Source organism: Diadema antillarum, unplaced genomic scaffold (assembly GCF_040938485.1).
Source record: "Diadema antillarum isolate AM-2024a unplaced genomic scaffold, OU_Dant_1.0 seq00001725_RagTag, whole genome shotgun sequence".
Lineage (NCBI taxonomy): Eukaryota > Metazoa > Echinodermata > Echinoidea > Diadematoida > Diadematidae > Diadema > Diadema antillarum.
In genome coordinates this window covers 355,368-499,546 of record NW_027272412.1, presented here as the reverse complement: position 1 = coordinate 499,546, position 144,179 = coordinate 355,368, and the positions used below count along the sequence as shown (strand labels likewise).

The 144,179-nt window shown below is 38.0% G+C and overlaps 2 protein-coding genes and 1 pseudogene across 2 annotated transcripts; 2 read left to right on the top strand and 1 right to left on the bottom strand.

The window, feature by feature from the left end:
* Positions 1-45,407, top strand: part of LOC139711889 (uncharacterized) — a 54,463-nt pseudogene extending 9,056 nt beyond the window's left edge.
* A 3,127-nt stretch (positions 45,408-48,534) lies between these two features.
* On the top strand, positions 48,535-58,831 carry LOC139711885 (uncharacterized). Its single transcript, XM_071623734.1, has 6 exons — positions 48,535-48,702; positions 51,018-51,067; positions 51,597-51,704; positions 53,482-53,674; positions 54,456-54,617; positions 57,578-58,831. Exons 1-6 carry the CDS (start codon positions 48,678-48,680, stop codon positions 57,742-57,744), a joined length of 705 nt encoding a protein of 234 aa, XP_071479835.1. The 5' UTR covers positions 48,535-48,677; the 3' UTR covers positions 57,745-58,831.
* A 13,585-nt stretch (positions 58,832-72,416) lies between these two features.
* LOC139711882 (uncharacterized) lies at positions 72,417-143,726 on the bottom strand. Its single transcript, XM_071623730.1, has 38 exons — positions 143,357-143,726; positions 133,085-133,141; positions 117,607-117,696; positions 116,813-116,965; positions 115,419-115,496; positions 110,107-110,184; positions 109,558-109,620; positions 108,476-108,553; positions 106,227-106,334; positions 104,570-104,623; positions 102,959-103,021; positions 102,153-102,251; positions 101,394-101,447; positions 100,887-100,995; positions 97,685-97,789; positions 95,992-96,168; positions 95,491-95,622; positions 95,127-95,305; positions 93,893-94,081; positions 93,295-93,463; positions 92,596-92,700; positions 91,862-92,073; positions 90,862-91,015; positions 90,334-90,447; positions 89,068-89,238; positions 87,874-87,963; positions 86,993-87,154; positions 86,566-86,754; positions 85,732-85,865; positions 84,621-84,738; positions 82,854-83,033; positions 81,598-81,651; positions 80,193-80,378; positions 79,071-79,373; positions 77,919-78,128; positions 77,068-77,280; positions 75,042-75,334; positions 72,417-74,470 (listed from the first exon to the last, which is right to left on the bottom strand). The coding sequence occupies exons 1-38, from the start codon at positions 143,441-143,443 to the stop codon at positions 74,216-74,218; spliced, it is 5,265 nt and encodes a 1,754-aa protein (XP_071479831.1). The 5' UTR covers positions 143,444-143,726; the 3' UTR covers positions 72,417-74,215.
* Positions 143,727-144,179: the final 453 nt, after the last annotated feature.

Below are 144,179 nucleotides of genomic sequence, written 5' to 3'. Positions count from 1 at the left end.
GATGACAGCAATACTAAAGGTGCGCAGGGATAATGGTTTGTTTGTTTGCTGGTTTCATTTCATCTGAGAAGATGGCTGGGTAGCCCATAATTCAGCTGCAGCAGCTGGTCTTCCATTTGGATATCTTCCAGTTGGATATAAGACGGGACCACTTTTAAACGTCTCTTTGCGATGAATAGATGAAGCGAGATCTTTTACGTGCATGAGTTGTGACTCTCTCACATACGGGACCTCCATTTAATGTCCTGTCCGAGGGACAGAGTGTTTTGCCTCTTACTAGAGGGGACGGTATGATTACACACAACATTGCTCAGTGGGACTCGGGAATCGAACCGGTGTCCTTTGGATCGTGAGGCAGACGCGCTGCCGACTGGGCTAACTCACCGTTGCTGGTTGGATGAACACTACAAGTCTGAAATTTAATCCGTTTCTTGCGTGTAGTTATAGTGTATCTATACATAAGGTAGCTCTGTCGGTGAAAATGAAGGTGCGAGGGTTCAGATCACGATATGAAGATACTATCGCATTAATAACTCTTGAGCTGGCATAGATTATTTGAGCGTCGACGTCTATTGCAAAAACGGACGCCATGCTATTTTTTCTCTAAATCAAAACAAGAAATTAAAAAATATATATATTGTCGACACAAACCGATCTTGCGCTCTTACAAAGTTCTCTGAATTTTCAGCAAAAATAAGCTACTGGTGACGAGTAGACTTTGTTAACTTTCTGTGTGTCCCATTGATTTCTTTTTCATACTCATGTGTGTGAAATTTGTACATATTTGACTCATTGGCGCCAAAAGGGTTAATACATGCAGCGGCCTTGATGAGAGAAGTGTGCCGGATGCCGCAACAGCTGCAGAGATTAACGCCACAGAAATTCAGTTGACGCCATCGAAAATTGGAGGAAAAAATGCAACGTTTTACAACGGAAAATGTCCTTGTATGCAGGAGGACAATATTGTAAAGGCGAAAAGAGATCACAAGAAAATGAAGAATGAACGACGTGCAAAAAGCATCCTTTTGGACTCACGTATTGCTGTTCCACTTCTCGTAACAGTACTGTTTTTGTTTAATGTCATGCTAACGATAATAGAATAATAATGTCCGATTGTTTTAGATTTACACAACAACGTACATTTCGGTAGCTGGTATACGTGACAAGAATGATCTTATGGTTTAGTAGTTCAGGAAACGGTATGATTGCTTAAAGTAAGCCAGACATCAGTTTAAACATTGTTTTATTGCAAAACACAGAACCTGACATCTACCAAATTATCTGCAAAAGCTGAAGGCGGTGAACCTTGATTTATAACTTAATAAATTCAGCGAATGGTCAAAAATAAAAGGAACCGTTCACAATCAGTTGAAATCAAAACCATGGTTTAAAATTCATTATAATTGCAAAGCTGCTTGAATTTAGAATGAAGAAGTTACATGAAAAGCCAAATACTTTATGAACTCAAGGGGGAAAAAAGTCTATGACGACTGCTTCGGAAGCCGTCTACTCTGGTATCGACTTATGGGTAGGAAAAAATCGATATTTCATCAAGGATTTCTTCAGTCGGGGACAGAAGGGGTGCAGAGGCACACCGCGGCATTGTGTTAAGGGTACAGAAAATCAGAGCAGTAATTTTGGCTTGAGATTACAAGGAATTATCTCATGTAAAACAGTGAAAATTACGACTAGTATACAGCGCATTGTTGAAGAGCGTAATGTAAGCAAAAAGTGCATCTAGAGAGAGACGTCATAAAAAGAAAAGACGCAGTGTGGTAAAGGAAAAAAGGAGCAAGTAAAGAAAAAGAGGAGAAAATAAAGATCCAGATAATTTCAGAGACGAGAGATGCTCTCGCGCAAACATACACAAACAATAAAAATAATAACGAAAAATATATATCGTAAAAATAGTAATATAGAAATAGCAAAAGTAATAATAACAATAAAAAATGATACTAATAATGATGATAGATAGATAAAATAAAATGAAATAAATAATAATAATGAATAATGATTAAGTCCTAAGCCTAGTGTAAAGTTCGCGGAATTAAAGTTCACTGATCATTATTTTTTTTTTTTTTTTGGGGGGGGGGATTATTTTTTTGGCTCCTGCGGTATTTATACGACTGTTTTTACACTTGATATCTATTTACTACACACCGACGCAGAACTTTCATATTTTGATTATATATATATATATTTTAGTATATATATAAAACTATCAGGGATCTGATAACAGAAAAACAAAACAAAACAAAACAAAAACATGAATGACTCATGGAAAAAAGTAAAACAGAAAAAAAAAATCTTTAAGGGTTTATAACATGATTAGTTTTCATTCTAACCTACATTATTACTACCTTTAAAAAGCCAATAGCGGTTTGCAGAGAAATGGGTTCATCGAAATTGCTAATAAAAGCGCGCATGCAAACACATAAATTACATACATGTAATCAACATTTATATTCATGTTATATTGAGAAAAAGAAAGAAGGAGAGAGAGAGAGAGAGAGAGAGAGAGAGAGATGAAATGTACGTGCTTGTGATAACGGCCATAAAATATATGATTATAAAAACATTTTCTTCTTTTTTTTTTGTCTCATCTTCTCTTCCCATTCGCACCATCAGCATAATTGCTATTTGATGCAATCGTCAGAATATCGGTCTATAATCGTAAAAAGCACATACTCCCGGCTTCGAGAAAACATGGTCTGACCAGTTCAAGTTCAAGTTTAATTTTTCTCAATCTCCATTATAGTCAATAGCACATAGGATGATATGAATAAAAGGAAAGATATGTCAAAATACGTAATCAAATAGCAGAGTTACATTGTACTTTAAATGAAAATTAAAGGAGTGACACATTTTTTTTTTTTTAGTGCTTTATAATTTCGGGGATGGAGATGGAAGACTCACTAAAAAAAAACAGAACTATACATTGTAGATTGTGGGTTTCACCAGTTAGAGAATGTACATACACACAAACACACACACACACACACACACACAATTGCTTGGTCACCTAATACAGCACATTTTACTTTATTAATTTATCAAACTAAACATACATATTCATAAATACATCATATTGTTTACCTTGTTAATGAAACTACATGTTTAACTATATAGTATAAGTCCAGCAGAGCTAAGACTAATAAACAAGATACTTAGTAATACAAGACAGGTACCTTAGCTGAGACCATGGACCTAATACACATGGACTATTCACGGCAGTCTTTCTTTGATGTAATGATCGTCACGGACATCAGCACATGATTACGTGCATCTTAATGAGTACATTCAGGTGTCTTGACAATAACGATTGTGTAATCATGTATCGTCACTAACGAAAGAATCGTTTCCCTCATTTCAGTTTTGTTTCGCTGATGTGCCTTTTTCAGACGGAAATGTCTTTGAATAAATACAGATGATGAGGAGCAGCAAACCTGAGATCATTACAAATTTTGTGTCAAAAGATGGGTAATTGCTGATTCGCACATTTTCGCACACGCATAAGACCTTGCCTAATGGCAAGATATATCTGTTCTCTACCACTACCGTCCCTTTTTGCTCTGGAATATGCTGGAGAAAAGTGAAATATTGAGATCACAAATGACAATCATTCTGCCAAAATGTTAGCTTTCTTTTAAAAACTGCCTGCTTCTCCCAAGCGAAATTGTTTGAGGTAAGATTTCCTAACATACATCACAACTGCACATTCACTTTACTTGATTTTTGTGAGTTATTTTCTTCTGCGCATATAGTTTTAGATTTCTCAAATCTCCGTCTTGAATTAAGGGGTAATTTGTCAAAGGTCAAGGGTCAAAGATCAAGGTCAATTGGGTCCTCAAAATTTCACTATATCCCTCATATTTTTTGCAATGCTTGTAGGATTTTTCTTGAAACTTATATATACATGTATTACCTAATGGAGATTCTCTGGGAAATGTCCTGCCAAAAGGTCAAAGCTCTGATAAAGTGCTATATTTCACTTTTTCTTCCATATCTTGAATGTGAATCATCAAGGTATCATGAAACTTAGTACATATTTGTGCATGTTCTACCTGACAGTGATACCCTTGTTGATTATCGAAAAAAATTGAAGCCCTCACCTCTCAAGTGTTTCTGTTTCCTCTGATAAGCAGGAAAGGACATTGAATAAAGTGACATGGTATAGTCATCACCGTCATTGCATTTACTGTATGGGGTGCATGAAAGTTAGATTTAATGTACACATGTATAACCTCTGACATTCTTACCTTTTACATTTTTACCTGTGTATTTTTTTTTATTGTAGCCTCTGACATCTAATTCTTTAAACAAAATCAGTTAACATGATTATTTTTTGGAAAAAGCTTCAAGATCATATAGGTCATAATTATCTATACAGGTATTAGCTGGTATGTGGTTGAATATAGCATTCTTTGGACCACCAGGGAGTTACTTTATCCCAAGAGAAAACAATCACAACCAGGGAGAATATGATATTTAAGATCCTCGTAAACAGTATCATGTGACGATCTGTTGACAAATCACATCCTAGTAATTGTAAAGGCCATCTAATATAATCTTTTATGGCTATGAACATATCATTTCTGCTTTGATTTATTGTTGAAATCGACTGATTTTAAGTCAGAGACTAAGATTATTTGACTTAAAGTATAACATCTCCTATATTGTTCACATTACAATCTTTGCATAAGTTATTGCCTTATCAAAATGTTATTGTGTATAAATTTCCTAGCCTATGAATCCATGCCATAGCAGCTCATAGTATACTGAGGGAACTTTTTTTTTTTCAGAAACAGACTTTGTTTCTAACTCAAGCTTGTAAGTTCTTAATGCGTGCAGATACCTTTAATCCCCATAATCCACATAATTTACACAAGTTTATGATCAGTTTGATATAAAAAGCCCCTTATTCGCTTGGGTGCCTACAAAACACAATGAAAATCAGAATTCACACTTTCACTATGGTAGTGTTTTTTGTAACGATTTCTATCCATGACCTCAGTTGTGTACTGTTTGCAAGGGAAAAACAATCCTTTTGTAAGCAATATTGTTTCGATTTGCATCTGTGTCACTATCGATTGCTAGTTTTCCCACCCTGCAAAGCATTTATGCAATGAGGGAAATTGATAAATTGTTTCAAAGATCAATATGTTTCGAAAAGTTCACGTTTTGTATACTTATTAACGTAATTATTGCATGAGATATCTAAGTTAATCAAGTAATATGGAAACAACTTAAGCAACTGAAAAGTGTTGTTGTGAGAATATTGTCTTATTCTATTAGCTTTTTGGATATTAAGTTCAAAGCGATTTCAGACATTTTCACATAATTTGCTTTTTGTTTGTTCTGATTATCTATGTGTAGATTTTTATATGCATAGGTATGCAATTAACAGGTTGTTTTCACAGAGACAGTTTGTCTCTTTAGATGAATCGTTTGGTTTTGACCCAAGGAACATCCATCCCAGGTTCAAACCTTGTACTACAAGATCCAGTGCTTAATAGATTAGAAATTCTTTCAAAAATGCAGATTTTTGCACAATAACCTGAATAATTATGCAAATTTAATGTTTATTTACATAGGTATGAAATCAATTTTTGCAGGAATGTTTCCACTTACTCTATAGAATACTTCTACCAAATTAGGTATTTCTGCTGGATGCACATATATTTTTAGACAATTTTTATATGTATTTCTGCATAAATTATGCAAATTAAGGCTTATTTGCATAGATTCAGATTGTCTCTTTAGATGAAAATTTTTCATTTGCCCTAGGGAGCATCTGTGCCAAGTAGGACATTTGTACTAAAAAATGCAGCATTTACCCCCTTAGCAAGTCTACTAATAAGGAGAAAAGTTATAAAACCGGCTTTCCATGAGGGTAAAATTTCAAACAATTTCACAAAATACAGCTCAGATTTACACTTTTGCACATATTTTCGAACGGAATTGATGACTTTTGTTTTATATGCTTTATCATTAGGTGAAATTTCATTGCATTTGACTTATAAACGAGCAGCATATACCCGATATTATATTAGCGTTAAAAATGAATCTTCAGATTGCTCAGAAAGATGGCGGCTTCAAGCATCGAACATCAAAGGCACAAACGCACCTGTGGAATTCTTTTGTCCATCCATAGAAAACTGACAGCTGATTGAATAATTATAGTCAGTTGTAACTTCATCTCTCGAACCTCCTTGCTGAGACCATGGACCTACTAACGAATGGACTTCCAACGAAACCTACCACTTTGAAGTACGAGATCCGCCGCCACCTGACTATGCGCATCTCAATGAGTACATACAGGTGTCTCAAAAATGATGATTGCATAATCTTGCATCGTCACTGACAAAAGAATTGTTTCCCTCTTTCCGGTCTTATTTGGCTGATGCACCTATTCAGACTAAAACGTCTTTGAATAATGTTTAACGCCAATGATGAGAAGCACCAAACATCAGAACATGACTGATCTCGTTTCATTGGATTAGAAATTACCGATTCGCTCGCTAGCGCTCACACATATGACCTTGCCAAACAAAAAGATAGACATATCCTCTTCCCTTACTATCTGTTTTTACTCTGGAAAAATGTGCGGAAAAGATGGAAAATGAGATAACAAATCATGATCATTTAGCTAAAAATTTAGCTATCTCTTCGAAAGTACCTGCATTCCGCTAATGAAAATGTATGAGCGGTGATATACCAATACATACCACAACTGCACATGCATTTCCCTTGATTTAAGACAGTTGCTATCTTCAGCGCATTTAGTTTATAGATTTTTCAAAGCTGCGTTGTGTTTTGCCCCAGCTTGTCGGCGGCGGAGTTCATAAGATCAAAGCAGGGAGGAATGCTCAACATGCTTCTGTGACACTTTTGACTTTTGACATTAATTAAGGAAATGATGAATGTCCATGTGTAGTAGGTCTATGCTGAGACACACCTAATATACAAATAATACAAAATACACTATGCAACACAAATACACCATAAGATTATAAGATTATGACCAGCAGTCTGAATCGGGGGGGGGCGGGGGGTCTGTCTATCCACGGTTTACCAGAATAAAACAAACGAAATAAAATCTTGACACCCTGTGTGTTCCGCACCGGTGTGAAAATGTTCGTAGTAGTGGCGATACGCCGTAAATCATCAACTTTACATCAATATTCGTGAAATATTCATGACGCCATCTCTGCCGTGTCATAAATCATGCATGTGCTCTCCCCAGTTGTGAAAATTAGATTGCTTCTTTGGAAATCATAGATTTAGATGGCCTCTCCTCACACCTTAATGACCTTTTCTCTCTTCCCCTATATGCCACATTGCACAACTACTAGTTTATGTCGTACACGTTTCCATTTTCACTTTGCACGTTTTATATTCATACCTTATTTTCTCTCTGGTTTTACCTGGCTAACCTATAATTTGATTTTCGTTAGTTGCTTCTTGATGAAAATGGAAGACTGTGTCAAACTGACACTCGTCTGGAGAATAATTCGAATTTAGTTCGGAAGCATCAACATGACCCATTCTTCTTCGCTGATGGATACTATGAAAAGTGTACAGTTATTGATTGGTAGCCTCAATGGGCAAAAGCTTTATACCATTCCGGTTTTTGAGTCACGTCACTAATTTAACGATTAACGGGAGGCAGCAGTTGTACGATCAATCAAAAATGATTTTAAATCCAATAATACGATGGTCTCCATGATAGAGGTTATAAAGATGTTATGTAATGCAAACCGACTTCTAAAACATCCGTCCATCTTATTTAGAATGCTGAGTGGGCTATTAGATAATATGATCCACAAAACAGATATTTGATTACAGCAGCTTACAATTGTAAAAGGAATTAAGGTAACGTGTGGGAGCAGTGATAATAAAACATGGGTAGAACTGATGTTGAGCGTCCTTGGCATAGAGCACGTTCGTATCGCTAATGCATGGAACAAATATGTGGAATTTATACCGGTGGATTTCCGAAAATAATTCAAAATCATCAATGCTGCTAGAGACACAGTATTTCCAATCAAAATCATGCTTGGAAATTCGAACGAGCACACGTAAAAAAAATAAAAAATAAAAAATTGGAGAGAGGAAACATCGAGCGGACTCGCTGGCACGAAGTAATAAAACGTACACGCTGGAGGTACATAGACACTGGCGCGTTGGCATGACAACTAAACGTTCCAGGAAATTGCAATGTCAGATAACCAAGCTAATGAATCTATATTATTACGGGAGTCGAACGCATCCCAATTTCTAGCTGCCTTCATGTGTTCCCCAACTGTGTGTGCACTATCCTTTCACCCATTAAAATATGAACAACAGTTTCAGTATTATAAAAGACTTCCAGAGTCGAGTGAGATTTCATTGAATGAAGTGCATTATTCTTTCTCGTTGTACTTTTTGTTATTTGTTTTGTTTTGTTTTTGCTTGTTTTTGTGTTGTTGGTTTGTTTGTGTTTTTTTTTTTTGGGGGGGGGGACATTGTGAATATAACATTACATAACACTTCGATACCATGTTGAAATTTTTACCCATTACTTCAAATAGAGTTTCTAAGAATCTCAAAGCATCTTTTGTTCATTTTCTTTTTTGTCAAAGGGCAAGGTATGAGAAAAGACACCTGTGAATTCACTTTGCTTTGAATTCATTTTGAGCTCTAAATCATAGCCCAAGACTCACCACGTATGTTACTTGCTTTGCTTATCTGAGTAAAAATTAGATTGTATTTTTTTTATATCAAACGGCCGGGTAGAACTGCGTGTAGCCATCCACAGGCTAGTAGTAATGCTGGAGCATCACTATCATGCGATCCGCTATAAGGCACGCCAAGCGATTGACCATTAGTGGCTGTTGTAGATTTTTCTGTATGTCTGTCACAATCTATGTCATCTTTGATGTTTGATATCGTGGTCTTAATCGCGGAGTAGTCGTGATAATCTTTACAGATGTTGAATTCAGTCGTAGCAATGGCATTGATCGAAGATAAGTTTTGAACCGTCGAAAACTTGTCTACGATCATGCGATTGCCACGACTGACCGCAAGATCTGATAAAATCTAAAAACATCACCACGACTACTCCACGATTAAGGCCACGATTTAAATCATGGCTAAAATCGATTATGACAGACATAAACAAAAATCCCACGATTAGCTACGAATGGTCAATCGTGGCCTGCGTAGCGGATCACACGACAGTGGGAACCCAGCGTAAAATGCATCTTTATCGTGACCAGTTCGTGGAGGGCAAACATCAGCGATGCGGGTGGCGCTATTACAGTAGAAGAGTTCGATATTGCAGTTTCTCGAGAGTACCCTTCGGTCCGTATGATAATGAATGCTTTTAATTGACATTGACCGTTTCACTCACTTCTTAATTGATGGCAGAGCTTCTCAAACAGGTCGGGTGGAGAGGGGGAAAAAAGTAAGTGGATACAGAGGTTGTGTTTGATGAACTCCCCAGGAGAGACCCATCGTCTGTGAAAGCGTGGCTGGTAATATGGGGGCGCCCGTCAAGGGAACGATTATTGTCTCGGGGAGTTTGAATCACACTGTTTGCATTCCGTTTTGCGGGAGACTCTCAACTGTCTCTGTCCCTCTTTTAATGATTGAAGACAAATCACGGAAAACATTTTGAGTGGGAGGCTGTAGGTAAGGTTAATACGAGAGAGAGAGGAGAGAGAGAGAGAGAGAGAGAGAGAGAGAGAGAGAGAGAACCGGAGGGAGAATGTGCGGGTTTTGTTGTTGCTGTTGTTTGCTGTGTGCGTCTGTGTGTGTGTGTGTGTGTGTGTGCGCGTGTCTTATGTATAAAATAAAGCGCAGCCAGCGAAAGTGTATTGCAGAGCGAACCACTAAAATGTTATATGTAACGACATGATGCGTTTCAGCGCCTCTATTCCCACCCTCTATAGAAATAGTTCATTCAAGGCTGCTAGACTGAAAATGCTTTTATTTGAATTTTTTTTAACTTTTGCTCTATTCTCTATATTTCATAGAGTATTCGTTATAATAAATCTATGAGTTACACTATGTCTGGTCTTCCATGTAAAAGATTGTGGTTGTTGTTGATTCTTACATGTCTAGTTTTATCTTTATTTACGCCCACAAATATAATACCGGTACTTGATGTTCTCTCTCTCCCCTTGGAAAACTGGGTGCAAAGATTGAAATCTCTTATGTTCAATAGAAAACACTGAGAATCTCCACAAGACGAACTCTAAGCTCTTTTTACTACATACTAGTTTTACGCTGGGCTAGGTCGGTGGGATTCCTGAAGGGGTTTTTCCGAGACTTGCGTTTTTGCTGGGTTCGCAGTTGCCGATGTAATTATTATACAGCTGATAATTGATAAACGTCCTGCCGTTATAGCGCCCTTTATATCTGGGTTAGGTATTAATGTAAATAGAAGCGATATTCGAGCGGAAATCTACTCGAAACCGTTTGAATATAATTATGGATAAATATTGGAGCGAAGCTTTAGGAAGCCTCAAGCACAGCAAAGGTAAGCAGGAAGACGACTCTTTGCTGTGATATGACCGTCTGAAGGATTAGACAGAAAGGATCTTCAGACTGTTCTGCAGACAGTCAAAGACAATTCAGTCATGACGTAGATGTGACTGAGGTTAGAGTCGATAGTTAATACAAATTATATTAAATTTTGTCGATCGGAAGTTCATCGGAAGTTTGTTTGAAATAAATCATGATCCCTATGAGCAGATATACTATATAGATTTTTTTTAACTTTCTTTATTGTATATCTACATCTTTACCATGTTGACAGCTGCTGGGTAATATTACTACGAGTTACCCATTGTAGTTCTGTTACATGTCACTTTTGACTGGAATAGGGTGATAAATTTGGCAGACGCTCTCGGGTGAGAGAATCATACACTCGAGTCTTTTTCTCCCTATGGTTGCTCTCCTTTGGCCCCAATAAAAGCGGTAAAAGGAACTCCACGGTAGATCGAGGTGTTCGTAATGAACTTCATGATACTTTATATCATAATACATCTACGTATTATGCCATATCAAAATGAACAAAAAACAGCACCATCAAAAAAATACGAAACACGGTTACATGCTCGGATATGTCGTTTTCACCCAGAATATACCGCCATAAAAAGCATCCAATGAAAAAGAAGAAAAAAAATGATTCCGATCGTCACAACGAGGAAGTATTTGCGTATGAGCTCCCGCTTGGATTATTACTGTTCTTAGCGATGATTAAGAAATATGTTTCATATACTCTCTGTCACGCTTTAAACATTTAACATCATTCACAAGAGATGAAACGCTTCACGTCTTCATTCCGGATGTTAAAAAAAAAAAGAACAACAACAACAACCAATCTTCCTCAATAAAACTACATGTCATGTAAGGGCACAGCAGAGTGCAGTGGTTAGAAATATTCCCCATGGATGATGTAAACACATTCATTGTTCATATCGGTGTCTCTCCGCCATATTGCGGGTAAAGACGTGCCGGTCGGTAAGTGACGTGTCAGACGTCTATTCCCTATAGAAGGCCTTCTCGTGGGTAGAGAACATTTCAAATGATTAATGTCTGTATTCCTATTAAATTGATACACCCTTCAATTCATATTCCGGCCAGGCTCAATTCAGAGTGTAAACTCGTGGAGGACGGCGTAATTACGTGTTCCAAGCAAGTGGAAATTGGATTATAACTTTTTCATCCTTTCAGATGAATAGGTCGGGGGGGGGGGGGGGGGGAGCAAAAGACCAATGCCCGCTATAGCTTGAAATCACTAGTCGTATTATCTTTTGTTTATTTAATTAAATTCAAACATTGGACACTTCCTGAAATTCCTGAACAGAAGACAAAAGTTGAAGGTATGTATAGATATGATATATTAATTTACTGTGTGCGTTTGTTGGTGCGTGCGTGCAGATGCCAAAGTATTATGACTCATCGAATTTGATTTTAGTCATATCAACAATATTTGACTTACAATGGCATACAAACAATGAAGAAAATCAAGGGATGTGATGAAAACAACGACTTGTCTCTGAATTCCTTATATTATTGCATCGGCAGTCAGGAAATGAACGTTGCTGACTCTTACAATGCAGACAAAGACCCAAAGCACTGGGCAAGTACTCGTTGTCAGTAAATATCGTTACGTCTTCTAACCAGAAACTTTAGTCAGATATATCATTTACACAGACAATTAGACAACATGAAAACTAGGGGGAAAAAACCTTTTATTTGGAAAAGCAACTCAGTATCGAGAAAAGGATATCAGTAAATCAATACTGTGGCATTGCTGATGCGATGATAGGAACGTTCTGTAGAAAGCAACCCTACAATGACAGTATTCCATCTTTCATTTTACAGACGCCGGTCGCTCTTTTTTTTTTTAATTTGGAAAATGGTTAGCTGACTATCACGTGTAAAGCTCCTGTAAGGCAGTGACCACTCGAGTCAAGGACCCTTGGTTGTATGTGTTCCTCGAAGCCATTTCAAAGACAAAATGTCAGCTGTATTACCTTCTCTGCTTATTCAGACCACCAGAAAGCCAACAAACCCTCTGTTTGGCACAAAGGAGTTGAAGACCAAACATTGAAATATTCTATTCCTTTTGTTCCGTTTGGCTGCTTCAAAGATCAAAAGCACGGCGTATGAGAGAATGGTCGTTTTCCAGCTTTTGTGTAGAATCCTTGATTAACGGATGAAACATCCAGCAGAAAGAAGAAATATTGCATGGTCTTTGTGCTGTTATTATCACGTGGGTGGTTGAGTAGTTGTGTGGTATGGTGAGAGATACCTTGCTCGCCCCCTCAATCATCGAAATTCTTCAAAAAAAAATAATGAACAGACTCCAGGAATTGTTTAACTCCCATCTTTTATTTTATATATGTATATATGAATCCATCCATACATGTTCGTATGTTGTGTGTGTGTGTGTGTGTGTGTACGTGTGTGTGTGTGTGGGTCATCTGTTTTCAGTGGCATCGAGTTACCATGCAGTGATGTCGATTAGCCGCTAGTACTCTAGTCTGGCACCATTGATTTTGGCGCCTCGCTGAGAATTTGCTATCTTCTCTCATTGTACTTGATCGGCAAAACGTCTTTGGTGATGGCCGGTAGGAATAGGCGCACTCCAAAAATGGTTTTTCTTCTCCAAAAACATAGAATAATGTCAAATCAGATTATATTCCATAGAAAGTCAACGCGCTACATTGTTTTACTTTAAAGTGTATCCATCAAGGAAGCCAGAGATATAAACGTGGCTACTTCTTTTTTAAATCGTTGTTTTTAACCGTTCGTTCCTGGCGATCTGAACTTAATTTTGTGTCTGGTAGATTACATTTCAATTCAACTTATAATGTTCATGAGAATTTCTGTTCTGACATGTAAGAAATAGAGCTGCACTTGACCCATAAAAGTCATTGTATAAAACTTTTGAATCGATTAGCTTTGTTTGAAATATGAATACAACATAATATTTGACAGCAGGCAAGTGGAAATTTGGGATGCAAACCTAGTGTAGTGGATTATTATACTACGAGTGAGTGATTGACCTCCCCTGTATCAAAAGAAAATTCAAGAATGAAAATTTCGACTTAAACTGTCAAATGTCTCATAAATTCGAAAGAAATATTTGAAACCCCCTCTTCTACTATACTGTATTCTATCGAAATTAATCAGGTCTTAAACACTCGAAATCTTGAGATATTTTGAAATGCATTTGCAGCCATCATGAAACGAAATACTTTCTTCCTGAAATTGAAAAATCTTGCTCAGAATTTTCGATTAATTAATTGATTTTTGTTTTCTTTCGTATGAATTTGAATTCTCTTTACAGAAGATTACTTGATACAGACAACCCTTCCGAAAAATTTAAATACATTTTCAAAGTTATTTCTGCAACACCAAATTACATCGAACATAGGCCTTGTACTTCATCAAAAAATATAGAACTGCACATCTGAATAAAAAACAACATAAGTGTGTTCTCAAGTCCATTCCTGAAATTCACATGCAGTGTTACTCATATTCATATGTATATATATATAATATATACATGTGTATATTCTATATATGTGTGTGTGTGTGTGTGTGCGTGTGTGTGTGTGTGTGTGTGTGTGCGTGTGTGTGTGTGTGTGTGTGTGTGTGCGTGTGTGTATGGTATGAATAATGTAATTTACTTTGTAATTATAATTGCAATGAATTGTAACGCGGTCTAGCACTTCCAACGAAGTCAATTCTCACCCACTCTCACCTACCATACAATCGGCTGATCGAAGCAAGGTGTCTAGTGACGTCACAGACGCAAAGTCTCGAGGCAACCCATCACCCAGCGAGATGTGACCATGACCAAATGAATACAGCTTCCACGCTTCATGCATAAAATTATCGTAAATATCATCGGCAAGTTCCCTCGAGTTGTGGTTTGCTTCGTAATTTCGTCAGACTTAACTCTGCTGCTGCTGTGGCAGCTTGAAGAGGCAAACATTCGGCAGAGTGACACAACACATGGTGTGACGTGAAATGACACGGTCATCACCTGCTCCAAACGATCGATCACAGTGACGTCAGGAATCGTACTCGGACTTGCAGTGTACTGTAGTACGCAAAGATTAATAATGTCTTTCGACAATGGAAACAATAGTATGAAGTTTAAACAAAGAAGCGACTCCACCACCTTGTAGAAATGGTTACAATTCATTATTCCGAAGGTTTGTCATTCAGAAGGATCGTAACTCCGAAGGTTGTTTAAACCGAAAATGAGACAAATTTCTCTTTTTCAAAGGTCCGTTAAAACGAGCGTACCTGTCGTCTACTATTCGCACATACGCGCGCGTATGCGAGCACATAATCAGTTGGGCCGCTGTGACGTAGCGACATAATATAGGCTCGTCAGCTCATTACTCACATAAATTGCACAAACAAGGCTAAATTTTGAGAAGAAATTACGGAGTGTATTATTTCGAAATTCTGTTTTTATTTACTTAAGATGACCTATTAGACTAGAAGAACAACATAGTTAAAACAATAAACGAAAATACCAGTACATTTTTTTTTTCATATTTCCCTCAGTACATCCCTTAGTGGAAAAGCGAAAAGTGGACTCTGAAAGTCACAGAGTCGCTTTGTAACAAGATTGAACTCAATGTAGCTACGAGCACCGTCCCGTAAGTTCAACTGGAAAAGACGTAGCGAAATCATTAGGCCAGCGACGTGATACCTTCATCCAACTTCAATAATTTTAACACATTTGTGTGTGTGTGTGTGTGTGTGTGTGTGTGCTTTTTCTCGATCTTTATCTCTTTTTAAGCACATGGAGAGGCGGGGGCTCAGAGTCAAGAGTACTTTTGACATTTAATAGTGACACATGTACATAGGCCCTGAGGCAAATTATATATATATATATATATATATATATATATATATATACACAAATATATTGATAGATTTATAGACACATGCTTTATATGCTTTAACATAGCCGATCACATAGATGTATGTGCAATTGGGTATGAATGTCTCAAAGAGAAGATGTCTTACAAGCCTGCTTCTTATGTAATAATCTCAATAGTTGATAGTATTCGAATATATTCGTATTCTCGAGTATACGAATTTGGTGAGAGAGAGGTTTACACATTTCTAAAAGGAACCCATGATCTATCATAATTATATCATAAATGAAATAGGATAACAGTGATTAATAATAATAATAGTGAGACTCTTAAAAAGCGCACATTTCCACCTAAAAAAGATACTCAAGGCGTTATAGAACAGAGTACATAAATTGTGTCACGTTAGAATAGTATCACAGAAAATAATAAGACAATAAACCAACAAACAATAGGCCTATATACGTACACATACTATACATACACACTGATACAGTTATACAATATTGTCAATTTAAATTGCAAATATACCTATCTCATCAACAAGTTATCCCCATAACTCCACTCCATCAATTCAACCAGCTCTCACAAATTGTACATAGTCATGTTATAATTCAGTTTCACCCCACTCCTGACACCAATGTTACAACGGGTTAAAAACATACTGAATTAAATAACAGCGGGTTGAATTGATTTACGTGTTAGCTTATTCACTGCAGGTCTCCAACTAATTAATCGGCCAATTAATCGGCCAACTTTTAGTTGGCCGATATACTTTTAGTATATACTTTTAGTATCTTATTTCTCCGTAATATACTTTTAGTTGGCCGCTACGTCTTTTACGACTTTTAGTCGGCCAACTAATTAATCGGCCAACTCTTAGTTGGCAATTAATCGGCCAACTTTTTAGTAAAGCTCAACACTGACTCTTTTCATTTAAAGTGGTCGCTTCTCGTCAGATTATCTTCAAAGAAAAATGCATTATTATACTGTTGAATAACTATATCCCTGCTATCCCTATGTATGTCAAGGTATAGAATTTTGCGGAAATATCTCCTTGTTTGTCTACCAAATTTCGGCCGCCAGTAAAGTAAAGTCATTAATATCAGTTGGGCATAATGTAACACGGCACATTAGGTAGCACAATAGCTTTTCTTGATGGATTCGCTGGCACCTTTGATGGAGTCAGATTTCTGTCGTTTCCTCTTTCCGTGTCGTTAAAAAGTGTCCCAGGTCGTTTGAACTGTTACGGCCAACGGGCAAATTAGGGTAGACGAACTCTCCCTCATGTACAATGCATTGCAGGAGTGCTGGTGTGGAAATAGCCTCATTAAATAGATACCCTTGGTAGATGGATTTACGTGGTACAGATTTAATTCACTGTCCTTGAGTTCACCGATATTAGATTTTTAATCTTCGAAAGCATATCGCAATGGGAAGATGTCTAAACGTAGAAATAGAGATTTGATGGAAATTTTGTCAGCTGCTTATCGATAAACGCCGGCATACTTTATTCAATCATCAAAGACATGCAAGAATAATGCTGTTATGCAGTGCATCGGAACTATTCTGAAAATGTGCACAAAAATTATAGCTTCCAGTTATTACAATGCAGTGATATCTGTATTGAGCAATTGTACAAATTATTGTTCGCTCCAAAATGCGTCAGCCCTGCTATAAATGCTTTATGGAATTAGAATTAGTGCGCTGTAGCGTGGATTGAGTTCCGGTGACGGGGTTTTAACGACGCTTAAGCGCGTTCCGTCAGACTCAAAAGGAGCTATGTGAAAAAGACTATCGGTGTTCACTCTGATGTTCCTTTACGGATTAGTTAAAATTGATTCCTGTCATATTGATGTAAAGCGCTCCTGTCTATACACGCAAGAAGCGTTTAGTGAAAACGACTACATGTACTATGATAATTTCCGAATCAGTTAAAATCAGTTCACGCAAAAAATATGACGATGATGATGATGATGATGATAGTAATAATGATAATAATGATAATAATAATGATAATAATGATAATAATGATAATAATGATAATAATGATAATGATAATAATAATAATAATAATAATAATAATAATAATAATGATAATAATAATAATAAGAGAAGGACATAGTGGGTAAAAACATCTTGTCCAATGACGTAAGAACTGGGGAGGGATTCGAACTCGGGTCCTCCGATCGGGAGTCGGGAGTCTTGTCCACTATGCCATAGCGCCCTCAATAATACGACATGAAAACAACACCAACACCAACAACACTACCACCACCACCAACAACAACAACAACAACAACAACTTCGTCCCTGCTGTTCATTCATGATAAATCCAGATTTATACATAACAGCAATCTCCCATGTCTCCTGATATCTAGGCTTGTGACACATTGCCAGTCATGGTATCGTGTATCAATAAAAAAAGAATCCTCAAAAACAGATATCGATTATTATTTCATTAAAAATAGAGAAGCATAAGCACACACCTCTTCCCAAATGCAAAGCTTGCCTTACAAACATTATCCTCCCTCTGTTTCACTGTCTGTCTGTATCCCTTCAATTCAATTCTACTTTATTTTCACCTCCATCAAAATGAACAAAGAAATTATGTACATTGCATATGCACGGGATATTTTGTGATACAGAACAAAATTTGAAAAGGTACATAAGAAAATTATGAAAATGAGAAGTAGATGCGATTACATCTTTGTTAAATACATAAAGCGTATAATACAAGTCAACTAAGGATGAGGATGGAAGTGGAGGGTCCCACTAAGAAGCAAAGCTTGTACGATATGGGACCCTCTTCCTCTTTCTCTGTAACATCGCACTGGTGTAAAACTATAATCTCATTTCATTCTACTGTTAAAGAGATTTTTTTTTCTAATAAAACGATAGAAGACAGACAGATTAAATTTTATCATTAATCTCACTCCAAACAAATTAACATTATTGTCATCACTCTCGGACATTGATTTACGTCACAATAATGTCATTCATTTATTCTATAGCTATCATCTTAGAATACTAGCACCATTTTTTTTATATTCTTTTAATCATCGCTTGCGGCCTGTTGTCTATACAAAAGTGTTTGTCATTATCTTAAGCTGAGTTTTATTGATTCTTTTTGTCAGGATTTTATTTCATTTCCTCTAATATCTATAATTCTTTTCAAAGCAGAAGGAAGGAATGACGTAAGGGTAACAGCAACAGCAAATATCAAGGACAGTGGATGATGATTTGCTTTCTTTTGTGTTACTTTGATTAAACATCCTCTATTTAGATGAGTATAGGAACAATAATGACTACTTATTGAAAGTTTCAAAGCAACAAGGCAAACTCAAAAGGAAATTAGGTTACTGACGTAAAGGGAGCGATATATCGGGTTCCCTCTCCACCCTATAAACTCAACCTTCAATCGATCACACGAAGACACTGTACATTGATCATATCGAACGCGATCTTATCGATCTGTGGAAGCGTGGGCCATGTGTACGGCTTCTTGGTGGTTAGTTTTGCTACGATCAGCGAGAACTAGAAACCGTTCGAAGCTTATCGACAGCAGGTGTGCAATTTTCTCCCCTGCGACTAGAATCGAGTTCGGTGCTTCGCGCATGCTATACTGGATTGCCGGACACTTCACTCACGTGGACACACTCAAGAAACTCGTTTGTCCCAGAATTTTTTTTCTCCCTTTTTCTGCCACTACTGACAAGATTATCTCCTCTCCGTTGATGCACATATATATATTCTGAAGGATTGTTCACGATTGTGGAGCCAAATCTAATGGGTGATGCACATATTCTTACACAATCACTTTAGTTTCGTTTCTATCTATCAATATCTATAAGTGATTTATACAGGATGGGTATGATTTGGAAGTTCTGAAAGTCGGAGTATGGACTGAACTAGCAACTAATACTTTAAGACATACAAAGAAGAAAACGTTGATAATTTCCGTTCATGGCTGAAATGTTCACCTCTTAGTTTGATGTAAAAGCAATCTGAGTAAGAGAGAAAGCTCCTGCTTCACTCATTACTTGGAACGTATCAGGTCACGACATTCATGCACTCTAAAAGCAATCTCAACTGCAAAGTCATTTTCTATTACTCTGCATACCTATACGGTATTGATTACTTGAGTGTGTTATCAATGGAATCCAATAAACTAACGATGAAGGCGCCGATTCGAGCAGTGTTCGTCAATTCCCCATTACCACAGTAAATGCTTGAAGGTTAGAATAATTATGTTGTAACCAGAATTGTTCAGTGATACGTTCAAAGTTTAGACTTTTGTCGAAAGACACACCGCTCCTTTTAAGATAAATTCAAAATTTGTATAAAATCCCAGTTTCAGCAGTGACGTGAGATAAGCTCTTTACACCTCAAAGTGCAGAGCAAATATTGAACGGACTCGCACATTTAACCTGTGCCATACCGAATTCTGAAATCCCCATAGACTTAGTACACAGGCCATCAGGTTCCAATAGGGAACGAGTTAATCATTGTTGATAGCCTATCTAGAAATTGAAATCATTGTCACGTGAATCAACATAAAATCCGCAATCAACTTTTAAGATTTGCTGACAAATCCTCGTTGAGGAGAGCCATTCAAACCTTCTTTTTTTTTTTTTTTTTGCTTTTTTTAAGGAGCCCCCAAGGATAGCCTTCGAAAAGACTAATATCATATGACGTCTTGGACAGTTCAGATGAACTGAATTGCAGCAAGAGTGTAATTTGACCAACATGTACGAAATTCAGTAATTGACGAGTTGGGATGTCTGTAGGGCCTTGCCTGCAGTGTGATACTTGAGTTCCGTGTCCTAAGGAAATCTCTCTGTGAAGACTCCAACAGAAGACCACAGATGTCTACTCTTCCCTAATCGGGAAACTTTTTTCAAACATTGACTCGTAAGACGAACATTAGGAGATGCTAGGGGCATCCAACGCGGGACCACTGCGTAAGTCCATTAGCACTCGATCCACCGGAGACTGAAACCAATTTCGGTTCGTCGAAAAAAATGTGACAAAAATCCCCCGGCTGTTATTGCAAATACATGCGTCGTTCTAGAGTTATATTAAATGCAGGGGACAGCGGCGGGAATGAAAGGTAAAAACGGATACCTGATTCCCTAGAAAAAAAAACGATACCGGATACCTGATTCCTAGTTGCACACAGTGACACTGAGTGGAAATGACGTCTCAGCTTCGGCTAGCGTATAGGCGGGACACTGCGAATATCGAGAAGTCGACCTTACGTCAATGTACGTAAGGCGGAAGTACGTTCCTGGTTGTAGCAGACCACCCATTGCTAGAGTTGTCTTCGTTTAAACTATGCTCGAAGTTACAAAACAAACCAACAAAACCAATGAACCAGCTCACCTACATTTTTAAGCTTACATTTACATGAATGTAAAGAAGTATACGTTATTGTATTTTATATTATCATTTTCTAATAGTTGAGAGACACATCCATACCTTTTCATAGATTTATTAATTTATTTGGAAATGGTAAAACTATAATATAGGTTTTCCCATTCATTTTCACACTTTTGTCATTCAATTTCAAAGATTTATTATTCAATTTCGTCCCGAGAAGCACGTGGAACGCAAATCCTAACTTCAATTTCGTCAATTGTCATTGCAATTCGTTTTTCGTCAAACATTTTCGAAGACATAGCATTCAAAATCGTCAATTGTCATTCAAGTTCATCCCTCCCGCTGACGTATCGCAGAATGTGAAGACCAAATTCGTTTTTGTTCTCACAATTTCATGAATTTTTCATTCAAATTAGCCAGATGTTGCCGATTCTTTATTTTGAGGGTGAACCAACTTTAAGCCGACATATTTTTACTTTCATTCGTAAATTGTATCGTTACACATTTTATTCCCCAACCAGTTGCTTAGACAATACACACGAAAAACATAATCATGTTATCCATTCTTTGACATTAAACAGGCTACAATTCTACGCTTGAAATTTTGTCTTTAAACATGTTTGCCTAGAAATCGTTTGTCAGTGTTTTCGTATGCGAGACGGTACGTCTGTTTGTATCAGTGTGTACTCGGACTGCTTGTGTGTGTGTCTGTATCTGTGGTTCTGTGTGTGTGGGGGGGGGGGACACGTGTGTATGTTAACTCCTGAATGTAAAATGTGAACGGTCATAGAAAAAAAATACATGAATGACTGGGAAATCACACCGGATAGAGATATGAGACGAATATGAATGAAAATTTAACGAAAATGATTGACAAAAGACGAAATCGCTCCTGCTGTTTTGAGTGCTGCGAGTGAGACTGACGAATTTGAACTGTAGATGACGAAAATGTAGGCCAGATAACTAAATTGAATGGACTTCATTTGAAAATGAACAACGAAAGACGAATTTGAAAGTAAGATTGGCCTATTCCCGACATCCCGCGACGAAATTGAAGTAAAAATTTGTGAAATTGAATGAAAAAAATTTGAAAATGAATGGGAAAACCTTTACTAATATGTGATATTCTCTTATTCTATTTTCCAACGTACTGAAAGTGATTTAATACTCCTCCCTCTACCAACATCAGTTAGAACCACCTTGATCAGGATCTCTTACACCTATCTTTCTTGTCGATCTGAGCTCATATAGTCCCAAACACAAGTATTTGATTGGATGCTACGTCAGAAACACGTGACTACTTCTCTCCGCGGTCACGTGCTACGACATACGGCAAAGTTCAGCGTGATATTTAAAGCGGTAAATCGATCGATATTACCAATGTACCGATTGGTCATTAGAGTAATGTTATCGATCGCCGCATTAATATGATCGCCAATATCCTGTCCGACACAGTGCCGCCGATAGAGACGATCGGGACAGCCTGGATCGGTGAGATTGAATTTCATTTCGCGTCGCTTTGACGCTCGTCTGTTCATATCAGTCATTTGTGGGAGCGTTTAGACTTGATCCTCGACATCATGATTCAATTCTTGGCAAAATCGCTTGTTTGGTCGCTCCCTCTCTCTCATGCTCGTGAAACTGACCTCCACAAGTTAAGAGGAAATTGCCAACGTTGGATCCTCCGATCGTAATCGTAATAATCTAATCAGATTGCACTTCAGAGCATCGCGATAACGTGACATGATAAACATTGATTTGTTACTATCATTTCAATTGTGTCGTGCTTATGAATTGTAATCAAAAGCAGCATATAAACAAATCTCACTCAAAGAGAATAAGAGAGAGAGAGAGAGAGGGGGGGTAGGGGGAGAGGTTCTGGCATTGAGTATGCCTACTTATTATCATGAAGCGAATCTGCCTTTAATTTGTGTGTCGAGTATCGGAGGTCATTATTATCGTATCTTTAATTCCCACTATGCTGCACATGTGGGTGCTTGCCTATGTATGTGCCTGCGTGCGTGTGTATGTGAGAATGCGCGAATGTGATGATGCTTTATCTATGTTTGTTTGTATATTTGTTTGTTTCACTACAAACCATACATTCATTTTCAGTATAACCAGGAAAATGTGAGAAAGACAGCAACTTCGAAAAATAGCAGTTTGCTGCAAGGGCTAGTATCCAGCCCATCAGTGGTGAATAAAATAAATACAAAATGCAAAGAAACCCTCTCTACATGGTTAAACTATGCGTGCTCCATTGTCAACTGAAATTCGTTTGTAACTTCTTTCTACAGTACATTGCCAGACAGCTGGTTTGGAATGGTTTGTTATTCGTACATGTATTGAGGGGTAAGGAACTGATTTTTTTTTTAATCTCCATTTATCTAGTCATGCTAGTGAGGCCATTTTTTTACCGCCGTTTGTTTGTTCGTTTGTTTGTTCGTCTTTTAGCAATGCTCAAAATGTTCAGCATGAGGGTTTGATTAAATCTTAAAGGTATTGCTTACCATTGGGAGCAGTGATTTAAAAAATGTTCGAGTTATCACATTTGATACATATGTGTGTGTCAGCTGTATCACAAAACATCCTACCTTATAAAATTTCGCAAAAAAAAATCCTAAAATACAAGGAGACAAGACTGTTTTATTATTAAATCATAAATGTTTATTCTAGAAACAATCTTATTCAAAATATTGTTCACACTTTGTATATTAAAACAATACTTAACATTAATAAAGATAAACATTTTTACATTCGCCGTTTCTATCCCTAACTTACATTTTAGAACTATTTTTGAAGCACTACAGCTGGGTTTTTGTTTCATCTGCAAATGGTAAGTTATGCCTTTTATGGTCAAGAACGAACACTTTATTTGCGCGTGTGTTTGTGTTTGTGTCTGTGTGTGTGTCTGTGTGTGTGTCCTTGTCTGTGTGATAATGATGATGATGATGATGAAACAGCATTTATATAGCATCATTTATCTGTAGAAACATTCAAAGGCGCCCAGCTCGCATAAAGTGTCACACATCATTCACACAGTATGTATGTGTATGTTGATAAGTGTGCATTTTTTTATGGGTTGCACTTGATCAGAGTCATGTCAGACCGCTCAGACATACGTCATCGTTATCTTTACTCCATACATTTCCTATTTGGACTATTCGTACAGAAAAAAAAAAACACTGTTTGTGGTCTGTATGATTTATATGCAGAGGAATTTAGTGTCACCGACATTGTTTTTAAGCAATAAACAAGTTCACAAACACGGCAGTTCGCCCATCAAATCTTACTCCTTGGGCAACACGTTGGAAATCCGCTCTATATATAAACACTCCTACACTATAAACAATCCTTTATACACTCTTCTACCCTTCTCGAGTTTTCTCTTATATTCTCTTGTCCACCTCGCATTTCTCTCTCTCTCTCTCTTTTTTAGTCAAAACCTTGATGCTCAGTTTGTAAAAAAATTTCAACTTCTGTCTGCGGTACAATAATTTAATAATTTGCTCTATTGCTTAACGAAATAACAAAGTGAGACAATTAACTATTCTGCAAACCAGTCAAGGCGTGAAACGGACCCGTTGTGTTTGAATATATTACACTTTTACATTATATTAATGATTGTGTCTGTGTGTGTTTATCAAAATGAATTTCATCTGTTGTATAAGTCGAAGTCGGTCATGAGTATTTATGTAGTATCTTCCAAGAGTTAGTTGAATAAGAGTGAAAACAAATGATACGGCACAAAGTTTGTGTATTCCAAGTCTTTCGATTGATTACTAAATTTGCTTTGTACTGAAAATGTTTCCATGACTTTGCTCCTGAGACAATTGCTCCCATGAAATATCTGTACGCTAAGGCACACCAGGGAGGTGAGACCTCCCTGGGCAAAAATTCACTCACAAATATAACCCTATAACCCTAATCCTTACATCAGATTAAACCCCAACGCAACTCTTTAATCCTAATCCCAAATCCTTGGAGAATATAAGACCGGGGCGTTTTCTCAGGAGCAAATGTCGTGTCACCAGTCGCATTATACAATAATTCAATTTGTCGACATTAGTGACATCAATCCATCTTTTTCACACTCATCTCGGTGTATGTTTGTGTGTTTGTTTGTTTGTGTGTGTGTGCGCGCGCGGGCTCATTATGAGTCTTGTGTCTGTATAGTCTTTCTGTTTGTAAATACACTAAGGCTTGTCTATCCATCATATCTTTTGATTTCCTTGTCTCCCAGCATTATGTCCTTTTCATTTATGGTTAACTTTTCACAAAAACCCCGAAACAAAACAAAACAAAACAAAACAAAAAGGTCTCTATTAATCATATATTATTCTCTCTTTATCTCTCCCTCCCTTCCCCTACCCCCTCCTCCCCCTCTCTTTCCCAATTGCTGCGCCCAGTGTGTCGACCTTCCCATGAAAGAGCAGGGCCACTCTGACCTACATAATAGGTCGGTAGTCTGACCCCTGTCCCCCAACACCCCCATCTTCACTCTCCCTCTCTCACTCTCTCTTATTGTGTCGTCGGGTAACCGTGATGTAGACAAGTGCAATTCTCACTCGGATCACTTAGCTCCCAGTGAGTCCTCGCAAGTGTAGCAGTCGTACCTTATAATGAATCTATTAATTTATTTGGCGACGGTAGTTTCCGGTCAATGGGTGCGTTCAAGGTGTCCTCGATATCAGTATTTCAGTTTCAGTTGGTTTCAGTGAATTTTATCTCTCCACTTGTATGAAAGAAGTCAGTTTGAAAAAATCAAACATTTTTCACATGAAATATGAACGAGAGTACTCATTGAAAGCAGTGAAGGTTGAGATCTAAATTTTCTATAATTGTTGTCTCCCTAAGATCGCTACTGCTGATGTATAATTTTAACAAACATGTCAAAAAAAAGAAACAGTAGGATTCACTAGATTTTGAATAAGAAACTGAAAACCATTGTATAAGTAGGGGACCTAATAGCAATGTTTCTCCATGATTCACATGTTAGAATGTTGCTAAACAATTTCACATTTGTCTTGGGAGGGGTTTAGACAAGCATGGTTGATGATTGTGAATTTTAAGAAATAATCGATTTCGGAGTTAAACTTTGCACTTGACCACATAAAGATCATTCGCACGAAGCTGGTGCAATTGAATAACTTTAAAAACTTAAAAGATCTTCGTAAGAGTCGTGTTACAGATATACCTGTATGCTTCAGATGTACATTATGGACAAATGATGACATTTTTCTCTCTCTAATGTACCACACTTACGACAACGGGAATAATAAATTCAAACTCGGCCACGATCCGATTTCTTGGATTAAACACACACAAACCATGTGCATATAGTTGAGCCCGGACCGTGCCGCAACTGAACTTAGCGCAGGCCTTTGGTAGGCCTATAAGACCAGGGTCTTATTAGTTCCACTTGAAAATATTTTCGACATTGATTGGAAATCAATGATGACAGCACACACACACACTAATTCAACCAAAATTCATCTTTAGATGATATAATATATCTTTTCTGTAGGTTATTATTGTTTTGGAAAGAATTCAAGGTGGCGACAAGGCCATCGTACTGCTCATGCGGAGCCCTATACCCGGTGTATGGCAATTTCCAGCGTGAGGGTTCAACAAACGTTCAAAGCAGTAAGGTCACGTTTATAACATGCAGCATGGCCTCTAGAAGACCTCGGTCTCTGCTGCTACTATGTGCTGGCGAGAGACAAGTTGATTAGAGAACCTTTCCGAGCTGGAATATCGTTGACCTCACTCCATTATCTCAGTGAAAGCATTGATCAAAACATTATTCCATAGCCACGTGTGTGTTTGTTGTTGTCATTTCTGTGCAATTTGCAGGTGTTCTTTGGATAATACACAAATCAGGGCTTTGCACTATCAAAGCAAAGCAAATATCGTTCCCATGTGCTCCTTGACATATACTGTGGTAGAATATTTGACGACAGCCTGAGTTAAAATTCTGAAGTATGATCCGTTGGAAGGGTGGGGGGGGGGGGCTGGGATGTCGCACGGTGCTGCTGGGTAGTTGGTTAACATACAGGACAGTTATGGTCCTAATATTTTTATGCAATACTTATGTATACAGAAATTTATTTATTCATTCATTTATTTGTCTATATTTCACAGGATGGCTCCATCGGTGGGTTGAACACTGTTATTCGTGAAGGCCCTGCTTGAACAATGAGCACATATGCTCACAAACATTGTGACAGTATGAAAGCAACAGAAACAATATAATACATTATTATCCATACAGAGGATTTTTAGAGCCCAAATACAAGTGTTATTTTGTCGACGCACCTCATAACCTCCAACCCACTTAAAAAGTTTGTTGAACTCGACCAATATTTTTTGCCGAGGCGACCAATATTTAAAATATTGGACGGCAAGAGGGGGATTCCCCAAAGTTTTTATAAACTGCACCGTGATTGGTTGAGATATATACGAGATGACCTGAAATAAGAAGTAAAAACGTCTGTGATTGGTCAATCACGAATTAACTAGAATATAGTTTCTTCTAAAATTCTGTGTTTATACAAACAAATTTCATATATCAATTAGTTGAAATTGTTTTTCACACAATTTTTCAAACTATCACTTTCATAACAGGAAGTTAAATTTAGGTTTGATGAAAACAAGTTCCATTTTTTTTTTTTTTTTTTTTTTTTTTTTTTTTTTGTGCATGCAGGCGCAAGGCGACGATTGATCTGCAGCTCTGCATACTCAGCGCTACTGCTAGATAGCCCGCGCGCGATATAATGTAGCCGGCCGCCGCCGCTGCGCTTGCATTTGCATGCGCGATATGCATATTACAGTTACTGTACATGTACGTACGTGTGTACAATACGTTATATACAGCACAGTAGGACTAGTTGTGGTAGTAGTAGCCTAATTCGATCTTTCACGATCTACGGTATAGATGTGACGTGAATTGTTTCGCAGATCTCGGATACAAATACATCTAATTCTGGTCTAAATTAACTAAACAGTAACATGACGGCTACCTTGGATACATAGATCACTGTTTTATCAGAGACTGAAGTGGATTAACTATGCACTGAAGAGTGTGCATGTACCATACCCCATGTCAGGATCACTACACAGTAGGAACAGCACTCGGAGTCGGAGACAGAAAGGGTAGGCCTAAGTGAAAACATTCTTTGCTAAAATCCTCTGTAGGATAATAATGATGATATTGAATGTCCTATTTTCGATTAATACAAGGAAATATTGGACTCGCTAAGCAAAATATTGGACTCGTCTTCGACTCGTCCAATATTTGTGCATAGCTCGTCCAATATTTCCTTGTATTAATCTCAAGGCCATCCAATATTATATAAATAAAAACGTGATATAATGTTGATAACACAGACTATCTGAGTTGTCACGCCACCTCCTCCCATGCCTCTGGAAGACTGCCCACCCCCACTCCCTCAACCCCCACCCCCTCAACCCCCCCCCCCCCAAAAAAAAAATAAAAATCATATTAACTTTTCTTTTCTCTGCTCAACTCTGCCTAGGAACGGATGTAACTCTGCCTATGTTGTGAAGTAATGCAGTGTGACAAAAACACAAACACTCGTCAACACTATTCCAAGGTCATAATATACGCTTCTGCTATAAGTCAACAGCAGCTATGAGGTTTCTTTCTCACACAAACAATAAGTCAACAGCAGCTATATGAGGTTTCTTTCTCACACAAACACTAATGATGTTATGGATGAGCACCACCAGCGCGACCTCCGATCCTTTGAAAACATACATTGCTGGCACTTAGAAAAAAGGACAAAGACAGTAAGATAGGGTAGATAGGATAATATTTGTCATTTGCAATTTCATCAGCGTAATGTTTTCTCGTCCTTCGAACTCGCAGTGTCCATTTAGTCCGGATGTTAGACTTTCTAGAGAAAGAAACACAATATTTTTTTTTCAACAAATAAATTGACGGGCGTGTGTTCTTATGTGTTTGCTTGTGTGTTGTTTTCTCTGCGTTGAGATTTTTTTTAATGATTTAAGTCTTTGCGTTTTCCAGCTATATGGGAACACGGAGGAATGATTACTCATAACATCGACATCCACTAGCCTCATAGGGATGATAATCATATATACCGGAATTTCATTGATTGGTTGATTCTTCTTCATTCATAAATGTGATGCAGAAACTCAACTGGACATAGTTATCCAGGGAGTGCTGTATGATTCGAACATTTGATAGAGGTTAGTGAAGTATACGGCAGGTGTTATTTCATGGACATTCAAACTTAAGGATCACAAAATATACCTACTGTTCAAAAGTCAGATTTCGGGGGGGGGGGGTTGTGTTATCTTCGTTTTCATCAGAACAGTTGTATTTCTACACTTTTTATGACAAGGCTTTTATCTCATAGTCATGCCCCCCCCCCCCCAAAAAAAAAAACAAAACAAAACAAAACAAAACCAACAACAACAACAACAACAACAACAACTCATGAAAACATGTTTAAATGAAATGTTGCTGGACATTTAAAAAAATCATGATTTCTCTTTACCTTAAAAGTGAAATGTATTCCAAAAAATATAAATTTTTGGAAACGTGGATTATATGTACATTCATGTTATGAATGTTTCAAATCTCGTGAGTGAGAAATGATTTATTTTCAGCGCAGTATTGATGTCGCTTTTTTATTTTTGAAAAGGAACCATTTAAGATTCCACCCGTGCTATATGGGAATGACCTTTTCGAAGGCTTGTTATGGAACATGGTCACGTGACCGCTTATGTCACATTGGTCATTACATTCTGACACTTTGGGTAATAATGATAATGCCGATTGGCGCCTGAAGCAAGACGAGGTTGAAGACACGCTCACGTCATAAATGTTGCTAAGTCCGCTCACCTATTCATAATTACCATAACACTGCGGAAAGAAAGGATCGTAATCAAATCATGAAAGCTATTTTTGACTATTTAAAGGACTTGAAAGCGGAGTCTGCACATCAACCATTCGTGCAATAACACAGTACGTATAAAAACTGAGTTTGACATCGTTAAAATTATTGATTTTACCCTTAAAGTGATAAGAAACTCTTGCTTTTAAACCTGTAAAAATACTCCATCATTGAGACGTGGTAAGTGTTCATCCAAAGCGATTATTTAGCTGTCATTTGCAAAGAATGTTTGCCATCAACATGCCATTTTGGAAGATTGACAATATAGCACAAACCAAATGACTTATCCGTTTACGGTTTAACTATAGACTTGGTCCCTGGTAACGTTTTGTTGTTGTAATGATTATGCTAATTCACCAAAGCAACTGAAATTTACCCTCTGAAACTTCCAAGAAGAAACTGAAGCAATTCCATGCATATCAAGACATTTAGTATTTATTGGGTTTTGTTGTTGTTGTTGTTGCCCAGGAAGTTGACTTACATTGTGAAAATATTTCATATGAGAAAGAAAGCCATTATTAAAAATCTGGTAACTGAAACTTTATACTATTGTTAATTCCTATAAAATCTATGGGGAATTTGTAAATAAATATCAATTGAATTGAACAGGGTAAGCCTTGGGTGAGTAGACGTGGTAGAAACGTTAGCAACAAAAAAATCGAATTAGTGGCCGTTTTATGTCCCGCAGAAAGTACAAGGGTCGAGTGGTGTTTAACATTTTCATATCTAAGGTAGATAGCTTTTCACTTGATGCACCATGTATCTAGTTCACAGACGTGCAATGCAAATTTTGCAAGCATGCATTCTTCTTGTAAGCATGCACTTTTTCTCATTTCATGTATACGTTATCACTGTGTAAAGAGCTCTGCTCCTCTCACTTTTAGTTCTCTCATGTGTTTGACATTGTCACAGTTCATTAATCTTTCATGACGCAGGGAAGCAGAACAAAAAAATTACCTAAAGCTGGAAATCATCTTGCACATAATACGGGATTTGGCGTAACATTGATGAAGAAAGGAGACAATTGCTTCCGATTACTGGGATTATTACTGTACCTGTTTTAGATCAAGTACTAACCGCTTGTTCTCTTCACAGGCATTTCAGAATATTACGTTAAATTCAATAGTTAATTCATTTCCATGAAAAAAACAAATGATACAAAACGGTCAATTCGACTTTCATCCAGCTGGGAGGGACAGATCATTAAACACAATGTAGAGTACATGCACGAATGGTATTATAGCGAGAAAAAAAAAAGGAACAATGCACACTTTATACATGTATCCTTCCATCTTCGTCTATAATAGGTAAAGCTTTTTCATATTACATCGACATATTCTCGCTGGTTGATCGATTTCATTTTCTCATAAAGGCAACAACAAATCGAAGGGCTGTAGTTGAAATGACGTGACTCTGTTGAATAAACGCTGGTCTTGTATTCATAGGTTGTATATGTTATCAAAGTGACACGTTATGACAACAATAACAAAATTTGAATTCGTGATGATAGCAATCCATAATAATATCATGGTCTTATCAACCAAGGATACTCTTGAGTTAATATCGAAGCTCTTCCAGCTGCCATTACCATACCCTACTGCCGCTGTTGCTGTTAGTGTGCCATTGTAGTAGATTGTGGTGATAAAAAGGTATCACTGCATTCATAACGAAGCATAGGGACCTGCATGAGACGAAGGCCCCACGGCATAAATCACAGGAAATATACCGCAGAGGACCACGATCTTGATTAGTATACCGCTATGACAACACCTATATCCACCTATAGGGTAAACATGCCCGCTGAAAATTGCGTGCGTTACGCCCCGCGGGGAATTTCCTTCTGCGCATGTGCGTAAGAAAATGTCTGTGCTTTGGTTCAGGTGCTAGATATTGCTTACCTTATTGTGATGGTTGAAAACCTTTTCCTGTATAGATATAGATTCAAACTTGTACTATTTATGTATATCCAGCAGCTTCTGATCATATAAACATCCTTTCCTTCTATGTAATCCATTTCTAGCATTTTCTTGCCATTTCACAATATTATCATGCGTGTTATGTAAACAACGGAACTAAGTGAGATAATCTGGGCTGAAAGTGATTGAGAATTTATCATTCAAATGTCAAGGAACTTGTGTTATAAACATAAGCCCCATTGCCGACATATACATATATATATATATATATATATATATATATATATATATATATATACATCTTATTTTTCCTCCAAATACAAACCTATTTTCGCCAGATCGTGCCATATTTGTCTCATTGTGCTTATTTTCAACGATCTTCAGTATTTACGGACAGCTTGCATAATACAGAAATGCACGTGGACAGAAATACCTCAAAAGAAGACAAGTCTTTAAATTTGGGTTTGCGAGAACGAACGATTCACAAATAGCCTATACTACGTGTCAACACATGTGTTTGGAGCGGTGTGAGTCAATAATTCTTGGTACTTCTTATTGTAATTCGTCTAGGTTGAAATCAGTGGGGTTTTTTTCAGCAGCTCTAGAATGATTTACGACACCATGTTATTGATCCATCTTTCCTTAGTGAGAGACAAACACTAAAGTACGAGGATATTTTCGTCATCGCTTAAGCTGGGCAATGACCACTCCGATGTCAGCATCGTGATTTGTGGGTATTAAAGCTGCACTTCACTAGCTGCACTTCACTGCACCTTTCTGCAACTGGATGCAGCTTTAGGACACAAAATTATCATTATCATGACAATATTACAAATCATCACTTTTCTGCGATTTTTAAAAACTGTTCGTATCTTTATCCAAATTGACCTCAGGAAGCAACATTTTTATTAGCATTACGACTATTGGGTTTTTTATATACTAGAATTGCGATGTTGAAACAATTCTCAAATATCATACATCACTTACACCCTGATTAAACTAACCAGTTTCCTTGAAACGATGTGTAGGAATAGCTTTTATTTTAACTGCTACGCTTTAATCAAGGTATTTTTAATGCAGTAAGGGAACATAATCATGGCGGTTAGGTGCGTTAATTGTTCGAAGTGTTACTCAAACAAAACACTTTGCTTGCTTTTAACACACACCATTTACCTCTTTAAGTCCTACACTCACTGTTGGGGTCATTGGGTTTGCTTTTCCCATGTTGTTTTAAAGTAAGCTGTTCACATTGAAGTCGGGTGTTGCGTCAAATTGCGTCATATGAAATGATAACATGGCTAATGATAATAGTTCCGATGATACTACCACGTATATTTCATTTCTTGGCTTTAAGATAGCAAATTCACAGTAAACATCACGTAGTAAAGGGAGAACAACGAAGCAAGGTATAGAGGAGGATGCGGTTTGGGCATTTATACGACTTCTCGCGTTTCAATCGTTGTTGACTGCCTTTTCAGGAAACATCTTTTAAGTGTCCAGCCTCTATCATAAAAACTTTACGATTCTTTTGGGAGAAGGCATTTTGGGGAAAAGAAACTGTTACAGCGATCCCCATCTATCACGAGGACAAGATAAATAACCATGGAGATACAACGGAGCTGTTGTAACTCCGTGATCAACGGGACTGCCAGCCCTATAGATCAGATCATGGAGCTACAGCTATATGTAGCTCCTTGATCTGAGGAATCCAGATTTAATTTTCCTCCTTGGCTGTCTTTCTCAACTCACCTCATCTTGGCTGAAGTCGTTTCTACGACTGCGTAATTTGGTGTGCCCTCTTCTTTCTTTGGCCGCACACACACACACACACACACACACGCACATACACACATAATCTTTCTTCTTCAATCTTTCTTCTTCCTCTTTATTTCAACTGTTAAATAAACCTTTCAGACATTGTTTTAGCTACAATCAAAACGTAAAGAATCCTAATATTGGCTATACAATCCTTCCCTGTGTGACGGCCGCAGCAAAACTGCGTTGTTTCATCGCTATACTAGTAGCTTTCACTTGCAGGGTAGTTCCGAACAGGATATTATTACAATGTACTCCCTTGCTTGTGTTAATACCCAAACACAGCACACAAACAGTGCTTGTGTGTGTTTATTATATGTTATACCTATAAGTCATTAAGTCTGCTGTAACCGCTAGCTTTAAGCAATACGTATTTCTGTTTTGTACAAAATCTCATGAGCACAGTCTGTGTAAACAACTGCGTCTGTCCATAAAGGTACATCTTGTCAGAAAATCAAAAACATTCATAGACTAAGCTGGAATGGCATCGCTGGGTTTTTTTTCTGTTGTGATAATGTTGGGATCAGGTTATGCAATATGCCTCCTTGTGGTAACTTATAAACACGATCTGGGTATCGTCCAAATAATAAGTGCGACAAGCTTTGACTTATTCTACTGTTTAGTTCAGATCGATCTGAAATAAAAGCATTTTTTTTTAAATCTGAACAAAAACAGCTGTCGTTTTTTATACTTCACGCCAGTTGTAGTTTGATATGATTAAAGAAGAGAACTTTCACACCTCATGTAGAGCAGTGTATAATATTACTAGATTTGGCATTCGAAACATACTGCGGCCACAGACATTACTGTGGGGAAAAAAGATTAAGCAAACACACACACACACACACACACACATCCTGGCTTGCCCTCTCTAAATGAATGACACTGTGTATCTCCGAGGACTGTCTATAATCGTTGTGTGTACCAATTGAAGGCACCCAAGAGGGCTGATGGTGTGACAGGAAGTCGATTGGAGAACGGAGAATTATCATCCCAGCAAAGGTCAAACTAGGGTACCAGCTGAGGTATGGGGGAGGGAAGGATTGACACTGACAGTCCGGGAAAAAAAAAATCCCAAAGGGATGAACGGAAGAAGACTGATGTAATCCTTGATATCTACCTCAAGGCAGGAGAAAAAGACAATCTTGATAAAATGTGAGAGAGGAGCTGTTGCTACATGATGATGAAAGAGTGGCTTTCACGTCCTCGGAAACATTATTCAGAGAGGAAGAGTGGTACTAAACATGCCTTGAATTATCATAAGTACGAGGCAACTGTATATCTCGTTTTCGTAGAATGATGAAAATGCTTCATGTTTATACGAGGATGATCGAGTAAATTATCGTCATCACCGTGGCTTGTCACCACAGCATGACATTTTTGACGTATATGCTAGGAAGATACTTGTACGGCGCACTGCGCTCTACGTCTCACGTAATGTGGCTGATGGCTGCATACGAAAACAGAGAAAAGAAAGAAATGTAATTGTAATGAAATTAGGATGCTGGCAAAGTTCTTATTACTAATGACTGGAAAGTTCATACAGTGCATGTATGCAATGTGTGTGTGTGTGTGTGTGTGTGTGTGTGTGTGTGTGCAATTATGGATGTGAATTGAACACTTTTACGTGTTGCGGAACATCTTCTGCAAGACAGTTTCCTATGAACTGAATTATATCACTTGAAATAGCATTGGACGCACTTGTATTAATGGTAAGATGAATTTGGTGTGATCCACTGCTGTTTCATGTTCGTGTTTGAAAAGATTCAGCTTCTCCTGATCGAATGAAACTACATGAAATCCAACAACCTTTTGCTATCTTCTTCGCTGTACGAAACATTTTGTGCCAGTTCTTGCGATACTAGGATTATAGTCTTCTGTTATTCCACACTGTGCTTCATTAGTCAGACTGTAGACAGGGAAACCATTTTGATGACATAAAATATCCTTTTTCTCTCTAACCTCGAATTTCGAATCTCACATCACGTCATATCCACAGTCAGCATGAGTCAAGGAAACAAGACACAATTATCATCACAGAAAGTTCGGTGTTAAGGCATGGCTACATGATAATTATCTGCATGGTACTTAGTGTGTCATGCTGTGTTACTATGGAGAATTTCAGGGTCGTCTTGGGATTTCTCAGAGCCCGCCCTACGCCCTAATTGGTGATCTGTGATCAGCCGCCATCGGGTGCGTGGCGGCAGCCAGGCAGCTGGCGGACTTACCATAAATCCTGCCGCATATCGTGCAGGTCATTAGTCTAGATTGAATACGCCGTATAAATCAGAGTGCCCAGCCAGCCAGCCACTGATAAAATACAGTGGCTTCGTTGGTATCTCGGTACGTGCTGTGAGTGCCTCGCGATCGATCGACATGACATGGAGTTTTATCGAGCTTAGGTGCAATTCCCAAAATGTGTGCGTGTTTGTGTGTTATGCATTCTGATGGGAGCTGAGATCATTGAACTTGGTAGAAGCACAGTGTTCTAATATTAAAGGCCTCGTCTCATCCCCCCTCCCTCGTCACCTTACTGTACAGGTTGTCCTTGCTGAAAGCCAGACACTATGGATAGAGGATACCCAGCCAGTCGGCTCACCCTGCTCTGTACACTCCTGTCTGCTGTAGCCCTCTCCACTCACCCAACAGATGCTAGAAAATTACGGAGACCAACATCGGGTCGATATGGCATCGACGACATCGACAATTCGCCACCCGATCTCGCGTCAGATGCCGAGCTCCTCAGAGCGCTAGATTTCCTCGACAGATATGAACGCGCGAAGAACAGGCAACGGAGCGGAGATGAAGAACCTCTATACCCCGGGTTCCAGCAGAGGAATACCCAACGTACCCTGTCCAAGACCTGAACGAAATCTCACAAATGCAGGACGCCCCCATGAAATGGGAGGAGGGCGATGCGGACGACGACTTGGATATGGAAGATCTGTTTCCACCTCGAGCCGAAGACCTGGAGACCAACGAAGTCGTCTTCGCAAGGGCCGTCCTAGACAGCTTCCGCGACTACGAGGGAGAGAAGGAGAAGAAGCTGTTCGAGAAAATCCTGGGAGACGTGATAGCTGAGAGAATGTTGGAGGAGGACGAGGAAGAGAACATCGAGCGCCTGTTGGAGGAGCGGGTCGAGGAGAAAGAAGGCATCGAGGACTTGGGTAAGGAAACTTCTCTATGGTCAGTTGGGTTTTCAAACACATCAAGGGAGCGATAGCTCGGTTTCATATCCAAAACTACGCCATTTTCACTTGGTTTTTGACGAATAAACTAAAATCAGAAGAGCAAGTTGGGAAAGGTTTCATTAAAACCAGACATAGAACAGACTCTTAATATATTGCAAAAAAAAAAATAGACATTTGTTTGTTAATCCAAAATCGTGGCATCAGTAATAACGACATCTTTCTGCATGCATACATTAGATAAGGTGGTATGTCATAGCATCAGGAGACTTTCACTCATCAACCCACGAATCTTCGGTAAGTTTGCTTTCCCGTTTTAATGAAAATCAGCAAGAACAAACTTGTCGTATATGTTGATTATTTCACGACAATAACCCGCAATGGTGACTTTTTAGGAGAAAAAGATTGCAACTGTTAAATTGTCAAAACAAAGACAACATTCTAACAATGTTTTGATCACAAAACTATAATGTTTGATTATTTTTTGAGCTGATGACAGCATCACTACAACAAATTTGCATTCCAATGAGGGATCAATATTACTATTCCGTAAAACTGCGCAAAACTTTACTATTCATAACGTTTTTATTCAAAGTCTGATTTTAACGAAACTTGGAAAAGTTTTTACTTTAGTGGTCTAAGTTATCTCTAGAGTTATGTCGAATTGCAGTTTGAGAGACTTCCAATTTGAAATTGTAGAAAATTTGTTGTCGACGCTATATCTCAAGCCTAACCAATTTAATGACTAGAAGACCACCGGATCAGGTCTGCTAATTGTCTCCCCACGGAAGTGAGGCGGGTATGATGATCGCACAGGGACATTTATGCGCTACCAAAGTGTTGTGAATTATTGATTGTTATTATCATGATACCGCACCAAATTCACACTGAAGCAGGAAACAATTTAAAATCTCGATATGCCACGCTCTACAGCAAAATTATCATAATTGCATTATATAGAGGGGTAACTACAGGAGGCAGCAGTATGACTTTATCATAGCCATGAAAGCCGAGATGTTGTTGATTTATTTTCGACGCAAAGATTGGGTATAAAGGAAAGAATCATAAACTACTAGTAGGAGAATTCCTGGAAAGCATGAATGTTGGAATGACGCCAGACAGCATCGTGCCTCTGTTATGATAATGTTGCTATCCTCGTGTTATAAGCAGCTGCAGTGCATATGGGCAGATGAGTGTGTGCATTTTGATTGAAGACGCGAACAGTTCGCGTCGTTCATGCGGTTGATAGCTCATTATCTGCACTCATTGCCACCGTACCCTATGTCTGAATCCTGATGACTAGTGATTTTCGACCCGCCTTTGGACTCGATGTTATCATATTAATACTATGATCATAAATGTTCAACCCTTAACATGTTCTAAACGCAACATCTTATTTTCAACTATTCATTATTTTGTTTGCGGAATTCAGACCTTTGATAAAGAAATAACGGTATTCAATAAGATTGCACAGCACATTGCAGCATAATCTTCCCGTTTCTATTTCACTATGAAGAGGTCTACTCCTTTGTGTTTGTAAGTAAACATCGTGCAAACATTTTTTAAAGGTCACTTGCTTAGAGAAAGCTCAAGATCAGACGTATTCACACGTTGGTTGATAATTACTGGTATAGCTGGGCACAAAATATGCCTGTTATCCACAGAAAAACACGAATCATAATAGTAACATAGTTATTGTTTATGCAGCTAAATGCAAGCATTTCCACTTTTTTCCAGTCTCAGGTTTTGAGCTTTACTTCAGACATCCCTTATTCCCTTCTTTTACTTCTCATAATCAGATAATGATCTAGTAATAAAACACTTACTATCAGCGGTGACTTTCTCTAATATTAGCCGCGTAGCTAGCATAGTGACGAAGGTGTGAGATTAGAATGTCTTCGGTGGTCCATTCAAAATCACAGATTGAAAAACATCAGATACAGTATTACAATCAAATTACATCTGTTCACACCCAAAGGACGTGTGCTTACCTTCAGATTGAAGTTTCATGTTTCATTACCAGATCTCTTCAAAACCTAAATTCAATGTTAATCCATCATGAAATCAATATAGATGACGTAAATATACCATCAATGAAAGTGGATCTGGTTTACACCTGAGAATTCAGCTGCCGAGGTTCTTTATAATAGTCCAAACATGAAAGTGAAAGCGTTTCCTACATAGAGAGTGTGCGCGTGTGTGTGTGTGTTTGTGTGTGTGTGTGTGTGTGTGTGTGTGTGTGTGTGTGTGTGTGTGTGTGTGAGGGAGAGAGGGAGAGGGAGAGTTTTATTCACCATGGTAAAGCTGATTGAGTATTTTGCCTATCAGCATATATAAAGTAGAACCAAATGAACGGAAATCTAGCCAATCCTCTCATTAAACAGTTAAACCAGATTCTTTTTCTCTTCTCTGCGATTTAGTTCGTTTCTCATCAGCTGATGAAGCCGTATTAATCAGATGATATTCAACTACAGGAAACAAGAGAGGTTCAGAATGCGTTTCCAAGGCAACTGAAAAAACAGGATTTAAATCTATTTGTGAGAGTACTCTGAACTGAAAACATGTTGTTGGTTCTGAACAGACGATTGCGATAGTTGTCCAAACGATATCGTATCATGTTTTAACGAGGGGAAAAACGAGGAAGCTCACAGTCTCCCCAAATATGTTTTCACCTCTCCTCTCCAGCTGCTATTTTTGAACCGAGTAGTGATGTGAGTTCGTCGGAAGTAGAGACCGGTGGCTTTGATCCAGAAGATATTGTGTCCTTACTAGCGAGTCAGTCGTCGTCGTCGGAACCGGTAGAAAGTGTTGATGATATCGTGGGTGGGCAATCACAAAGTTCCGCCGACGAGGGCGAGGAGGGCGTTGATGAGGACAGCTTCCTGCTGAGCGAGGCCGGGCTAGAAGCGCTGGACGAGGCCGAGAAGATCTTACAGGAGGGACTCGGGGAAGGCGGCGAGAGCGACTCAATGCCAGATTTTGATGACACCTCGGACCTGACGAGTTTCCTTCGTCAGGGTGATGACTCTGAAGCTAGCGAAGGAGGTAAAATTGGTCCGTTGGGTCATTTGTTCTCTGAACTCAGTGTTTAAACTTGTATTTCTTTGTTGTGTTTTTCTCAGGATTCTCCGTGTTGCTATCTGCGTAATAAATGTCGCCTTGTCTTTTCTTGGAAGAGTTACATAATGTATATACTCTCTCTCTCTCTCCTTTCATTTACATACATAAACATACATACATAATCTCTTCTCAAGCTATTCATTTTGGTATGTGAGGTCTACCCGACTGACTCAAATTCTGAGGAAAATGTTGATGGAATAAAGTCTTTGGTCATTTATTCAGAAAAAAAAAACAAATAGTAGATATAATTTCGTCACACGCCAAGATACCTTTTTTCAATCAAAGTGAAAACATAACTGACTGTCAGGCTCTGACATTTCCCGACCCTTTGCTTCTAGTGACACTACATTCCAAATCTGATTGCAAGTCGCCAGATATGGATACATGGAAACTTGACTTATTACTCCGTGTCTTCCTACACTCTTATTTAGCGTAGTCAAGTGTCTCACGAAATGCATATGAAAAAGAATAGCTGAGTATTTGTGCTATCTTAACGACAAATTGTTCTCCGCAGGCAATTCTTCCGAGGAGAGCAAGAAAGGTGTTCTCAGAGACGTCATCTACAGAATAGTAGAAGATACCCTCCGCAGGAAATTGGGCGAGTCCATGGACGTAGGGCAGAGTGTTGTGTCAGAATCATATACGAGATCTTCCATTGCTGACGAGGGGAGTTCGGCGGAGAACGAACAATCAATTGAAGAAGGTATTCTGACATGAATTTCAACATTATTATCATGAGGAACGTCCCCACATGACACTGTAATTTCCATGAAATTGATAATGGAAGTACTCCGCAAACATTCCACCGTGTATTCAGAATTACTGCTGTGTCTTTCAAACTCGTTGCTCATGAGATTTCATAATATCGGAGGGATGGGTTAATGATATAGTGTAAAGTAGAAGTACAATCACTTGAACTCCGTTATTGTTCTCCAACTGCCAATATTTTTTTTCTGCCTCATCAATAACATGACGAACAAGCTAGCAGCAAGAAAATCTATAGTGATAAGAATTGATATAACGATATAAGTAATAATACTGGTCATGCTGGTAATAAAAAAAATATTGATGATAAATGACAACAACCACATAAAAATTTTCGAAAAGTACATTAAAATGAAACTTATACTGATTACAGAATGTGAATGACGCAGATGTAATATATTTCCAACCCTCAAACAACTAATGATCCAATGAGATGATACACCCCTGGGCACTCAAATCAGCTGTGGTGCTCGACCATATTGCTTCTTACTTCCAGATGACGAACTGCTGGACGAACTCGTGGAAGACATCCTCGACGAGGTCGACAAACTCTCTTCAAAAATTCTCCAGAAGATCAAAGGGGGACAGGAGGAGGATGAGGAAGAGGGAAATTTCTCGGCGGTCGAGTCGGAAGAGAGTCAAGGAGAGGAGGGGAAGGAGGATACTAGCTCTTCCGATGGATTCTTCAACGACCGACCGCTGGATGAACTCTCCAATTCGATACCCGAGGAGGTCGTCGGACAAATTCTTGGCGAGGAAGATGTGGACAACGGAACGGAGGACGGGTCGGAATCGATGGTCAGCGAAGGAGAGGAAAGCATGACGGACGAGGAACTCATGAATGTCATCGCGGAAATCGTCCCAGGTAAATTGTTTACTGTTATACAGTACTTCAGGGCTGCAGGGAAAAAAGGAAAGGCACTCGCTATGCATCGCCACTGGAAAATCTTACTAAAGAAGAATTTCTTTTGCATGAAGCCCGGAAGTATGAATTAAGTATGGAGCAAACTCCAAAATAAACACACACACACACACACACACACAAACACACATAAATGTCGTGACATTTCGTCAATGAAAAATGCAACAAGGTGTTCTGAGATCAGTTCATAAGGGTCCTCAATACGTCACTTTCAAGAACTCATCACATGGTTTTGTGCTTGTATCTTTATTCTTTTATCGAATGAAGGTTATGGGCTTGTTCCTGAAAGTAGGCCTAAGTGAGTACGAACTCACGTTCAAGCTATCCTTCTGTAAGGTAATGAATAACACGACTTTCTATCAAAATGTGAACTGAAATGCCATAGTGGCAGACAATAATGAATGGTGACATTTGTAAACATCTGATGAGAAGCTCTTTGAACGTCATGTTTGGTAAACGACATTGCATTCAGGCAGCCATTACCATCTTGTTACTTTGCCTTGTTTTACTTGGGTTTAACGCTTCCCTCTTTCATTGCCTTTATCACACAATACATGAATAAACATACAGCTTATCTCTCTCTTTAATTCTTTCTCTCAGTCTCCCTCTCTCTACCTACATACCTACCTACCTACCTGTATCAATCAATCAATCAACCACTCAATCAAGCAAGCAATCGATCGATCTATCTCTATCCCCTCTACCTATATATCTACCTATCTATCCATCTATCTATCTGTCTGTCTATCTTTCTATCTATCTAAATAGTTACAACATAGCTAATTATGTTATGGGTGGGATATGGGAAAGAACAACGAAGATTAAGTCATTATATTCATGGATAATGTGTATCAGTAGAAGTAAACACATCGCAATAACCCGAACATGGAAAAACCCCAAAATATTTTAAACACAGATAAAGGCTGTCTTGACTTTCCCTTTCTCTCCATATGCAGGCAACACTTTCAGTGAAAATTCGTATGAACAGGGAAAAGCTTCATTACCATATTAATTTTGAATACCACAAGAATGTCCTTTTGCCGTTTTTCATGATAATCTACTGTCATCGAGTAAGATAACCAAAGACGAAAGAATACATCAATACAACAAAGAAGTTTTGTTTTACTTTAGATCTTTTTTTTTTAGATAAACATGAAAGTCAACCAAAGGCAAACATAGCTGTGTACCGTCAGCTATGATGTATTTGAACAGGAAAAGACCAGTACATATACACACTGTATTCTCAGTATGCATTCAATATGGCAACCAAAACGGATTATTCATGTAGCATTCATTTTTATTTTATAAGGAATTATGATGGGTGTCAAAGTATTCTCGACGTTGCAAAACACATCTTGCAAACTTTGCCCGGTCATCGGCAAAGCACATGACATTGAACAAATATCAGTGTAGAATACTGAATGATATCCGCCAGCTGTAATTATATGTAATCGAAAATCTGTCCATTAAAGATGATAATACTTTGTTTTGACAGGATATTAACTCCAATCTGAGCGATAATCACAACAATTTCCTTGAAAATGAACCATTAACAAATAACAGTGAAACAGCTGCCGAACGCCGCTGGTGAGCACACCTTTTTTCTCGCTTTTCCTAATTGTACACATCCACTCATTGGTTAATATTTTACTCCATGAACTTCACCCTATACGTGTTAGTCCTCCGATGGCTGTAACCATGACTCAGATGGCTGGGCGATGTATGACATTATTACACTGCTTTTCAGATCGCACGGTCTGTTACCATGACATAACAGAAATTGGTGAAAGCGCAAGAACGTTACCAGCTAACATCAAATCGGTGATTGGATCATTATTGAAATGATACTTCATCTCTAACGATAATAAAATCATCCATCATGCTTGTCAGTGTACTTGCAAATATCAACAATAATCTAATTTCTCTCAGTGGCCATTGATGATTGTGATGATTGATGCATTGCTCGTTAACATTTGTTTTCCGTCCTTTAATCTCCCCCTCCCCCCTTTTTTTTCTCTCCAGTTGCTCAAGAAAAGTTATGTCCTGTTCTCGACTACATCCTTGACGACTGCAGTGTTATCGATGGCTTCAGGGGGCTGGGGTCTGGAGGGTATAGGGAAGCTTTCAGCAGTCCGTGCAATCGACACCAGCTCTGCTACACTTGTGTAAGTTGCACTTTGTGTGTAGACCGATTCATACAACTTGCTTGTACTCAAAATGTTAAGCACAGAACGATAAAAGGGTAGTTCCGAACCATTTCTATGTAATCAGTTTGGAAAAAATAATAGACACAAATCTGAACAATTGGTCAAAATTTGATAAAAATTAGGGGAGTTATGAAATTGTAATTTTTTGCTAAGTTCTCAAACAGTCAATTTGCATATCACAGTTTACCATATCTCTAGTCTTCACAAAATGTTGAAATATAAGTCTCGATTCCTAATGTATATGACCAGTCTGGTCAGTGTTTTGAAGTAAATTAGCCAGAAATTACAGCATGAGTGTAACCGCCATAGCAGAAATTTTAATTTTCGTCATTTTTTCTTGTCCACGATTATGGAAATAATGAGGTGATAAATCACCGGCTGATGTATTTGGAAATTCAAATCAATTGTTTTTCATTTACATTTTCTTCACATTTTCATAATTCTTCTAATTCTTATCCGATTTTAATCAAATAACTAATAACTGGTGGTGAATTTAAGATCTGCCACAGCAATGCAAGCGATCCAAAGTTTGGATAACGAACATTTTAGCTGGACGTGAGATGGTAGCGTATAACCTATGATGATTTCTGTTTTGTCTCTCTTACAGAGTCACTCATATGGAATACCCACAAATCTATGCGACGAAATTTACAAAGCCGAGCTTCTCACACTATGCAACGGCGACGCAGAATGTAAGCAACGAGCAAAGTATTTCTGGCTTGCTGCCACCAACGAGAGAACACCGCCTAACTTCCCGCTATCCGTGTGCAGTGACAAATGTGTGTTGGATTATTTGTTAGGTGATTAGTGTATCCATCTCTGTTACATTTCATTATATTAAAGAGCTGATCTTCTTATGGAAGTAGACTAATAGTCCGGCGATCAATGGCTATCATTGAAACAAACATGTCACATTGATTCTTACTCTATTTATAAAGATTTATCAAACGTCAGGATTTTATGTATTTTTATTATGTCTATCTCGTGAGATTGTTTACAGTGGTGCCCCAAATCAAACCATATGTATTCATCGCTAAAATGTTTATTCGCGGTAATATTGATGTGTTTTAACATACTTTGCACAGCATTTAGACTAGTAATTTCAAGTCTGTTACTTTGTAAGCTTTGATTTTTCGAGCAGAAGCCATTGTTCCATTGCCTTTCCTTTCCATATATATTTGTCACAAAATAGTGGAACTCATATCATTATATTGCTGTATTCTGTTCGTCACACTTCAAAACGAGGCCACATTAAAAGCATAGAGTATGAAAATAATTGATGTATTCAATCTCAACTATAATGCGAGAAATAATGACTAGCATTTTTCCACTTCCAACACATAGAACATCAGAAACAGAAAGTTAATCCGTGCACGTTCCAAGGTAGGTGATTTGAAAACATCTTTTTCTCTCAATACTTAAGCTGAGACTGTAAGGTCAAGCTGTTTTAGACTGTGTTATTCGGCGGTTGATTCGCAATCTATGTCATTTATTTTCATTTTACCTGTTTACACACATATTGATTAAAAAGTATTTATTTGTATTTGCGAAAGATTAGATGAGTATATTTTGTATATCTAGAAATGTCACAAATTATTTTGTATTCATTTGAGTGGATATTTTCTAATTACAACGAGAAAGTCTTATTCCATCTCACAAACAAGTGAAATGCTTGAAAACTCACATCATATTATCGGTACACCTAATCTTTATAGAACATTATATGTAGTCATGTTTTTATGTTTATACGTCTTTTCTTGAAGCACTTGAACGAATCTGAAACAGTTGGAAATTTCCGAGGCATGTTTCTGCAATATGTATTGGTATGATAAATACTTCCATCGCAGAGGATACATACAAGAGATTTTGTCTTATCTGTCTGTCCAGTTCTGCCTTTTTTCTTTTAAAGAAAGAGACATGAAGTAAAATATATTGGTGACGTAGGATGCTGTACTGGAATTAATAAGAAAAACGTTCACAGCGACGAAAAGATGTTTATCCTATCTGCTCAACACATAATTGGAGACAGACAGACAGACAGACAGAGATACAGATACATTCCCATCAATCATGCATAAAGAAGAAACTAAACACACCTACACTTTCTCTGTACATATACTCACAAAACACACACGTGCACTCACATTATCCGGTAGATCTCAGTGTGGTCCCAAAATGCAGGAAATGTTGGCACTAATCATACTACACACTTAGACGCCGTAGATACGTGTTCAGGTAAAATGTTTATCACGCGACCAGGTAAAACCTGGTATTTTGTATCTGTTTACCCCTGTTTGATATGATTGCCGACACCTAGCTGTTGATAATACAACAAAATGGAGTGTAACTGTTGAGCACAAGTCAAATCTAGTGACGCCTTCTGACACAGCACCGATCCGGATTTTGACGTGCTTCTCTTCTATCCTCCGCATCTGTACAAACTTAGATTACGCCAAGGAGTTAACATGAGTCGCTACAAAGTAATTTGCACCATTCATATTCTTTTTTTCGCTTTGTTCAGTCGATCCTATCACGACTATAGAAACAATGCATGTGACTGTTATACCTAATGACTTTCCTAGCATAGGATAAGCAGCTTGTATCAATTTGAAGCAATAAACGCTCCAAACAAACTAGCCAACTGAGACCCTGTTGATGAAAATGTTGAAAGGGGAAAGAATACTACATTGTATGTGAATCAGAGCTTTATCCTCAAGTTTACATTGTGACGTCGTTATAGATGATCTACTTGGAAGAAAGTTGGATCAAGAGACAATGGCTAACAAGTCTGAGTGTAAATGAATCATTCGTGAATTCATCCCTCATCGCTAAACAAGTGCGTACGACAGTGAAACTAATTTCGATATAATTCCTGTGAGAAACCCGCACGTCTCCCTGTCATCCATCAATAAATAGATCGTTCATCATTCCAACATAGTCTTTACTTGTCTCTATGTGTCATTCTTTATCAAACTTGTGAGCACGAGAGAAGAGCAAGATTCTGCCAAAGTTTCACTGTGTGACGGTGACCAAAGTCTCTCTTCCGACAACTTGCCTGTCTGCCAATTAGAGGCGTTCCATTTATTTCTTATTATGAGGATTTTATGTGAATTGTGTATTTGAAAGGTGGCTTCATTATTTATTTATTTTTTTTTTTTGGTTTCCGACGCACCCGGAGTTTAAGTCTCTTAAAACTTTTCACACAGCCTGACACTAATGTTTCAGTCTACTACGAGGGGACGTATTAGAGCTTGTTATGATCCATATCATTCTTACTGTCATGTTTATCATGGCGAGGATAAGTTGACGTGATACATCATATTAGGGCTCGACACTATTCTTCCCTCCGGAGGCACGTTCTGGCCACTAAAAGCTTTTCATCTGAAGTTTTCAATGGCCCCCCCAAAAAATGCCCCAAATAAAAGGGGACATACCAATCCATTTTAAATCTTAGGGCCACCAAAAGATAAGGAAATTTAGTGACCCAACATCAACTTTTAGTGGCCCCGGGCTCAAATGTCGAGACCTATGATATATATATATATATATATATATATATATATATATATATATATATATATATATATATATATATAAATATATATATATATAATTATATACACTCAACCAAAAAAGTAAGTTTCCCCGTAGCATTTTTGGATATATCTCATAAAATATTTTACCGATTTTCATGATTCAAACGGGAATGGATAGGGAATTTTATCACTCATAACATGTATGGCATATCATTGCCACCAGATATCATTATTGGCGCGAAAAAATGCATGTTATGTCAAAATGCATGGACAAAAAAGTTGCACTTCAGGTGATGTGAAGCATATTATGTACATTTCCTACGCAAGTTAGCAAATTACCTTTTTAAATTGTTATGTAATTCTCAGGAATTTCTTCAGGTACAATGTGCTTCCCTATTAAACAGATGTTATGCACACTTTTTAAACAATAGGCCTTTTCAATATGAAAATGTTGGTCGAAGCCATGTGCTTTTTAATTCCAATTCGGGTTGATCACATTGATGTGCATATGCCATTTTGCATCATGCCGCGTCTGCAAATTTTTGAAAGAGGGAGAGCTACAGCTTTCCTTGAAGCTGGGGTTCCGGTTAAGGAGGTGGCCAGGAGACTAGGGGTTTCACCCAATGCCATAAGGAAACTTAGAATAAACCGTGCCTAAAAGTTCAGAATCATGAGTGATTGTTTGATTATTTGTGTAAAAGTCAATGCATATCACTAAAGTGCAACTTTTTTTTTTTCATGCATTGTGACATAAAATGCATTTGTTTTTTCACACCAATAATGATATCTGGTGGCAATGATATGCCATTCATGTTATGAGTAATAAAATTCCCTATCCATTCCCGTTTGAATTATGAAAATCGGTAAAATACTTTTTGAGATATATCCAAAAATGCAAGGGGGAACTTACTTTTTTGGTTGAGTGTATGATGTATGCATATAAGTGGATGTCTGTACTTGCGTATGTAGGGCTACTTACACCTGTCTACATAATAATGTTATGTAACCTTGCAGAGGAAAACAAAGTAGAGAGAGAGAGAGAGAGAGAGAGAGAGAAAATGAGAGAACACGAGAGTACATTCTTTGCCAATATATCATTTTATAGTCACCAACAAAACGAAATAGAAAGAATTGTCCAATGCTAATCACAGGTGGCGCCCTTATTATACCTGTCCTGAGCGGTATAATCTACACATTTCGGCAGTGAGTTATTTACCTAGCCTTCAACGGATTGTGTTAAAACGATTCACGTGATTCAAGGTCTAGGAGAGATAGACTAATAAAAACCTCAATACACTTTGGACCTTAATAGCCTGCTCCAAAGCTATGATCACAGTCTGAGCAATGGTAACCGAAAGATGATTAGAATTCACCTTTGAGAGGTTTGTTACTGCTGCTCTTTTGCCCTATAGACTATCAAGCAATGTGCACCACACTATCGCCACTTCCATAAACTACTGAATACTCTACCTCAAAAACAATGGCAAGGAGACAATACGCCGCTGGTAAGTAAGGTGTTTGATTCTTGAAGTACATCAATTCTTACATATTATTCAAAGAAGGGTATTCAAAAGGCCCCATAGACTCTTCTGTAGTAAGTTCGATAAACCAGTATACGTCTTTTGAGAATGCTTAATTGTCTTCCTCATGGCAATGCATGAGATTCAATTCAAATAAAGTAGGAGATAAAAATAAAGGCACGAGATTATGCTCCGGTTCAATCTATGCACGGCAATGTAGGCACATGTCGAAATATCTGTGCCATACAATACTTATCAGTTTGGCGAAAATTGTTTGTACTGCATTCAAAAGATTTATGGATCACAGCTAATGTTTGACACGTCACCCTTCTAGATCAGAATCACTTTTTACATGACGCTTTGCCCTACTATAGTGAATATATAAAGTTAATTCAATCACCTCCAAGTGACAAGACATTTAGTCTTGTACATACCGTGATCGTGATTTGGCTAAGAATGTCACGTCAAATAAAGGCTACAGCTAACATGTTTGATAAACTGCTGTAAGATCGGGTCGCTTCTCATGAAATTATTTAAGTACGTATTTTTAATTCTGCCCGGAATTTCCCATCAAGGTGTGATGTAGGAAATAAATGTCCAAACGTGTACCAGTTTCAACCAGTGATTTCCCTCTTTTATAAAAAAAAAAATACTATGCACACAGCACTGCAGGGGACGCTTCAAATTGAATTTTCTAACTAGTTGATATCACGTTAAGCATCATTCAAACAAAGGACATAGTATGATTTTGGTTTTAACGGGCCCAATTGCTGCAGTGGGGTGTAATGACAAACGTCGTGGAGTCATTCATTTATTATGGTAGTGTATCAAAAAGTATTTAGAATAGTAAAAATGTAAATGAATGACATGAATAGTACCAAGAGATAATTATTGTAGGTAGTTCAAGATGCACCTATATATCCACATGTCAATTATCGTCTAGAGAAATAAACTTGAAGACGCCTGTAACGGGAGGCTATAAATCACCCGGTCTGCAAGTTTGATGGAGTAACGATTGTTGCTCTTGTACTTTGGCTTCCAGCGTAATTGATACAAAGACAATGATTCTAATAAACTTCCTGACTTTGGATGCACTATGGCCCTTGGACTGTTGGAGTCGCTAATCTCGACCAGTCCATGTATTCATTTGCAGTAATATCCTCTTTTAGAGGTAAAGGTCAGGAAATAGCAACATGAGCAATGCCAAGAGCAGACAATGGTCAGCGTACATAAGGTCAACTATACCCCCTCCCTTCAACCCCCCCCCCCCAAGACATGAATATATCTAGACATTTTATCCTATAGGCAGAAGGATATGGGTTAGTGCTTCTCTCTCTCATCCTCGTAACCTCTTCACCTGTCGTTTTACCTCTGTGGTGTGTTTTTTTTTGATAAAACCTCGAAATACCTTTTTATATTTCCAAGAACCATGTCGAGTATGAATCATAGTCGCGTTCAGATTGGCAAAAAAAGAAAGAAAGAAGCGAAGTCTTCGCGATAGTCCGTTCACACTGGCAGTAAAACTTCTCTCTATCTTTTGTCAATGTGACCTCGGCTATTTGCACTTTTGAGACCAGTCTAGGTGCTTTACAGATTGTTCCAAATTTCTTATGCTTTGAAATAATTATGCCCTCCCCCCCTCAATTAACTGTACCCTGTTTTAGATCGACTTACATGACTTACGACTTGAGTCTGTCATATCAGTAATCACACTCAGATTTCTTTGTGGCAGTATTTAACTATTACAGGAACAGTCGTTTGTTACTGCATTAGCAAGACATCATAACCCCGTTCCACTCAAACATCACATTACTGCGGCCAAGACAAAATTCAAAATGCGATCGATTTTAATTCCTGAGTAGTTATATAAATAGTGAAGATCTGGGCCCTTGTGCATAAAACCCTTACCGCTGGACTTACCGCTCCCTTCTAGCGGTAAGTCTTCAAATTAGCGGTAAATTTTATAATCCTTGATGATGATTGGCTGTGACGCCTAATTTTGACGGTAATTACCATTGAAATTCAGCGGTAAGTTTTATGCAAAGGGCCACTGCTGTTTGAATAAAAATCTGAAATAGGCGTACATTGTTTCTTTGCACTAATTTGTTATAGGTGATGTCGAGCATTGACAGGTGATTTCAGTTTGTTTGTTTTTCTTGTGTGTTTTTTTTTTTGCTTGCTTTTTAAGAATAATTGGATCTTCTACTCGCTCTTCCTAAGTATTATTTTGTGTTATGTTGTGTTTGATATATACGTATACCCAAACATTCAATTCTGTGTTTACCCTCTTTCGATACCAGGAATCCTGACTTTATGTATGGTGAACCTCTTGATTCAGCACGCCAGCACAGTAAGAATCTATATTTCTTTACTCTAGACTGTGGGGAGAACAGAGAAATTATCACAAAAATGTCATTATTTTACTCTTTCAGTAGTTTTAATTTGCTTAACTTAATTAAGAGTTGACGAGAGAGGTTTGATTACTTACACATCTGGATAGAATATTTCCGGACTAAAGGTTCTTCCTGATTTGTATTTTCTATATACTTGCGTCATTAGATTACCAAAAAAAAAAATACAACGTAAAGGAATGTGGAAAGACTCTGATGAAGAGGCTCCTTAAATAGCATTATTCCGCTTAGCATAAATTACTTTAAAAAATCAAATTCTTATTCAGTTTCGTCAATAAAATAATTTATATTGTCTCCACTTGCTCGTACTCATCTTGAACACGCATTTTTCAAGATGCAGAGTGTAATTGACATTTTCTTCGCAATTCACATTATTCAGCAAATCATCATATAATGTCTACCTTATGTTTATGATCTTGAGTCACTCATACACCAATTTTGTCTGTTATTGTTTTGATTGGCATGCAGCACGTTCCCAGTCCCAGTGATTTCCAATGGCGGGTGAAACATGATGGCAGTCTTTGTATGATCATGGGCTTCAACGCTACCATCGAGTTCGACGAAGCCACCTTACCGGTCAGCACACCCCTTAACCGTACCTACGCTGACTTCAGCCGAATAGGACCGAAAGAAACGCTAAAGCAAAAACAGAAACCCCTCTCCCCCAGTCCATTTCTCCCAATTCTTTCCATTATATTGTTTTACACAGTGACTTGTAGAATGGATTCATTCTAATCGTGGTGTGATTTGCCCTCACTGCCTCCAAACACCGCCACATCGTTTTTCACTTGAGAAATAGGACGAAATGCTATCCATTCTTAGTATCGGGGGATTATTGATGACGTCATCCTATACAGTGTGACAGCAAGATTATCTATGTCGACTAGTGCACACAAAAACTCCAAAAAGTAAACAGACATAAAGTTTATTTCTTTGCGATTTTTTCTTGGTTACGAAGTGACTCACTAACTAGTCGTTGAACAATGTTTAAAAAAAAGGTACCAGATGTTATTTCATATGAGTTGATAGGAGTGCAATTATATTCATCTGTAGCTCAACACTGCGGAGCATCGGGAAAGTTTGAAGATATTGCACTGGTTGCCAAGAAATGCATGTTAACTACTGCATAATCGTGTAAAACTGCCTCAATAGAAAACATTAAGTAGTGTAGGTTGACTGTCTTATCGTGTGGACATTACTGCCACCTGTAGAGAAATGACCCAAAAATAATGAAATGAATTTCATAAGATAGAAGTCTAGAAGGCAGATAACAACTCTCAATTTTAATTCAAAATCATTCTGAGTTTCTAGATGAATTACTCGATAGGAAAACCACTGCAATGAGAAAAAGCCAGATTCTTTATGATAACGATTCACGATTCTTTGAAATAATTGTTACAGTATATTGATTGCTTAATCAATATTGTTAAAATGAGCATCTCTTTGTATCCACTTTTGTAAGAATAAACGTTATCATTCTTTTTCACTAAAATGCGGGCACATTGGTGTGTATACAATAATCATGATTGAAACTGAAGAAATATAAGGGAATACACGTTTCGACGGGTGCGCGTAACGAGTTAGACACCTACGAGTTCTACAACTCACGAGTCAAACAACCCACGAATCACACAGCCCACGAGTCATAGTCCATGAGTCATTCAAGCCTAAACCTCTAAGTGAGCAAGGTCCATGAGCTCGCCGTCAAATAAAATATACCCACGAGCTATACGGTCCACCAGCTCGACACTATGAAAAAAGGCCCACGAGACTGACATTTACATCACAGGGCTTTGTATTTAGTGTCGGTCTCGTGGGCCTTTTTTAACTTTGTGTAGAGCTTGTGTAGTAGAGCTCTAAGGCGTCATTTGCCTAGTGTCAAGCTCGTGAGCCTTTTTGTCTGGTGTCGAGATCATCGAGATCTCGTGGACCTATGGGCCTTTTATTTTCATTGTCGAACTTGTGGGCTCTATGACTCGTGGACTGTATAACCCATGGGCCTTTTTTTCATGGTCGAGCTCGTGGGCTGTATGACCCGGATTGTACTTGCTATTAAGATATGCGTAGAACATAAATTCTGTTGAAACTAATCAAACATCTAATCGTTACCATCACCAGCAAATTGTTATGTATGAAATAAATTTTAGCTTTGACTCAATGTTCTTCCACTCAAGGAGACAAACTTTTATTTCTAATATTTCATCTTATCTGAAATAAAATCAACCAGTCAATCAACGTTGTACCAAAGTATCTCTTATTCTCATGTTCATAGCTAAGATCTGGACTCACATTGTCTGTTCCTGGTTGCAGTAGAAAAAAATGAAATATTTTACTACTTGTTACGTTAAAACAGCAACCAGTCTACATCCCAACCTCGGCAGACGCCAGCCCTTCGATGTGTGGCGATGACTTCTCGATCTTCATGCTACAATTCGACGTCGATGTGGATATCGAGGTCGAGATCGCCTTCATGTTCAACAAGACCGACACGGAGTGGATGATGACGATGTTAGAAGTGGAATTATACGATGACACGAGTCGTAAAGGTTTGCAGTTTTGACATGACACAGGGGAAATCATTCAGAAGAACGAACAAATTTATAGTGATTAAAAAAATAACATAATGAAGAGTGACAAACACAAGTGACTGACACAAAGAGACATATGCACTTACATGACAAAAGATAAGTATTGTGCTAAAATAGATTTATGTGTTGTCAATGGTCGTGTTCTAATACGACTGTGTCCACGGTTAGAATCTGTATTAAAACCTTGTGAAAATATAACCGTCTTCTTTAAGCGCTGAAATAACCTTCAGTTTATGCGAACTTTATTTATCATATACGGAGTTGGCAATTGATTTAAGAATCCAAATGATATAATGAAAGGTCTTGCACAAAATGATTGAAAGTGTAACTCTACAAGACAAATGCATCGGAATCACAATTGCTTGAACTGAGATTAATTATAATTTGCTTCACAAAATGATGTCACTTTACGAGGTATGATTTAAGGACGTATGGACATTAGTTATTCCAGAGTAATCACTCACTATGTACCTCAATGAAATGGATAATCAGTGATATTAATGATGTCTTATGAGAAGGAGGAGAATTGAAGCGTAAGTAGCATAAAGAAGCATTGATTCTTAAATATTTAACGTATGGGCTAGATTTTTCTTTTGTAATAATGATTTGCATGGGTCACTTAGAACATTTATATATAATTCAGCAGCAGGAATATGCTTCTACCTTTGTTATTGATGAATTAGTGCAAAAGAAAAGAGAGTGATATCAAAGTAAAGCGAGATTCGACTTCTTTTGTCAGTCCTTTCTTTCAATAAGAGTGAAATCCTACAAGAGGAGTTCACCGCAGCTCTGGGCTACTATCTGGAGTGTGAGAGTGAACTACGTGTCGACAGCACGCCCGTCACGTTCGACTTCATCGAGGTCATGCAGCCGTTCGCCGTCGGCGGTGATGAGGGAATCGGTATGTCAGACAGCTAAATTACTACTTAACTAACATTGAGTAGTCTTCGATATTGACGTATAGAAGTTATAAAAATGTGCGTCACCAGCGTATAATAAAGTTGATGAAATCTCTTACAAAATGCAACAAAAATGAGCATTGATTATAGGCTGAAGGAGTGGTATAGTTTTGCTTGAGACCTGGCTTCAGGTTGTGTGGGGTTTTTTTGCGAGATAATGAGAAACCTCTTACAAAGTATGAAAAAGTATTTGATTCCAAGAGGAATTCAACGTTTATTTGGTGATAATTGTTTTGAAAAGGATGAAATATCCAAAACAAAGTGATACTAATAAAAGGTGGAATGCACCTTTATTTCTAAGGATCACTTTGTTTTACTTTGTTTTTGGATATTTTAGCCATTTCAAAACTGATTTTCAAGCTTGAAATTCTTAAAATGGTATGCTCTGTAACATTTCATACGTGGATTCTTAGTTTCTCGCAAAAAGTTAATGTTTTAAATGCTCAATCCTCTTTTCCAGCAATATACCACCCCTTTAACTTGATGAATCATTTTCTGCTCATCGGGATGTCTTAGTTCACTATATGATACCAAACACCTCATTTTCCTCATCTAAGTCTGGATCAAAATGTCTTTATGGTTGAGTCCCGTCTGATATCAAACAATATTAGGATATTAGACGTTGTTCGTACATGAATCACACAGTATGATATCACAGAATGTCTGTATCAATAGCACAATGACCCATCGTCACCAGGTGTGAATTCATGACTCCCGTTTGCCATTATTTCTTTCTCAAATATGCACTTGGATTGAGTATCAGTTCATACAGTGTGGTGCACGGTGGAGATAACTTTAACATCATGACATGATATTGCTAGTTGATTAGATTTACTAGGTGTTACCAAAAAACATTTCCCACTTTTGATCCTTAATATAGTTCTAAAACGATACATAAAGCTACGGTCACAAAGGTTCGTACGAACGATGCGTTCGTACGAATGTCGCTGTTCGTACGAATTCTGGAGTTCGTAAAGATTCGTAGATGGGGCACAGATTCTTACGGCCTTCTCGCGAATTTCGTACGAACGCTGTTTAATTCGCAAGAACAACTGAAGACCTTTTAGAGAAACGAAATGATTTTCAGCTATACAACGGCCCTGGTATTCGTACGTTTTTCGTTTTTCGAAGAATGCCTTGAGTTATTCTTTCGTCAGACTTACGGCCATCTTACGATTTCTTTTTGTCGTAAGATGGTCGTACGTGCAACTCAAGGCGTTCCAAGTCATTCGCAAGAAGATTTTACGATTTATTTTTTTGTTTGTATATTTCATCGGGTTGTTAAAAAGACGCTGCCGTGTCCTGTCCAAAATTCTGTAACAGTTGAAAGTTTTATACTTCAAGATGGCAGCATTGCCAAGGAGACTATATCTCCCTCCTTTCTTTTCTTCCCCTTCCCCCTTTTCCCTTTGATTACCTTCCGTTTTGGCCCCATATTTAACAGAGATGCTTTCTGGTCGAACTTTATACCCCATAAAACTCAACAGTTGCACAAATTGTGTACCTACGCCTTACGAGTTCCTTACGAACGTCTTACAAACTCGAAGAGTTATTCGTAAGAACGCCATACGAATCTCCGTTCATAAGGCATTCTTACGGAAAGACGTAGAGCCCTCTATGAACGACTTAAGGTGTTTTTGCAATCATCGTAATAATTTAAGGCTTCTAGAATTGTCTCTCGACCCGACAAAATCTTGCGTAGTTCTTACGATGTTCGTGTGACGTTCGTACGACCGCCTTACGAAGAGAGGGTTTCGTACGAAGCTAAAAAAATCTTGGATAAGACCATCGACCAGGCTATGAACTTACGAACGGTCTACGAACGGTCTACGAACGCTGGTTTCGTACCGCTTTCTTAGGAAGATCTTACGAAATTGTCTAAAAATCGTTCGTACGTCGTTCGTAGCAGTTCTTAATGGTATTTGTGACCGAGCCATTAGATAACACTGTCATTGATGTGAGCAAGAGTTGAATAGTGTACAATTTAGTTGAAGGTGATTTGAATATGAGAGCATGAATTAGTTTCGTTAAACCCATGATCAATTCCGAAGTTAAGTTCCAGATCTTGGTCAAATTTGAACCCTCTGTACAAAACTGGACTTTACACGAGGACCAATGTGCTTACAATAACCCTGATCAATAGACATGAATACCACGAATATCATTTTTTTTCGGAGCTCTGCTGACTAAGCTTCTGGTCTCTTGCTCCAAGGCACATGAATGTTTTATTAATATATAATTCATGATGGATTGCCCTGGGCACTGCTAGTCTGAGTTCATGATAAAGGGTAAAATGCATGCACACGAAAAAAAAAAATAAGCGCATGTTTTCATGTGCTTGCATACACTACATTTCAGGATGAATAAAGACTAGCTGTTATGGTGGAATTTCTCATGAATATGTAATAGAGCACTTAAACCTTGGCCATTGTTGAGGACCATTGTCAGGGTGTTAACCAACCACTCCCAAATGTCTCCCATACACACCAATTGCCCCTTGTGCAAAATTAAAGTTTTGTACAATAAAGCAAAATCTGAAACCTAACTTGAAAATAAATCTTGAATTTAATGAAACTGATCTATGCTTTCATTTTTAAATTACCTCCAACAAAATCATACACTATTCAGCTATTGCTCGTATCAATATCAGTGATATCTGATATATAGTTTTTCTACTATCAAGGATCAAAAGTGGGAAATGTTTTTTGTAACACCTATTATATTCTTCTTTTCTCTCTCAAACAAAGGGCCACTAAAATTCTGTGGCATTCGATTAATTAAAATTACAAAATATTTCTAGCATGAATAATAACAGAGACCTTTTTACAACTATAATTTGCCACAAATGGTAATATTCTTCTTCCAAAGCACTTAAAGTCGAATTCCGATATTCACTCCTCAGAGTATATCTGCCTTGCTGATAGGCCATCGAGCACCCCGAGACTTGGCCTCATTGTCATCTGTGTGATAGCCGTCATGCTGCTGGCTGTGGGGTCCTGCTACGTCTACAACCGAATGATCAACAGGCGATCAATACGATACCGACGCTCGCTCCACTACGTCAATTGAAGTCTTTGCAACAATATACCTCCACTGGAAGAAAATATATCCATCAAACGATTGTGCCTGGAGAAAGAGAATTCCACAGCTCTCTCACCGAAAAGGGAGAACTTTGAGATCGCGAGAAGACAAGTAAACTCGCATCTTATCTTTTGAAAGATTTGAGGGACTTCCATCATCAAGAGCAGCTTTACAGATAGAAAGTTTAGTTCAGTTCATTTTTCTTCTTTTTCTTATTTCCCAATGATAACCATGAATATTATAACCGTCAAAATAATAGTGTATTTCATTTCACATGATATACAGAAAACATGCTGTTTAATTAAAGACTGGAAAGTTTGTGAATTATCCAGTGGAAATACACAGTACTCTCCTATTACTGTAAAGTTGTAAACAGAAGAATTAGTTCAGTATGCTAGAAGTGTATGTGTGTGTGTGTTTCCTCGAAATAACAAAATCATATGACTCCGAAGACAAAAGTACATAATGTCCTATTTTGTGCACATGTTGATACACACATGTATAGGCCTAAGTAACAACCCACTAAATAAACCTTGAAACGTAAATGAAATTCATGACCTGAGAGACATTTTGGAACATGGTTGAGCATGAAATAAATTCTGCCTCTTCCAAAAATAAAATATTATTCATCATGTTAATATCTGTTTCTGTATTAATGTTTTTATCTACCTTGACATTTTCCAAACAGACAGTGTCCGAAGTTGACATTTTGTTGTTCAGCTGATACCATGAAGACCCTGTAAAAACCAAGAACTTGTGACACTTTAGTGGGAGAAAAGGCATTATCGACCTCTACTTCTATATAATGAAACAAAATTGGGAACTTCCAGGGGAAAATGCACTATAGAGGGCGCTTGCTTTTATCCAATCCACAAGTAGACGTAAGTCCGTATCTTCCAACTGAAGACAACAGTACTGTGGACTTTGGGTTAGACTCATTGAAACAACATTCGCCTCTATATCAATACTGTGCATACCTTCAGGCTACAAACTATGTAATTTTGATTGTCGAAAATCCTTGCCTTTTTGCAATCGTCGTCTGGACGTCATATTTTGTTGTCTGAATAGTGACATAATCAGGTCATGTCATATCATATTAAATCTATCATTCAGTATTTGGTAATCGATGTATTCAATTTTCTCTTATTCTTTTGTGTTTTCAGTACATCATTTGTTATGTCCCTCTTTACCAGATAAATGTTTGATTTTAATCACTGACTGGATGCAGCCATGGGGAATTGATTAGAAATCATTGTTGAGCAACGCCATAGACTCAATTTTAACGATATTCTGCATTCTACACAGGGTTATATATATGTATATATATATATATATATATATATATATATATATATATATATATATGCAATTTATTATTGTCTCAAATCTAATTCGCTAACAGTCTAAGGTGTTATTTGACTCGAATGTCTATGAGGGATACAATAGTTTCATGCTTGTAAGCCATTCTAGATATTGCTCGTTGCTATGTCAAATTAAAGCAAAATACTACTAAGTAGAATATTTTGTAAAAATTGTATCTTGAGACGACAAAGATGAAGCAGTGGTAAACATAGCTGTCATTGATATTTTTATTGCTGACGTTTAAAGTAATAGCTAGGTATGTTTGTCTTTGTGATTTGTTTTTGGTAGAACCAAGAAGGTTTGAGAAATGGAGTAACAACAGTCTCATTCCCTTTGATCCCATGTTTCATGCCGCCACTCAGAAATATTTGAAGTATGTGCTAAACTGGAGCTGCCTCACAGATAGGAAGACAATATTGATTCATGTGGCATTGCATTATGACTCGTCCCTCTCAAAAGAAGATATGTCTTTATGATGGTAATTGCTTTTCGCCTTCCCTTCTTAGAAAACAAGCGGCACATTAATAGTACAGGCACGAGGATGTGCGAATGAAAATTCAATGATGGAATGAAAATCAAAATTACTCGTTTTTACATGACTTTACACTTATAATCTAACATATAAATGAACAAAGAACTATACTCGAAAATTATACCATATCACTTTCATTTGTCGGAAGCGATCGGAAGGATGATAAAATCGGTTTTGTAGTGAGAGTGCAGTTTCAAATATTTTCACGATATGCAACTCATGTTTACATTTTTGCACATAATCTTGGACGGGATTTAGTTTTGTTTCATATGCTTTATAATTGAGAGAACATTTATTCTATTTGACAAATAAACAAGCAGAATATAGACGATATAATGTTAGAGTTTAAAATGAATCTTCAGATTGCTCAAAAAGACGGCGGCATGGAACCCTGATCATCAAAGGCACAGGTGCCCCTGTGGAATTCTTTTGTGCGTCAATGGAAAAATGGCAGCTGTTTGAATCAATTACAGCCAGTTGGAACTCAATCTCTTAGCCCTATTCTAACTGGGGGGGGGGGGGTCAATTTGACCCCCCCCCCCCCCGACATTTCGCGCCGCGATTCCGCAACGCGCAAAGATTTTGCCTTGTGGTTTCATGGCTTTTTTCTTTGAAGTCTCCCGCATATTTTGAGACCAAATTTGCGATGTCCGGGTACACCGTTCTGAAGCTACGTAATGTTTTGCGTATGCATGTCAACCCGAAAATGGCTCAAATTCATAATATCGTGCGCAAATCCAATGCAAATTGTGTTTTTTGGTTAAATTGATATAAATTAAATTATTTCAACTTTTAACCATTGAAATTAATCACATTTTATGTAGATAAGCTTGAAAAAGTGCCTGCAACAAATTTTGTCCAAAAAGCAATAGAAAACAAGAGGTCAAAAAAACAATGAAATACATAAGAAATTAACAAAACAATAAAAAACAAACGAAACTGATTTTGATTGTGCTATTTTTTACAAGAAAATTATTCAATGTGTCTTGAGGAACTCTTACACAAATATTTAGCAATCATTCAGTCTTTTTAATGACATCCGGCTCTATGTTCAGGCAAAATTTTGCGGCGATCGCGCGATCGGCGGCCGAGATATAACAAGATATAACAAAATAACAAGTCGAATATTACCAAAATTAGATCTGATGATAAAATTCATGAAGATCCTCATTATATTTGTAATATTCTAAATAATCATTTTTCTTCCATTGGGGAAAATCTTGCAAGCAAAATTCCATCTTCAAATAAACATTTTTCTGAATTTTTAGGTTCACCAAATTTAAACTCAATATTTTTTAGTCCAACATATAGTCAGGAGATAATCAATATTGTTTCTGATTTTCGTTCCCAAAAAAGTGCTGGGCACGATGACATCAGTAATTTTTTGCTGAAGGGGGTAATATCTTCAATTGCGGATCCTTTATCTCATATATTCAATTTATCTCTTTTTTATGGTATTGTTCCTGAAAGTATGAAAATAGCAAAAGTCATCCCTTTGTTTAAAAAAGGTGACAAATTAGATGTTAATAATTATAGACCAATTTCTTTGTTATGTACATTGTCCAAAATTCTTGAAAAAATTGTTTACAAAAGAACTCTTACTTTTTTGAAATTCAATAATATACTCTCAAATACTCAGTTTGGTTTTAGAGAAAAACATAGCACCTCACATGCATTATTGAGTTTTGTTGAAAAAGTAGCACATGCTATCGACAAATCTTCACATCTCATAGGTTTGTTCCTGGACTTCTCCAAGGCCTTTGACACCATTAATCATGATATTTTACTTAATAAACTACAACATTACGGAGTCCGTGGGAAGGCCTTGGAGTGGTTCAGGAGCTACCTCTCGAACAGGAAGCAATATGTCTTTTTAAATGGTTGCAATTCACAAATGTTAAATGTTAAATGTGGGGTCCCACAGGGAAGTTTATTAGGTCCGCTTCTGTTTCTTATTTATATGAATGATTTCTGTAAATCATCAGATATTCTTTCTTTCATTCTCTTTGCGGATGATTCAAATTTGTTTTTTTCGCATAATAATCCTTTTACCCTAGTAAAGACATTAAATTTTGAATTAGAAAAAGTTGCTCAATGGATAAAAGCTAATAAATTATCTCTCAATCTCCAAAAACAAAATATATGCTTTTCAGCAACTCCATTGAGGCACTACCTGCTGATATTATTTTTGATGGCACACCACTGGAAAATGTTTCTTATATCAAATTTCTGGGAATAACAGTTGATAATAAGCTTTCATGGAAATTTCATATTGATAGTATATGTAAGATTATTTCTCGAAACATCGGTATAATCAACAAGATTAAATTTTGTCTTCCTTTGTCGTCCCTGCTTACATTATATTCATCCCTCATATTGCCTTATTTAAATTACGGTATTCTTGTATGGGGAAATACATATCAAACTCTTTTGGATAAATTACTTCTGCTACAAAAGAAGTCACTGCGTATTATATGTCACACTGCATATTTGTCTCATGCTGATCCGTTATTTTTTGAAAATAAAATATTTAAAATTAAAGATTTGTATTTGTTCAATTTAGGACAATTTATGTATAATTACAACAAAAATAATCTTCCATATATATTTGAATCAATGTTTTCAAAAAATCAATCTGTTCATAATTATCCTACAAGGCAATCCAACGAATTTCATTTACCATTTTTTAGGACTTTGCTGGCTCAGCAAACCTTCATCTACGAGGGGCCTAAGTATTGGAACTCACTTCCCAACGACATAATAACAGCACAAACTTTGAATTCTTTTAAGAATAAATTAAAATTCTTTCTGTTGAAATCTTATGATATACAACCAAATTAGCTTCGGTTTCATTCTCTCAATCAAGTCGTTTGTTTGTTTGTTTGTTTGTTTTTACAAGTATTAAGATATCACACAGAAATCATCTTTTAAGGAAAACAATCTGTCTAACATAAGTTTACCTCAGATATTTATTTTATTGTACCAGTAACAGTGAGTCTATTCTCTTTCTCTTTTTTCTTATATCCGTTCCTATGCATTCATACCGGCATATGCACCCAATCAATCGCAATTTCAAACCAGGGAGCGTTGTATTGTTTTGTTATTGCATTTTAATCATGAAGTACAGTATGCTTGTGTCCACGATGGCGCGTGTTGTACCATAGTCTTATTTCCCCCTTTTTTTTTGTTCTTTTTTTTTTCCTTCTTCTTTTTTTCCCCTTCCTAAGTTAATTTCATGTCAGTTGACATTGGTTTCTTTGACCTTGTGTACGTATTTTTTGAGGGTCCCATACCCTACAAGCTTTGCTTTTTAAGTGGGACCCTCCATTTCCATTCTAATCTTTGTATTAGGTATATACCTTAGAAACGAAATTCTGTTGTTACTCGTGACCATTTGTACGTTTTCTTTGAAATTGTTATAAATTTGTTCTGTAAATGTATTGTATATATTTTTTCTGTTTATTCAATGGAAATGGAAATAAAATTGAATTGAATTGAATTGAATTGAGATCTGACGGGGGGGGGGGGGGATTGACCCCCCCCCCCCCCCAGTAAAAACTTGGTGTCAAATAGCCCAGTTACAATAGGGTTAAACCTCCTTGGTAGAACACGCATATGGTATTTTTCAGATAGAAAAATCAGCACAAGGTGTGTGTGTGTGTGTGTGTGTGTGTGTGTGATAAAAAGGTAATCCGACTTCAGCATAATTCTTCAAAAGCTAGCATGTGATGAAAGTGCAACTTTTCTGCTTTGCATTGATACCAAATTCATATGTCAGATCACTCTCATTAGGCGTTTTCACATCAGCCCGATAAAAATCCAAGCTCGAGATATTTTTAACTTCCCATGTCAGAAAATAGCGCGCTATTTCGAAACATCGGGCTGATGTGAAAACGCCTATTGATGAGAGAATTGCTCTTGAATGAGACAATGCAAAAAATGAACTTTTTCCAACTTCCAGATCTTGCACAAAGACTCAACCCGAGTTCATGCTGTCACTAGAGGATGTCTTTTCACAATATTTTATGAATGTCTGAAATATGTCAGACATCTGTGGAATTATTCATTATAGGCTATGCCTCACATAGCAAATTGTTACTGAAGTGACTGAACATGACCACTCTGAAACGCAGTTTTTATCATGTTGTGAATGGGCGTATGAAAGCGTATTAGTCCAGCGGATATAGAAAAAAATCATGCACTTAATGGTAAAAGCACCATACTTGGTACACATGTACATGATGCCAATACAAGTCATTTCTGATATGGAAGCCACTCTGATTCTCCCTTTGGCGGCCGTGGCGGCCATTTTTCAAAATGGCCGCCAAGTGATACAGCAATGCTGTGTATTTTGGAAACTATAAGCCCGATTGCCGTGATTCTTGTACCAAAGTATAGGTTTTGAGGGTCAAGGATTCCAATAAAATAATTTTTGAGAGGATAAAACCATGGCAACCTACTTATTGGCGGCCATTTTGAAAAAATATGGGCACCATGCCAGATATAACATATCCTTAAAACATATGGACAAAGGGTCATGACTCTGGTACCAACTTATATGTTTTTGGGGTCAAGGATTCCGATAAATTCAGCTGTAAGTGAATATGAATCGTTTCATCCTACGTTTTGGCGGCCATTTTAATAAATATGGCTGCCATACAACAGATAATGAATATTGTATATCTTCGAACTCAAAAGGTGAAGGTTTTCAATGTAATGATGTTTTAGCAAAGTGAATAGGTTCATCACATCCTTTGTTTTGGCGGCCATTTAATAAATAGCGTACGAGTGTTATGAAAGCGGGATGCCCATTGTGGATTGATTAAGGTGTAAAGGTTTGTTTTTGGGGTCAACAATTACTTGTTCACTCAATTTTAGTATTCTAATGTGGAACATCTGGGCATAGTTAACTTTGTAAGCATTTAGGAAAATATGCTCAACTTCCTTCATAGGATTTCTGTGTGTACAGTGTATGTGAAAAACATGATCTTCATAATTTCATGTCTGAAGTATCAAGATTATGCATTTTCTACAATATAGACTCTCGCTTTCTCTGGTCCCTGGACTATGGAATGAAAATCATAGTTTCCAACCAATATAGTACATCTATTTTCTTTGGAAACATGACACTAAGTGTGAGAAAAGTTCTAAAACTTCTTGGGTCACTTACATCAAATGTAAACACACTATATGTATGTCTTCAAAATCCATGATTGACCAGGATGTTCTGATACTTATAACTACACTGAATCTTATACATCAAACGATAAAGTAAATAGTGGCAGTGGGCAGGTCCTTCTGGTCCAGTACGGGTAGAGAGACGTCCCCGTCCTCCACGAGTCTCCCGCTGCCTTGCGGGCAGTTTTTGGGTTAATCAAAGGCTAGGGAGTAAACCTTTTCCAAATCCGGAGCGGAACCCCTAAGGCGGTTAGGTGTTGTAGTTCATTATCTCTCCGGCAAATATAATAGGTATTATACAATACATATTTATAGGTTTACATCTAATTGTCATTTGTAGCTCCACATGAGTCTACTAGCAAAATATAAACTACAAGAGAAATTATGCTAATTTATGAATTGAAGGAAAACCTCAAAGAAATAGGTTCATAATTATTTGAAGATAAAACTGCAAAATACAATATTCAGTAAATCGATCTTACTTACCGGCACCAGTAGAAATACTGAAGACGTTCTCTAAAGTGCACCTGCATATATATATGCATTCACGTTCATCACCGCTCATCAATGGATGATCAGGAACAATAATTGTTTTGGATTGTCAGAGCTAATTCGATTCCTTCATATGATTCCTTATAATTTTATGTAACAATTTTGACAAGGTCATACTATGAAATAATGAACAAGAACTGAAAACAAACATTAGAAATCTGTAGGTCTTATAAGACTGCAATAATCATGTCTTTGTGGCTGGAAACTATGACAGTAAATTAATTGTACTCTCTTGTCTATGCATCCAAAATTGGGGGAAAATCTTCTATTCCATTCTCACCATTTTATTCTACCTTTGATATTCAACATAATTATCTTTAGTATTCCAGGTATGCAACAATTGTACTAAATGTCACTTATGTGATGTTCAATACCTACTTGAATAGTGAAGGTGATAGAGGTATTGTCAATCAATGAACAATAATTGTGTTTGTTGGACAATGCGTTGCTATGGTAACCATAATTTTATTAAAATTTTGTGGATCAAATAACTTCCATAGCATTTAAGCAATCAATCTTAAAATTGGTATTTATGATGATCTACAGGTGTAGTTATGTAAGACACTCTTTGTGTGTGTATTTGAGAAAGCGTTGCCATGGTAACCGCATGTTTTCTTCGAAATCTTGTGGAGTGAACAACTTCCACAGTTTAGAAGGAATTGAAATAAAATTTGGTAGGCATTATGGCCTTGAGATATAGATGCGGAACACATAATTTTTGTGTTTGTCGGACAAAGCGTTCCATGGTAACTATGATTTTATTAAAATTTAGTGGGTTGAATAACTCTCATGGTATTTAAGTAATTAATTTCAAAATCGGTATTTATGATGATTCATAGGTGTAGTTATGTAAGATACTCTTTGTGTTTGTATTTGACAAAACGTTGAAAAGGTAACCGCATGTTTGTTTGTTGTTGTTGTTGTTGTTTTTTTTTTTTTGGGGGGGGGGGGTTGGGGTTTTTTTTCGAAATTTAGTGGGGTGAACAACTTCCACAGTTTTGAAGCAATTGAAATAAAATTTGGTAGGCATTATGGCCTTGAGATATAGATGCGGAACACATAATTTTTGTGTTTGTCGGACAAAGCGTTCCATGGTAACTATGATTTTATTAAAATTTAGTGGGTTGAATAACTCTCATGGTATTTAAGTAATTAATTTCAAAATCGGTATTTATGATGATTCATAGGTGTAGTTATGTAAGATACTCTTTGTGTTTGTATTTGACAAAACGTTGAAAAGGTAACCGCATGTTTGTTTGTTGTTGTTGTTGTTTTTTTTTTTTTTGGGGGGGGGTTGGGGTTTTTTTTCGAAATTTAGTGGGGTGAACAACTTCCACAGTTTTGAAGCAATTGAAATCAAATTTGGTTGGCATTATGGCCTTGAGATATAGATGTGAAGAAAAAAAATGTTGATTAGAAGTGGAAGATTTGTTGAAAGTTGAATTTTTGATTGTAGAATTTATTTAAATGAATGAATTGAATGAAATGTATTATGAATATAATGGTTATTATTCGTATTTCTCTGCAACAAGTATTGCAAAACATTAAGTTTCATGTTATTCGTAATCTGTGACGTATATGTTGTTCAACGAATAATTCTTATCTGTTTGTATCTTTTGTAAGTAACGCTGCGAAGGCGCATTTCCACATTCGCATTGTGGACAATAAAACAATCAATTCAATTCAATTCAATAAAGAACTAAACACCGCAACAACATAGGAGGTTCATTTACCAATAATAGGTGAACGATTCTTGTCAATGGGAAAATACGTATGGCAAGTGAGGGTGTATATATAATCTATACAGGGTGGCCCCTCAGAAAATTTAAACGAATATTTTTTTTTTCCAAAACCAAAACGAAATTGTCCAATTTGGTTGAGTACTTTTCTTTCTAGACATGTTTTTGTTAATCATTAATTTCTTACTTTATCTTATCAAAGCTCAGCAACGGAGACTACCCAACAATTGAAGGTCAATGTTCGACAATAATCCTATTCAAGCATTCCACATTGTGATGTGCGGTCTCAATTCTTTGTTAGTCTCCCAAGGCAGTGGCTTTTGTTCGATGCTGAAATTTGTTGAATTGAGCTAAGAAATAATTACGCTCGACCCGTCTTTACAAAAACATCTCTAGAAAGAAAACTACTCAACTAAAAATAGTGAATCAATCTAAATACAAATTCAGAGTATGAAACTATAACTCATTGCCCACATCTTACAGAAAACCCCACTCGATTTGCTTCTGTGGTCAAGGAGAAATAAAGAATTTTGTAGAGGATGTCGGGAATCTCTTCTGTCCAAGTTCTGTCTATTATTCACACACAAGATCATTAAAATACTAAACTCAGAAGAATCCGATTCATGACATGCTTTACAACAATCCACATTTCTCTGTGACCGCTTAACCAAATCGAATGGAGATTTCTGCAAAATAGAGCTAAAATGTTATATTTTAAGACCCTGAAGTAGCATTAAAAAATCCCATCATATTGGGCGTTATCAATGCGAAAATCTGATTGTAATTTTTGGGGGACATACTGCAGTAAGTCGCCCCAAAAGTTACAATCAGATTTTCGAATCGATAACACCCAATATGATCAACCTGTCTAAGTGCTACTTCAGGGTCTTAAAATATAACGTCTTAGCTCTATTTTGCAGAAAACCCCATTCAATTTGGTTAAGCAGTCACAGAGAAATGTGGATTGTTGTAAAGCATGTCATGAGTCTGATTCTTCCAATTTTAGCAATTCGATGATCTTGTGTGTGAATAATAGACAGAATTTGGACAGAAGAGATTCCCGACATCCTCTACAAAATTCCTCATTACTCTTCGACCATTGAAGCAAATCGAATGGGGTTTTCTGTAAGATGTGGACAATGAGTTATAGTTTCATACCCTGAATTTGTATTTAGAATGATTCACTATTCTTACACATATCATTGCGGAGGGCCCCGTTGTAATTTTTTTTGGGGACATACTGTATATAATATTTATGTGTGTGTGTGTGTGTGTGTGTGTGTGCATACTCTATGTAGTGCGGCAGTCATATTTATCAAAATGGACATGAAAACGAAATGTGTTACTTCTATTAATCAACAAATTCTTGTTTAAAATCATTGACCCCAATTACTTTCAAAGACGTACAGTATAGTATATATTGCGGCGGCCATGTTTTAAAATGGCAGCCAAAACATAGGATGTGATGGTTGTATACACGAAAAGATGTATCCATTTAAATAATTGAACCTCAAAAACATATTTTTGTACCAGAATCATTAAGATGCATCCATTGGTTTTAAAGATATATGAATAGAATGTAGAGCGGCAGCAATGTTTAACTGGAGGGAGGCCATATTTATCAAATGGCCGCCAAAACAAAGGATGTGATGAACCTATTCACTTTGCTAAAACATCATTATATTGAAAACCTTCACCCAAAAACTGCACTTTTACACTTGAATCGTGATTATATCTTTTGAGTTCGAAGATATACAATATTCATTATCTGTTGTATGGCAGCCATATTTATTAAAATGGCCGCCAAAACGTAGGATGAAACGATTCATATTCACTTACAGTTGAATTTATCGGAATCCTTGACCCCAAACACATATAAGTTGGTACCAGAGTCATGACCCTTTGTCCATACGTTTTAAGGATATGTTATATCTAGCATAGTGGCCATATTTTTTCAAAATGGCTGCCAATAAGTAGGTTGCCATGGTTTTATCCTCTCAAAAATTATTTTATTGGAATCCTTGACCGTCAAAACCTATACTTTGGTACAAGAATCACGACAATCGGACTTATAGTTTCCAAAATACACAGCATTGCTACATCACATGGCGGCCATTTTGAAAAATGGCCGTTACGGCCGACACAGGCAGAATCAGAGTGGCTTCCATATCAGAAATGACTTGTATTGGCATCATGTACATGTGTACCAAATGTGGTGCTTTTACCATAATGTGCATGATTCACTCATATGTGCTCTATATCCGCTAGACTATATGGAAATGTGCTAATGCAAAAGTCACAGAAAGGTGCAGCTTACAACTGAGCAGAGAGTTTTTGTTGCTACTACATTTCACGAGACTGGGAGGCTGCAACAGACTCACAAGGCTTGGAACCACCATCCTTAAAGACAATCTGGGCAAATGTTAGAAAGCACAAAGAGCATGGTACCAGCCTGAATTGCAACAAGGATAATTCTTGGAGGAAGCGCTCTGGACGATCCAAACAGAACATTGAAACAGTAAGGCAGCAGCTCCAGCACATATTGAATATGCCCCCTGCAGGACATCCTCCAGAGGCCAACTTCTATGTGAATATGAACAGAGCAAAATGGATTGTGTTGGTTGGGTTTTGTGGGAGTGGCGAGGTTATTGGACCCTATTTCTTCCAGAGGAACGTGAATGGTAGCATATGTACCTAAATGAATAAAGTGGTACCGCAACTGGAGGAACACTATGAGTGACAGGCTCACAGAACATTCAGAAGACTGGTGGGTTTGTTACGACACATTTTGGTATATTGCACATTTTGGTAACTGCACATTTTGGTAAATTTACCAAAATGTGCAGGACGTTGACGGCACATTTTGGTAACTTTCTGCTCCTTCACAATCATCACAAAAACTAATTGTAAGAGCTGTTGGTTTTTGTCCCCAGCGAATGAGGACGGTGCACCAACTTGTCATCTTGTCACTGTCTGCAATCATATAAGAGAAGTCTTTGGAGAAAGGGTTGTTGCCCTCAACCATGACACTGAATCGCCTCCAAGATCATCTGACATAAACACACTGATTATTTTCTCTGGGACTACCTCAAGAACAATGTGTATGTGACTCCTTGTTATCTCCAAGAGCTGCACGAACACATTTTGCAACAAAGTTTGTAGCTGCCTTACGCAACCAAGACATAGTGAGGAGATTCATTCAAGACATGGTCCGTCTCTGCGAGCTATGTGTTGAAAGGGAAGGTGGCCATGTTGAAGGCTGTGGTCCATAAGAGGACTGGTAAGAGGAAACCCTAAACACAAACTTACAGTCGTGCAGGCTGGACTGTTATATTAATTTGACCACTTTCACTGATGAGTGTCGTCCATTTCAGTGAGACATTCAATGTTCCTTCATGATAACACTCAAAGTTGAAAAAGTGCAACTTGTCATTGTTGTCATTAAAATCAATGTGCTCAGTCATGCATAAAATTTGTCCACGCAATCAGTACCAATTTTGAAGAATTCTTCTTTCCTCACAACTAACATTCCACTCTCCATAGTGGACAATGATGGAATACAGCCATAGAAGCCCTCTAAAGTTGGATTACCTTTTTCTTTTTTTTTACATGCAGTATATATCTCTCTCTCTCTCTCTCTCTCTCTCTCTCTCTCTATATATATATATATATATATATATATATATATATATATATATATTTCGTTAACTTATATCCTTCGATTTTTATATATACACACACACAAACACAGTAGATATCAAGAGTAAAAACAGTCATACAAAAACACTGCAGGAGCCAAAATATTGGACTGACGTTTTGGTCAAAGACCTTTATCAAAGTGGATAAAGACCTTTGATAAAGGTCTTTGACCGAAACGTCAGTCCAATTTTTTGGCTCCTGTGGTGTTTTCATATGACTGTTTTTACTCTTGATATCTATTTATTACACACCGACGCAGAACTTTCATATTTTGATTATTACACACACAATATGTGCATATGTGACCCTGCACCTCAAAACAAACAAAAATTCGCCAGACATGAATTTTTAGTTAAGACCATATTCTGAAAGAGCAGACTTTAAGCTTTAAAATGATGTATGACTCAAATCAAATGGACTCTCCTAACCTATCTAAATATTGGAAAGAAAGCACAAACTCAGGAAAAGTGTGAACTGAGAAAAGAGAATCTGAAGTACAGTGTCTATTCAAGCGCTTAATCTTTACCAAATTGTGCTGGCTGTGCAAGAATGGGACAAAAAACAGGAAGTAAACCACCAGAGTAACAACAATGAAGAGATTATCAGATTAAACTGAAATTAAGCATGCCTCATGAACACATTCTGTCCATAACTAATGCCAACTTTCAAAGCAGTAGCGCTATCCTTTCAAAAGTTATTAGAGTTAAAAGTGAAGAGTGTGGACAAGGTTTTTCAGAAATGAAAAAGGGATTCTAAAGACACACCTAATCACACTATTCTACCAAAAATGTTCGAGATAAACTGCTAAAAAAACACACTTTCCTGCCTGTTTTATGATACCAAAGTTTAGCATAATGTAAAAGAAGACCCGCTCTTTCAGAAAATATGAAAAAGTCAAGTTCGGCTAGGTTGAACCATTTCACTTATTTTCAGTCCTCACGCAAAATCTGCGTGTGCGACTTTATGTTCGTTTTGAGGTGCACGGTCACATATAGGTACTCAATCAGCAACAGCTCAGAGACACAGGATGCACGATAGGGAGAATTTACAAAGAATGCACCAATTCCTGGAGTTGTATCTTTAATAGCACCAATTTGAGATTTTTTACAATAAAACCAGTCCTAACTACATATGTCTCAAAAAATAATTTCAAAAAGTTGTGAAATTGTTGGCAGCAAGCAAGACTTGATTGGTATATCACACTATTAGTATTTTCCTTAAATTGATGGCAAGAGTCACAATTACATTGATGTTAATCACTGAGTAAAGCTGTCATCACATACACTTGTAAATTACATCAATACATGATAGTTACGTCTACAAAAGGCCTACTTGTCCTTTCCTGAATAATTGCATGAGGTTCTTTCCAGAAGGGGTACTTAACCCCAGTTACTCTGCTTGCGAAGTTTTCCATAAAGGACAACTTTGCCACAAAACATAAATAATACATTCCCTACCATCAACTAAAAAAAAAAAAAGAAGAAGAACATATTGATTATCCGTATCATTAAAAACAACACTACAACAGTGTAACACTTTCTACCCCCCTCCCAAACCCCCCTCCAAAACTCCTATCACCCATTCCTGTCCCCCATCCCTTATCCCCATTCCCCTCTGAGTTCCTGATATGAATGGCTGTATTTCCATGTGATAGAGTACAACCTGCTGACACATGTTGCACAGTGGTCGTACACTGTCCCAATCACACACTGGAGAAGAGAGCATCTGTGAAGCCTTTCAGACGAGAATTCTTCTACATCTTGTAAGATCTCGAAATCAGGGAAAGAACCGGGCACTGAGCGAAGGTGATATGAAATAATTCCACATTTTGCAGCATATTGGATGATCATGTACAAAATTTCCCAGAATGCATCATTGCGTAGAGGAAAAAAGAAAAACCCACCACACATAAATAGCCAGAAGACACTGCAGTATTCAATTACTGAGTACACTACAAGATAATACAGTGCTTCTCTCTTCATCAGAGTTATGTAGAGAGGATATTTGTAATACATTTCCACCCAGAGGTGAAATATGTGACTCAACATAAAGAAGCACCAGAATGCTTTTCAAAGAGCTTAAAGTCTTTTTCCACCAAAATAACTATCTCACTGTCTTAGTATCAAACTCTAGATATAAATAGGTCTCACTGAGTTACTCTAGAATATGTATGCAACTAGACCAATCAATAATACAAATACAGACAATGGCAGCTATATTACAAGTTTTGAAAAGCCTTCCTTCTGAAAGTAAATGTCATTGAAGTCGGTCTAAATGCAGAGCAATGTACAAAAACGGGCACATCAAACTACTATTTTAAAATACATGTTGATCAAACATAGCAGGCTTGTGCTACTGGTAGTGCAGTATCTCATGCTAAATATCCTATGCTTTTCAAGGACTTCCCCTATGACTTGACCAAGAAACAAATATCTGATACTATGAGTGAAATACTCCACAAGAGAACAAAATAATTTCTAGATACACCAAAGTCCAGATAAGCACAAACTAAAATAGCTTGTATCATGAGTATGTCTAATGAGAATATGACAGACAATTTATCAAACTTTAATGGCACTGTCTTATTTCCATTACGCATACACAAGATGCTATTCTTTACCATGACGCATCTGTCAGCTCACCCCATTGGTATAAAAGAAACAAACAAACAAACAAAATCTGAAAGAAAAAAGTAAAAGCGAGCATTATTCAATACATATGCAGATATCATGAATAATCAGGTACACAACACCACTACTACTACACAGATAGCAAGCTGCACCTAAATAGTATTTGCCTCTGTTTATATCCAAGAAAAGATATTTGCATTCTACCTTATAAATAAGATATCTTACACAAGAGATGAGGAAATATTTATATATCAGTGATATAAAAAAAAATCTAACAAAACAAAAATGAAACTCAGCTGAGCTGAAATCCAGCAAGAGAAATCCATATGTATTTTCAAAGAAGCACACATTTTAAAAATGATTATCACATTGATCTACACCGGCAAGATATTGTAGGCAAGATAACATGATAAATTCTGATTCAGGCTGGAAGACTGTAAAATATTATTGTTCAATATTTCTATACAATGTTTGTGGTAGAACAGCAATCATCAATAATAGTAACAGGTTACTCTCTGGCACTTCCTGAATTACCAACATCTTTCTTCAGATTAACTGTCAAAAAAAGATTAGTTGGATCATAACATAATATGATGTGGCATGCAATCAGTGCATTTGCTCTTTTCATCAATGTTCACCAGACATTAATTTGGTAAGACAATTCTTTTCTTATTTTATCAAATGCTGACAGGTGAAAGTTGATAATTGGTTCTGATTGTTGATAGGACTTTAGATTTAATTCAATTGGTAGCTGCTGGTGCTGCCCTCTATTGGTTCTTCAAACACACAGCACACCTGCTGACCCTTGTCCTCAGTGAGCCAGCCTTGAGGGTCTCAGACTGGGGCATGGTGAACTGGGCGTTGCCAGTGATGGTGCTCAGCCAGAAGCTGTATGTGGTGGCGTAGTAGTTGCACTTGCCATCGCCATGGCACTCAATGAAGGGGGAGGAACGGAAATCCTCCAGGCAGGAGCCAGGTGAGGACAGGGTCTGGCCTGACCCCTCAGCTCCAGCACCAGTGTGCTGCAACATGAACAAGAAAGACGATGTCATGTCTTTAGAATTTTTGGTAAACCACGGTACCCTACAAGGAATAAACAGGCAACTTGAAAAACTGAAACATATCACATATAACTCTTAAAGACATTGGTTTTTAGAAGAAAGTTACAAAGTATTCATCCTTGGACTCAATTTTGCTTGTATAGGCATTGATTCTCCACCTACTTCAATAAACATGGTTTTTAGAACAGTGTTAATTGGCCTCCCATACTCATAAGGTCTTTCTCAAAGAAATGTATTTTCCATGAACATCTTGCCCTTCATGTGCACCTCAGTCACTGAACTCAGTCTTTTGAACATGTTTTTTAAATATATTCTCTAAATGGACACTGCATCTCTCTGTGCTTGTTAACTCAATGCTTTTGCATGGACAGGGTGTAAATGGTCTTGACCTCTTACAAAAACAACAGTCTGGAAGATTCCCAATTGGGTACAAATGACATACACAGCTGTACAGGCTTGCAATACAGCAATTAAAAATAAATGAACGAACAAACAAACAAATGGATGAATGAAGATGAAAGTGACAACTCACCATCATGAAGCTGTATCCGATCCACAGCACACTCCACCTATCGGGGCAGTCAGGGATGTTGACCGTCTGGCTGTGGACAGTAAGGACCTGGGCGGGTGCCTCACACACCACACATCGGCTGATGAACGGCTGCAGGTCACCGCCACGGATAGGTGCCATACTCATGGGCATCTCTGCTGTCGTGGAGAGCCAGTATGAGTAGTCGTTGCGCGACGCTACGTGGCAGACGTTGTTGATGTTGCAGAAGAGGAATGGCATGGTGCTGAACCTCTTCAAACAGCTACCTGGTTGTCCTGTATAGGGAAGGCCAGCTCATGTTAGATATTTTATTAGAGAGAGATTTTTATTCTCACTGCACTGCAACTGGTTGTTGGATTTTTTTCTTGATTTACTTGTGCATGTGTTCTTTTCTCAATACTTCACTGTCTTTTCTGAAGACACAAAATGTACAATTTTCTAATATTGTCTGAACCGTACCATTGTCATTACTCATATTCTATCACTGCCAGAATTACAACAGCTCATCCGCTTGCAGCATGTGGCTTATCCGATTCCCAAACCTGCATTAGAAAAGAATTTGGTACATGTATATCCCTGAATATTTGTATTTTTTGTATTTTCTTTTTTCTCTATGTTTTGCTTATTTCCTGTACCCATGCCCCTCCACTTAATCTTTAGGCTGAATTTTAACAGGGACCTACACTCGACAAGCTTGCTTCTAAGTAGGTTTCATCATATTTCTTTAGCATTCAATCTCAGATTCAAACTTTCATAGATCGACCACTATGTTCTATATGTTTGCAGTATTCTATTATGCCTCCTAGCTGGATATCATGTATCATTATTGAGAAATATGAAAATAAATTGAAATTGAAATTGAAATTGAAATTGAAATATGCAGCATTGTGGTAATCCAAGATGAACAATATCTAAGGGCTAGACTAGCTACAACAAGAGACATATGAGTGACATTTACTGGGCTATAAGCTACCACAGAGCTATCTGATCACTATAAAACGCAACAAGTAAAATCAGTGTATCATCACTATTCTTGGGTCAATTTTGCAGTTTTCTGCTCTGTATGGGTTTTTCTGTATTCAGTGTGTGTGCAAAGACGATGCAGCTAAAATCCCAACCAAACACCATGCCCTGGAATTTCCTGCAAGACAGGGTCTAAGTCAAGCCAGCCTACCATGTCAGGAAACATCATGGTAAACTGGCTTGAAGACCTTGATGGGACAACTTTTCTACAGTATTATAAAAACATTGATCATCAACTGCTCCATTCCAACCAGCAGAAATATACTGAAGCTGGATAGGGGTAGGTGGCTACCTGCAGCAACCAACCCGCTCTTCCTACTCGGCAATTGAGTCATTATGATTGTGGTTTGTTTTTTCCAAGGAGTGTACTTTCAACCAAACAATACAGTGTAGTTGTCACAAAACAAATATCTACAGCAATTAGACTGCCACTGGCACTTGACTAGAGTGTCTCTGCTTTCTTCTGTGATCACTACACCAGGCATAAATACAGATATCTAACCATCTCACTGGATATTGCCATCAAATATTCCAAGCTAAGGGTATGGATGGAAGTATATAAAATACAGATACCCACTTACCATCTCACTAGATACTGCCGTTGAACATTCCAAGCTATGGGTATGGATGGAAGTATATAAAATACAGATATCTATCCATCTCACTGGATATTGCCATTAAACATTCCAAACTATGGGTATGGATGGAAAATGCCATCTTGACACCAAGGTGCAGTGACCTTTGCCCTATCATCATGGCAAAGTAACTGTCAGTATTTTCTTTCCTGTCTACCAACTAACATAACCACTGGACGTTCACAGCTGAAGAAAAGTCTTTTGATTTTCTGAAATTAGGACAAGATTTAGGACAGATTGGGGGGCTGACATACAATGCAAAAACACAATGTCTTTGTCACCCTTCAGAACAGAGAAATACAGACTTTAGGGTGCAAAAGGACCTGCTAAATACCATGTTGTTAGCTTACCTAAATCTTGTCCATGTGCTCTCTCATTGCCCTGAACAAACAGTAGACTGTAGCCGTGCCACATTTTGTAGGTATTGGCCGGACATGTTGGAATGGATGTAGACTGGCTGTGGCGTACGATGAAGAAGCCTGAAGAGGAACCAGCTTGCCCTGGCTCTCCCTTCTGGCCCATGAAACCATTCTGTCCTGGTGGCCCCTGGCCGCCACGGAATCCTTTGTGCCAAAAAAACAAAATAATCACAACTGATTTGCCATGTCTTTCAAATGTTCACTCTATGTCATAGAAGTCAATACTTGTGTACTGCGTGCTGGCAATGTAACACTGAAACAGAGTCTGTTTACCTCCCTTGCTGTAAGCACATAAAATGAGTTGATACTTTCCCTCACATTACATGACCCCATTCGTCAAACTTCTGATTTTTTGCATTTTCACAAACTAATTTCACACATTCTCATCATATAAGACAATTGAGTCAAAGACGAGTCTACAAGATTAATCAATCTTAATAACACAAGTTTCATGGCATATCAACTACAACAAGATATGAATATTTGACACATGTTGCATTTTCAAAGAACATAAATCACTTTTTCAAAATTTGAGCCTTAAATGTTCTGAGTAAGGTAGGGTTTGGTGTTTATAATAAATAAATGGAAACAAATAATGTCAGAAACCTGAATATATAGATTTTGGTGCAGAAGTGCTATTTCCCTATCTTGGCCTTTTATTATTCAGCAAAATATATCTCTAAAATTCTTCTTTCCAAGTGTCTGATAAGCTCAAGTAATGTGAGCAATGTATGATTCTAACAGATTAATTCAAAATCCATGCAAATGAAGCGACTTCATACCTGGGTCTCCTTTGTCGCCTTTGAAGCCCTGTCGGCCACCAAGACCAGGGTTGCCTGGACGACCAACATCACCCTTCTGGCCAGGTGGGCCAGGTACACCCGGCTGTCCTGGACGTCCCTCCTGTCCGGGTGGGCCTGGGCGGCCAGGTTCACCCTGTAGGCCTTGGTCACCCTTCACACCCTTCATGTCAAACATATTGGGTGGCTCACCTTAACAGATTACAGAGAGAAAATACCAAGAGGGCATTGGATTTTGAAATGACTACAGTTCTCACTCGGGACACCTGTTTAAAACTTGTAAAAGGGAAGAAGTGATGCAATCATTAAACATGATTGACAGGGAAGGATGAAATGGTGAAAGGTTGAGCTCCCCATCACGCCATGTTTCTGTCTACTCACATCTGAGACCATGCTGTATTCATGTTTGTAGTCACAAGGCAGAACACTGTCATGCTCCTGTTTTTCCAAAAATGTTATACAGTCATTGCTTATGGTTATTTAATGTAGCAATTGTAGCATATGTGGGGATGATTACACTTTTACTCCCTTATATCCCCACTACTGAATGTTTGACTGTTCAGAAATCTTTCGCAGGTTACAACCAGTCTCTGATAAATCTTGCACACTCAGTGGACACATTAAAGGTTCTTTAGTATACTCCTATGAAACATTTTTGTTATACAGGTTTAGTTGATTTTAAAAAGAGATTTCTTTCGGATAAACAACAATCTCACATTCTGCGAACAAGATCTTTAAATTTCTCTTTGCACCTAAGCTGCGCCCCTTCAAAAGTCATAGAGGAATCAGGCAGCTCCAAGAGTCATTTGTTTACAAGGTGTTGCTAAATGCATAAAAATATTCAAACCATATGCAAGCTCAAAAAAAATTGCTAAAATTGAACACTATACCATGGCAACTATGGTACATAATAACACCAACTCTCACTCTTCACAGACGGGGTAAGGTATCATTTCATTAAGGCCATATTACTCATCAAAAAAAAAAAACAGAAAAAAAAAAACAACCACATGAGCAGCATCACTGGATTCCTTGCAGAAGATAAAATAACTAAGTAGCTACTAACACTAGCACTCAAGACAAGTTTGGGAAACTTGAATGATGGGTCAATATATGCAGCCATGTTGGTCTTACCTGGATCACCCTTGGCTCCCTTGAGACCCTGTAATCCAATCTGGCCTTTGTCTCCCTGTGGTCCATTAAGGCCTGGTGAGCCAGGCTCTCCTTTGCGGCCGGAAAGCCCTGGTTGACCTGGGAATCCAGACTCGCCCTTCTCACCTGGCGCACCATCCACTCCTGGCAGACCTGTGTCTCCCTTCTGGCCTTCAAAGACTCTGCCTGGGGTACCAGGTGGTCCCGATAATCCCGGTGGTCCCTGGTCTCCCTTCATTCCTGGAAGACCCATGCTGCCATCGATTCCATTTCGTCCCGGGGCACCTTTAATTTTTCATCATGTTTGAGGGAGAGTGTATGCATAAGCATCAGAGCATGTGTGTATGTGTTTGTTTGTATGTTTGTTAGTTTGGGACATGGCAGCAAGTGAACATTTTAAATGTTGGTTGGTGATTAGAAAGACAAATATAAGAGGGATATAATGCTAAGCATCTTTTATCTTAAAGATAGCTTTGGAAGCTAATTCACTACATGGAAACAAAATCCTTGATTTTGCCAGAAATCAAATCAAATCAAAAAAAAAAAATTAATTGACTCAAATAGTAAGTAATGATTATTAAAACATATCTTCACAGATTAACGATTAAGACAGATGACTGTCAAAACATATCTTCACAGATCATCATTACTACTGTATGTGACCATTATATTTCCTACCTACTTGTTTCTCATGTGCGCAGATTTTACATTACCATGTTTTACATTACCAGTACATATTCATGTTCATTGATTTGGGGGAGCAAAACATATTCTTAGTTACTTTAGCTAACTCTTATGAAACACAATCTGCTCTTGCTAAACTTATGATACTTATGAGCACAGAAATTAAAAACAAAAATCATAGAGCAAAGAAATGAAACAAAGTCTGTTATTTCCATCAAGAAAACAATGAAAATTTGGCAAGATGTGATTATAAAAAAAGAAGTTTACTAAATGTTTGAGATAACACTCATTTCATACACATATCAATTCCATCAATGCTCAAAACCACCTCAATTCACTTCAATTCATCACATTCCTCAGAATGTATCATTGTTGCAGCACTTCCAATGTCATTGACAGCATCTCGATCTCGTATCTTACCTTGATCTCCCTTTGGACCTAGGAAACCAGGTTCTCCCTTCACACCAGGAAGTGAGTCACCAGGGATACCTGGCTCACCCTTGTCGCCACGAATTCCATTGAATCCACGGTCACCTGGTGGTCCATTGCGGCCTGGTGGTCCATTAAAGCCTGGCTCACCCTTTGGACCAGGAGTTCCAGGAGGTCCTGTGTAAGGCGGGGGGAAGAGGGAGGGTGACAAAATGGTTTAGTAGTATCCCAATGGTATTCTGATTTTACACACCCTTGCAGATGATAGCAATTGAACCTATAAGTAGTTTTAAGACCGATTCTATATGGGTGTATATATACTGTAACATTTGTGTTTTTTTCACATACAGATATTTTCTCAAATGAGGAGGTCACAGACATTTCTGCAAGATGCTATTTTGGGATTTTACACTAAGGCTACCGTAAGTGCACTAATTTTAATGTGATCAAGATCGGGTGGCATTATTAACGCATGTTGTTACATGCGCAGCTCAACAGTGATTTGCAAAATTCAGAAATATAAACACTTGCAAAACAAATGGCTAGCAGAAGATTTGGATCTTTCAACATTGCATAGGGGCCCTGTCTAGTCCAAAATGTAGGTCATTGTGTATATACAATCTAAATAAGCTTACATATCTCAACACTGAGGATAACCCTTTTTCCAAAGATTAACACCTTACTTTCAAACATTATGCCTGTTGCCAAAACATGCTACCCTCATAGGGGACCAATTCAGCTACCATTATCAAGAATAAGTCTTTACTTCTAATTGAATATCTAATATATTATGACTTGGTAGTGTATATTTGGACTCTTGGAGAACATGGTGTTTGAAAGTCCACGGGCCCCTGTAGGGAATCTCTGTGCAATCTTAACAACTATGTAGGCCTCTGCACCTGTCCCTAAAAATGATTCCTTCTAGACCTGGTGAAAACCTGATCATGCACTCAAGATAAGATGAAAATTACTTCATTTATTTGATATATTAATTCTCTTTCTTTAAACTTCAGAATAAAAAGAATTTTGCAGTCTAAAATATTTTTGCAAACACTGATATCAGTTGCATATGCATTATATATGCAAAATACACAGCTATGGTGTCCATCTGCCACTGGATTACTACAGAAAAAATATACTGGAAATTAATCTTCAAATAGTTCAGCAACAATAATCACTCCCCTCCCAAAATATTCTGTTAAATTACGAAGACTCTACGGGTACTGGATGTGAAGGACATGACTTATACTATTTGCATCCATGTTGAAAAACAAAACAAAACAAATATTGGTGAAGATGTTAGTGCAAACAAGAACTCAAGAACATTGTGTAGATTGTCATTCTGTAGTTTTGTCTACAGTCCTGACCAAGTTGTGTAATATAAAGGTGAACAAACCTGGTGGTCCTGGGATGCCATTGTCTCCAGGAGTTCCTGGAGGTCCCGATTCACCTGGCATGGAAGACAACACCGAAACTTATCAACATTCCATTATCACCAGCTTTTTCCTGTATGCACTCAAAATATAACATTGCTAGTGTGCCATGTGATAATCACTTTATGGTATTTAATATAAATCATGAAGTTAAAGTTTTGCATTTCTTGACTTTTTTTTGCTAGTATGCTTTGGTCAATATTTGTATGAGCAGCGCATGATTGACACCCTTAACAAAAGAGAATGAAGTTTCCTCTGAGCATATCACTTACAGATCTTAGGTTTTATGGTGGTGACAAGGGTAGGATTGCTAATATGTTTTAATGGACAGCAATGGCATCAGTAACTAACTTTGAACAATGTGAAAACCAATTTTGTTTCAACAAGATAAATAGTTCGAACTTCACCAATAAAAAGTGCATACAATTTTGTTGTTGTTGTTATTCATGGGAGGCTCTGGTGATAGTTTTTCTTTGCCAATTCTATTTTCTTTATTATAAGAATTAATTTCATCTCTGCTAGCTCTTTTTTCCCCTCTCTATTATCTTAATTCTTAAATCCAAGTCTGCTTGAATCCAAAGGAGTATTCAAAAGAGCAGTGGCAAGTCCTGAAAAAAAATATGGCTGATCATTTGCATTACTTGAGAGATTAAACCATAATTTTTGCCTTCACTGTCATTCTACCTTGTGTCCCCCCAAAACATTACAACAGTAACTTCCACAACGATAACTTGAAAGATAGTCAATCAATCCCAACACAATTTCAGGGTATGAAACTATAACTCCTTGCCCACATCTTACAGAAAACCCCATTCAATTTGCTTCAGTTGTCAAAGAGAAATGAGGGTTTTTGTAGAGCATGTCAGGAATCCCTTCCTTCCATGTTCTGTCTATTGTGTTTCCACATTAATATGCATGCAGTTCCACGAGCATCCAAGTGCTAAACTTGGAGGAATCACTCTCATAACATGCTTTACAACAATCCACATTTCTCTGTGACCTTTAACTGAATTAAATGGGGTTTTCTGCAAAATAGAGCTAAGATGTTATATTTTAAGAACCTGAAGTAGCATTTAGACAGTTTAATCATATTGGGTGTTATCAATTCAAAAATCTGACAGTAATTTTTTTGGGGACATGCTGTATTGTTGTGTACACCTATTTAATGACTTGTGAGGTCATCATTATTTGTTACTTTTATCACTATGAATGAACTCACCTTGTGGTCCTGGCTCTCCTCGCTCTCCGTTATTGCCTGGAGGGCCATTGAGGCCTGGTGGTCCCATGTCACCCTTCTGGCCCTGGAAGCCACCTTCGCCCTGGATGCCAGGTGGACCTTGGGTACCAGGTAAGCCAGAATCTCCTTTATCTCCTCTTTGACCTGGGAAGCCAGGCTCACCTGTACATGGATTTGAATAATCATTATAATCATTACTACTATTTCAATCAAAATGGAATACTTTTGATTTTTTTTTTCTTCAAAGACAATGTTGGAGCCTTTTATTCTGTTTTCTTCTTCTTCTTCTTCTTCTTCTTCATCTTGGGTGGTCCAAACAAGTGTAGAATGAAAGAAACCAGTCAGGATCTCATGAGAGGCAAATATTATGAAGAAGAGAAAAAAAAACCTACAACAGGAGAATCCAAATATTAGTATACTGGTATACAGAGGCACAAAATATCAATCTGTGTGTCCTGCCGCTAGTATACTGAATTGTAGCATACATGTACACGTTCACAAGTATAATATTTCCCAAACCAGGACTTTTACAACACTTTTTCAAGTGATTTAAATCACAGTTGAGAACTACAGTGCTCAAATGTGAAATAATTGTCACATCTCTTGAATAAAGTTGGCATGTTTCCTACCCTGGAGGATAATACATTACATTTGTGTTACAAGAAGCAGTAATTTGGCGAGTTGTTATATATATTTGTATATGTCTAATAACTCACAAAATTTCCCGAAAGATAAAGCACTGCAAAATACATAATAAACAGTGAGTTGTGTTCACCACTTTTTGTCAGAACCATGTTGAACATACATACATACATACATTGGTACAACACTGTCAAAGCTGTTACAGCAAAAACCTAGAAAATTTGAAAGGTGTACTGTATACGCTATATATTTCGCGGGGGTTTTATTTTCGCGATTTTCGCGTGTCGGGAGCTATTCGCGAAATCAACAACACGCGAAAATATTACCTTCCAAAATGAATCCCTTGCCTTGATGATATGAACAGTTCAGTACTAGTATACCATGTCACGGCTTACCGAACAGATCATACTGGCTAAGCTTGTTTACGTACATATAGCACGTCAAAGTCTACTTACGAATACTGTAGAGAGCCAATCCATAATTGCAAGGGGACCACTTGTCAGAAATCTAGCGCGATGGACTTAACCACTTCACAAATGTTGAATTCTAACTTACTAGTATGCAGAGTTTGGTAAGTTTTTTTCATGCAGTGTATAACTAGTATCATTCTTATCTGCTAGTAAGTTGAAAATTCACACTTTCTTTGCCACTTCATATTTTCTCTGGTCCCCCAATCGCGAATTTAACCACTGGCGAAAATGTGTGACAGCGGCAATTCGCGAAAATTTATGTACGCGAAAATTATAGCGTATACAGTATCTTGCATGTCATTAGCTGAATCACTTCACTGCAATGAACATGATCAGAGTTTATTACACCAACTTGGCTTGACAGCAGCAATGGCAAAATTATTCAAGTGCTCTTCCTGTATGAGAAGTTTCAAGTTTCAAGTTTATTTTCCACATCTCATAAAAAAAAAAGAAAATGAAATCAATGTGATTTCATGTAAACATAACATAATATACATACAGAAACAAAAACAATCATTAACAAAATCATGCACATAAAAATCAAAATTTGTAGACTCAGGAGAAGTGGCGAGTGTGAAGGGGAGCAGATAGCACACAGGGATAGAAAAGAGGGGAGAGGGGACAGTGAGAAACACACCTTTCATTCCTTGGTCACCCGGGTCTCCCGCTTGGCCCCGTGTGATACCACAAGGCTGTAAGACTCTCTCTCCTGGCTGTCCTTTATCTCCTTTCTCACCTGGCTGTCCATCCCCTCCCTGCCAGATAAAAGTTTGTGTGTGTGTGTGTGACAATGTTCACTTCTTTGTGCCAGTCTACTCACAGCTGTAACTACTGTGCTGGCATTCACTTCACTCATTTCATTTCATTCATTTCATTTCCAACAAAATAATAGATTACAGGATAACATTTCTTCAACATAGATTTAGCAAATCAATGTAGCCTATTTCTGAACAATAAGAGAAAATATTGTGTACAGAAATACAATCATATACTATGATTTTACAGTATCATAGAAAAGTTGTTGGCAATGGAGGGGACTGCTGGAAAGCTTGACTTATAATTTATTGATTTCCATATAAGAGAAGTAAAATAAACATGAAAAGCAACAACAACAACAACAAAAAGACACTCTAGGGTTCAATCACACACCTGAGTGTTCTAAGTTCACATTCTATGCATTCATGTGCATAGTGTCAAGTTAATGCGTAAAAACATATGCCATCACCCTAGCAATTAATATTTGCCAAATTCTGTGAAAAATTTGATGACCTGTATGTTTCTATGAAGATGAAAATGTGAAAATTGGTCCCCAATTTGTACCCACCCGAAAAGGGCTTCCAGTGAGGAAAAAAAAAATCTGGGTGTGTCTTGAACAAATTTGAAACTACAGTCATCAAACTACTGTACCTACTCATAGTACTAACATAGCTCTTTGACTTCTGGGTCTAGAGAAGAAGACTTGTAAAGATTTCCTATGTTGGGGCTCTGGCTCCCCCTCCTAAATGTTGGTGAAAATCAGTTCATTAGAGAAAGTTTCAAAACAAGTAATGCACAGGCTTACGTTTGTATTCACAATGGTCCACTTATCTTTACAACTGTAAAGGTGTGATGATTCTCACATTCTTTACAAAGGTGCCACATGCACTCTGCTGTGCTTTGTGAATACAGCGCAGTGAGCTGCATTTCCATCAATGCACTCTCAGCTCTGTATCATTTGTATAGTATGAGCCTTTCTAATAGTCACTTACATCCTGTCCATTTTGTCCTGGAGGTCCTGGGGTACCTGGCCCCCCTGGTACACCACCGGGACCAGGAATACCACGATCACCCTTTCTGCCGGTCATCCCATTTGGTCCTTGGTCTCCCTTGGGTCCCGATGGGCCTGAGGAAAGAAAAATGCAAAATAGACACAGACATAAAAAAGAATGATATGTGACAATTAACACCATAGGAAGGAGGTCAAATGCCAGGAAAAAAAAACAACAATGAAATACAAATAATGACAAAAAGGGGGAAGAAGAAGAAGAGAGGGTAAAAGTGGAGGTAAAATAGGAGGAAAGATCCTCAACACTCACAATTCTAAACATGTACAGAAACACTTTTCACACGTTATTCCTAATCATATTTGGAATCTGAAAAAAGACAGTCTCGTGGTCGATGTCATGTTATGAGGCTAACTGAGGTCAATTATTATGGCAAAAATGCACAAACTATTTTTCTCCTGACCATCAGTGTGTAAATGCCAACACACAGATAAATCAACATACAAAATATGTATCATATACTAGTACAGAGAGTGACATTCAATACCTTTGGATGACGGCATCTGGGGCAGCATTTAAGGCACTTCTTTTGTTGTTTTCATTGCTCATTGGCATCTTTATAAAACTTTTGTAAGATGCAAATCTCTGAGTTGTTTATGACTGATCAAGGAAGGTTGAAATGATGGGTTACAAGGAGACCCAATCATTTGGAGCTTATAGTTATGACTACTTTGTCCAAAGCATGAAAGAATTTGTAAGAAATATATGATGCAGGCTTGTGAACATTGCATCAGGCGATGCACTGCATTGACATCTTACCTGGCTGTCCCCTTGGTCCTGGTTCTCCCTTCACTCCAGGATTGCCTGTGACACCTTGGAATCCAGGTGGACCTGGTTCACCCCTCTGGCCCTTTATCCCACCAATACCCTCAGGACCAGGTGGGCCAGTATCACCCTTCCTGCCAATAAGACCAGGAAGGCCAATGGATCCATCAAGTCCAGGTGGTCCTGCAAACAGAACAAGCATGATTGTTAGAGCTAAAATCTACCCCCAGTTGTCTTCGTAGTAATGATAATGCATGCTTTAATACACCCCCATTCTTCTCTGCACAGGAGATTATTACTTTTGATCCTCAACAAGCCTAAAATATTGCGAGCCAAAAGATAACATGTGAACTTGTCATTGCTATGATTTTTTTGAGAAAATCACAACTAAAATCTTTTAAAAGTACTGGTAATGACTTACCCTGTCTTCCAGGAAGTCCGGGTTCTCCATTGTTTCCTGGTCGGCCATCCTCTCCACGTTCCCCTTTATCTCCAGCTAATCCTGGGCTGCCTGGCTCTCCCTTAGCTCCAATTGGTCCGGCTCCACCGGGTTCCCCTGGCATTCCGCTGTCACCCCGATCCCCTGCTCAGCAGATCAGAAGGAAATCAATGGTAGCCTTCACAACAAAATCCACATAATGATAATACTCTCTTGAGAAAGAAATCTACTAAAATTGTTTACCTGTATGTGCATGTGTATGCATAATGTTTGTTTGTTTATTGTTCTTATATCTTCTGTGATACTCTGTTGTAACGTGATATGTACTCTACAGTACTACAGGGTACATTGTATATTCTACAGAGTCAGGAGTATCTCTTTAGGTAGAATGAGCACTTTATAAGAGTCTCTCTACTACTACTAAAACACAACTCCATATGACTGAAAGACTTTAATATTGTAATTCAAAGATTACTCAACCATCTGTGCAGCTATACTGATGCCACTGTGACAATTTTTTTTTTCAAAAATAAGGAAATAATGATATAAAATGTGTAGAACAGAAAAATATGCAACATTTTATTAACACTTTACTAAAATAATTTAGCTTTTGTTCTAATATTAGATATTTAGTCTTCAAAAGAAGACTTCAAAATTTAGACATAATATCAAATTAGAGATGTAAATTTGATGTACTTTCTTATCCTAATATATGCATACAGTATAGATGGTCCTTTCCTTCCTTTGACATGAGTATTAATGAGAGAGAAGGTATGACAGGTAAATAAAATGATATTGACTAACAGTATATATATTTTTTTTCTTTTGATTATCTAAAACTCAGCATTAATAACTTTTCTCACCCTTGGGCCCAGGTGCACCAATTGCTCCCTCTGGTCCGGGGGGACCCTGGGATCCAGCGGGTCCAAGTGGCCCTGGCACTCCTTTCAATCCTGGGGAGGAAAACAAAAACAAACAAACTTGCTCTGTAACGTCACAGACAACCTAAGATGCAATACACATGCATTATGCACGTACTCCAACCAACATCTTCAACATGCACTATGCACATTGCATTAAAAGTGTAACTTTGACTGTACTGTCACATCATATACTGTTCTATGACTTGAAAAAGTGGTACATTTATACTGTCATTGTAAAGATATGTTTCTCTAAATGATCCCATGATATGATTAACGTGAGTTTTGTCAACCCCCCCCCCCCCCAAAAAAAGAAGGAAATAACAAAAAAAAACAAAAACACTACATCCTTTGCATTTACAGACAGGTAAACTATATCCCAAGTTCCATGCCTATATTTGCACACAGAAATAACAAGATCAACATTGTATCTCCTTTGGTTTCCTTATACTGTAAAACATGAAATATTCGCGGCATGAATTTTTCGCGAATTGGAGCCGACAGCCTTTTTCGTGGCATGAAATTTTCGCGAAGTGCCACTGGCGTTCAATGCATATAATGTAAACATGGACTTTCGCGTGCATGTTAATTTCGCGAATCTTGGCGCTCGCGAAATTCGCGAAATTAAAGTGCACGCGAAAATTCCTTGTTTTACAGTATCTGAATACATGTTTTTGCAACCTTGTTAAATGCATGGTAGATTCCATGGAAAAAGAAAGTCTGATTACCCATAATCACACTGTGAGTAAACCAAACACAGAAAATGCACTTGTTCTTCTAAAAAAACTGGCAAAGAATAGCACCTGTTAATAGTTAAGGAAGATACAGTACATAAGATAGAGCAGCAACCAGGAACAGTCACGGTGGCATTCCTATATGGGGAATTCTCTGCAAAATTGTCCCAAATAGAAATGTAAAAAATATGTGACACAAACAATCTCATGCTGATTTCTGTTGGAAAGGTCTATTTTGAATGGTTTGAATCATCAAAGTAGAACTTAAGTATTCCAAACGCCTTTTCATTATCAATGTAGCAGCCACTCCCCCCCCCCCCCCCCACACACATTTCCTATATCTTCCCCTCCCCTTCACTACATCTCCATACACTTCCCCCCACCCAAGCCACCGCCATCCTACCTGGGGGACCTTGGGGACCTCGCTCCCCGTCTTGCCCAGGCTGACCATTATCCCCTGGAGTGCCCTGAGGACCTGGGAAGCCTGGGAGGCCGGGTTCTCCTTTGTCCCCTTTCTGAGAAGCAAGTCCTGGTTCTCCAGGCGGTCCCTGGATCCCCGGTTCTCCTGGAGGTCCTGTTAGAAGCAAGTAAGAGGTAAGTGGCAACTACTGTGAGAAGCACAATCATCGCTCTCATCTTTGAAGCGAAGATACAACCAGAGGTTTTTATTTTCCTAATTCACAAAGGGAAGATGTGTTTATACCTCTTATGTTATTATTAGCTTACAACAAATCTTATCAAATTTAAAAAAGACACAAAGTCCTCAAATAAAAGAGAGAGAATTAGGCCATTCCCCATTCACATTAACAAGCAACTTAACCAAAATTTGAAGCATGAGGATGGCAAGTAACCTACATATTCAAGAACCACAAGTCAGTTTGCTTAGTGTGCTGGCATAAAGCAATCCTCATATATTCGACATTGCATTTTTCTTGAATATTCATTACCACATCAAATGAGCAAAAATAACAATGCATCTCCACGGAAGAAATACAATTTAAAGTCACTTTCTACAATCATCCATGTTCCTCTCGCACTGAGGACTATAATTGTTGCCTATAATGTTTGGAACAAATGTATTCTTTATCTGGAATGTGTTTGTTTGTTGTTTGCCATTTTGTTCTCTATTGTCATGTTTGAACATGTATATACATGTATATATCTTTCTTTTCATTTTTGAAGCGCCATGAGCACTTTAAGGTGGACCTGTGCACTATAGAAGTAGCCACTATTATTATTATTATTATCATCATTATTATTATTATTATTATTATTATTATTATTATTATCATTATTATTATTATTATTATTATTATTATTATTATTATTATTATTATCATTATTATTATCATTATTATTATTATTATTATTATTATTATTATTATTATTATTATTATTATTATTATTATTATTAATATTATTATTATTATTATTGTTATTATTATTATTATTATCCAAATCACACCCAGAACTAAGTTCTACTTAGTAGTGAACAGCACTATTTTATTTGCTGATGACACAAGATTTATGTCAGTTACAAGACCCAGACATACTTTCTGTCATCATAAAAAAAGAGAAAAAAGGGAAAAAATCCTCCTTATAGCATCAGACCTGTGGTATATGTCTGAATTTTGTTGTTTTGCGTTGGGGAGAGAATTTTTCTCCTTACCTGGTGTGCCATCCCTGCCGGGCGACCCTGGGGGTCCATCCTGGCCCGGGATTGACAGACCTGGCTCTCCTTTGGCTCCCGGGGAACCGGGGAATCCAGGTGTTCCAGCATCACCTTATCAACAGCAAAGGGGAAAAAAAGACAACAGATTAATATTGAAAAAGGATTTTATTGCAAAGTTCATAACCAAGCACTAAGACACCAACATAAACTAGTATGAATTCAATGCATGAGAAATTTGTCTTAGCAATTCTGACAGGCATATCAATGGATTTTACATTTCGGACACTTGTGGCAGCAAAGTAGACATGACTAATCTTGAGGATTGTGACCGTTCATTACTAGTCTACCATTCACTTCTTGTGTGGTGCACTGCCGTGTCTGGTTTAGTCTTGTGAAAATTTTGTCATAGACAGTCCAAAGTATATGACAGAGACCCTCACACACATGTGCAAAGGTGGGACTATGCAAGAAGAAACTTATCATAATCTCAATCACATTCATTCTGTTAATTCCTTTGTGACCTACCTTTTTCTCCAGGCGATCCATTATCTCCATTCCTACCGGGTGGTCCTGGATCACCTGGGCTGCCCCTCTCTCCAGCTATTCCTGGCTGTCCTGGCTGACCGGGCTGGCCACGCCCTCCCTGAGGTCCTGGCTCTCCAGGTTGTCCTGACTCTCCCTGAATGAATTTCAATAAAGGATAGGGTAATTGGTTCAAGGTTTCATAACACATAAACGGTGGGGTAATCTACTTGCTCAGTCACTGGGAATTATTCATTTGCATGTTAACATTCACATTTATATTACTAGAGAAGCACTCTAAGAGCGCAGACCTCCGTCAAGCATGCAGCCCATTTCCACCCGCACTGATCTTGTTCTTCCACAGAGATCAGTGATTTCCACCCATACGTACTGCATTGTGTGCTGAGAGCCGCCCGATTTCCCAATATAGAAGCCTTTGTTACGTCATAAACCCTCAGCTGCAATGCGCGCCTCGCCCTAGCAGAAATTCGAGCACGCACTTTAGTGCGCGCATGAAAACCTCAAATACGCGCAGCCTGAACTCCCAAGTTCATTGACCCTACATGCCAAAATATCAAAAAATCCTTCATAAATTCCCCCAAAATTCTCAGATCACTACCAAAAGTTAATCGTTTGTTACTTGTGTCATTCTAACCCTTTCCTGCAAGTTTCATCTCAATCCGTTAACTACTTTTTGAGTTATTTTGCACACGGACAAACGAACGAACTAAGTAACTAACTAACTAACTTAACTAACTAACTAACTAACTAACTAACTAACCAACGGTAACGAAAACATAACCTCCCCCCTTGGCGGAGGTAATAATTCTACATATTCCATCAGACATTTCTTGTTTTTAAACAAGGAAATAAATGCATGACCTCCTTGTCAGTAAGAGCAAACCATGAGTTGAACAATAAGTTTCCATGCTATTTCCCATGTTCACTCTCAGAAACACAATCATAAAGACACACACACACCATATATGCAACTGTTTCTAACCTTTTGTCCCACAGGCCCAGACAAACCAGGGTTCCCTGGTGGACCATTAGGTCCAGGGTTCCCAGTAGCTCCGATATCACCGGGAACACCCTGAAAGCCCTTCTCTCCAGGAGGTCCAGGGAAAGATTCTCCTGGCGGTCCTGGCTGGCCTCGACTTCCCTTGTCACCAGGAGGTCCAGATAGGCCGGGATCACCACTTTGTCCCTTTGGACCTGATTTCAACATGGGAATGAGAAGGACAATGTGTGATTCATCTCAGGTGCAATCCTGGTGAGCTTTGTACGATATTCACGGGTACTATTTTGTTATCTCTCAGATAAGTCGACACATTCAAGACAACTTGCATTTAGTTCTAATACTGGTACCGCAAACATTGACATCTTTTTGGTGTGGCATATTTTTCCAGGAGGATTACTATATCAAAATACCCCAAAATTTGGAAATCAGCTCAGCACATTGTTGACAAAAACACCTATTATTCTGAAGCCTACATGGATACTCTTAGTTGGAGTCTGTGTAAGTTTTGTAACACAAAGTTAAAAAAGCAGCATACAGGTAAAGTTTCTTTAATATTTCAATGTTCATTACACCCCATCCACTGGAATGTCTATCCATTAACCTCTTGATGACGAGTCCCGGGTATACTTGGGCAAGGATTTATGGGAAATGCGTGTTGTAGCAAAATCAGCCCATTCTCAACAGGTTAAAAATGGTTTAGAAAATAAGTCACTGACCTGTGCTACCACGTGAGCCTGGTGGTCCCTGAGGTCCTGAGGGACCAGGCTCTCCTTTAGGTCCCTGAGAACCTTTGTCTCGGTAGACAATATCACCTTTCTCTCCTGCAGATGTGGATGAAAGAAAACGTGATCATAGCACTCCTTCACACATAACAATATATACATGTGTTTCCCTTCTTCTTGCCAGCATAAATCCACATATACAGGACTCTACATCTGTAGCTTTGCTGTGTCTTCTCTCTCTCTCTTTCGATTGGACAAAGGTGAAAAGTAAACATTTTTAATGATTACTCTTCATAATCTTTCAGATTTGTCATAATACAGTAAAAAAAAAAAAAATCTTTGTTTTTGTGGATGTTTTTATTTTCTTAAATTTTCACTACGCAAGGAATACTTAATTGGTAAAGCGTTTAAAGAGTTCCTTGCTGTATGACAAATATATGCACAGTGACATATGCTGATGAATCTACCCATTCCCCATGAGCATCTGAAACTCCCACAGACTTTTCACAGAAGCAATAAGGTTTGTGTAGGCCGTGGATTAAACCACGCTGCAAAGATAAATGCATGCAAGATGTGCACATTAAGGAGGAAAAATAGCCATGATAGGCCAACTTTTCTGGTTATCTGAAGAAAAATGTTTTTGAAAAAATGTAAGGGAGTTCAGTGACTAGATCCATTTTTGTCATCATTTACCTCGAAATCCTTGAACTCCTGGTTGTCCTTTCTGTCCCTTTTCTCCCCGTTCTCCTGGTTCACCTGGAGTGCCTTGTCCTGGAAAGCCGCGATCTCCCTTAGGTCCTGGTCCACCTGGAGTACCAGGGGATCCTGGTGCACCGGGAGGTCCAGGTAGTCCTTGATTTCCCTGTGTTGGGATGGGTGAGAAATCATGGTGGGGTCAGAAGAGGGAACAGATGAGCAAGAGGTGGGAGATGAGGCAAGAAGCAGAGGATAAAGGGTGTGAGGTGGTGAAAAGTAGGTAGGGAGCACAAAGGGAAATCAGGTGATAAAAGTGAACTAATTTTAGGGTTAAAAAGATAGAGAATGATTTAAGTGGTGAATTCTATTTCTATTTCTGTATATTGCTGTCTATGCGATATTGTTTTCCATGCGTCACATAATATTGTTGTCATCTCATCCGATCATGGCGGCAGTATCATGAATAAAAAACTCTTAACTTTAGAAGAAATTGTCTCATTCTCCCAACACATTACTAATGTGTTCTTCTCAATCCGAGTGTATGGTGGGTTTTAAAGAGGCAGTGGTCATAATCCCCCCGGAACTCAATTCTTACTTTAAGTTCTCTTAGTGTCTCCTGGGCTGTACAGGGAGGGCCTGGTTCACCCTTCCGTCCATTTTCTCCCATATCTCCTTTGTTGCCCTGGGGGCCAGGGTTCCCTGGGATTCCTCGTCCAAATCCTCTGTCACCTTTTTCACCCTTGGCTCCGGGCTCTCCTTGGATACCTGCATTGCCAGGACGACCCTGAGAGAGAGAGAGGGGGGGGGGGGGGGGATGAGAGCAAAAGAATAAGAATACAACCATGGTTGAATTAGCGACAAGGATTGTCTGTTGATAAAGAATTATGAAATGTGAGGCAATTATCAATTATAGTGTTGCCCATCTCAAATCTTATTTCCATTCACAAATACACACAAAAAAGTACAATCACAGCTGAATTTATTGATAAAGTTTTTTATTCTTCCTCCTTATAACCATTTCATATGAATTTCTAATCAGAGCACACCATACAAAACATCACTAGATACACCATACAAAGCATCAGTAGTCACATCTGTTACCAAATCGTGACACCTGAGAATGTTGCCTGACTTATAAAAAGTCTAAAGGGATGGTATAGTTTTAATAGAGATCGGGATTTGGATTTTAACTTTTCGTGAGATAATTGGAAACCCCATATATGATATATCAAAGAGCATACAATTCTAAGAGGAATTCAAAGTTTATTTGATGAAAATTGGTTTTGAAATGGTTGAGATATTAAAAAACAAAGAAGTCCTATGCAGAGGTGGGACCCATCTTTTGTTCGGACTACTTTGTTTAATTTTGTTTTTTGATGTCTCAGCCATTTCAAAACCAATTTTTATCAAATGAACTTTGAATTCCTCTTAAAATTGTATGTTCTTTAATATTTCATATATTGTATACGCCAAATATTCTAGCGAGGTTTTTATTTTCGCGAATTTCGCGAGTCAGGTGCTATTCGCGAAGTTAAAGATACGAGAAAATATTGACACTGATCCTGATGGGGATGTGACGTATGCATGTACATTTCTCCGTTCAGTACAGGACTCCACGATCGCAAGTTTAACCACTCGCGATAGCGTCAGGAATTCCCAATTCACGAAATATATGGCGTATACAGTAAGTGATTTCTAGTTATATCGCAAATATACAAAACCTGAATCCCAATCTCACCCTAAATTATACCATCCCTTTAAGTTGCAGGATTATCTGAATGTTTTTGTCAGCTATTCATGGGTCTTGTGACACACAAGGTTCAACTCACTTGCAGGCCTGTGTCTCCCTTTTGACCGAGTGTCCCAGGCTCTCCTTTCTGACCAACTGGTCCATCATTCCCACGGGCCCCTGGTGGACCAGGCTGGCCCGTCCGTCCCCCTGGACCTGGCTCTCCCTTCTGGCCTGCTTGACCACCTCGGCATGGTTCACAAGGTTCTCCTTTGTCACCTGGTGACAAAAGAGAATGAGAGAAGACAGAGAGAGAAAGAAGAAATTAATTTGTATATTCCACATCTGAGCCAACATGTCTGTAGTCTGAGGGCATAGTCTCCTGAAATATTTAACAGTCCAGTGTTGTTGTTTTTTCTAACTAGACAATCCAAAACTGAACAAAATTGCAACATGTAACACACCTGTTGGTCCAACATTTCCTGGTGTTCCTGGTGTCCCAGTATCTCCAGAGTTGCCACGTGGTCCAGGTCTTCCAGGGGATCCTTTAGGACCTGGATCTCCAGGGATGCCATTACCTGGGGGCCCAATCGGTCCTGTGGTTGGAAGGGAACAATCATGATTACCATATTGTCTTCAAATATTTCATAGGTTGCTCCTTACACTAGCAGCACACTCCAGGATTTTAATTGATGGCAAGCGCAAAAGTTGAGTTGCCCACAATTACATGATTGTGCTTTCTTTTGGCATGTTTGTCCTTCAGATCACCCTTGGCAGAGTGGGTTACAAGAAAATGAAGTATCACAAATACCAAATTAAACATTGATAACAGGACAAAAAAAAAAGAGCTTATTCTAATGATAACAAAGAATTTAACACTCATATTTCAAAATTTCACTATTTCACTATTGTGTTGTGATCAGAAAGGATGATTCATTCCACTTAATATTGATACCCAAGCATACCTGGCGGTCCCGGGTCTCCCACTTGACCTGTAAGTCCCGGTGGTCCCTGAGGACCGGGACGTCCATCCATTCCCGGCATGCCGGTGATGGTCAGTCCAGCCATACCCTTGTCTCCTTTGTCACCAGTTCGTCCAGGTATTCCCTGGATTCCTCGCGGACCAGGAAATCCCGGCATTCCTGATCAGATAACAAACATAAACATGAGATTGTTTACCCGTATGTACATGTGTATATACTGTTTTGTTTGTATATTGTTCTTATAATTTTCTGTGATACTGTTGTAACGTGATACGATACGTACTCTGTTCTATAGCGCCATGAGTATCTTTTTAGGTAGAATGAGCGCTTTATAAGAGTCTCTCTATTATTATAATTATTATTATAATGAAAAAATTCCTGGGTATACTACTGTAATCAAACACATAACTGTTCCACATGTTTTATCTACTAATAAGCATGGAGAACAATTACAAATGTCAAAAAGCTTCAATCATTCTATTACTCATCAGTGTGATATAAAATCAAGTATACAGGACCCAACATAAGAATAGCCAGAAAAACAGTGCAAGACACAATCTCATGTTTAAAACAAAATTCCCAAATAGGAGATTATCAGCTTAACCCTAATTAGGCAGCCCGGGTAACATTCCACATGACATGTTGCCATCGCAAAGAGATATCACTGCAATGTTTCATGACTTTCCTCTTTCATATAATTCAGCAAAACTGAATGCTCTAATCCCCACAAAATTAAATGAAAGTACATCAATAATAATTGAAGTTTACTATTTGGCTTAGAATTCACTTAGAAAGTCACCTAAGTACACAGGGGATATACATCGTAGGATTGCACGATGGTGAAGAAATAGTAGTACTTAGCAAATGCTCTAGCTTAATTGGGGGTTATGCTGATAGAACAGCTACAAGTATGATTCTTCCCCCCCCCCCATATTTCAAAAAGATTCGAGTTCTTTGAGTCATAGTAGCTTTCGATGCCCGTGGAATAGCTGCATCGTGTCATCACAAAAGAAGCAATGTGTAAATTAAGACAGCGCTGGCTACTTTCTGGGTCTTTAGGTTAACTTTTTGTATACCTGATTCACAGCTATAGATGTATTGTGCAGTTTCAGCTGAATCTTCCTGGCATTGTACTGAGATTAAGTCCAGTCAGCCGATGGGGTGAATGCTATTTATTATTTGTTTCATACATGCTAAAGTCCATGGCTCTCTTCCATAGAAATAATTCATTGCTCCAAGTTTACAATCAATCATGCTTAGTAACTCGAACTTGGACAATGAACTACTTCAGTGAAAATTGTCATCACTAGCCAATTAGTTTCAAGCAGTTGTTAGGGCAGAGCCTATGAAATCCCCATGCAAATTTCTTGCTCAAGATGTGTAACCACAGAAATAAGCCAAAAAAAAAAAATATCTGTAAATAATCAAATACTTTAAACTTTTTCTGGTAAAGTAAGAGCTTGAAATTTCAGCTTATAGCAGACAAAACCCTTTAGTTTCCAATCAGGTAAGGCGAAAATGCTAAAATTTTCTTGGTACCTCAACTAAATTCTGATTTTTCTTCATTATGGGTGCCAGTAACTTGTGGCTGCTTTTGATGTGACGGGTCACAAATATCAACTCATATGAAAGTGATGAAGACAGAAAATTTGTAGAGAGAGATCAAACTTCTTACCAGGTGCTCCTGGCTCGCCCTTCTCTCCTATTCCTAGTGGGCCAGGTGGTCCACGTTCTCCTTGTTGGCCCGGGCTACCTGGCTGGCCATCCATACCTCGGAATCCTGAAAGAGAGAGAGCAGTACACATGTTGATTATCAGGCCAATGAACTATAACATCATACAGTGACTACTTTAACATCTAACAAAGATTACATTTCATTTACAAATATGACTACACATTGACCTTTCACTCTCAGTCTACTTTAGAAAAAAATCCAATTTTAATCCTTACCGGTACCCAAAATAACATTATTATTGGACTTTCCTGGTTGAATCTTTACCAGAAAACTGGTTTGATGAATGTTTTACTAAACTAACTACTAAACATTCCCCCTTATCACTTCAGTGAACTAATCATAAATTAATTTCAGATCTTCTTACTAGATTATGTTACTAATTTAAATTCTAGCAAACCAATATACATTAACCTTTGAATTAATGTAAACTAGAAATATTCCTGACACTATATTTTCACAGACTGAAGCTGACAGCCTTTTTCATGGAATGAATTTTTGCAAACTGCCATTTGCATTCAATCTATATAGTATAAACAAGAACTTTTGCATGCCTTTTAATTTCATGAATCTTTGCCCTCGTGATATTTGCAAAATTAAAATGCCTGCAAAATATATATGGTTTTACAGTATTATCATCATCATATTCATGTAAGCAATGAACTTCATGAGAGTTTGAGGAAAATCGGAAAATCGATACAAAAGTTATGAATTTTTAAAGTTTTCATGTTGGAACCACTGGATGAGGAGCTAGCTACTAGAGGTTGTAACGTCATGTGTGGACAACAATATAAAGAAATTTAAACATGATTTCATGTTTCTAGCACAATGAAAGAACACTTGACTATTAAACCACTTTCAGAAAGCAGGGGAAATAATTACTACCCTTAACATATGTCAGTATCAAGCTGATGGAATGTGCAGAATGTGCAATTTTTTTGGAATTCCCTTTATATTGTTGTCCACACATGACATCACAAACTCTAGTAGTCTCCTCATCCAGCGGTCCCAACCCAAACACTTTAAAAATTCAAAACTTTTGTATCAATGGTCCGATTTTCCTCAAACTTTCAGTGATGTGTTCTACTATTGTTGCTGCTTTTCATGACAGGGAAGAGGGGAATTAAAGGACACGTTCACCCTCATAGACATGTGAAATGAGGGAATGCAGCAATATTAGGGTGTGTTTATGCTCAAATTGCGAAGGCAGAATCAGCGTTTTGAAACACTGATTCAAAACGCTGATTCAAAACGCCATTCACGGGAGCACTGTTTATGCTCACTTTCTTCAAGTCTTGGAAAGAGCGTTTGCGATTGCTTTGCTGACCTCAGCAGAGGCAGGTCAAATTGGGGCGCGCCCTTTTCTTTGAAGTTCTGGCCTGAGTGTGTGTATTGTTCATGCATGTCTAATAAAATCTTGATTGCTTTACTAATACACACATACATGAACAGTAGACAATGATAGGAAATACAAGTATTTATTTCATCTACAAATTGTTGACAAAATCGGAATGTATGATATAATAGTGAGCTCTTCAAGACTTCATGCATTAACTCTGTCACCATGTACAGTAATGTACCAACAGGGAGCTCGAGGGCTCAGCACTTGCAGCACAGTGCAAGGTCGGCTGGCCTGGCGCACGAATTTCAAGTGAACCGGAAAGGCAATGGGGATGACGTAATTTAAACGCGTTTGTGATGTGAGTTGCGTTTATGCTTCCCCTCGAACAGCGTTTCTGTACGAACGTTGATCATAAACGCACTATTTTGTGCGTTTTGAGACGACGTTTTGAAATGGCGTTTACATCAAAATGAGCAAGGACGCAACCGCGTTTTGAACTAAGCACGTATCAAAACGCTGATTCTGGCCAGAAAAGGGGAAGAATAAACATGGCCTTCGTAGAACATCAGTGAGAGTGTGAGGAAAATCGGACAATCCGTTCAAAAGTTAAGAATTTTTGAAGTTTCTGCTCACTAAAGGCTGGATGAGAAGACTACTATAGCTTGTGATGTCACATGTGTACAACCATATAAAGAAACAATAAAGAAAATTCAACATATTTTCACTTTTCTCACATAACAAAAGAACACTTGACTTCTCTCTTTCAGAAGGGAGGAGGAATGATATTATTCTTAACATATGTCAGTAACAAGTCAAAGAAATGTGCACTTTATTCAAAAAGTAAAGTTTTGTGAAATTCTCTTTTTATTTTCTTTAGATCGTTGTACGCATATGACATCATTTGGGTGTTGGTTTCCTTTAACTTTCCAAGCTTTTTCATCACTATCATATGATTTATTTGAGTTTGACCTACAATTGTAGTTGAAGATTAGCTAGCCTACTAAAGCATCAGGATAGCCATTCGCCTTAATCCAACAGGACAGCATTGGGGACATGACAGGGATAGGGGGATGAAAGTAATCTCCATTCATTGACAATTAGTTTCCAGACATCTGTGCCAACCGGTGCTGAAAGAAAACCCTCCAGTGTACATACCCATCAGTGAAAAAAGTGAAGTAATTGTTAATTGGATTCTGGGTGGGCTAGATGCACATAATGGACAACCTAAAAACATAATGCCTTTGGCACCCTATAGGGCAATGGCATGAAGCTGTAAGTAACAATGTAGAAGGTGGGGAATGCATAGCAAACCTTAAAGGCATAATTTACGATTTGCAGATGAAAAAAAAAAGACCGCATTTGTGCTTTAAAATAGTTCTAAAATGTGAGCTAGGGATAGAAACAACTGCTGTAAAAATTGAATCCATATAACTGATGTTAAGTATTGTTAAATATACAAAATGTGAACAATAGTTACAATAAAAATGTTTCCAGACTACCGGTAAACCTTCTACAGTTATGGTTTATCGAGAAAAATAGTGATATCCCCTTATATTTTAGGTTTTCTTGCACAAATTTTATTTGGTAGAATGTTTTGTGATATAACTGATCTACACATATGCATCAAATGTGATATCTTGAACATTTTTTAAATCATTGTTCCCAAAGGTACAAGAGGACCTTTAAAATAGTTATATAGATATAAACCAACTGTGCAACATCTAGCATGACAAATCACTCTGTTTTACCATCTACCAATACCATCACTTTTGGCACAAAACACACATAAAGGGTTAATCTCACCTGTTTCTCCCTTTTCTCCCTGGGACCCAGGGGGTCCTGGAGGTCCATCTCGTCCAGGAGGGCCGGGAGGTCCCTCAATGCCTAAGCCAGTGGTGTTGATGGGAGGGCCCTGCAAAACAATATGTTTGTTTTTCATTGAGACTATGTTCAGCAAAGCCCTAAACAAAAACAAAATTAAGAAATATATATATTAACTGTATGCATGTGTATGCATATTGAGAACACTTGGGTCTTTGGGTCAAATGGTGGTCTCCTGCATTTCTCAGAACTTTTTAGTATTCTCTCTCATAATATTGAAACACTATTACATATATTTCAGAAATATGTTTATTCTTCTATTATGTACACACTTCTTCAGATTTATACCTAAAGTCACGTCTGCTTTTGATTCAAGAATCGAGCATTTTAACAGCTGCGTTGTTTAGAAAATGCACGAATAAATGAAACCAAATGAAATAAGCTTTCCTTGTGTTACACATGTGGACAGGTCATCCTGTTTACACTTACTGGTGGTCCAGGAGGTCCAGTCCTTCCTTTTGGTCCAACATTTCCTTTCTCTCCCTGGCATTAAAAAAGAAATACATGGTTTATTACACTGGTGTTTGCAGTCTGGTGGGGAATAAGCCATAACATCTATCCCTATTGTTATACTAATGATGTAGCTACAATATTTCATTTTTTTGTTAATTGGTTCAAGGGACTCATTACAACAGCTGCTTTAATGTTCAAGCATTCAAAAAATGCAGAGTATCCTTGACTACCAATGACTAAGCAGAGCTTTAGCAGCATAGAGTAAGAATATGCAATATAAGAGTTTCACACGAGGTACTGCAGTGATCCTAACCTGTTGAGGATGGGCTAATTTTGCTACAACATGCATCTTCCATACACACCTGCCCAAGTATACTCAGGACTCGTCTTCAACAATTTAAAGAAATTCACTATGCAGTTTTCTTCAAAAATATATGGTATCAAAGAAATTGTACTCCATAAATCTTATTTCCTGTCCCTTGAGGTATCATCCTAAATATAAAGTAAAAAAAAAAACACCTCAAGTAAATATCATATTGAAGCAATGATTGAAAAAAAAAAAAAAAAAAACTGAGACGATTCAAAATGAGATTACAATCACGCACAGCTGTAATAAAATGGGAACACGGTTGAAACCATGAAGTCTGTGTTTAAAAGAAAAAAAATCCACATATAAAGAACGAAAGAAAAGAGAATGATAACAAACAAGGCAGTATACAGAGTCAAAATACTAACCGGCTGTCCGTTATAACCAGGAGGTCCTGGGTTTCCTGGTGGCCCAGGATTACCTGCAGGCCCTGAGGAACCCTTGGTGCCATCTTTACCTGACTTGCCCTGGATAGCAACAAAAGGTAGTAACAGCACAGGTGTCAGGATATTTGTGACATATCAGAAGCTGAAGTTAAGGTGACTTTTTAAAAATTATTTTTAGTTGTGCAGTAACACTAACACTATTATGACAAAAAGCTCTAAAATAAGCAGCCTGTGAATAGAAGTAGCAGTGTGATCTTGTTCACACAAGTCTCCTAAAATAAGAGCACAAAATGATTCATTCCATCTACTCTGCAGTAATTCAATGACGACTGCAATTTTGCCACCTGCATAGCTAGTGAATTCAGTTGTAAACTGCCCTCTGAAAACTTCATTAGCAAACTACAGCAAAAAGTCAATGGTGAATTCAGTTCTGCATAATTACAGCATTAAAAGACAAGTCATTAGAGTACAAAAATGTATACAATTATATGATTGACTGGAATTCACCCATAGAAACTTGAATCTGACTAGACCTCCTATAACAAAAAAAAAAATCTTGCTTTTTCACATATCACAATTACCTAGGTCAGCATCATTGCAATTTTTTATAGCATATGGTATAACACCTTACATCAGTAATGTTTGCAATAAAACTTCCTGTTTCAGTTTACATCAGTCCTATTATTCGAACACAAATGCTCATCCACAGAACAGTCTGCGCTATTAAGTCTTCTTTTGGTTACTTGAAAGTGTCTCTGAATGTTATTAATATCTTCTGGTATACTCACCCTAGGACCTTGAGTACCAAGTTCTCCCTTTTCTCCTTTATAACCTTTCTGCCCCTGGGGACCCTAAAACAGAGAGAAAGACAGAAAAAAAGTGCTAAATGAGGGATATGACTTTTATGACTGCTTCCTATTCACCCATGGAACACTGCCGCAATTCATGCACAGCTTGCAAGCTGTGTATTCATGTATGTCTGGATATAAATCTTGCTACGATGCATTAACTCTGTATGTGCCACGTTCGCATGTGCGACTCAGTCGACAGCGTGCCAACTTTGCATATTCTGCTCAAACGCACAAACTCGCCGAAACTAATTGATTAATCGCCAAATGCCGTAGTACAATGAAAACGTTTCTCGCGCTTCCGTTCCTCTCACATATAGCTTGCATTTTATGTTGTGATTGACTAACAAGCGGTGTTCCCTACTGGATTTACGAGTTTATTCTAAGTTTCTGTCACTGGTTTGCGTGCAAACGTCATGCCTTTACGGTAATTTAGCTACAAGTCAAGTGAATGAAAAACAGTCATGGATTTGTCATACAATTTACATCAGAGCAAAGCTTGGCATTTTCTCTACAACTTTACTCACTATTACATCCAGCTTAACAGAAAACTACTGAAGTAACATTGATTTGAAAAACAGAATGTTTTCTCAAAGCATGACAATGTCGGTGTCTAAGAATAATGTGGCATACAGGGGGTTTCCACCATGGCACATAAAGGGTTAAATCAGCATTGTATATCGTATCTTTAGAAGGCACATCCCTGTGCACATATCTGGTTGAGGAGTTGAAGAGAAAAGATTGTAAATGTTGCATGCCATTTTCTTGGTCTGAAAGTGGCTTATTGTTTATACATACTTCTATGAAATATAAAATCATCACTTTATGACACTTCAAGTGGGCCTTTTTAAATGAAAACACACTAGTTTAAGCATCTTTGACTGATGAACCCTTTATGTACACAGTGTATGAATGTATTATATTGTAACCTCTTAAACAACGATCAGTGTTTGGTTGATGATCAATCCCCCCCCCCCCCACACACACACACAAACACAACAATAATAATAATAAGAAGAAGAACAACAACAAAGACACACACACAAAAACAAAAAAAACAAAAACAAAAAAACTTGAGTGTAACGTCTTGCCTCAGAGAAACCAGTATGTACAATGTGATAATGTAAATGTCAGACACGAACATACTGTGAGGCAGAAGAGAAGACTTAATCCTCCCATATTTCAAAAGTTTAACCTTGGGTGTCTATGAAATCTCATACCTTGCATTTAAAAAAATAAAATAAAAACAACTCTTAACAAATGGTTCAATATGGACCACTTCTCAGATATGATAATCTAAATGTACATATAACAGTCAGAAATACAGCATTGCAAAATTCCAGTTGTACAATCCAGCTGATGTAAATACACACAGATTTGACAATATTGTTGTGTTGAACTAAAACCTTGGTAAGTAGGTCTATGCACACAAAGCTTGTTTAGAATTACAACTGTAGTTCCACAGGTGTTTTTTTTTTCCATCAACAGCTTTGCCAATCAGCAGCAGAACAACAAAACTTTGAAAGTTCATTGGCACTGTAGTTTCCTCACCTGTATCCCGGGTGGTCCCGTAAAACCTTTCATTCCGACATCTCCTTTCATACCCTGATGATGTGTACAGAAAAAAGGACATTATCCAAAATATATGCAACATGGAATTTGACATTCACTATTAAACACATAAACACAGGTAATATACATTAGGTCATTACTCTGCCTATATATATGAGGCAAAATAGGAGGAAAAGAACACATCCACTGTGCACAAATTACTCTATCGCTTGTTTGGAAATCTTTTTCATCACAAAAAAGAGAGGAAATATAGCTCAAGCAATTCAATTAGCACACACGGTCAGCTAGGATGCCTCTGCTTGTAGGGGAATCATCATATCTTCCAGTAATAAATGGCTCTTCATTTTAAGTTTGATGAAGTTAATGATCTTGACTTCTGAACAAGGATGACCTTTAACTCTCTCCATACAAAGGAAATATTCTGCAATTGATTCCAGTCTTTACACAATATGAAATTATCACATGACTTTTATCTGGTAGAATCTACAGGCAAAGGACAATAGTTCTGCTCACTTTGGTGACCTTTGACCTTGTCTTTGGTCCTTTTCATTGTAGGCAACTAATTATTCATTCATTTAGATCCTTTTTATCACTGGTCATTCACAGCTTATGTCATGGCTGGAGGATGACAAATCAAACCACAGTGCAGTGACCTTCGAAATTGACCTATCATATCGCTAACATGTTCGTTTAAGTCACTGTTGATTCTGCCTGCCCATCAACTTTTTTCATCAATGGACATGCCTGTCTAAAGTCATGTCTGAAATGGCATTTGCTCGCAAATATACAATGACCTTGGACCTATCACAATTATAATTTCAAGGAAATAATTGTTTTTTTATATCCACCCTTCTTGCTTCATAACACTGTCACTAGACATTCCCCAATAAAGCCATAGCTGAAAATGCTTTTCTTAGCAAAAGTTCAGGGGACTTCACGGGATTATGGCCAAAATCAATATAGCATACCTGGGCCAGAAATTATGAAAATCAAATGAGCATTTTTTTCTAAAATCATGGTAGCAAGATGCAAGATGAAATTGATGGTCTGACAGACAGATAACACAATGCCTGCAACACTTTTCAACTACAGGCATAGAAATGTACATTTCCTGATGAATCTTTGTCTTGTTTTGTTGGTTTTTGGATAGGAATAGACCAACAACAAAATGTAATTTATATCTATTCAATGGAAATATCAAAATATGAATATGCACATAAATACGAATTGAAAGACATTACTGAGGTATGCATGCAATGCTTGACCTGTCATCATGAATGCCTAATTGAAAATAAAAACACACCACAAAACATCAATTCTTGATTTCTGTATTTTTACATCACTTGGCTTTAAGCCATTCAATTAAACAAAATTTGTCACACAGTACTTCTACTCAAAAATCAAAGAAGGGTGACATGGAGGAGATGAACCAAACTCAGGAACTTTGATGGTACTGATGGTCCATGTGGCCTAACAACCATGCGAGAATCATCACACAAATGAGATGGCACAGGTGATGAAGAAAGTGTTTGTGGATGACGGTGGTGGTGGTGGTGGTGGTGATGGTGATGGTGATGGTGGTGGGGGTGGTGGTAGTGGTAGTGGTGGTGGTGGGGTATGGTAAGTTTGGGGTTACCTGATCGCCCTTATCTCCCTTTGCACCGGGAACAATTTCTGACTCGTTGACTCCTCCCGCTTGTTGTTCGCACGGTGTCCCTGGTATTCCTGGGGGACCGGTTACACCCTATTTGGTCATGTTTGGGTGGAAAGATTTGTGCAATGACAAAGTAAAACAACACAACATGCATGGTTTCTTTTCTTCTTTTCTCCTGTTGACTGTGAATAGGGAGGCACAAGCAAATTCTCTCTATCCCTTTCCACAGCACATCAAGTCCATTCCTGTCAAACAACTGCAAATAACTTGGCTTCAAAGTTAGTACCTTTTCACCTTTTTCACCTGGCCTTCCACCCTTCCCCGGAGGGCAGAATGAAGCTGGAGGGCCAAGATCACCCTGAAAGAGAAACAATTCTTAGGCTTCTCAGACAGCAGTCAAAACAATTTTTCTTTTAAAGGAAAAGTCCATGATAGAGTAAGGTGAAATTAAAAAAAAATACATACAGATGTATTTTACTCAAATGGGATAATTTTTTTGTGTGTGATTTCTTCAAAGTGATACATAAAGTGAATAAACAGTGATATGACAGAATTTTGTCTTTGACCTTAAACTTAAAGTCTGGACAGACAGACAGACACACATATACAAGTAACATACATGTATGTGCAACCAACGGTATTCATAAAACACATTGCCAATATTATATACGGTAGCAATATAATTTGATTTAAAACAATGTTATGAAATTTATCAGTCTCATATGAAAGCAATAATTTTCTAACAGGAATACAAGTAATAATTAACCAACAAATTGCATTGCAACTGTATTATTGAGCGGTTTTGTAACTATTGTTGTGTATTGTTGAGCAGTTTTGTAACTACTGTAAAAGTGGAAATTTTCGCGGTGTTGAAATTTTCGCGCATTTCGCGCAATCAGAAACTAGCGTGAAAATAAAAGCACGCGAATATTTCTCCTTGCCATATGTTCCTGTAGTTGATGTCTTGATACCGCGGAATTAAAAACACGCGAAACTCTTCTTATCCGGCCGAGCGCGAAAAATTAGTCGCGCGAAAATATCCACTTTTACAGTAGTCTTTCTATAGCTCAGTCGGTAGAGCACTGGGCTAGCATTCGGAGTTCTCGGGTTCGAATCCCAATGAAATCTTATTTTCTTTGCTCATTTTTCCACTAATAAATTATATTCATTTCAGGTCAGTTTCCTTCTGTTTGCATATGCTACAAACTCAAAAAGCTGCATCACTTTGGTGATCCCTCGCATTTATCCCCAAGCTGAATTATCCTTCAGGTTTATGTCAGGTTTAAGTGTGTGCATGTGTGTCACACACATACACACTGCCATATAAGGTTGTAGCTTCTGTCCATTCAAGCTTTGAGAATTGAGGGTTTCTGGGACGAACACTGTACGAGGGCTTCCTATAGCTCAGTCAGTAAAGCACCGGGCTAGCATCCAGAGGTCTTGGGTTCGAATCCCGATGGAATCCCATTTTCTTTGCTCAGCTTTCAACTAATGAATTATATTCATTTCTGGTCAGTTTCCTTCTGTTTGCATTTGTTACAGTTTTGTAACTAATCTAAAAACAAGGACAAGGCTTAATGCAGAAGTGTTTGTTTTGTTTTGTTTTTTGTTTTTTTAAAATACAGTGTAGGATTTCAACACATATTTCTATCTATTTGATGTTCTTACACCAAATGTAAAAGACTGCTATAAATGAAAAGAATTGATGTCCCTTCTACATCCAAAGTGTCAATACATTCACAATAACAGATGAAGAAATTGCTTACAAAAATAGACATACTGCTAATTAGAAATTCTCATCATTAAGAAGCTAACATCTTGAAAGCACAATTTATTTTTAGAATGAGCAAAGAGTTATGGGCATTACATCAACATGAGTTTCTTTGTTTTTTTTACTTGTCCCAAATAACAGCATTGAGAATAATATTCATTTTTAACAATTTGAGTCTCTTTCTCCCTTGCCGCTATATTCAAACACTAAATGCAAACATTGCCTGTTTCCATATTGTTGGTGCACTATGATATTAAGATAGACAGGCCAGAACAAATAATTATGACAACTTGTGCTTAACAGTTTTCATTATCTCCTCCAAATTTTTAAAGTTAATTGTTGGACTGCATAACCCTCTCGTAACTCGGAATGCTATGGATGGTATACATAACAAGTTGCCAATGGTAAATACATAGTTAGCATCTCCCTCTCACAGAAACAGGGAGCTTCGGTATCTTACCTTTTCACCCTTTTGCGGGGCAAAGGCCACACAGTTACTTCCAGGTTCACCCTTGAATCCCTTGTCACCCTTTGGACCCTGTAGATATTGTGGTAAAAAAGAGAAGAAGAAAAGATAAACTTAAGTAAGTGGACAGACACCTAGTCAGACATATGCATGTAGTTTGATAAACGTCCATAGGCTGGTGGTATCATGTTTTCTTGCAATGGAGTATGTTCTCCCACTGCAAGCTAACAGGCTGTAAATGACTGTAAATGACCGATCATTCACAGAACACGAATGTTGTGTGCAGTTTCCAGGTTGATACTTAGGAAAGTGGATGATTATGGCACATTTCTGTTGGTATCATGATTGCTTGTTATGGAAGTCATGTACAAATACTGCTTCAAGTGACTAGTTTTCTTTTTCAGTTTTTTTTTCATCATCTTCTTTATTTTCTCCTTCAATGCTTTTTTCTTTAAAAAAAAAATCATCTCCTTCTGTATTTTTCTTTGTCAACATACTTTCTTATCATTCATTTGTTACCCCACCACATTCTACCAGACTGTCACTTCAATTATCATTGATGACACAAATTCCCAATGTCAGTGCACAGTTGTCTGGTCTAAAACTTCAGCCCTAGTCTCCATATAAGGTGCAGTCAGACTTGCAAAAGATTGAGAAGATTAAGTTCTTTAAGATCTTTAAGATCCCGAAGTTTTGCCAGTGTGACTGCAAACTTCTCGCAAAACTTCTTGCGAAACTTCCCACTCCACCTAGGGATATTTCCTTCACCCCGTCAAACTTCTCGATTTGTTTGCAGGCGGTGTCTCCGAAATGCGAGGCCATTGTCATGTACAGATGTGCATTGTTACATCACAATCTCAAGAAATCGGACGGCGCGCTCTTTGTTCTTTCTTGCGCGCACGTACCAATGACCCAAACTTTTTGATCCAAGTTTGGCTGCCAGTGTGACAATATAACAAAAGATCATGAAGACTTCGCGATCTTAAACTTCTAGATCTTTTACCAGTCTGACCGCGCCTATAGATACAGTGCTGAATCATGACAGTAAGGATAAAGTCACTATGTTTGTCACTTACAAAAGAACCTCGCTCCCCTCTGTCACCTTTCGGTCCATTCTGGCCGTTTATTCCTGGATTGCCCTATTGCAGGAAGAACAATACAAAAACAAACAGGACAACCATCATTCAAACAAGATTATCATTTTATTACAATCTCTTCGCCATTTAGTTGTGACATAGAATTTAGCACATAGTATTTCATTGTCAGTATTCTAAAAAGTTCTCAAGGCAAAGGCAAAGGGAAATAACATTTAGATGTCTGCAAACAAATAAATTGTTTATACCTCTACCCTTTTCATACCAGTTTATTCAACTTTTACTTGCAGCTGGTGCAAATTGAAATTTACATCAAGTATTTCATATCATCATTCTTCTTTTAAGCACATATCTACAATATGAACATCAACTATTACATTACAAGAAACTGCTGATAATGTAAACATATCACTTCAACATCTACTTGTTCATAGATAAAAATTCAATATATGGTATCATTGTAGTTGGGGTTTTTTTCCAACTAAAGGGATATTTTCACTAAGGTAGTTCTTGGTTTCATTTTCTTCTCACCGGATTTCCATCCCTTCCATCTCGACCTGGCTCTCCTTTGATGCCTGCTACCACTGGACTCGGGTCCCCTGGAAGGCCCTGGTGATGAAAGAAGAACACAACACAATTTTTCACAATATCTTGACTTTTTCCCAACTCAATTATGCCCATTCTTTCCTAGTATAATTTCTTTCTGACAGCATGCATGCATCAAATCTTGTTTTGACAATCAATAAATTTCCCTCTACTTGAGCAATGATGGTTTTTAATGCGCTGGTAAGAAATGCATTTGAAATATTGAAGCTGGAAATCCTGCATTTGTGACAAGACGAGACTTAAGATGCTGCCAAATTTTGGTGATATTTTGGATTTTTCCAAACCGAGTTGTACCTGGTTGCAAGAAATAACAGTCTCTGCAGATAATTTTTGATTACATTCAAACTGAATGACACTGACATTATTTGAGGAAAACAAATTTAAATCATTCCAATGAGACCAATCTGACTGCTGCTCACTGGGTTATGCAGCTAAGTGCATCAGTTCCTTGATACAGCTTCTCCTCTTTATACAGAGGATCCATTTAACTAGATTTCTCTTTCCCTTTGGAGATTCATTTCTAAACTGAACAGATGACACATGCAGCAATAATCAAAGCTTTGTCTGGTACAAGACCAAATTACTTACAGAAGAACAGCAGCAGTAAAAAGAAAACTAGAAATGTCGCTATGGCGACTGGTATGCCTCCGCCATAATGCATGATTCTCCTAATAGGTCTATAGTACATGTGGACAATGTGTGATTACATTTTCACAAAATTGGCAAAATATTAAAATGACATGTTTGTCACAAATGTATTGAATGTTTACCTTCCTTGACCTATGTTTAATTGGATGAATATGAGAGCATGTATTTGGGGATTTAAGAACTTTAACTTGACTTTGACCCTTTCATAAGTTTATGCACTGAGTAATTTTCAAGGTGTGGAGAAAAAGTGCAATTTCTGTATTGAACAGTAAATTGTTATCATTTTCATCTGGCCTTTGATTTATAAGAGAATCACTGTCAGGCAGAACATACATAAATACAAAGTACTAAGTTTCAAGACAACTTGAGCCACGTCCGAGATATGGAGAACGAAGTAAGTTCAGCACTTTCACTTGATCTTTGACCTTTTGACCTTTGACCTTCTTGGCAAAAAAAAAAAAAAAAATCCCAGAGAATCTCTATTGGGTTATACATGCATACATCAACTTAAAAAAATAATCCGGCTGGCATTGCATTTAAGGAAAATAGTACAATTTTGAAGTATTGCCCTTGACCTTTGACCCCTGACCTTTGACCCCATGATCCCTAAATTCCCTAGATAACCACTGCCAGTCAGTACACGCATATATTATGTTCCATGAAGATACCTTGAACAATTTCCAAGATACAGAGAAAAAAGTGAAATTTGAACATTTTACTTGACCTTTTGACCTCATGACCCCAAACTTTTACCAGAGAATCTTAATTGAGTAATACATGTACACACTAAGTTTCAAGAAAATATCTTCAGGCATTGCATAGATATGGGGGAAATAGTGAAATTTTAGGCATTTGACCTTGACCTTTTGACCTTTGACCTTGAGCATGTGCACCCAAAAGTTGATAGGCACAACTTCACACCCTAATACACATACATGTCAAGTTTCATTACGATACCTCAAAAGGTTTTGGTAGTTACCCTGTCCACAAAATTCATTACGGACGGACGGAAGGACGGACGGACGGAAGGACGGATGGACGGAAGGACGGACGGACGGACGGACAACCCGAAAACATAATGCCTCCGGCACCACTTCGTGGCGGAGGCATAAAAAAAGGATGACATCTTTGACAAATTGCTGCGACAAATGCGCTCATAGTTATAATCATAATCAATATCTGTTGGGGAAAAACGCAGAATGCATTTGGCAGTCGGGATAGGCCTAAATTTGGCTTCATAAAATTGGTAATATTCTGATCTGTTAGCTTCAAAATTTTTATTGAGACAGCATAAATTCACAATCTTCCTAGTTCTATATCAAATCCCATTGGGGGAATTCCCTCTCTATTGTTTCAATCTCACAACACTCTTTGCCCTCAGTTTATTCACACTCATACATTTTTATTTTGATATCGTATAATCTGTCTCTTTCCCAATGAGTTCTCAACTTTCATCTTCTATCTCCCTCTCTCTCACAAAACACACAGGCTTACACACAAAAAAAAACTCTCTCTCTTTTGTTCCATCTTTCACTTTCTCAATTTTATTTCCCTTATTTCCTCCTTTAAAATCTGTTGTTGATATTTTCTAGTCTGACATAACACATGGCTTCTGTCCTGCATGTATGTACACATTTTTACAATCATACTGCAGACACAACAAAATCACATTTGCCCTTTGATAGTGACAGTTTGGCTTATCTCGTCAGATATCTGGATCAAAAGACATCACAATGGTCCAATCACAAACTCTATCCATCCGGTCTATCTGACTGATGAGACCACAAACAGAGCTGGACTAGACATCTCTTAACCAAACACTGACTGATATTTTGCCATGTCTGCATGAGAGGAACAGGAATATTTATATGGCCTCCTTCCTGTCGTTTGGCCCGCTATCGTCCCTGATGAAAAGCGGCCATTCCGCATCCAGGATATTGTTGAGGTGGTTGGTTTCACAAGCAGGAAATGGATCCCACAGTTCTCCTCACCTGCACTATGATATACTGGCTGCTGCATACATGACTCACTCTTTTTTTTTTCTAGGTTATTAAACATCTCTCCAGTCAACCAACCATTTGTCAAATTGCATGGCTAATGATTTGAAGATGAATGTTCTCCATGAATGTCCAACCTTGTTGGAGATGCATTTACAAATGCCAGTGAGTAAATATTTCCTTTTTCTCCATTTCCTTCTTCTCAAGATTAATTCAGGAATGACTGCAGCGCAAATCATACAAATTGTAGTCTGTCTGACTCAAAATATGGTCATGTTCCAAAACCACCACCACTCTACAGATTGCCACATATTTTCATTTTTTGTTCTAATCCTTTCCATATCTACACTACATTTGTATCAATCCCCTGTTGCTTGTAGTTACAAATAAAAAGGTGCAACTATAAACTGGTTGGATTAGTGACTGGAAATCAATTTCTGCCAGTGTGTGGAATTAGGCACTACTCTTTCTCTTGATGTTTGGTATTTTCTTTTGAAAAAAAAAAACATCAGTATTCACCTATTATGAATGAGATTATGGTCTGTTATACCAGTGGTATCATTCCAATCTCTTGACACAACTTGTCTTAAGTCTCAAGGACACTTTCCTACCTGGAAGGCAATGTTGTTTATTGATACGAAGTCTCAGTTTGTTTCTACATGTGGTTGTTTTTATGTCAACCTCATTGTTTATGAGTGCGTGTCTGTCTGAAATTTCTATGGAGCAGAAACAAAACAAAAAGGAGGTATCTACACAAACAAAATTTATAGTAGCTGCACCCAAAGTGCCATGGAAAAACAGACTGAGGGTAGCATAATATTGATAGGCTGCAGGAGGTTGCAAACACTACCTAATACAGCTGTAACTCTGGCAAAGATAAATAATAGCTGCACCTCTTGGGAGAGCAATACGCTTTGATGATCTTAGCCAAACGGTCGAGAAGCGACAATATCTGCCACACTTTCAATAAGCACAGGGAAAGATGTTTGAAGAATGTGCTATGGCCAAGTACCTTGGTTTGTCAATTTCTGTATAGGCCCTACAGAACTCTTCCTTGAAAATATGTTCCAAATATGTCTAATAGTACAATGAAAAAATTGATATCAATTGGAAGACTGGTGGATGTCATACTCTAAACACAGACAGTGTTGTTGTCTCCAGATATTTTTTTTTTCCATTCATGGCTTTGAGGGGGAGGGCAGGCAGAGGGGGAAAAAATAAACATGCATACTTGTTTGATGTACATGGAAACATATTTTAGAACCCAAATATAGTTCTCTCAGCACTTGGGTTTCTCAAAATTCCACTCTACATTTGGTCTGCTCTGGAGACTGAGATGAAATGATATTGATATCAGATGAGGGAGATGAAAGGGAGAGATATTGCGGCAGATCTTCTATTCTCGCAGTTGTGTTTTTCTCAGTCACATGCATGCTTGCACGAGCAGGCCATAAACACTGCCCTTCCACCTTCTACCTTCTGGCGACTTTATACTTACAAAGCCCTCCTGTGATTCGTGGGCACATCGAAACAAATTTGTTTGTCACGGTCGAGATTCCCAACCCCCATAGAGTTGAGAGGGAGTTTAACCTCTCTTTCTCTATGTGGGAAGAGAGAAACAGGTCGTAGGGACCAACACAACAAGAAGCCTGTCTCCTCCTCTGCCTGATGGCCTATGTAATGATGGCTGGTATGACAAAGAAAGGGGACAACAGTCTGTGATTTGAGGTTTTTTTTTTTCTAGTGGGGTGGGGCAGATTCAATCTCAAACCTTTTAAAATTTACACTGATGACAATTCCATGCCATATACTACGAGTTGATCACTCTTTCACGCATTTTGAGATAAAAACATTTTACAATTCTGTTTTCTTCAGTCTCTGAGACGGCATTGTGCTCTAATATGTCACTTTTCTGCGAAAATTGTCAGTTTTTTTTTGTTGTAATTTTGTGAGCACAATGTGTCTTCCATCTGTTCTCCTCTCTCAAACCAATTTTTCTTTGTTTCATATTCAAATATTTTGTTGCATGTTGTCAATTCACTGTCATACTATTCTCTTTCACACATATCTGGAACTCAAGATTATTTTCTTTCTGATTTCATGATTTGCTCTTCCAGTATTCATTATTTGTCTTTCTTTTTAATCTGTCCTTTCCTCCATCTCTCTCTCTATCTCTCTTTCTGTCTCTTTTTCTCTCTCATGAATGCACTGACATTCTTAAATCACTGTTCTACACAGTGTAATATGAATCATGTTGTTTCACTCACTATTGGCACATGTTACTTGGATATCAGTGATTGTCAATTCACTGCCAATTTATGGCTATTAACCTCTCTTATAAGGTCATAGCTGTAGCACACCAATATATCTTGTCTAGATAATCTCTATCCTTTTCCCGATGCACATCATTTGCATAATGACTCATTACATTATGAAATGAACATCTCCACACAGCTTTCCAGTTTATACATGATAGAGCAATTAAAGATACAAAGGATATTAATATTGAATTAAAATGTATACATTTAAAATGGGAAGATACTCAAATGACAGAGGGAGATAAATGAATGAGGTTGGGTGCACATATCTCACCTGTGGTCCTGGAGGTCCCTGGGGGCCTGGGTTACCTGGTTGTCCAAATCCTGCAGGACCTTCTGGGCCTCTTTCTCCCTGTGATATGATGGCAGAACCAAAAGATCAGCAAAGGAGGGAAAACAAACACACACACAAAAAAGGAGAAAATGAGAAAGGATGTAATACATGCAATACATATAAAAACTTTACATAATATGTGATACTAAAATTGCTAATATTCTTTTTCAGTGGAGAATGATTTCTTCTTTCTTTAATATGGGAAGATAAGATGAAATGAACAAAATAAAAAAAAGAAAATCCCACAGACCCTTTGCATGCAATAAAGTGAGATTAAATGATGGGATATTGTGATGAACCACACAATTATGCTGACAGGATACCAGTAGAACAATTATTTTATTCTCTTTTTTTCCCCCAGGAGGGTGCTTATCAGCATCTAGACAGTTTCAACCAGAGTTCCAGCATCTCCTACACTGACAAATTCTTTTATTTTCCATGACTTTTCAACAATGCAAATTTACACCTTCATGACCTTTCGGCAATGTCATATAAAATATGAAGAGTTGCATTACGAATGATACTATTTACTCTGATGGAAATATGTCAGACTTAAGTTGGAAATTCACAAAATGAGCAAAACTAAGTAAAAATCATGCTTCATTATTTTACCAAGCCATTTTCAGAATATTTTTCCATAAATTTTTGAGGCCATAAACAAGAATTTCAAGAAATTGGGCAAAAACTGAGGAAGTAGTTTGCAACACAAAATTTTCCATCATTTTGGCTCATAATATGTGAGCTGTTACCATGGCAACATACTTTTTGTCACTGTCAAGAAATGTGTCATGCTGACCTATATCCTAAGACAAACATTCAATATGAATTCCATGAGAATTGGAAGAACACTGATGAAGCAGTTTTGCCATGAAGCATTTTGCCCTATATTTTACCAATAACATGCCATTACCATGGCAACGCACTTTTTGCCACTGCGGAAATATGTGTCTTGCACATTAACATATTCAGATGAACATCTGTACCTAATTTCATAAAAATTGATCAAAAACTGTAGGAGGAGTTCGCGACGCAAGATTTTTACCCATTTTTGCCCACAATATGCCGTTACCATGGCAACGTACTTTTGGGTACTGTCAAAAAAATACGTCTTGCACATCTACAACCCAAGGCACACATCTGTGCCAAGTTTTATGGGAATTGGTTGAAAACATATTGATAACTTTTCAAGGTTTCACAATACCACAGGAAACCCATTCTACAGCATTTAATGCATGGGAAATTGCAACAATGGAGGTTGGGAATGCAATACTTGCGATCAAGAGTGAATAGGTATAAAATGCTTAAACCAGCAAGGTTTTTAACTGAAAAAATACCTTTGTTCCATTGCATCCAGGCATACCAGCCTCCCCAGGGGGTCCCTCTGTTCCCGGTTCTCCGGGAATCCCAGGAATTCCGGGAATACCAGGATTACCTTGAATTCCCCTGAAACCTTTCGGTCCCGTTGCACCAAGTGGTCCAGCTGTTCCCTGTTGGGATACACAGAAAGTAACATTTCATTTGAACTCTTGAACACAATACTGGAAGAAACATCACTACAGGAAAACATTGCTGCAATCTCCATGGCTTGATTTACTTGTCATGACATGGATTTGAAGGACTGGAAGGACTCTTTACTTCTTTATTATTTTTTATACGACCCAAAGAAAGTTGTCATAGGTCATTTTTACTAATAAATTTATGAAGATACACTATAGATCTTCAGTCCTATACAGTAGATCTTCCATCTTGATAGGTAACATTATTTTGATGACAACAAACCAACACAACATTCTAAAAGGTATATATCATGATTTCTTGGTCTTCATTGTTGAGTGTTTTCTTAGCATAGGAGGTATTTGATACTTCTAATCAATCTGTTTCCATCTAATGTTTGTTTATGGTATGCTTGACTGCTTTATGTTCAGCTCATTGGTGTTTTTCTTTCTTAGTTGTTTTTGTGTTTTGTATCAAGACCATCTTTGATTTTGATATCATTCTATGATTGTAGATGAAAAAAACAGATTCTACGACTAAAGTGATTTATGAAAATTAGCCTTTTCCACAGAAGATGTTGGAAAGCAGTCCATAGCTTTTCAGAAGGCAGGTCTTACAGAACTTTTGGTCTTACCTTCTGTCCTTTAATTCCAGGTTGTCCTTCCACACCAGGATAGCCAGGAGGGCCCTGTGGTCCAGGAAAACCAGGATATCCCCTCTCACCCTGCCAGATAAGCAAACAAGAAAATTCCTCAATTTTTTTTTTTTATCTTGAGAAAAAAAAAGAAAGAAAAAGAGAACTGGCATCTGCAAAGGTGTAGTATGCAAGTTTTTGTATAAATACACATTTGCATTATACAAAGTGTACCTAATAATGGTCACTTCATTGTGCAAGTTGAAATATGAAATAATGATTTTTTTTGCAACATGCGATGATAAGCATTAGCAGATGGTTGCTTTGGTAGGTTTCAACCCTGATGTACTTGCAATATATCTCAATTCAAAAAGATATGAAATGTGGAAAAAAAAATGTACATGTACACAATCAATATCACAGTGTCCTGCATGTATCGTAATCGATTGCAATGAAAATCAGGCTCACATACACAGCAAGAGAGTCCTGTTCATTTTAAAACATTTCCCAAAATTGTGTTTCATCCCTGGCGTACCAATAATGTAAGGACATCAGTGGGTTTTTTTTTGTTTGTGGTCAAACTGGTACATTTGTGCGACAAAATGTCTACAGGCATACATATGCTATAGTTTGTTTAGAGGGACAAAGATAAGTTAGACCTAGATTCTGCTCACTTCTAGCCCACAGCTGACAATGTTAGATCATATCTTTGTTTACTCTCAAACTTTCAAAGTTCACAGGGTCTGGGGAGGGGTGCATTCATGAGCGGTTTTCCTGTCGTGACTGCCTTCTCTCCAGATAACAGCCACGGTTATGACCATTGCATTGTCCAATTGTTTTAATCATCCCACAAACCCAGAGGGGAAGAACAAAACTTGATACAGATATGACTGGTGCTTCCTAAACACAATCAGCCATTTTCAACAAAAAGTTTGCAGGAGACCATGACTCCATCTGCATTAATCAACTGTCAATCTATTAACACTGAGTGGGAGGAAAAAATGTTGCATCAGCAAACTACTGCCCTGTTCATACTGCACAATACTGGTAGTGGCACTTCTATAAAGTTATACCTTGTGGTAATACTGTTAATTGGTTAAGTAACAGTTCCAATTAAGTAACAATTATTACTTAATTTACAATTCCAATTATTAAAAGGTAACAATTTGCTGAATCTATAGCTCACATTGCTGGAGGGTTGCAAGGTCTATTCTTCAATTCCAAACTTAGCACTGAGCTCGGCAAAGAAAATGGGTCAGAACAAAGCTGAACACACGGAGTACATGGGCTGCTTTACTCTTCTCTTTACAAAGATTGAATGCATGGACCACTGTAACTACCATTCCGGATCCAAGCATAGACAAAGTATATAGCCTTCTATCAGCGACTGTAAAGTGGTTCACATTTGCCGCCAAATATGATCATTCAGGCATGGTCAGAAAGAAAATTTGACAATTTGGCACTCATACTGTAACCTGCTATACGGCTGGCTGGCTGGCTTGCTGGCTGCATATGTGGACATTTCAAGACAGATCTGTTTATGCTTCTGGCGATGGAATTTTGTATATTTTTCTGACCGTCTGTCCAGCTCTTCTTGGTTTATTTTCTTGCCTCATATATCTTCTTGAAGTTGTATCATTTTTTGGCATCTAATCTGAGCGTAGAAAGCTGTCCTTGTCACACTCACACAAGGACAGTCTGTAATGACAAGACAGTGGAGTAATAAAGCTAGGATTGTTCAGCCAGTAGCACACTGTACAATGACAGTGAGGGAGATTGGGACTGAGAGGTTGTGTGGTAAAATATAACCAGAACAGGCAGGTTGTTCCAAAAGGAAATTGGTACAGTTGAGGTAACAGACCAGCAAAAGATGAGCAAAATCAGACGAGTGCTCTAAATTTTCAGAACATCTGAATAACAAAGACAGGGAGTTGTATATCGGGCACAGAATGGCCGGCTTGGTCAATGTCATGGCAATGACTGCACATAGAAACCTAATATGTTGGTGTAAGAATGCTACAATTTAAGACACACACACTCACACACATATACATACAAAAAAAAAAAAACAGCAACCTTCGTACCTTTAGAATTTGAGAACACTTGGTGTATGTGTGTAATCCTAAATATAATTTATACCCTTTTGTATAGACTTTATAAAGTAACTGTTTTCAAGAAAACATGAAAAGATTAGGCCCTACGGGTTCCTGGACAAAATATTTGAATACGTCACAATCACTGAACAAGACATCCTCATCAATGATATTCATGCAGGAATTTTCACTCTATACTGAAAAGTTCATTAAAAACATTCATCTTTTCTTACTCTTTTAATCATTCTTGCTACACAGATCCCTCACCAGGGTTCATCCCACTTTGCCAATGAGGCTAGAAGGTGAGGGTGGATCCTTCTTGACCCTGATCATCTCCTCTTCAGTCTTCCAATCTAGCTAGGCTCAATAATCTTACTCACTCATAATGCTATTCTATTATCAAACCTCCTTCATCTTTCAGAATAGAATTTAAGATACAATGAGCAAAGTACTGTCTATTTGGTATAAAACTTCTATTTTCTTTTTGTCCCTAGTGAGAGGGGTCCCACATGAGAGGTGAAATTGGATTCCAGAGGAATTTTCATCGCGGGAGAGGCACTGAAAACGAGATGGGGACAATGCCCAATCAGATGTGGCATGGAAGTTTGGTGGAGAAAGAGCAGATCCCATCTGCTTTCAATACAAAGGCAAAGAACCTTTGACCATAATCCATCCCCAGAGAGAGCATGAGAGGGCAATGTAAGGCACCATTTGATCCTTTACAAGCCACAAAATGAACTCACAGTTTACATCATGCTGATTGTCACCGACACAGGAGGGTGTGTCTCAGAGTTTGATGCACTTAGGGGCAACCTGGTGTATCATGCACATCGTCATGGCAACCCACAAATGTACACTTGGGGGTGAGGCCATTGTGGAACTATTTCATGAGGAAATGTGACACTGGAATGAATGCATTGCAAATCCACAGGATTATGGAGTGAACTGTTCCTGGACTACTGCTGTGGCCCGCTTATCATGCTGGGGACAATTATGATGAGTATGTTTTCCATACATGTAGGCCTTCTGGGGAATGAACTTTCTTTGCTGAAAGAAGGAAAAATGTTTTGGGTCTAATGGTGTAATCACATTTACATTGTGTCTGGTCTGTAGATTAATAATTCCCAACTTATTTAAGGCTACGTTTATCTAACTCGAGTGAGAGAATCACATTTCAAACTGTGTTTCGAATAGCATTTATGAACGTGGTTTGAAATATGATTCTCGTGGTGCCACATTTATTTTACCATCTAAAATCGTGATTCGAGTATTGTCACTGCACACCTGCTTTGCGCAATTTGACCCAGGAAGTAGAGGTCAACAGCATACCACCAAACCCTGCCTTCATCATTCACGCACTAACAATGAGTACGAAAGAAAAATGACATACACTTTTCTTTTCTTTTCTTTTTTAACCAAAAACAGCCGGACGTTGACCTGGGCAGCTTGGAGATATAAACCATTTCGAAACAGCATTGCATTTATCTCCTTGAAGAAAGACAATCGTAGTCTCAAACGTGCTTTATCGCCCTCTTTTGGGGGGTGTTTCAAATTGGTGTTTCTAACCATGTCTAAAAACACAGTTGTGTTTATCAATTGCCTAGAAATACCGAAAAACGTGTTTATGATTGTGATTCTGCCTCAGAATTTTTTCAGATAAATGCATCTTTAATTTCAACTCCAGATCCTATGCTACATGTGTACATCTGTTACCCTGGAAACACTCCCCGCATGACCCTGGTCCTCAAAATCTTGGATCCTATTAACCCTCTAAAACCCTCACATCCTGACCATCTTTTTGAGGCTACTACATCAGGGTTGCTTACCTTGAATGAGACAGTGCAAGGTATGTGTGACTTTGGTACATAGCAAAGATGATATTTCAGTGTTCACAGCGCACTCTGCATGTTGTACTATCTTTGGGTCATAGTGATCCTAAGCTGTAGATTGTCTTTGCATGATTTTCTATTGGTTAAGCTCTGTGCCTGCAAGAAAATTTTGAAATTTTGGACTTGGGCATATCAAAAATGTTCAGAATATTACAGATTCTAGACACATTTTTTTTCCTTCTTACTCTTATTCACTTTGTATTTTTGAATAGCAGGACTAGAAATACACTGCATGATTGCATATCTAGGGCAGTTCAAAGCATGAAGATATGTAGAATTCATCTCCAAACATGCCACTACTCTGATGTGACGACAGTGTCATGTTTGTTAAAAACTTTTTTCGAGCAGAAATGTTTCATTACATGTGGGTGGCAACTGAAATCATTTTTTTTTTTCAAGGAAAATCAAACTTTAATTTTGATTTTTACTGATGCATTAGTTTTAATGCAAAGCTTTTCAGAGAGTGAAGTCATTCTTTAAGACAAACAAACATTTCCACATGAAAACTATTGAGCTGGCCCACCTGAACAAAAATTATATGAGAAGTTGCAGCTTTAATCATCAAAAGGCCACAATTTTATGAGACAAAGTTACAGTTCCAGTTTGTTTTTGTAGCAATAATTTTGCATCACAGGAAACCATGAAGGAGACACAGTACATGTCAACACCACTGTTAAAACAGGACAGTCACGAAGCATTTTTTTTTAAGTATAGAGATTTCTGGTATTGTTCTTGTAAACATTGTACTTGCAACTGTGGGGGCGTCTTATCCACTAACAAAGTACCATTACCTTGCAAAAAGTCAACAGAATATAAATTTCAGAGCCATCCACATAGGAAGGGCAGGAAGATGGTACTTTCTAAATGCTTTTCCAAATCAGCCAGTAGTAAAATATAATACCGGTATATAAAAGAAATGGGTTTCTAAAACAAATCAATGATGACTTCAGGCAGAACTGATGCAAATATCATTCCATCTTGTCTAGACTGTGGGACAATGTCTAGACACATTTTTTGGTTGTTTAGGGTTTCAGTTCTCTTGTGACTAGCGTGGGGGGAAGGAAAGAAAAAAAAACAAGGAAAACTTGTTAATTTGACATTTAGTTTCTTCTCACCCCACCCACCATTTGTTCTAACAGAACATTCTGAATTGTGACGGTATGACAAAAATCCACATTCTTCACAGTAGAGCTAGATACAACATATTGCATGTATCTTGTTGAGTACAGATCTCTGGTTCTTAGGTGCAGGTTATCCATCTTGGGGGGGGGGGGGGAGGATCTATGAAATCAATGCCAATTTTCAATCCTTTAAAATGTGAAAGAAATACTTTCACTCCATACTCTTCATGGACAAGGGCAAATACACAGTGCATGACTCATCGATGTAAAGGAGCTCCAAATCTCTATACATGAAAAATATATTAAAGGGGATGGGCTAGTAACTGATCAGTGGGAATCAGTGGGAATGCTGGGGGATGATTGTTCCAATCCTTGTGGGATTCATTTAAGAGTACATTATATATCTATTGTTGTGTGAAAATCATTTGCTTCAGAATGGTCTCATATCCAAGTAATGTGCAATTTAATGTTTCCAGGTTAGCATGCCTGTACAGTGACGGGGCGATCGTTAACATTAAATTGCACATTACTTGAATATGAGACCATTCTGAAGCAAATAATTTTCACACAATAGATAGGTCCTATATATAATGTACTCTTAAATAAATCCCACAAGGATTGGAACAATCATCCCCCAGCATTCCCACTGATTCCCACTGATCAGTTACTAACCATCCCCTTTAAAGGTAATATTCTCAAAAAACAAAGACATATAAAGGTAGTCCGTCTCTATCGAAAGAGAAGGTGCCAATCATGACAATCTTTGCAACCACCATTCTTACCTTACTCTAGTTTTAGTGATCCATAATTTCATACCATTAGATTTACATTGGGAGCACTGCTGCAGGTATAAAATTTGACTTTCAAACTACAGTTTGTATTTCATTTTTCTCCTGCTGAGACCAGCATCCAATGTCTGACTGCAAATGTCTTCAACTCATAAACAGGTGTAATTACTGAAGATGAAATATTTTTCACACGATTTTGATCTAAATTTTACTGTTTGAACTCACAATATCTTACTCTTTCTTATCAGACTAACTTATACCCCTTTTATAAACTCAATAATGCAGATAATATCCGCATCATTTGGTTGTAAAATCGGAGCGGGGGAAGAATAATCCGCTTTTTTTCGACCAGCGCTTCTATTATCTGCATAATAGCAGCATCGGGACCAGATTTGGAGTTTATGAACGCAAACCCAAATAATGCGGATAATTGCCGGGGTGCGGTCAAACGTCACCTGTCTTTCCTGCAGGAGGGACGTGTGCAGTCACCATGACGATTATCCGCCTTTTTCTGGACGGGCACTCGTAAAAATAATGCGGATAATTTTCAGAGTTTGTGAACGCATTTTTTATTGAAATGTCCTCGATGTTATTCTTAGGCGGATAATTGGAGGATGAGTTTATGAAAGGGGTATTATATTTGGACTGGATTTCCCCTTTAAAGCATTTGAACTCCAAGATAGAGTAATAAGATTTGACAGAAGGATTCATGTATGACCCTGGGGAGTAGAGATAAGTGTATATACAGAGAATCTGGGGGGGGGGCATTTCATGAAGCGTTTTGGTCGGATTTTCTGATGAACTGTTACAAGCTACCGAAATCCTTGCATCTGATTGGCTGAGAGCGAATTTGTCCGACAACTTTGTCAGACAAACTGCGTCATGAAATGCCCCCCTGAACACATGAGCCACATCTCCATGTTTATAACCATGCATAGATGTGATCAAATGCTAAGACTTGCAAGCAATTCCTTGTTTGTCCTCATGTTTCTTGTAGGACCTTTAATGTTTCACAGCCAATTTCAACTTACAGAGCCTTCACTAGCAGTACTGAACTGAATTTCATTCCACACTGTGACTTGCAAGTTCACTTGGCTGACATTCCACACACAATCTGTAGCACAAACCCCATATTCTGTCAAACATGCAATTCTGGATACACTTAATAAAATACATGCACACACCATGGCAAAAGTCAATGCAACAAGGTTTAACTGCGCTCCTACTCTTCAACTGCGATTTGAAAGTCAAATCATTCTGACTACATGATATAACTTTGCTTTCAGACTTATCAAAAAATATCACTTAAATATAACGTGAAATATGTTTGTAGACATGTTTACAAACAAGTTTCTGTGAGTCTAAAAGGCCTATTATACCCACAGCAGCCCTTTCAAACTCCCAGTGTACAGTGACTTGGTGCTCCTTGCACATGAGACTATTAAAGGCTGCGTTTATCTAACTTGAGAGAGAGAATCACGTTTCAAAACGCGTTTGGAACGGTGTTTGCAAACGTGGTTTGAAATGCAATTCTTGGGGAGCCGTGTTTATCTAACCATCATATATACAATCACGATTCGAGTGGTGTCACTTTGCGCCGTTTGTATAGGACTACCACCAAACGTGCCTCCTCAGTCACACACTAATAATGGGTAGAGAGCACAACCGGAAAAAGCTGGGATTTGACCTTGAGATATAAACGCGTTTCAAAACAGTGTTGCGTTTATCTACTCACAGAACGGCAATGGTGGTCTCAAACGTGTTTCAAAACGCCCTTTGAAAGGCATTTCGAAACGGCATTTCTAAACGTGTTTGAAAACATGGTAGCGTTTATTTAACCCCTGAAAATGCCTCAAACGCGTTTAGGATCGTGATTCTGCCTCAAAAAGTTTTTAGATAAACGCAGCCTTTTTTCCCACGCTGTCTACACATCTGTCCAAGCCTCCTCTATTTTTTACAAAAGAGGGAAAGAAAAAAACAACAACACTACACTGGTCAAGGCTTCTTGGTCAGGAGGAAGAAATTGTTTGGTCTTCTATTCAACAAGACTTTCTGGTCAGATTATAGGATGATGTATTCAGCTCTACATCAGCTGCTCATCAGTTTATTGTCTTCTGAATGATTCTGGATATGTTGCTATCAAATACAAGTAGTGTCCATTAGAAACTAATCTCATCTTGTTTAATGCTTGTCTAATCTGCTCCCATTCTCTTCACAAAATGTAATCCGTGACAGCAACAAAAGGAATGGTTTAATGTGGTCTCATTGATATACGTACATCTGTAATCTACTTGTGTGTTCTAAGGAAACCAAACAGCACTTCCTTTTGATACTGTGGACAGAAACAGGCAAAGGAGGCTCTTACACAGCAAGAAAATTTGCCCAGATTTTAGAAGAATTTGTAGCCAGAAGGTCAATTGGTATTCACAGAGTAATAAAATATACATTGATATTGAAACTTTGTTGGTTTGCAAGTCAATGACCCTAAGAGACGTATACTGGATAAGAAAAATTTTGTGTGACTTGAGCTATATTACATGTAATGTGATGATACACAATAATCCATCACAGAAAATTTGATTCAGATCTTGGGGAAATGCAAGCTAGAGCCATTCCATAAGCAGTCTATGTACAATGATGCCTTAATTACTCTACGATCATGAGAATCAAAGTTAATGGATCTCAAAGATGGACATATTCAGGTCATCATTTTCAACATTTCAGAGATTGCTGGAGAATTTTTTTTCTTCTTTTTTTGTGGAGTAATAGGCAGACTGCTGGAGGCTGCCTGGTAGGGGTTCTTCATCAATGGAAGAGACGGATGCAGATTCAACAACCACCTTGGTCAGGGACAGCACAACCCAATCTGTCTGGGGGTTTGCGGTTTGCTACAGTCTTCTTCCGTGATTACAAGTGGACATCTGGATGCAACAATCTAAGGATGGAATAAGTTATATAGTATGAGTTTCAAATTGATTCAGCCAGGTATCATGAGACTTTTCAATCAAAAGCTGATTCATCATGGCCCACTGAGGCTGATTAGTCTTCATGTATCATGGCAAGAGAGATCCCTTTAAGCTTTTAAGAAAAGGAGGTTAAATCCCCTCAAAAAATAAATATAAAGAAGAACAGCATTAAAATTTAATGCTTAGTGTCACATTTGTTACTGTCAATTTTCATTTTTGCAACTCCTCATAAGTCATCTCTTCATGAAGGTGGACTGGAAAAAAATAGAGGTTTAAACTTCTGCCTAAAGACAGAAGGTGCACGGCTTCAAAAAAATGATCTGGTTACCAAGAGGATTTAACACCATGCCTGACCCACTGCCTGACCCTGATACAATTCTCTCACCCTAAGATGACATTGCCTGCAGCAACAGAGGTCAAACTTTGCCTGACCAAATCCTAATCACACTTCTCTCTCTAAACTACTGGTAGGTTATGATATTTGCTGACCAAAGACTCACTGACTTTGAATTGCTTTGTCATATAATGTGTGGTGAAGTTTTGGATGCAAACAGTGGGTCAAATTATGAGTCTGTGGATCTATTAACAGTCATCAAAACAGTTACAAATGATGAGCATTTTTATTTCTGACATTACTCAAAGGTTAGATGTTCATGGCACAACATTTTGCACAAAAAAAAAGAGTCTTTGAGCCATGTGGGCCATTCAGTTGAATACTTGATTGGACAAAGAAACTTTATATGCTTGCATCAGCTATAAGCTCAGTTCATAGCATGTTATATTGAGAGCTACATCAAGCAATTTTATGAAGTTCTCTAATTTTACTCCTAAAATGGAATAATCCAAACCATCTTTACCATTCAGCTTTTTATCATCCCAGCAATCAACATGCCATAATATTGACACTTTTAATTGATGTACAAATTGTACAATGTAAATGCACCTGAACGAATGGATTGCAAACACTGTCAAACTCCAAGAAGACAAATCATTTGTCTTTCATATTTGCTATTCAAGTATTACTAAACAGTGGTGTTAAACACTCGTGTTTAGTGTTCACATGCCCCATATCATCATGTGCCCGTGACAACGATGTCAACATACATGTACATGATTCACAGAAGGTGTGTCCGGGAGAAAGACATTAATGCAAGCAAGGCGCGTGTTACACTTATGGGCCTTGCCAGTGTTTGCGTTGTTCTTCCGGGCACACTTTCTTTGAACTATGTTTATAACACGTCTTTCTCCCATGCACACAACAATATGTTTGCTCCAAGAATTTGTGCAGAAATATTCACCTCATTGCCTTTGTGGGCCACACAATTTGACATTGCTCCATTCTACAATGGCTGAATAAAGTATCTCCAAACTTTGGCTACAGATATTTCATTTACATGTGTCAAAAGATTTTATTTGAGGGACATGTTGGCTACAATGATAAGACAGAGTGCTGTGGCTCATAGCATGGTACTATCTTTTTTATTTGAAAAACAAAAACAAAAACAAAAGCCAGAAAGACATTGTAATGTATACTAAGCATGCCTAGGAGATATTGGAAGAATACACTGTATTATTGGACAACTGCCAAGCATGCAGCTGATAGTGCGATGGCTGAATGCACACAGGATATAGCAAGGCCATACCAATAATCTCAGGTAGATGTTAATCTCACTGGCTAAACCTCAACAAAACTTCACTTGGTGGGGTGATATTATAATCTGCATGGTGTACTAATTACAAGGGATTCCAGGAAGCAGACTTCATTTTTCTTTAGGTATCTAAGCATTTACTTTTTGCATGTAAATTTCTTTGAATTGGAATAGATTTCAGGAATTCCTGAGACAAATAAAATGGCTTGAATTAAAGATCTTACGAAAAGATGTAAAATTAGATTAATGGTAAAAGGTGTCCCTCCCAAACAGAAAAAATGACTCTTTTCCTGTGGATGACTCTCCTTATAACACCACACTCCAAACACACTGGATTCAATGAATGCAGAAAGCAATGTGTTTTGCTTTCTCTTTGTAGAGAAACTATAAGATAATTGTACAAATGTCCATTATTAATAAAAAGTGAATGTTCCCATTACCTGTTACTGATATAAGGAAAATGAACAGCAACCAGGTCGTGTGCTTATTCAATGCACGAGAAAAACAAATATTTGTGACACTACCTTTATATCTTCTTTACATCAGTCTATTAGTGTGACATCACAAATTGTTGTAGATTTATACTGCGAACAGGCAACAATTGGAATTAATAATGAATTTAAAATTTCAGCTTTTGAAATGAATGGATTGTCATATTTTCTGCAAATGTCATGGATTGTTTCACTGATTATTCTGTATTATTGACTCCATACACTTGTTTCAGAAAGGCACACTTCCTCTTGAAATGATTGTGTATTGTAATTGATTGTGAGTTTTTCATCATCCTTTATTTATATTAAAATTGATTGTATCCTCCACATTCCATCTAACAGTGCCCACCAAGACACAAATTTCACCTCCCTGGCACACATGATAAATTGTTCTAGAAGATGATACTACAAGACATCTGGCCCATCCAACGCCCTGTCCGAATGGGAAGTTTATGCAGCCCTGCAAAAATAAGCTGAAGGAATTGAGCATCCAGCCAGGAAGAGAAGTAAGAGGAGTCATTGTGGGTCAAAGTAGCAATGAGAGAAAAGCCAAGGAGGAGGAGGAGGAGGTATGTGGTTAACAAACACACGTACACAAACATAACAAGGCTTTATGTTGCATGCATCTCCTCTTCCTATGACTTAGATTCTATTTTGCTCAATTCAACAAGTGTTAGGTCAGAGAGAAGGCAGCCATTACAGACATCCTTCTTCCTTCCTGGACCATATCTGTCAACATAGCTATTGGAGGGAGGAGTACCCTCTTTATTCTTTTATTTCTTTTCTTCATTTTTTCTTCGTACACAAAAACAACTTCAGAGGTCTGTTCAAAGACAGGAACAAAACCAGTTTGGCCCTCATTCATACCTGGCATCAGTACTAGGATGAGATATTCTATGAACTACACAGCAGCATTTGCATTATTATTTGCTCACACATCAGGTAACGTTTGACATTCTTTTCACATTTTTAAATGCCCTTTGACCTTGGATAACTCAATATCAAGGGTGCATTCAAGCGCTCTCATAGAGCGAACCGAACCATACCGAATCCGTGCCAGAGGAATGCTTGAACGCTCCTCCAGTGTACCATTACGAACTGAACCCAGCCAAAAGTGTTCAAACCATTTCCTGATGTGCTCCAAAAGGGTACCAAAAGCGTACCAAAAATTCACATGTGAAGATTGCGCGTATCATGCACATACAATGTACATCATAATGCAAAGAGTTCATTCTCTTTGTTCAGGACATCTGTAAGTAATTTCAGCGTGCCAGGTGAATGACCCTCTTGCTACAAAATGTGTGACCCCTCTAAAAATAACTCATCGTAGAGCTGCCGACATGTCTTTGTGCAATTCACTCATCATTCTCGTGAAAATTACTGATAGCGTGTTGTTTTGCACAAAAGCGCACATAATAAAAGAATTTTAAGAGGCCAAAACAGTAGTCACATGCTAAAATTAATAATAGTTACTAAGTTTTGATAATAGTTTACAGCTATGTCATCGTACTTGCTGTAAAATGATAAGAAAACAAGGTCTCATGATGTGATATATTTCATCTCACATTCTCATGGGCACAGCCTAGACAATTGACATATATGTATGCAGGGTGCTACATAACTTTATTTTACCACTTGTCTGGTCGGGCAAGCAGATTTTCAAATTTGCTGCAAAACACTCGCCCGAACATAAATTTTACTTGCCCGAAAAGAACATCCAAAATATAACGAAATGATGTAGAAAATCATGTGTAAGTCAAGAGCTTTAAATACACAATCTCCATCATTTGAATAAACAGCACACTTTGATTCACACACTTACAATAGCGCAACAAACTTGGTCTGATCAAGTGTTGCCGTTGCACTGCATTGGGGCTTCTTTACGTAATTGTTGGAAAGTTGCTGAAATGACATTGAAGTGTGTTGCATCACTAAACAGCCATTATCTTTGGGCTTCTGTATGGTTGATTTTGTGGGTTTATTAGGGGGAATAAGTGAAACAAAAAAGGTGGCTTCAAAACTTTTTCCTTGCCAAATTCGGGCAAGCATTTGATCCCATTGTTCAAAAACACTTGAACGTAGCTGATTTTCACTTTCCCCTGGCAATCGGGCAAATGCTTATGTAGCACCCTGATGTATGTAACAATCCTTCCATCTTTCTTGAGCTTGGTGGGGTAAACTAAAAGGCTATTATATCATCTGTTGAAATGACATCTAATTCACTGGCGATAGGGATATTTCAATAGACATGGAAATGGTCTGGGGAGTTGTAGAGGTAATCACTGGCTTTGACTTCACTGACATGATATACAAGAGAATAGAGTGTTCAGTCGTGGTAACTGAATTTGCACGTCTCTTTGCGATCTGACACCCAAACTCCACACCCCACGGCATCCTCCTTAATTCCTCTGCTGCTGCTCTCCCAGCGGGTTGGGGCTGGTTCTCTGCTACCCTTGTGAGTTGCATTCGACTCAATCGCATCAATGGACGACAAAATTCAATTTCACCAGTAATTTGCGATGACAACCAACTGTGGAGCAAGAAGCCGTGAGCACTTTGGGTGGACTTTGAACTTTAACAGCACATCAGAAATGGTCTATAGTTATACCTCACAATCATTGTTTTCTTGTGTGCCATTTGGAAGTGAAATTGCAGAAACAAAATGCGCAACATACAAATGCTTCTGCTGAAAATTCCTTGCAATCCCTTGCTATGAGTGTAACTGTGAAATCAAATATTGCTTGCTTAAAACCAAGACAATCATCGTAACCTATAACTCAATCTAGCCTGTTCAGAAAGCTACCTTATTTCTATGAAATTTCACTGACATACACCTGTTAAACACTGAAGTATAAAGTATCCTAGTTTAGTTTTGTTTTGTGGTCGCAAGGAATCAAAAACATCCTTGAACTTCAAATCATTTTACCTCTCAGTCGTTCTTTGTGCAAAAAAGAAGAAAGACTTAAACAACGCAATTCAATGTAATATTTCATCCATGAATATTTTGGGTAGTTCGTTGTGATTTTCTCAGAGCACTGAGTTGCAGTGCAAATAGAATTTCACTGAGTTCCTCTCCAAAAACCAACAATACAATTTACTTGTAGTAGAGCTGGTATCTGCGAGCAATACTGTCTCTACCGACTGTCAACATTAACACCTGATCTCCCCCTCCCCCCCAAAAAAAAATAGAATAAAATTGGGACTAACCACCCCCACCTGGACCCTGTCAGATCTAATGACCATGACAGACCAGCTCCTGTAATCGTCCAGCAACTGTCAAGTCCATCAGAGGTAGACAGAAAACAATTCTATCAGGGAGAAGTTACCATGCGGACAAAGTTGTTTTGAATGTTATCATCCAAAACAAGCAACAGATGTGTGAATATTCTGTAAAACTCCTAAAGTGAAACAAGAAGACATCTTGCTCATTTCAATGTCAAAATTTCATTCTCTCTGGAATCCACAGAGCAAAATTCCAAATTATGTTGTCGATCTACTGTATACACCGAATATTTTGCAAGGCTTTTATTTTCGCAAATTTCTCGAGTCAGGTGCTATTCGCGAAATTAAAGACACACGAAAATATTGACTCTGATCCTGATGTGAATGTGACGTACGCGTGTACACTTCTCCGTTCAGTACAAGACTCCACGATCGTGAATTTAACCACTCGCGAAATTGTCAGAATTCCCGATTCGCGAAAATTTAGACTCGCGAAATATATGGCGTATACAGTATCTCGACAACGTAATTTGTGGACTATCTGAAATGTATATGAACTGGTAAACATGTAGGTGTTTGTGTTCGAGTTTGGATGTACTCTGTGTTGTCAGTACCAAATTGTAAGTGCTTGTCAGCAAGCTACCACGGGACTTACACTTTAACTGTGCTTTCGCACACACCGATTTGAACGGGATACGATGTATTGATATGGCACCATTCAGACACAACATCCTAATAATACTGTATAGGCCTACACTGAATATTTTGCGAGATTTTTATTTTCATGAATTTCGCGAGTCAGGTGCTATTCGCAAAATTAAAGACACGCAAAAATATTGACTCTGATCCCGATGTGGATGTGACGTATGCATATGATACATTTCTCCGTTCAGTTCCGGACTCCACAATCGCGAATTTAATCACACGCGAAATCGTCGGGAATTCCCGATTCGCGAAAATTCAGACTCGCAAAATACATGGCATATACAATAGTTATACTATACAATAATTGCATGGTAACATGAGACCTCACATACTTTCATTTTCCATATTAAGGAGCTCATGATGTGAGTCATGAGTCTCTCCCTTGCAAATTACGATTTTTTTCGCGGCATGAAACATTCAATGCATATACAATGTAGTGTAGACAAGAACTTTCACAAGCATTTAAATTTCGCGAATCTTGGCTCTTGCGAAATTCACGAAATTAAAATGCATGAGAACATTCCTCATTTTACAGTAGACTAAATAGTACTCACCCTCTCCCCCTTGGTTCCATTGCATATACACGTTGCTGATAGGCATCCTACACAGGCCTGGAAAAATAAAATAAGATAATGAGGCAAACATGATTAAACAGTTGGTACACAAGAAGGAAGGAATGCATTTCTCTAGGCACAAATGGAAAATCCAGATTTATGACAACTTGGAAACTTTGAATAATTAATTAAGCACACTGTTGCACTTCATATGTCACAACATTCAAGAGTTTAACATCATTGTGACATTTTTTAAGTCTTAAGGGCTTTTTACACTTGTGTTTCTTAACCCCGGACTTTCTCTGACCCAGGACTATCGTTATCCCGTACCAATTTTTTCAGCTTTTTACACTGGCCAATTAGTCCCGTACTATCTCTTGTAGGGGGCTAAGGAGAAAACTGACCTTTTTACACTCGTATTTCTTAGCCCCGGACTTTCCAAACCACATGAATATTCATAATTACGCTGTGTACTGTACACGTTCACGCACGCACCGGCAGCACTTGATTACCTCGTTTCTGATTGGTCAGTGAGGGTCGGACTTCGTCTCCGTCGCTTAGCCCAGGATTATTTTTTCGTTCTGTTTACACTCACTTGCTTGGCACCGCAATTGCGGGGCTAGCACCGCAATTGCGGTGCTAACCCCTGCTATTTTGCAGGGCCAGATAGTACCGTACTATCGGTGGGGCTAGCCCACTTTGGCAAAAACGAGTGTAAACAGAAAGTGGGCTAAGGATAGTCCCGTACCAACGGTGGGGCTAAGGCCCCCCCTTAGCCCCACCATTGGTCCGGGGCTAAGCAAAATTTTACAAGTGTAAAAAGCCCTTTAGGGGCTGAGGTATATCAAAATGTCATTGAAAGGTCAGTAAAATGAACTAACAGTGGTCATTCAGTTTAAAGAAACCAGAGTTTTGCTTCACAAGCCTGCTTCTGATTTGTCATAGCTGCGTGAGTCAAATGGAAAACACATTTCCTTTGCCATTGGACAGGGTTGATACAAAGGGTGGTCTCATACTTTGGTTGGTTAAAACAAAAAAGAGCATTTGGAGTAGCACAAGACAATAGCAGTTCAAGGTAGTTCAATCAAGCTGATGGAAAAACAAAAAACAAAAACAAAACAAAACACCATCTACCAGAATATTTGAGGTCACTTGAGGTCAAATAGTCTACATCATTCAGACCATAACAAAGAAAGATCACATGCTACAAGTGTACTTAATTATATCAACAGAACCAATGATCTATTCTCCAAGGCAGGCGAAGAATGATGGAAATTTCATCTTTTTTTGTTTTAGATATGATAAAGGCCTATGTAGGTGGGATTAGTTAGGGTCACAAAAAAGTCATGAAATCTTTCTGCATTCTAAAACAAGCCTTCATACATTACGGAATTCTGTCGCTGTCTGTTTTTGTTGGGAACTGATATCATTGACAGGTTTGTGCTGCCAGAATGTCCATTAAGACTTTGTTAGATCTACACAATGTTGCATGTGGGACCTACTTGTAATGGAGGTGACCTGCGTACTTGGCACCTCTTTCATCTAAGATCTCATATTTCTCTCAATGGAACCGCATCCCTAACTCTTACTACTTTAATTGACATAACTTCATGCACTACCTTCATTGAATACTCTTCTTCATTATTGGGTGGGTTGAGTGAGCCCCCACGAAAAGTACACATTTAGCTTCATACTGGTTAACCACAAAAATTGCTCACAAATATTGTTTTAGGGCTTTATTTTGTGTCATATCATCATTCTTACAAGCTGCACCTGAAGAATTCACAGCTTTGGAAAGGTGCATACTTTCACACAGACTAGTCAAGAAGAAAGGTCAAGTAAGGTCACACCTGGGCCACACCTGTTCTCTTAGTTGGCCAAACTTCAGTGACTGAAGACCTTCACTTGCCCCTTTACGCGCCCTGTTGGGTGGAAATTGGGGACTCCTTTAAAGCTATAGATATCCATAAAATTCAGTGAGAAGGAATTTCCAGACATTTTAAAGGATTTGTAAGGTGGGTTAACTGCCTCAAGTTGTCAAGCACATTAAATTCTCTGTTTGTAAATGATTCTCCCATGAGGTTTGCTGTGCTGTAAACAGTGGATATCCATGACTCAATGAAACAAGTGCAAGACTCCCAACACTGTTTCCCTCTGGTTTTTATGTCATTGTTTGTTTCATTTTCCATCTGAGAAGATGACTGGGTAACCCATATTCAGCTGTACTAGTTGGTCTTCCATGGATGTTGGATGTGAGGTAGACCACTTCACTAGGTTATGCACCCTGCTATTTGCAATGAATGACTGAAGTGGCATCTCTATTCACATGCATGAGTTGTGACTCTCTCACTCATGGGACCTCCATTTTATGTCCTATCTGAGGGGCAGAGTGTTTATGCTTACTATGTAGAGGGAACGGTCTGATTACCATGTAGCTTGTTTCAATGGGGTCCAGTATTAATAGACTCAGTGTGCACATAGTTTCTGGTGATTTGATTTCATGAAAATTAATGCACCCACATCTTTTTGCAATGAGCCAAGTTATAACACAAATTCCAGAGTGGAACTTCCATCATGGGAGAAAAAAATAGACAAACAAACAAACAAACAAACCTCACACCATCCACCTCCCACCGATATTAGAAGTTAATAACCATCACAGCCTATAGTGTATATATTCCAATAAATTTCTGCATTACACATTCCTCCATATGAGAAAGAGTCTGCACGCTGCATTCATATGATGTCATTCACCTCAACCTTCTGTCTTCAGCCCGCCAACACATCGCTATATCTGTTCTTCAGGGCAGCTGAGCAAAGCAAATATTTTCCCCATATGCCTACAGCAGGCAATTTTGCTTCTCCTATGCTTGTCTTCCTATACCACATTTACCAGGTCTACAATGCCATAATGAACAAGATCTTATCTTCCATTGTACATTATCCTTCCTTACCTTCCATCCTGCTAAAACAAAGAAAAAGAAAATAAAGATTGTGTCTAGATGATGCCATCACCCTCCTGTACCAAACTTTCCTCTACCAGCAAATACTACATCCCATCCCCAACAATACCACTCCCCATCCCCCTCACATTACCCCCACCCCACCCCATCCCATCTATCATCCACACCCCTTTAGGATGGGTTGATAACATGGTCCATTCCTAGCATACCACACCCATGCCATCACCCCCTTTCATCCACCTCCTGCCTACTATAAACCACAGGGTCACTTGATACCAACACCAGGAGTAAACCAAGAGCTGCATCCTACTGGTTGGCATCCATGCAACTCATTTATGAGTATGGACCTACAATGAACACACAAGTCTAACATATCTTCATGTTTGTTATGTTTATATTTCTTTATGTGGTTCAAGCAGGTAGGAGGAAGAGACTCCCTTCTCCTTAGTTCAAGCCCTGCCAAAGCTTACAAAAAAAGACACCTGCTGCTTGGAAATAGCTCAATCTCATATATTTTGTTAGCAGTCACAGGACACATCTCACACTGTTGTGATTCTCTTTTCAGTTGGTTCTCCACCACACCCATGTAGGCCTACACCAAATCACAATCTTGCAAGGGTCTCATTGGTCTGTGATACCTCTTTGGGTTAATCAAATCTAAACAGGGGACTGCAACTTTGTGAAGTTTCCCAAATTTCTCCATGAATACGTTTATTTTGATACGGGTCTGTGTGTGACAGTATTTCAGTTACCAGTAGGCCTAAATGTGTATTACAATTCTCATGAATTCTGGTTGATGACAATGAAAGCAAACAGATTCAGATCATGGTCTTCTTTTTCAAGAAACCAGAGTTTAGACCAGCTGTCATCACTTAGATTAAGTATAAATGACTGTCATTCTTCAAATTCCATGGCAATCAATTTATTGACCACAACATACCTAGGTTGCCATTCTGAGTGATAGTATGGTTGGCATTACCTTTGAGGCTTTGATGATAACCAGCTCATGAAGAGAGAGGTAGTGACATAAGCTATGTAGGCCTATATCCCTGTCACATTATTCTCTGAAGTACACCAGGGAAAAGCCCTGACATTTTCACTTCTCCTTCAAAACAATTACCCTCTCATACCCCACCCCTTTTCTTTACTAGACTTAGGAAAGGGGGCATACATCTATAGTCTATGTATGTGGCTACTGTAGATCTGACAAATATGTTAGCTGTGCATGAAACTCATTTAGTTCAATCATTGAGATTCCTCATCTACTGTAAAGAGAGCTGGGGTGGGGTATAAAGGGGAGGGAGGAGGACACACTGGATATTACATCCTCCATTAACTGGCCATCTGGCATATCATTGAGGGCCATTGAAATACCAAATGTAGTCCATCTCACAATCCACAACAAGGAAATATGGCACTGCACAGAGGAACAGTGCACCTAAACCTGGCTGGCTTGATGGTATCAGAGGTGATGGGGCAGCAGAAGTCGCTGACATTTTTATTTCTCTCTCTTTGGACTCTTTAAAATAACCTTTAAACATAGCATCAAATCAATTATATGTCCCTGAAATGGAAGCCCAAGTGTAAGCTTATAAACTGTGACAAGGGTTGACTTCATTTGTTTCACTTCTCAGCTGAGTGGACTATAGTAAAAGCATGTATGTATGCATCATCAGCCTGGAAAAGGGCTATCATTCTTGGATGGTGTCATGACTTGAGATATAACAGGTGCAGCTTCATTCTGACAGATCATCTTCCAAATTTGTGGTGATGGCAAATGTTATCATGCATCTTGATCACAATATTTTATCAGCTAAATTCATATTGTTCTGCAGTATGTAGGCCTATGTAAAATGTTAAAAAACAATGTCATATTGCATTCTCTGCTGATAGTTAGTGAATCTATGACAGGTCCTTGCAGCTTTGACTTGATTTGAATGGGTCTGAGGATCAATTATAGTCAAAATCAATGTTGACAGTGTTGCATATCAAAATTTGATGACTGACACTCGGAAAAAACAACAACTTGAAACATGTCATCTTATCTCTGTACAATGGTGCTGCATAATTTGTGACACATAATTTATTTTCAGATGCACTAATAATATCATTTTGATCTGCCCTCACATCCGTTTGAAGACATTTTCCCACCATAAAACCTCCATATCTAAATATCATCATTTAGGCTGAATAGATGGTAGAAGTCATGTGACATAGCTCAATCAGGTGATGTAATTCTCTTCCTCTTCCATCTTATTTCACACAAATTTTGATTGACTCAATTCATTCATGTTTAAAGAAGGATATCTCCCTCCCATGAGCTCTGTGGTCACAAGGCACAGTTGTGCACAATAAGGCCAACCTGTAAAAATTAGTTAGTTGCACTTGCACTGCCCTGAAGACTGCAAGGTTTGTGTCACACAGAAATGCTGTGTTAGAGCTAACATCACCCTCACATGATCACTTTTCTCCTTTACTGCAGCAATTGCTCGTTTACAGTGTAGTTTCAAGAGAAATTGTTCATAATCCGAAAAGTCTGACCTTCTTGCTCTTAATATTCTTCCTCACAAGTCCTTCAAGCAGAACAGAGAAGATTATTTTGTTAGATTTATGCCCTACCCACAAGCCCCATCACCTCAAACAACATGACATACATGTAGGTCAGTCATAGTGGGGTCAGAGAAGGGAGTGATTTATACTTCAGTCTCAACTTTTTGTCCCCTTTTTTGCTTTTTACTGGAAGAGAGATGTGGGTTAGAAAGTCAAAACTGCCAGGACCAGAGAGGAGAGAGAGAGAGAGAGAGAGGAGTTTTTCAGAAGAAAGAGCCATGATGTAGTGTGGGTGGTTTGGGCATGAACTTTACTACCTTCATTTCTATGTACTTCAGAGATTACTCTGTTATAAACATAAAGGAATGAAGGATGCCTGACCTATATCATGAGAACATCCTGTTTGATTTTCAGCTGCAGTGATGCGCAATATTTCATTTTCTGACAGCTCCTGTCAACTCCTATCTTACCTAGCCCCCCCCCCCCCACAACTTTTGTTTTGTTTTGTTTTGTTTTAAGTCAATCAAGTAGCTCCAGAAAGACATACCACACCTTTGATTTACTATTCAAAGGTAGTTTAATCGCATTAAAGGGATCGTATAGTTTTGTTAACTTCAGGTTTTTATCATTTTTTGGTGAGATAGTGAGAAACCTCTTATGAAATATGAAAGAGCATGTAATTCCATGAGGACTTCAACGTTTATTTGATGAAAATTGATTTTGAAATGGCTGAGATTATATCCAAAACAGAATGATCCTAATAAAGTGTAGGACCCACATTTTATTACGAGCATTTTGTTTTACTTTGTTTTTGGATGTTTCAGCTATTCCAAACCCAATTTTTATCAAATAAACTTTGAATTCCTCTTAAAGTGGTATGCTCTGTACTATTTCATAAACTATAGTTTGGTATCTAGCGAAAAAGTTAAAGCCCAATTTTCATCTCCACCAATACTGTACCATCCCTTTAAATGCTGCCTTTACAAATTCTATTCTGTAGTATTCACAGGTATTTGGTAAACTCAGATTAGCTTGTCTCAGCATCAACAATCATTATCACCATATTCCACATCTATTTCCCAGTCATGTAGGAGAACACCTTTTAGCATAATTCATATGCGACAGTGCTAAAAATATAAAAATCATACTAGTGCTCCTAGCTTGATTACGTTGGGATCGCATTTGTAACAGCAGGAATAAAAAAAAATAAGGATTGAAGTGACTACTTAGGATGTAATCAGCAGTTTTCAAACTTCTACTTCAGATTTCAGAGACCGTGAGGCTCAAAAGTAACTTCACCCATGTTTTTGTTGACAAATTTTGTAATATTGTTTTTTCCTTCTGAGAATCCAGACACAAGACTTCTCTTTCTCCATACAAGTCCTTGCCGCACAGAAGCCCTCACATGCTTGAAAGTGATGCAAAAGTGCCGACTACCAACCATCCTGTGTTTATCCTCACTCCTACTCCCCTCCCATTCCACTCTTAATTTGCCAATGATAACATACATTAACCCCCTTCATTTTCCGCTATGCTAGGAGATGTTGGCATCAACAACAGAAAAAGAGTAACAGATGGTGTGAGCATGACATCCAAGTACATGAGGGAGCTTACTTCACATACCTTTATTTTCTGTTTTCTCTCACTTTTTATATTTTTTCCCCAAGCATTTTACTTTACTCCTTACAAACTTTTACAAACAAGGTAATGGATAACCTGTTTGGCCTAACAGGTAGTGGCTCCTTCCCACCATACTCTTACCCATACCCAAAGTGAAGTGACAAGGGGGATGGATTTCCAAATCTCCAGAAAATTTGTACCATCTGGCTTGCCCCCACAACGTCAGCCCTAACTAGGCTCAGGCTCTTGGGAAAACTTGTATAGTGTTCAGCTCTAGGCCTGATGGCAGGAAAACCTAAAAATACCCCCCCCCCCACCCCTGAAAAAGAAAAAAAGAAAATAAACCCACAGTCAAGGAGCATGAGTTCATTGGTAAAGTGGTGCAATATTGTTAAGTTGAACAAATATTTGGTTGACAGGCGTGGTAAAGTGGTGCAATATTGTTAAAGGACAAGTTCACCTTCATAAACATAAGGGTTGAGAAAATGCAGCAATATAAGTAGAACACATCAGTGAAAGTTTGAGGAAAATTGGACAATAGATGCAAAAGTCGTGAATTTTTAAAATTTTTATGTTGGAACCGCTGGATGAGGAGACTACTACAGCTTGTGAGTCATATGCGTACAACAGTATAAAGAAAATGTAAAGAAAATTCAACATATTTTCACTTTTTTCGCATAATAAAAGACCACTTGACTTTCCTCTTACTAAAGGCAGGGGGAATGATATTACCCATAGCATATGAAATTTTGTGAAATTCTCTTTATATTTTCCTTGTATTGTTGTACGCATGTGACATCTAAGTTATTCATACACTGCAGTAGTCTTCTCATCCAGCGGTTAGTGCACAAAAACTTCAAAAATTCATAACTTTTGAACGGATTGTCCGATTTTCCTCAAACTTTCAATGATGTGTTCTACTAATATTGCTACATTCTCTCAATCCTTATGTTTATGAAGGTGAACTTGTCCTTTAAGTTGAACAAATATTTGGTTGACAGGCATCAGCAGACGGGAAAATACATTGAATGACATCTTGATAATCATCGAATTTGGAGGCATGGGATGGAATGCTTTCTTTCATCTAACATAACTCAAACACACTGTCAAGATTTAAAGAAAAAACACAAACATAGCAGCTAACAATTATACTTAAATACTGCAAAATGAATGTTCGGTAGAAGGAATTCAAATTTTTAGCAGAATGAGAACTCGGTGAATTACCTTAAAATGGACTACACTCAAGTCAAAAGCAGTGTTTAGTGTTGGTTCACTGTCAATTGCATCACTACATCAGAAAGTGAGGTAGACTTTCAATAAATGGAATTGATTGTAGTTCATGAGGTAGACTTTCAAAAAAATTGAATCGATTGTAGTTACGGAAATCTTATTTCTTGCCAAGAATATTCATTCATTAAATGTATATCCTACAACTTGGGGGCTGGAAAAATATCTCAAGCGCACTGTGGCTGCGCTAACAGAAGAACACCTGATTCCATAATGCACTCATCATCAAGACATAGCTAAAGCTAGAGATGGAAGGATTCAACATTGAAGGAGGAAACCGATAATTAGCAGGTTATAGGAGAGAGAATGGCTTGAAAAGGAGTATGCCAAAGGAAGTGGAAGAGCAAGAAAATGCCTGATTAACTCATGTGATCAAGGAAACTAATAATCATCATTCGTATCTCACATAAGAGGACACAGCAAGTGATTTAGAATGACATCACAGCTGACATGTAAAACATGTTTTGACTTCAAAGTTTTCCATCGATGTAGCAGAAAAAAATATGTGCAGGAAGATAAATAACTAATGATAGGTTAACAAAGATAGCTAAAATTGATAATTCAGGTTTGGATGGTGTAAAGAACCAATGATGGACTGAAACACAAAGCAAAATAAATCTCTACTTACACAACAATGTTTGCTAAAATTTACAATACACAATAAGGGGCTAAACTTCCTATAATTTTTGCACCCATGTGCTTGAGAATCTATCCCAAGCATGCCATTTTGAGCCCCCAAATTTGTAATTAATGACTAAAGTCTAAAACATCCAATTCACTTCACATCCAAAAGGCACTTCCTGTCCACATCTCTGTACACCCATCGTACGCCCATCACTGAACCTATACAAAATCTAGTGAACACACGTCGAAAGGGCTGACCCTTTCTGCCGGAGTTCAAGCCCCGTCCACATATGGGCAAATGGGCGGGAATCGCGATGGCTAAGCCCCGCCTATTCCGCATCTATTTGCATATATGCATGACCAGTAGTCGCATTTTCAGACTCTGGCAAATCTTTGCACCATAGTCATTCTTTGTTTAGTGCAAAGCCCTTTTCGTCTAGCGTTTTCTTCATATTTTTCTCTCAATTTAGGTCAACTTCAACCAGCAGATAAATAAGTCCAAATCACAACAGAGTTGATCAAAAGTAGTCAAATAACAGGAAATAACAACATCGAATTTAAAAACTATTTTCAGAATGAAAATTTGGTAGGGGTCTATTAACATTAAGGTTGTTGTTTTTTTTTTTCCTCCATTCTCCCAAGGCATTTCAATTTATCATATTACAAGGAAATTTTCATGACAAGGAACTATTTCGACTTACTTTCTAATATCAGTCTTTAGAAGCAACAAACTGACTGAAACTATGTCATAATGTTTCACCAATCCTTTTACGATATATTCATCTTGTGACCATATTAAATGTGAACCTTCAATATCAACGAATTGAACCACAATTTCTATTATGAGAAATAACAAGGAATACACATCTCCCTTTTATAAAGAATGACGTCAGAAAACGGCCAACCAAACAGGAGCAAATGTACAAGTTTTACGAATTCCTTACTAAGTGATGCATTCTTTGATGTGGCCTGTTGGCGGTCGGGATGTGCGGCCCAGTGACATTGTCGCTCAACGACGCTCACTAACGAGAGTAACGCTAGATCCTATTTGAAGCATCATGAAGATTCTGTTAAACGATCTTGTAATTACTAGTTATGACCGATCTACGGAGGAAATGACATTTTATAGATGGACTGTTTCAAAAATGTAATTGCTAAGATAAGAAACATTGACATCTCGTCTTTAAGTAAGGAGCAAGTAAAATCAGTACAGCACTGGCAAACTTACCGCAGCATCTGCCCAATATGCGAAGAAAATTAAAAGAAGTGAGAGACACACGAAAACGTGTCTTTCAAGTACTTGTCTGTTCTTCATTGTTCTATTTAAATATCTACACGAGCTCTATAGGCGGTAGTCCTTTCACACGGTGAAAGGTAGACAAAATCAAACAGCACAAATGGCCGGGCTCTTTTCGCCCGCCGAAGTCCCAACAGGTTCCCTTCGGCTCGCTTCAAGACTCCCAGCGCTGCTCTGTCGGCCTAGGAGATGGGTGCAAACTCCACTAGCACGCCGCTTGGTCCATGATCAACTGCACGGACTTCTAGGCGGGACTGCTTGTCTATAATCCGTGCGGCGGTAGCACAAGCTCGTCCACCGACGCGTATGAAATTACAAGGGAGGAGAGATAACAAGTGAGTGGTGCTTGGGCTGGAGGCACCGGACTACAAGCGCGGAACTACTTTTTCTCAAACTTTTTAAAGTATTTACCGAGAGGAGGAAACCGAACAAAAAGAATGTTTACGTGATTAAAACAATTTTATCTATTTTTTAAAGCTGACTGTATATTTAATTAGGACAAAAATTTGAACCTATGAGTATAGTTTCTTAGACCTATATTATGTCTGCGGATGGAATGTGGTATTCTTTGGTCATGCATATGCATATGTTTGAAATCTGACACGGCGATTTGAGAAAAGTTTAGAGACACAGGTTGGGAGAATTGAATACTTTTTCGACTGTCGTTACAGTAACGGGTTTTTTTTTTTATGTCTGTGTCTGTTACGAGGAAGTTAACTCGCCATGTACCTTTTGCATGACATTTGCTCGTTTA

Bases quoted from the DNA above. Each gene is read 5' to 3' on its own strand.
- LOC139711882 (XM_071623730.1), bottom strand. From the start codon at position 143,443: ATGAAGAACAGACAAGTACTTGAAAGACACGTTTTCGTGTGTCTCTCA. The intron at 97,790-100,886 runs GTGAGATTAACC...TCTCTCTTTCAG, and splicing joins GGGAGAAAAGGGAGAAACAG to GATTCCGAGGTATGGATGGC. The intron at 96,169-97,684 runs GTAAGAAGTTTG...TTATCTGATCAG, and splicing joins GGGCGAGCCAGGAGCACCTG to GAATGCCGGGATTTCCTGGT.
- LOC139711885 (XM_071623734.1), top strand. From the start codon at position 48,678: ATGGCAAGGAGACAATACGCCGCTG. The intron at 48,703-51,017 runs GTAAGTAAGGTG...TTTCGATACCAG, and splicing joins AAGGAGACAATACGCCGCTG to GAATCCTGACTTTATGTATG. The intron at 51,068-51,596 runs GTAAGAATCTAT...ATTGGCATGCAG, and splicing joins TGATTCAGCACGCCAGCACA to CACGTTCCCAGTCCCAGTGA.